Genomic DNA, 144179 nt, shown 5'->3' on the forward strand with positions numbered 1-144179 from the left:
AAATATGCTCCTAACGAAAATTAATTATCACTTCTAATAGAGATTACTCCATATCAATATCATGATGAACAAATAAAATAAATAATTTAATTTATTTTTTTAGGAAATGTAGTGGGCAATTTAACGTTGAAGTCGATAGATGTTAACAAGAGTGACATATATTATATTAAGTATCATTTGTTATAATGATAAAGATAAATATATATATATATATATATATATATAAAATTAATGTTGTACATATATTACATCTCATCTCATGTAATAAATGTGTATCTGACACTGTTGGCATGAGTGATATTTATAAGAGTATGAGATTATTTGAGTTCTATATGATATAAGGCCCATGACACATTTAAAAGAAAATATTAATTTATTTTGAAGTAAGACATTATCACTTTATTCTGGATCGAAGATCACTCATGCATTTTTAAGTATATTTATTATACCAAATTGTTTTTATATTGATAACATTGATTTCACTCAACATTTGATGAGTGAATTAATCTTTATTTTGGACCCTGAGGTCTTGTTAGACGTATTGAGCTTTGAGTTCAGCATGGAGCAATTGACTTTTCAAATGCGATGATTGATCATTTACTTTAAATTCTGGTTTAATTAATTTTGATAGAAATAATTTAAAAATGATTTGTGTTTGCATATGAAATTTTAAAAGTTGAGAAGAATCTATTTTGTTTGAGTGATGAAATAATATAAGCTTTTATTTATTTTTTATTTGTAAGCCTCGAACCATTTATTTTACAAGAACAAAATCAAATAAATTCTTATCGCTTGGAACGTCTAAGTGTTGAATAATTCAGCAAAAAAAGTCTAAGTGTTTAATAATTAAAAAACAAATATTATTTTTATATATTTTTCTTTCATAAGCAACATCTCATTAATTATTGATGAGTTTACATTTGTTTTACAAGGATTAAGATAATGCATGGTTTTGGCTAATAAGGGCAAAGATTCAAGTCTAACCAACCACAAGCTACTAAGAAACAAAGATAAGCAATCATTTTGCTTTTGGGTTGCATAATCGTTTGCTTATAAAAGTGTATAACTTTCCGATCCCATTGTTTATTAAAAAGGTAAAAACAAAAACTGTATTTATACAATAACTTTGTAGAATATTTGTATAACAAAGAAATAAATAAAATAAATAATGTAATGAATTTTTTTAAAAAAAAGTACTATATAAATAATATAATTATTAAAAAAGTGTACAACAACTCATTTGCTTGTTCATTCAATGATTAATTTTGCAATCAAGGTGTGCAAATATTTTTATTAGTTAGTTTAACAAATGGTTTTATCAAATCAAATACTTTTATTCAATAACATAATTAACATCTTTCAACATTTAGTTAAGACTTGTTTTAGACCAAACTTATTTTGTTGAGTTTTTTTCAGTTCAATCTAAAACTTAGATGTATAATTTTACAATGGACACTTTTTTGGCTCCCTGGATTGATTGCTTAACCCTTTACATAAAGATGATTGGCTTAACAAATTAAATAGCCTCTCGAGTCAGAAAGTTGGGCAACGGAAGTTGCTACTAGCCAGGTGTAGGAGGAAACTTTGTTGTATTATTAAAATTGTCGAGTGTAATTAATAGATGTTGCTTTTTTATTTTGTTCTCCCTGTGTTAAGGTTTCACAGTTATAGTAATTTGAACTTTCAAGAGAAAGAGGACCGTTGGAGCAATTATCACCAAGTCCACCTCATTGTTATGTAAAAAGGTCATAGTAGTTGGTGGTAGGTTCGGTCGCTACCATCCCAAACATGTACTGTGGACTGTGGTCATTCAGATTTTAACTACCCGCCAATTTCTTTGACAAAAAGCATTATCACAAGCACCAAATTTCTCGCAATTCATCAACTTGGGAGTTAATTAACGTTTTAAAAAAATTAAACTATGTAAATTACTAAGACCCTTCATCATTAACGTAATCCTAATGACTTATGACTTAATATATGCATACTTTCTTATAATAGAAAAAAAATAAATCTATTTTTCACATCTTTTGATCAAGTTTAATATAATTGTATTCAATATTTTTTCATTTTAAAACTAAGTATACGTCCTTCTTTCATTAAATAATTAAAGTGTTGAATGTAAAATTAATAAATAAAAAATAAGAGATTATATACAAATTTATTCAAGAATAATAGTTTTTGATTTTGAGATAAAAGTCATGAGTTTCATTCAACTCATTGAATAAAAGATTAATTTTATTCATAATATGTGACTATTATTAATTTAAGAAAATTTTACATATAAAAAAAATTAAAAACTATTTTTTTTTTCTAATAGATCATTTCCACTTCCCACACATATGATTATATATGCTTTTGGTTTTCTATATTTTAACAATTTTTAGGGAAACTTCTCGTCATGACTCAAGAGTCCACGTTTACACACACACCACAACGATAGGAACCTTCCCCGTTAGATCAGTGCAGCAGGTGTGATTTGTGTACTAAAATGAGTAAGGCCCAATTATTATATACTCAATTTGTCAAAATATTTAATTTTGTTTACCATAAGCTAAGCTAAAATATTCTCCCGGTCTATATTGTCTCCAGCTATTTAATTATATCACAACAAATTGTCCTGATTTTTCTCTTCGTATTAATTATCAAAAACAGGCCTTCATTATGGTGCAGACTAAGATAAAAATCTGGTACAGACTATATATCTTTTATAGTTATTTATTTGTTTTTTTATCATAAAATAAATTTATTTAATAAAGTGTCTCTAGCATGACTCATATAATATTTGTATTTGAACTATATGAGGGATTGACCTGAGATGACTTACTATTTTTATTGTGAGCAAAGCAAAAAAAACCCAGCAGTTTATTATAATTATTTATTATCACACGTACATTATCAGGAAATTTTACGATTCATCTAATGATATATTAATTAAGCATTATAATTTATAAGTCATGACATAACTAAAAACAATATAAAAGTTCACACAATAAATTATTATTATTGAAGTTGATTTTTTTTACATAGATGAAAACGATTTATTCTTATTCAGTATAATGGTAATTATATATACTGTGAATGAAAATCACTCCTAACTAATAAAAAAATAAAAGACATGCATTTATAGAGTGTATGATATATGATATTCATTGGTCATCTCTCTTTGGTGTTCTGCTTTATTATATTTGGTGGAAGCGCAATAGAATTGGGAGGGCCAAGAGGTTATTGATAAAGCTCTCAGATAATGCTAGTATAGTTATTCATAAACCTATTGGGGAAGGTGTGTTGCTGAATCACAATGGCTATCCTTTATCTGTGGATTTCGTGTTAATCTAGGTGGTTGTTAAGTCTTTGTTGCGGAGTTGAAGGCAATTTGGTTTGGTCTAGGGGATTTTAATAGATTTGTCTGGACAATGATTCATTGTTGGCTGTTAAGCTTTTGTCTAAAGGATGTTGTATGTTACATTCATGTTATGTACTCATTAGATAAATTCATTCAATTCATAGCAACGGAAAAAAAAAACATTATTTATAACAATATTTTTCAATAAGCCAACCAAGTAGCTCATGATATGGCAAAACACATTATGAAAAAAGATTTTATTTTCTGGGTCTTTGATTTTATTCATCCAAAAAAAAAATTCACCTCGTCAAAAAAACTCAAATGAGTAATATATAAATGTTTGGAGATTAAAAAATAAAGATAAAAATATTACTTTGTCGCCTAACTGTATTTTTTGTTTCAATTTTATTTTCTAACTTTTTTAAAAAGGTTGCTCTTTTATTTCTCTCTTTTTTGTGTTTTTATTTGATCTTTTGTCAAGTTATTAGCTTTTTGTGTATGGTGGCAAAAAATGTCACAATTTTTTTAAGAAGTGTCACAATTTGCAAAAAAAAAAATAGATATAGGATAATATGAAATGGAAAAATGATATAGAATAAATTTTAGAAAATAAAAATGATATCGAAAAATGGATAACTATTACAAGTATTTATTAAAATTTGTGATGTAAGTGTATCGTACAAATGACCGTTAACATAATGGACCTCTTTGTTTAACTAAAAAGAGAAATGTAAAAAAAGAGTTTAAAAAATGTTTTTTAAGAAGCAGACCATAAGATTTTTTTTCTTTTTTCTATAAAAGAAAAAAAATAATTAAAAAAAACAATTTAGACAAACATATCAAAAAATTCAAAAATTACTTGTTTTATAAAAAATGCTTTAAGTAAACCTAAACACATGAACCCAATATCTCATAATTTAAGGGTTAACTTTGTTAAATTACTATTCTGTGAGAAAAAATAAATATAATAATTAATAATCATTCAAGACTCTCTCAAATTTAATGGGCAAGGATAACTTATTTTGAAAGCAAGTATTGTCAAATTCGATTAACTTAATAATTTTCTATAGACAATGAATTATATTAATTTAAATGTTTAATAGAAAATTTTTTAGTGAGTAAATTAAGTCACTTCTAATTATTTTATAAATTTTCATAAATTATCATAAATACTTTACGTAAGTACTTATTTGTAGTAGTACATCATAAGATTAATTTAAATACTATATGTTTTAAATTAAGAAAACCTACCCTTAATAACCCATTCTTATGAAATTAACTCAACAAACTTGTACTTATTGCAAATAAAAGGTTGAAGTCAACCATCGCTAGTCAATAGACTTGTTCTAACGTGTGATGCGCTGGTGAGTGGTGAGGACTTGATATGATTTATATTTTCTTCGTATGACTTAATTGATATGATATTGGTATCGGGTGAGACAAAGGTGAATTTTGTCCTTTTTAAAACAAAATTAGATCGAGGTTTCAAATATAAGTTAATTTTAAGAAAATAAAACTTCGTTTAGTAGAATTTGTATTTTCGTGACAGCAATAACCTTTTTTTTTTTTTTTTGCTTAACTTCTTAATAGAATAATTTCAAAAAGAAAATTTAAAAGAATCAATTTTAAAAATTAATATATATATATATATATATATATATATAACATAGTATTAAAAATTAATTTAATTATATGATAAAATATTTTTCAATTATAAATAAATAGTAGTAATATATTTTTCAAAACTTATAAGTTTTTCTTTCAAAATTAATTTTACTTATTTTGAAAGTTATTTTTATAAATTATTTTATCATCTTGTTGTTTTAGGATTTAGCTCATCAAACTACATAATCATTGCATAATAATCTCATTTTTATAATCTAAAACGTGCTTTCAGTATCCATCCAACTGATCACAGATGATCAAATTTCATAGAATAAAGGCTAGATCAAAATTTAGTATTTTAAACAAATTAAAATGACTTAGAGCATTTCTTACTCTGAATATTATCAGCGGTTCATAACTTCTTTTTACGACTTCTAGTCTTCTATTACTTCACATCAGCTTTTAAAAATTTAAGTAATTTATTTTTTTTAATTTAATGGTGCGATTCTTTGAAAGCATAAAATATGTTCAACAAGTTATCTCACGTATTACATTTCTTTACATCCTGAATATTTTTTTATTGGATAAAAATTGGCACTTATAAAATAACGATTCTTGCAAATGATTCTATGTCGTCCTTTTCCAATAGTAAATCTAATTAAAAACAATTAGTTACTTTAACAATCCATCTTCTTTTAATCAGTAAAAGAAACATCTTCTCTTAAAAAAAAAAACAACCCACCTAAAAATAAGAAAGATGCTCTTACAATTTTTTTTTTAATTTTACATTTCATTACTTTAAAAATAGGGTACGTTTGGTTTAGCTAGAAAAGAAAATAAAAGAAATGAAAAAGATAGAAAAAAAAAGAAAATGGATGATTTTGTTGGCTATTTGATAAGGGAGAAAATAAAAGAGAAAAAAAGATACTTTTTTTTGTTTGATTGGATAGCAAGTGAAAAAAAAAACATCTGTATGAAATAACATAGATACCCTTAGTTAAGAAACTACAAATATGATTTTTAAACTAACTATTAAAAAATAATAATAATATAATATTTTTATGATTAAATGATAGTGTAATTTTTTTTATATTATTATCTTACAATATAAAATAATACAAAAAATAATAGTAAATGAACAACATCATAAATGATAAACAAGTAACATAATGAAAAGTATCTTGACCTTAAAGTCAAACCCCAAAGACCATCTACATGATAGGAATAACACCTTGGTCATGGATGGATCTTAAGAGTAAATTAAAGGGGTAGAATTTTTTTTACACATGTATTTAATATCTAATTTCTAATAAGTTTAACTAAAATATTTATTTTTAATTTATGCATAAAACTAAAGATATGATTTACTAAAAAAAATACACAAACATAAACTCAAAAACCTTTTTTCTTATATAATTTTTCTTTATTAGTATTTTTTATTTTTTTTTCATATATATATATAAGGTCTTTGGGAGGGATAAGGTACATCTCTGCCCTTGGTGTTTTTACATATGTTAATTGAAAATTATAATTTCTTTGTTAGAAGATATAATAATATATTCTGATTTTATATAGCTGTTATATAAAATCAGATTTATCTTTAATTATATTTTTAGTTATTAGGCTTATCTTCAATTTTATAATTATTATATATATTAAATTTATCTTTAACTTATATATTTTTAACTTGTAATCTTGTAAATGATGTTTAATGAATTATTGAAGGAAACAATTTCTTTTATTCTTGAATATCAGGCTACAAAATGATGGAAATCTGGCACCTGCGTGGTCGATTACAATTGCCCCATCAACCACGTACAACATAACAAACTGTTAAGTAATATAACGGGTTTTTCCGCCAAACAAAGGCTATATGGGTTATGTTCTTTAGGTAAGACAGAACCTTGTCATTCACTTCCTTGATCTCTCAATAATTTGAGTACTTTTAGGTGACCACCGTCTTTCTTCCTCATTGTCATCTGCCTAATAACACCGCTACCTCGTCAGATCGGAACTCATCTTGTAGTTTTAACATGAACAATATTCAATGATGCAAATACATAAAACTACCCTAGGATGAAAAAGTTTGTTGCAAGAATACTTATTCATAAGACCCAATATATTTTTTCTTTCCTTTGTGGCACTTTGCCTTTTGTGTGTGTTCCAGATGATGAATAGAATTATCCGCATGTTTGGGAAAATATTACTTTACCACGTCTAACCTTAAAATCACATCAAATATGTGAAAATGACAGCAGAAGAAAGAATTATACACATTAAAGAAATACAAATCCAAAAGATGTGACGCTGAAATCAACATACACTAAATTTGTTTTTTTTTTCTTCTCCCTCTAATTTTCTTTGATACCAAACATATCAAATATTTGATTTAAAGTGACGATCACAATATAAAATCATACAGCACCAAAAAAGAAATGGAACCTAAATACGTAATCATGCATGCAACAGCAAACATGGAACCTAATGTAAGAAATCCTACCAGAACAAGCATGCATATCACATAGCCAAGGAGAAACGTAATCAAAATGCAATAACAAATAAATTTGCTGAATCGAAAATTTACAATCTACATCCTTTTTTTTTTTTTATCTTTTCTTTTCATTACCCTTTTTGTCAGTTAGACTTGTGACTTAGTGCCCATTTCCACGACTTATTTGCATAATTTTGCTAGCTCAAGATAAATAAATACATTGCTCAAATCTTACATGAAAGGGAAAGAAGGAAAAAAAGAAAAACTAAAATAAAACAGTACAAACTACAAAGAAATCTCAGATACAATAAAATTCTTAAATCAAGAATCTGAATCTGAATCTGAATAATAAGAAGAGAGAAAACTTTCAGAAAAAAAATAAAAACAGTACAAACTACAAAACAACGTTAGTTAAGCTCGATATTCACCCCGAAAATAAAACTTTCAGGAAGAATCTTCCTTTATGGGATAAACCGAATTAAAAAAGAAAAGGAGCATGGATTGGTTTATTAATGAATAATGAATTAATTAAGCAGATGAAGAGGAAGATGATTCTGCGTAATCCAAAAAGTGATATATATTATGAGCCGTAGTTCCAAAGAAAGCCTTTGAAGTCCGACAAACAGAGTCGGTGAACGACGCGCACAGCTAAACCACACCACACCACACACACCAACAACATTTCTCTCTCTCTCTTTCTCTCGCTGTCGCTTCCGCCACCGTCTCCGCCGCGAATGCCACCGTCTCCGGCCACTGCTCTCCAGGTCCGTTCTCTCTCACTTTTTTTTTTCTCTCTGCGCTTCTTCAGCCACTTTCTTCCCCTTTTTGCTTCTCCTCGATCTCGCCGCTCTCGGTTCCTCTGCGTTTCTCTTTCTAGATTTGATTTTCTCGCAGCTTTTCAATTTCCCCGACTGAGATTCCGCTTTCATCATTTCCATCTTTTTTCCGCTGTTGGGATTCGGGAAGAACAACCCCCTCTTAATATAGCCCTTTCAGTTTCATCACTGTGCTCTTTGTGTTGTGTTTGTTTCTATTCTAGCGATTCTTTTTCTTTTATTTTATTCTGTTGATGACGCAAGAGGTGATTTGATTTTTCATGTCAATTCGCTGTCGTATTTGAACACTATGGCTTATTGTGCTTCTCTTCTTACTCTCTCCTTCGCGCATGTTTCTGTTTACTGATTGAAAAAACACTTCAAGTTCACACTGTATCAGTTCTAGTAGCGCTTGTTCTAGTTGTTTTCTAGGTATCCCTAAATTTGATTGCATTAGTGTTTGGATCTTGTGGTTTTCTGTTGATGAGCTCTTATTCCACTTTTAATGCATTTGGCGTATGCTTTTTTTTTTTTTTTTTGTGTGTGTGTGTGTGTTGTATTTCGTTGTTGTTCAGCTTACAGATCTAGGTGATTGATCTAGGTGTTGTGTAGGGATTGTTTTTAATCTAGGTGATTTGTGTGTGCAGCTGTTGAAATGAATGGAGTGCAGAACAGAAGGGTTCACAATGTTGAGAAACCTTTTCCAGGATGCCTGGGAAGAGTGGTGAATCTCTTTGATTTGACCGGGGGTGTAAATGGAAACAAGCTACTCACAGACAGGCCTCATCGCGATGGTGATCTCCCTCTTTCTCTGTGTTTACTCTTTTTGGTTTTTCATGTTGTCCTTGGGAGTTTTCTTTTTTAATCCCCCAAAGTTGTTGCTTTGCTTGGTAGAGGATTTTCTGGATGATCTGCTTGCTTTGGCCATATTGACTCTTTGGTAGTTGGTATTGTAACTGATGGTTTTCTTAAATTTGGTTTTTGGCATTTTCTTGTTAGTTTTGGGGTTTATTAGCGTGAAGGATTGAGGTGATGACTAAGAGGGAACGTAGAAAAAGAGTAATTTGTGGTTTGACTGTAGTTCCCTTTTTGCTGCATATAGTTTTTATTTGGAACATATTTCCTTTGGGTTTTCGTTGACCGAGTTTTGGATAGACGCATCTCTCTTGGTGATCTGTCTGATTTTATATATTCTTGGGCAATATGAAACCAGGCCGGAGGTTTCTCTTAATTGTCAATTGCTTTTTATACTTCCAAGTTGCATGTAATAATTGTACTTATGATTTATGCTCTTGAAATTTCGTTATGCCATTTTATTATCCAATCTCACTCTTCACTGAATTGTACCTGGATTGCAGCATCTTCACTCTCCAGAAGTCAATCAGATGTTGCAAGGATCATGAGTCCTACCTTGGGTGATCAGATAGAGGATAAGCTGGTAATTTGGAGAGGGATTATTTTTTATTGTCATTCAAGCTAATTGGCATGTGGAATGTTCTTTTCATTTTCAATTTGTTATATGATTTGTTGTACTTGTTTTTGTTTATTTACTTATATTCCATTTTCATGGACTTTGCAGATTGTTTCTGACTCAATGAGAGCTACAAATAAGAAAATAAATGGAACACCCATCAAGATGCTCATAGACCAAGAAATGTCCAAAGAAGTTGTTTCCAAGCACAATCCACCACCAAATGTAGTTGCAAAATTAATGGGGCTTGAAGCCCTCCCACAGGGTGAGCTATCTGTGGAGAGAAGCCATAGAGGAGATTATTCTCAACATATGTGTGGTCATTCAGGGACACCATTCAACCACTGGAACCTGGAAGATAGGTTTATGGACAAGGAAATGCTTCATGAAGTTCATCCAAACACAGAACAGATTGCTTATAAAGATATTTATGAAATATGGCTGCAATCACAGAGAACAAGCAATGTAAGAGACAAGACACCGGAGAGAGAAAAGTGGACTGAAGATGTTAATGGGAAGAAAATGGCTCTTATTCGCCAGAAATTTATGGAAGCTAAACGTCTGTCTACAGATGAGAGACTACGCCAGTCCAAGGAGTTTGAAGATGCCTTGGAAGTTTTAAGTTCCAATAATGATCTGTTAGTCAGGTTATTGGATTCTCAAAATCTTTATGAACTTCAGTCTACTCCAGTAGCAGAGACAAAGCGTATTACTGTTCTTAAACCTTCGAAGATGGTTGACAATGAAAATTCTGGTGGAAAGGGGAAGAAAAACGACAAGCAGATTAAGAAACCAGCAAATGTTGGTGCTGGATGGGAGAAATACAGTCCTGCATACTCCCCAGCCAGTCAGAAAATTGACGAGTTTGCAGTTCAACCTACTCGAATAGTGGTATTGAAGCCTAGCCCTGGGAAGGCACATGAGATTAAGGCTGTGTCTTCTCCTACTATGTCATCACCTCGAAATCTGCAGAGTGGAAATTTCTACCAAGAACCTGAGGATGATGATGATGTACTGGAATCAAGAAAAGTGCCAAGTCAAATTACACAACAAATGCATGAAAATCTGAGGAGCCATCAAAGAGATGAAATATTGTATTCTTCAGTATTCTCCAATGGCTATACTGGTGATGAGAGTTCATTCAACAAATCAGATCATGAGTACACTGCTGGGAATTTCAGTGATTTGGAAGTTATGTCCCCATCTCCAAGACATTCTTGGGATTACATCAATCGCAGTGGCAGTCCTTTTTCTTCATCATCCTTCAGCCGTGCATCCTGTTCTCCTGAGTCGTCAGTTTGCAGAGAGGCCAAGAAACGACTTTCTGAAAGATGGGCCATGATGTCAAATAAGGGTTCTCAAGAACAAAGGCATATGCGTAGAAGCTCTACCTTGGGTGAGATGCTTGCTCTTTCGGATATAAAGAAATCTGTAATATCTGAGCTTGAGGGTATTCATAAAGAACAGGAACCAAGTGAATCTGTTTCTTGTAGTCGAAATTTTAAAGCGGAAACATGTATGGATGGTTCTCCTAGAAACCTTTCTAGGTCAAAATCTGTTCCAACATCTTCTACTGTCTATGAAAATGGGCTCAACGTTGAAGTTTGTGATAATGATGCTGGCAAAGCACATGGGTCTGGGGAGCTGACAAAGTCAAAGAGTATGAAATCATCATTTAAAGGGAAAGTTACAAGTTTCTTCTTCTCAAGGAATAAGAAACCATCCAGAGAAAAATCTTGTCTATCTCAATCTGTTGATGAATCCCAATCCACTGCCATTGAAACATCAGATTCTCCAGTGAATTCATCTAGAGTCCTTAGGGATGATGTGTCTCAAAGCTTCGACAGTGGATCCATCGGAGAGTGTTCTCTTCCAGCTCCATATGAATCATCAGGCAAAATTTTATCAGATTCTATCTCTAATGGACAAGGTGCTGTACCACTGGAGGTAATAGCTTCTATTATTCTGCATATTTTGATCCACTTTTTTACAGTGCATTATGCAAATTTTCTTTCAATTTATTGGCTTAAGGTCACTCATTAATGCCCTCTAAATTTCCCGCCACCGCTCAGTCCCTTGTGTCTCTCTCCCCTTGCAAAGAAAGGGAAAGAATGGAAACAACAACAAATAAAGAAGGGAAAAACAGTATTGAAAACTTCTGTTTTTTTTCATTTTTTATCTGTACCAATATCTTGCCATGTAACTTAGTCTGTGCCTTCTCTACCTAATAAAATTAGTCCCTTAAAACTTATGTTACTATAGATATGCTTGCATGAGTTGGAGGCTGCATGGTGTACTGTTATGGAAATTGGATGATGTGGTGGCAGGTTCTATTTAAGCAAAATCTATTTACTCGACCAATTGTTTAGGATTTTCTGCTACTGCTGGAATGGTGAAACAAATGAAAACTTTACCTGGTTTATGAACGTCTGGGTCCTAATTGCTACTTGATAAATAATAGAACTAGCTTTTCTCAGTCAGCATTAGTAGTAGAGCACAGTACAACCTCTTTGGTTTCTTGTTGTTGCAGATTATGGAATGTTCTAGGATCATACATGTAAAATCTTGTTACCGAAAATTGGAATTAAATAGACTGGATGATTCTGAGACAGTTTTGTTTGTTTTTTACAGGCTGGATTGACTCTGTCAAAGTCCATGGTGCCTGGGATTTCAAGCGAAAACCAGGATCAGCCCAGTCCAATTTCAGTTTTAGAGCCTCCATTTGAAGATGATAATGCTGTTGTCGAGTCCTTGGGCTGTGTGAGGGGTGGTCAGCTGGGTAATGCTTACTCCTTTCTCTCACTTTATTATTATTGCTTCTGTTTCAGGAAGTTCCTTTTTGATATTCCTTGCTTCTTTACTGTTTTATTACCTGACTGTGAATTTTTCTGTAGGATCACGGGTGTCTCTGAAGTCTAATTTAATTGACAAATCACCACCAATAGAATCAATAGCCCGGACCCTCTCATGGGATGATTCTTGTGCAGAGGTGGCAAGTCCATACCCATTAAGGCCCTCATCGGCATCCTTAGACACTAAGCAAGACTGGCTTGTCTTTGTCAAGAAACTTCTATCAGCTGCTGGAATTGATGATCAAGTGCAGCCCGGCTCGTTTTACTCGAGATGGCATTCCCTTGAAAGCCCATTGGATCCATCATTGAGGGACAAATACGCCAATCTCAATGACAAGGAGCCTCAGCAGCAACTCCACGAGGCCAAGCGAAGGCAGAGGAGGTCCAATCAGAAGCTTGTATTCGATTGTGTGAATGTCTCACTAATAGAAATTACTGGTTATGGATCAGAGAAGAATTACTTGATGGGTAGTATGTTGTGCAGTGGGAGCCACAGCAGGGTCCAAGTCCCAGAAGCTGCATCTCCCCCATTGGTGGACCTCATTGTGGCACAGATGAAGGAGTTAATATCTAGTGCTATGAGTTCTGTTTGGGTGGTGGATTGTGGGGACAGTAACAGCCTGGTGGTAGAGAGTGTTGTCAGAAAAGAGGTTGTGGGCAAAGGGTGGGTTGAGCTTATGGGATTGGAGATGGATATTTTGGTGAAGGAAGTAGAGGGGAAGCTGCTAGAAGAACTTGTGGAGGATGCGGTGGTTGATTTGACAGGCAGGGCCTGAATGGTTGAAAACCCTGACATGGCTTTCCGCTTTGGCTTTGCTCTTTTTTATAATATATATTGTAACTCTACTATTGTTGTATTCGATTATCAACACAAGGCCCTACTTACCTAATTTATTAAATGCTACTGAGAAATTGTTTCAACTTGCAGCTATTTCATATTAGTGAAACTGTAATATATTAATCACCCCATTCAGCTGCTCAAACAAAGAATAGAAGGAATTACACAGGTTATAACAGACCGTGCAATTAATCATGAATGCAAATTGGCTCGTGTTTAAACTTTAAACAATTGTTTATTGTTCAACCATTGAACACTAGACGTCTTTCCCCCTTTTCCTCCCCCACAATAAGAAAATAGATTTTGTTCTATGACTAGCTGAAATTTGGAAAGGTTAGAAGAAGTTTGTTAGTGTGGCGACTTGAAGATTCTATGGTCTCAAACTTTAACCCAGAAAAGGAAATCCAGATTTTGCAAATCCGGAAAAGGCTGAAAGAGAAAAGAACAGCAAAAGTAGATTGATACACATACACTGTAACAATCTACTTTGCATTAAGTGCGCAATCTAATTCAGCCCTATCAGTAGAGTAAATTAGTAATACATACACACTCGGGTTTTGAGTACTCAATCATCAACGTCTCAACTCTCAACGCCGAGTGTATTTGTATTATGTAGTCACGTAATAATGTCACAGTCTGTCTCAAAGGGTACATACACACAAGCGTAGACATAGCTGTGGGCCTATGGTGCTGCACCATCTGTACAACCTGTATGGAACAGGACCCACCATAACCCTAAACAGTTCAATCTTCTCTTTCCTGTCTCCTCCATCTCCCATGCAATGATCTGCTGGCTCCCATTAAATCATGATTCATGATTAATGATGGATTGGATTCACAACCATGACAACATAACGCATGGCCAGACTAATAATGATGGTTTGTTTTTCCCTAACGTAACGATATTTTGTTCGTTCCTAAAACCATAGAACAAAGCTAAATTGAAAGCATGTTCAACTTGCTTGGTCTAATTGAATTGATACACACCTTTTTGGGATGACTGATACACTACACCATTACTAAGTTACAAAAACATATATTATATAGCAGCTACGTTGTCCAATCAGCTTGCCATTTTTGGCCCAATAGTTGTCTCCGATCTTATCATTAGGGGAAAACCTAAATCACTCTGTTGTGTTTTATATTTTGTGTTCTAAACTATAATAGAAGACATCTTGCATGTGCAAATTATGAGGGATTTTTTGTGTGTAAGCTTTCGGTTTTATATTTTTAAAATACATCAAACGTATGTGCAATACAGTGAAATAAAATACAAGGAAATTGTTGCTTGTTTTATTCATAGTATTATATAACTTTTCTATCTACTTGACTTCCATTCTTTTTTATTTTTTCTTCTAGCTATATCTTAATATAAGATTCTCCTACATCCCTACAACTCATCGAGTGTACTAAGAAAAAGTATGTGGTCCAATAAACGAGTCACAAGTTGAAACAAGTATCTCGTCTTTTTTCTTCTTTTTTTCCTCCCATTATCTCTTGTCAAGTCCCTTGTAGAATTTGTCATATTTGGACAAAAGGGGTCACTCATTCGCAAAACATTACAGTTTCATTGAACATGATAAAATGAGTACAAATTGAGGTCAACAATTGAATTTGAAATCAATACAATCATGGCATATTCGTGCCAAATTAATTTTGCTTGGCAAGTTGGCAAATTGTAAAACATTCCTTGAAAAATAATGATAACTAATCCAAGTCTCACGAATAATCAGGAGGTGGTCAACTTGTATTATTTTTCACTCGTGGAATGCAATGAAAGAGAAATAGATCAAAAAGATTCTAGGGTGCATATGCTACGAGTCAGGTAATACATAATAGACATAGCAGCTAAGTCCGAGACCTGAATCACAATAGGACAATTATTTTCAAAAATGCAAAAGGGTAGCTAGGGGCAATATTTGCCAACACTGAAGAAAAAGTGAGAATATTCCCTCATGGCAGCCAGTGGCAGGTGTTACTGTGCAAATTCTAACTAGACTAAAAGCCAAAATAAAGGCATCTTCAACTTAAAAAATTGAAGCATAGCCCAGAAATCCCGTGACAGCTCTATCTCTATTAGTCTGTGTGTGTTCCACACAAGATAAGCTTTTATTATATATATGATCATAGCATGTAGAATAATCAACTTCAGCCCATCCTTGAGATCCCAAAATTGCACAGAGTAAGCATGATTCTTGAAAGGGACTAAGGTTTCTTTCTCGCTATTGTCATTTCTCTATCAAATTAAAAAGAGAAAGAGATATGCCTCAGAGTGATACGGATTACAAAATGCTTTTGCTTTTTGTTCATATTAAGGACTTAAAATGGTTTTTGTGTCTTACGTCTATTTGAGCAAATGGCTTGTCTTGGTGGAATCTAACACAGCAGAAGATGTTAAGCACCCAGTTGTGTCCCCAACCATTTTCAGTTCGGAACCAATTAGATTATATGGGAGTTACTTCAAACTTCAAAGACTCCAAAAATTAACTCCAATAAAGCTTTTCCAAAATTTATGCGGTAGTATAATACCAAATGACTAATATGACGAATTTCTCAGAAATTTAATGATAAAAAACGGGAAAATTATATAGTTCGTAACTCATGCTTGCTACCTGTGCTTATTACCATTGTAATAACATTGGTCAAACCATTCATGATTCAGGCATGCTACAACAAACATGAGACAATGATAACCTACGAATTTAATTGATATCAAATTAAGAAAAAATGATAAATAACAAATTGTAATAATTTGTACTCCAAAACCTTCGAATTTAGAAGATTTTACAATCAATTAGCTCTTTCTCTATTATAATTTCTGTTATTATTATTTTTTCATTTTCAATTAAATTTTTGCACTTGATTTTAATTATTATGAAATATTTTCATTGAAGATATGATTTTCAATATTATTAATAATAAATTCTAAAAAATACTTTAATATAGAAGAAATTATTACTGATAATTACTATTGATAGTGATTAAAGCCAATTAAGGATGAATTTTGAGCACGTAAATTTATCAAAAAATTTATATGGATAAAAAAAATGTCTCATCTAATCCATCTTTTCTTCTTGAAATTTATTTGAGTTAAATTATAAATATTTTATTATAAATATGAAGTATTTTTTGTTTTTATTAAATTTAATTTCATTTTTATTTTTATGGTTATTATTATTATTTAATTAATATATACATTTACACAGTTTTAAAATATTTTTATTTTTATTAATTGTTATTTTTTTATTTTGACTTGGATATTATTTTATTACTTTTACTAACTTATTTTTTTTATTAATCTCTACATAAAATCTAGATTCAAATATTGATGCCAAATATCTTCAATTTTGCAAATAATAAAAAACTACTAAGACAGGTCAAATTGCACATGTACCAGAAAAAATTTTAAAAAAATTGCACGTGCAAACAAAATGTTGGAAATATTGGACTAGCTCAAACCGGATCGAGAACAAGGGAAAGAGAATTCTGCACCTCCCTTATTGCATCCTGCACCTCCAAGTTTTTTAAAAACCCCAACCTACTCCTTTTATCTTCTTTCAATCCTCTACTTCCCTTCTTCCTCTTCTTTCTCCTGTAGTCAATGCAAGTCCAGATCCTCTTCTTTCCTATTCTTCTCTTCTTCTCAAGCTCAACTCAACTCAACTTTTCTTCCTAGAATTGGAGTTCCTATTTTGAGTTTTGGATCTGTTTCTAGAACATGCGTTTCGTAAGGATATAAATATTCTTAAGGAATAACCTTTCTGGAAGGAAAAATCTTATAGAACACCTTTTTCATAAGCAAAAATAGCGCTTCTAGAACAACCATTCCAAAAGATACAAAATGCACTTTAGAAAGACTATTATGGATTGCAATTTTTGCTTATGGAATGGTTCTTCCATAAGTTAAGATAGTGTTTTCTGAAATGCCTTTTTTGAAAGATATAAAATACACTTCCAAAAAGGCTACTTCGAATTGCAGTTATTACTTTCAGAATGGGCTTTCTGTAAGCACAATAATGATTTCTAGAAACTCCCTTTCTAAAATATACTTCCAAAAAGGCTGCTATGGATTTAAAAAAGTTGCTTCCAAAATGGTCTTTTTGTAAGAAAAGTCGCTTATGGAAAGACTATTTTGGAAGCATTTTTTTGCTTTTAGAAAGGTCATTCTGGAAGCATTTTTGCTTATGAAAAAACCATTTCACAAGTTTTTTTATAGTTAATAAAATTTGACAAACGGAGAAGGAGGAGAAAAAAAAAGAGAAGAGAAAGGTGAAGGAGCTTCTTACCTTCACGGACGGAGAAAGAAGGATGAGGGGGCGAGGGGAAGGAGGAGTCGTCGCGAAAGGGAAGGGTGTCGTCACTATGGGTGTGCCGTCGAGGGAGATGTAGTCGTGGGTTGAGAGAAGGAAGATGTTAGGATTGGGAGATGGGAAATGAAAATTCCATTAAGGGTATTATTGTGTTTTTACTGAATAGTGAGAGGTGCAGGATACATAAGGAGATGCAAGATTCAAGTCCCCAGAACACATCAAAACAAGGAAGTTGGGCTCGGCCCACGTACACCTTCAATAGACGCAACAAATAAGGCCCAAATTGGTCACAATCCTGTTTTTCCTCTTCACACCATTTTTTTTGTTAGCTTAATTGTATTTTTAGTCTTTTGAATTTAGGATAAGTTTATATTTGGTTCTCTAAATTTAAAATTAATCTTTAGTCTCTGTTATTTATAAAAAGTCTATTTTAAACCCTTTGTCCAAACGCCGTCTAAATGAAAAACATATGTTTGATAATAAGAATGTAAAATAAAAGTAGGTTTCCATGTGAACTACTTATAATCCATTAGCCCAAAATCTCTAAAAGCGATTGGATAGAGGGACTAAAACAAACTTCTTCTTCTTCTTTTTAAGAAAAAAATTTGGGGATTAAAATAATTAATTTTAAATTTGAAAGACTAAAAATAAATTTACCCCAAAATTTAGGAATAAAAATAATTTAATCCTAATTTTTTCTTTAACTCTGTTCCATATAAAATTTATTGTTCAGCATAAAATAATATTTATAGTATTATTTTAAAAATTTAATTAATTGTACCTATAAACATTATACTAAAAAATTATTTTCAAATTTAATAATAAGGCATAAATAAAAAAATTTAGTTCTACTCATTATTAATTTTTCCTATAATAATACTTTTTTCTTTTATAATAATTTTTTTTTAATTTCTTTACTTATACACCTAATGTGTAGAATAGAGAAATTGTACGTAGTTGGTTTTTTGAAGAAAGAGAAATTGTAGTTGAAGTAAAGATATATTGAGAAATTTACAATTCATACTATTCTGAATTTTTAAAAGGACAGGTAAATAGTATTTTTTAAAATATGATAAAGAAAAATAAATGAAAGGAATAATTTTATAAAATTCAAATACTTTTTAATTATCATATCAAATAAATATGATAATACAATGAAGGTAATGTACCCAAGGACTCACATTAAAACTCCGTCAAAATTATGTTTTACCCTAATTTAGAGTAATTAATCGTAGGTTTTAACTAGTTATAAGCTTCATTTTATGGAGATAAACAGCTATTATTAGAAGTCTTAATGCAATATCCACATACTTGGTTAATGAATATTGAATGATACCATTAAATGGCATTACAAGGGGTAGATGTGCGTGAAAAGTGATGTATATGGACCCTCTTATAAAACGACCAAATTAAGAGCATATATTATATGCTTGCTCGAAATTAAAGTTCAGAAATTTTCAGTGTAATCAAGTGCACTTCTATTAGTGGTAGTAACTTGCGTTTCTCCTATGATGTGGCTTTTAATCGAACATTTTTTCAAGGTCTACATTTACCTTGGCCATTTATGCAATTCACATGGGAACTTAATTAACTTCATATGTACGTTCCTTTTAAAAAAAAAAAACTTCATATGTACGTATCAACCTAATAAATTGAACTGTGTGTTTGGAGAACATACCCTTAAAAAGCAAGGCGCCTGGTGACAAAAATTTCAAGTCAATGCAGCGTGATTATTACGCTTTGATTATGAATTATTAGAAAAAGGGACTGCAATGCACACCCCAAGCATTCAAAATTATGGGTGTACGTTCATCATTTGTCTTTTCTTTTAATTTGGATCCAAGTTTTAAAAGTTATATTCGATATGTTTAAGGATGAGTTTGTGTTATATTTCTAGTTGTCTCAATTTAATTCAGTATTTCATATTTTTTTTTACTTATATTTTTCTTTTTTCTGATCATATATTAATATAGATATAGCATTTTGCATAACATAATTGTTTATCGTAGATATCTTTCTTTTCTTCCTTCCTGCATAATTGCTTTGAGTAATTGTACGTGAGTGTGTGATCACCATTAGAATGAATGACCATGAAAATAGAGCTGGTCATTCTACATGCTAACAACAGTTTGTCTCTTGAGCTATTAATTGCAGAGATATATATAGTTTATGGTTGGCAAAATATACAGAATGTATGTACTAGAATAATAAGCAGATTCCCTTTTTGTCCATCACCATTATGTTTAAATCTGGGCAAGGCACACGAACCATCTTAAATGACACCAACGTTTTCACTTCTACCCCTATGTAACACGCCTTGGATTCTGCCCTTCTTTAAAAATATTGCTAGTACCATGTCATTTTTAGAACAATCAGATGAACATGAATGGAGGTACATTAACTTCCCAACGCATTGAACAAGTTAATTGGTGAGGCATATTAATTCTTACAAGACAAAATTAATGTTCACCACTAAAGTAGTAATTATAGTAAATTAATAACATATCAACAGTACAGTTATTATATCAGAAATTCTGGACAAAAAGAGAACAGATATTGCATAGGTATTCATTAATAATTAAGAGTTGTTGAAAATGTTGTATTTACATAGGAAAAAAGATTAAGTAAGAGGAATAAACAGTTATATAAAACCAATGATGCAAACCTAGGATTTCACTACTATAGTTCCAACATTTGGAAGAAGGGAATAATAGTGCTAACATAACTAAGCTCATGTCAATTAGTACTATGAGAATCATGCTGGTGCTGGCCACAGTTGTTGTGGCAATAATTGTGGTTGTTCCAAAGAGAGTAAAAGCAGTTCGAGCGTTCTTTGTGTTTGGGGACTCACCGGTTGACAGTGGCAACAACAATTACTTGCCAACCATCAGTACAAATTAATTTTATCACAATTTAATCTTCATCATCATTCCTATATAATTTTTTTTAACAAATAATAGTGTTAATCCATGAATTGTCTTTTTTTTTTCTTAATCACTAAGTCAACCTCATAATTGTATAGTTAAAATTAATTGTTTTCTTTTTTCACCTTCTCATCTATAGTATTAAAACATACGTGGTGGCATATGAGGATAATGTTGATTTATATGGGGTGTGTGAATTTTGAATGTGATTTTAGGCAAGCGAATTGGGTCTGAACCCACTTTGCCTTACATGAGCCCAGAATTAAATGGACAAAAGCTTTTGGTTGGGGCCAACTTTGCTTCTGCTGGGATAGGAATCCTCAATGACACCGGCATCCAATTTGTAAAGTTCAACTGCCTATAATACTAATTTCTTTGTTATATTATACTATCATATTATGATGCACTGATTTATTATTTTTGTTACCTTAATTAGTCCTTATCCACAAAACTAAAAATTTGCCACTCTTTGGAAGGGTGAAATTAAGGTTGTAGATGATTATTATATTACATTGAACAGGTTGGCATTATCAGAATGTTCCAGCAGTTTGAATTGTTTGAGCAGTACCAGCAACGGTTAAGTGCAGTTATAGGGGCTAAACGAACGAAGAAGGTTGTGAATGAAGCTCTGGTGCTAATGACATTGGGTGGCAACACCGTCTTTGTATCCTTTTATTTCTATGACGGTGTCTTCAAAAGCACCGTCTTCGATAAGTTGAACCAAACGTATAAAGCCGAGGTTATATTCAAACGTCGTCGTTTACGAAATGTACCGTTTAAAAATCGTATATAATTATGTAAATGCCACCGCGTTGACTACTACGTCGGCTACTGAATGACCGACGTAGAATGTGCGTCGTAAAATAGGATATTTTTAGTAGTGTGGTAACGACTTTGTTATTACTCCGAGGTCTCGCCAATTCACAGTCCCTGACTTCTCTCGCTACCTTATCTCCCAGTACCGAAGAATTCTAATGGTAAGTGATTCATCTCTCCTGCTTATTTATTTACTTTGCCCTCTAATTCTTCAATAACATGATTTATAATGTGTTAACGATAGTTTCAATTTGTATAAAAATTAAATAATATCAACGCATGCATTAATTATTAGTACCAATATGTGTGATAAGGTTGACAAATAACCTTGTCCTTTAAGCAAGGGACGACTAGGATTAGATTCCTATGGAAAAACATCTATTGAAAAGCCAGTCCTTTAAATAAATCTCCGTATCGACCAAGAAATATCCCGGGTTAAAAAAAAAACTACTAGCATGCATGAGCATGATTTTGTTAATATAGAAATTAAAGGATCTTTTTACTATCATGATATTTTGAAAAACAATCAGATTTGAATGAAGTTATTAAAATACCAAGCCTTCTAATTCTCATAATATGTTGTGTAGCTCTCAATATCTTGGTGAGAGTTGATTGAATTGGCACTAAATGTTAATTAATGCAGAGGTTGTATGAGTTGGGGGCACGGAGGGTGCTGGTGACAGGAACTGGTCCATTAGGTTGTGTTCCTTCTCAGCTTGCTATGAGGAGCTCAAACGGGGAGTGTCTGGCCGAGTTACAACAAGCCACACAAATTTTCAACCCTTTGCTCGATAACATGACCAAAGATCTCAACTCCCAACTTGGTGCTCATACTTTTGTTTCTGTCAATGCCTTCCTTATGAACATCGACTTCATCACCAACCCCCAAAAATATGGTGGTGGATCAGCACTTCAACATCATCTAATTAATTTTTTTTTATTCTTAAGAATCGAAGATAGTGTTAGAAGATTTACAATAACTTACACATTTTGTTTAATCAACTAAATTAAACCCCCTTAATCATCATCAACTAATGAAAATGAACATCATCTAATTAATTTGCTACTATATATCACTTAATTTCTGAATACCCTTTTTTTCTTTTATGAGTAATGTTTATGTTTATGTGTGCTTATTTATCTTTAACACAATTGTTGATAACTTGATAGGATGGGCCTATCATTCATTAGGGTTATTAAATAATTATGATATTATCCTTTTAATATTAGCTTTACTTTTATATTTTCTAAAATCCTAGATGATGATAAGTATATGATTGTCATTCATTAGAGTTATTATATATTGTAATATTTGCACTCTATTGAAGAATTAAGAAAGAAATCTGAAATTTATCTTGTTTACTTCTTTATAGTTTTTCTCTAGTCTTTTATGGTATTTTATTAGGAGTATTCTTTTATTGTGTTTTATTAGGAGTAGAAGTAGAATAGCTTTTTAGCACTTTAACAGAACTAATGCAGGTTTTGTTACATCTAAGATGGCAAGTTGTGGACAAGGCCCATACAATGGGCTGGGCCCATGTAACCCCTTGTCTGACCTGTGCCAAAACCGGTATGCTTATGCATTTTGGGATGCTTTTCATCCAAGCCAACGTGCACTTGAGTTCATTGTTGATGAGATCTTCAAGGGAACCAGCAACCTTATGAGCCCTATAAACCTCAGCACCATCATGGTCCTGGACTCAAACATTTAATGTAATAACACTTTAATTTACAGCGTGGTTATTTGGTATGACTCCCAAATACAGATGGGGGGATATAATTGCCCATATACTGTATGTGTGAATGTGATATGTTCAACAGTCAGTAATTCAGTATGTGTGTGTAAACAAAAATGTAGTATATACATTACTTATTATAATTATAGTTAGTTACATTGCTATGCTTTGAATTTCACCTCCAATGCATTAATATACACTAAGAAAATGGAAAACTTATGAGAATTTTATTTAACATCATTCTATACATTTCATCAACTAGCATCTCTGCCTTGCTTTCAAAATCTCTAATGTTTGTTCCTTCATTTCGTTTCTCTTGGGTTGCCGCTACTTTCATGCAGTTTGGTCTGTGGTTATTGTGTCATGGGGGTTACTTTTTGTAAAACTTTTTTGTTTCTTCCTTTATTTAATATATATATAATTTTTTTACATATGTTTGGTGGGAGAATTGGAAAACTGTTAGACGATTACGTTGCATGTGACGGGTTGTTACAGTCATGCGAGTTCCTAATGAAAAGAGAAGTCAGCGACCTGGCCAATGAAGGTCAACTTTGAAGAATCGTTTCTAATTCAAGTTGGTTGTGGAGGCCATTCCAAGCCTTCAAATTAATGGCCACAAGGTATAAAGTAAGGTCAGCATTTCATCTTTATAAGGCCGATTTACATGTCCGTGAAAGATGGAAGATATACAGTGAATTCTAGAACAATGAAAGTATGAAACTATACATCCATGAATAAGAATATTGTTAAAAGGAATACGATAAATTTGAACGGGTGTGATTAGGAAAAAAAAGTGTTAAAAGTAGCCCTTTCAAACCATATATCATATTCCTAAAGAGCCTCCTTCTCACATTCTTTCATTTTTTATAGAAAAATATTAATTGTTAATTTATTAACTTGTGATTTTTCTTTTCTTTTTTAATCATGTAATTAACATTATATCTCCTCTCACGTTCTTATATATATATTTTTTTCATACATCTTCTCTTTGTGATATAATTATGTTTAAGATAGGATCTAATAATAAATATGGATACCCAACTCCTGTTGGTTGATTTTGTAACTTTAAAAATATAATATTAATACTATAACAGTAAATATAAAAGAACAAAGAAAAAATAATAGTTTAGCGTTGACCGTAGTAGACTCGAATTGTTGTTGTTGTTGTTGTTGTGGTGAGTGTTTGGGCACGATGGCGGAGGCTCCTCCGTCTCTATTATCTGTGTGCATCGACGCTCTCACACAACAACTTCTCCGTCCATGCGATGATGATCTTCTTCCTTGTATCTACGATCTTCCTTCTCACTTACTCGACACCTTAATCACGCGTTTGCCCCCTTTCGCACTCCGCACATTCCACCACCACCTGTACCTTCCCTCACTCTATTATTATTCCACCATTTCAAATTTCAAACAAACACTCTCTATTTTCACTTCTAACTAACCGTTTTCTACTTTTTGTTGGAACAGGCCATTCGACGAGGAAGGGTTTTCTCACGACGACTCAACCAAAAAGCGAAAACGCGCAAGGTTGGTTGGTTGCACTTGCACACAATCGAATGCATTTTATCTGTTGCTTATGGAAAATCTTGTTTTTTTTTTTTGTTTTGTTTATTGTTTCAGGGATTGGAATTTAAATTCAGCTTGGCAGAGGTTGTTTCAGCTACGCTGGCCTGATCGCGTTAAGCAGATTCATAGAACGGATTGGGAGCAACTCTATTGGGAAACTCATTTGCAAGAGTATATATATGAACTATAAATTAAGTGTTGTGTTATGTTATGTTTGTCACTCAATGTTGGTTTTGTTCTAAATTTACTTGAAATGACAGTTGTTTAGATGAAGCAGTGGAGGTAGCACTAATTCCATCTTTTACTGGATATATTGGTGACATACAGATTTCAGGTACTATGATTATTTGCTTTTTCTTTTATTTTTTTATTGAAAATTTATGTCTGAAGTTGCCTTCTACTTCTAGCTTCGGCAGAAGTCTGTTCACTTTTGAAAGTTGTTGTAGAATGATTTAATTTTGCTTCCCCAATGACCCTGTTGCCGATGTTCTTTTTTTCCATGAAGAGATGTGATTGTCACATGTGAGAATGAAATGTTAGTATTGCTTTTCATTTTAAGTGTATAGATAATCTGTGAGGTTTGACATATTTAAGGCAATTCAGGATGCCATTGGCTGATGACAAAGAATTGTCAAGTAATATGGATGATTGGAAGTTTCATGAATCTCTTGATCATCCTTTTTGCGTACAGCTGTAAACCTTTGGTGCTTTAAATATTTTGTATGACATGCTCGTTTGGTTCCCCATCCGGGATCCACGTTTAATGCGAAATCACAAAAGCTACTATTAGTTGCTTTGGGGGTTCCATATCCAGCAGCGCCTAGCTGTTTTCAAACACACTAGACACCTACTGCAGTAGAGCTTTTGAGTGAAAAACCAAGTTGCAAAGTATTTGCTTTTTCATCAATCTCATTATAATGTCTGTATATTTAAGGTGTCCTCAACTTTGTGTGTAAACAATCTTATTATTGGGCTGCACAACCCACTTTTCTCTCCCTTTCTATTACTTTAGTCTGTTATGGACAACTTACTGAGTTTTCTTTACTTTAACCTTCTCCTTTTCAGATAGCATACTGAAATATATTGGCTTTGTGGGGAATACAAACCATTCTACTTGTGACCATTCAAAATTGTCTTACCATTGCCTACAATTTGGCAGCCATGTGAGGTGTGATGTAAAATTTAGTGTCATATTTTATATGGAAATGATTAGTTAGGGTTGCCTTTAAATAATAAATATTAAATGAGAGAGTCATGGATTTCATTTTTATGTTCTTGGATATAATAAAATACTTACTTTTCTAACAGCTAAACTTAAGTGTTGAATAGTTAGTTTCATCTTGCTTTCTTCATCAGTTTCAGATTCAGCTCACTAGTTAAGCTGTGTTTTCCATCAGTGTTGTCACCAGGTGATAAGAAGGTTGTGGTGGCTAAACCCCCAAACTGCATCATTTTGATGTGGTGAGGCAGTACAGTATATCATTGTAGTAATGTATATATTAAAGAAAAAACTAAAATACTCATAATGACAATTGACAACCCAATTACGATTTAAGTGCAAATTAAGTCATGACAATACTTTAAAAGCATAATATAATCCAATTTGACTAGAAATATAACTATGTTCACATCCAAATCCAACCAAATGAAAGTCGAGAGGCCAATCAAGTTGCAGTGGCAAATATTGGAGAATAAATGGAGATGTCATAGACCAACTCTTCTAAAACATTATTTGTTAGGTGAAGGCTCATGAATGGTTTTAATCTTACACCCACTCACTCAGGAGCCCTTTAGGCTACAAAAGTCCACCCTACCTTTGGCAGTGATGATCAAACTCTTTAGGCTTTAATACTATGTCTCAGATCAACTCTCCTAAAAGCACAATATATTCAATGAGGGGTCATGAATGATTTTATATCTAACTGGATGTAAAGGGGGAAAATCAGTAGTTTTAGTCGAAAACAGATGTGGCTATGAATAAAGATCATGGAAATAACATGATAAAGGGAGCTTTGACTTCTGGATTGTGAGTCACACACAACAGATAAATTCAGATCCTGTTTTTAGGGTTTTTAGACCAGAATACCCCTTTATATTAGATATCATTGGCTACTGAGTGTTTTAAGCCATAGTGAATTAGCAAGTTATCTGAAATTGCAGGATCTGGTCCCATAGGTGCATCATCAAACTTGCTTCCCTCAGGCTATCTGAGGCAGTGTGGCTGTTTTCTGCCCTGCCTAGATGACCAGATGAACCACTTTTGACAACACTGTTTTCATTAGTTTAAAGTTTAATGTTGTCTTTTTTCTATAGTAACAATGTATGATGACTATAATCATGCTAGTATATATGTTATATATTTCTGCATTTTATTTTGTCCAATTATTTTGTTCCTTATAACACTTTGTTTTGATGCAGTTGCCTGGGGCTGCAAAATGTTCTATGTACTGCAGAAACTAGTGTAAGTTGTGTTTTATAGAATATCACGAACAACTCCTTGAATATTTGCATCATTCATTTGGTTTTATCTTTTTTGGAGCTATGGCCATTATATTTTCATCTGGTCAAATGCATATGTAGCTTTTACAAGCTTACAACAAGTGTTAACAGTTACACACGCTTATTATATTTAACTTCTATGCATTGTCAGTGTTAGAAGTTTTACATCATCAATTAATCAACAATCACCGTTTGTATGACTTTTAAGGTAGTTATTATAAAAGGTAGCAAACTTACCATACATGACAGCTTATGATTGGATGACACTGCAAAAAAAAACCTTTACACGATTAGTGCATACACTATTTACTCTTTTTATATTATAAGATTCATAACTTAATGTAGTTTATTTCATTGGGCACTCTTATAATTGACAAATTTTCAATTGAAGTTCTGTCAGTAACACAGTCTGATGTCTTATACTCTGACTTGCAGGTTTTGTTGAGGGAATGCAAGCTACAGAGTCTGGTACTTAGATGTATCAGATCCAAGGAACAAGTAAGCTTCCTTCCTCCTATTGATCTGTATAATCCGTATTAAAGAATTTGTGATTTTGTACTTGTCTATACATATTATATCTTTCCTAATCTTTACTTAATTGTATTTTTTTCAAGTTTTGCTCATTCTGTGATTGTGCTAAAATGAGCTCAAACAATATGTACTTATGGCTTATGTAGCATGATACTAGTATCTTGGGCATAAGCTTTTTGGGCCATGTGTATATGGTTCGGTAACTTAGGTTAGTCATGTTCAAGTTACTTGAATTACTTGGGTTATCGCATATATTATATAATGATTGAAGTTAAGGTGAGATACCATGACCCTTTTATGCATAGTTTCCATAGAAGGTGACTAACAAGTAACAAATAGAAAAAAATATATTTAGCTCTAATATATGTTTCTTTCTCAATGGATCCTGATATGATTTATAAATCAAAGTATTCAGCACCTTTTGAGCTAAGAGGAGAATGTTTAAGTTTCATACTTGGTGAAGCACCTTCTAGATCTGTGTGTTAAAATATATTTTATATATCAATGGCTTGTCCAAGAATAAAATGCATCTTTATGACCTTGTTTATGGTTTCACAGATTGATGGATTATGCAAACTTCTTGCTCAACATTGTAGAACGTTAACGTCTCTGGAATTTGTTCACTGTGCACTCTCAACAGATTTTATTAATGCAATATTTGGCTCTTTAGTCATAGAGAGAGTACAAAAACATGGGATCCAACATTTGTCAATCATTGCCACAAGTTTTCTGGAACCATGTACAGTTTCTTTACCTAGTGGACTCGTGTCATTTTTGTCTTCGGGAAGGTACATGGGCGTAAATTCACCTTTTTATTTTTTATTTTTTGTTTTATTGTTGGCAACTTTGTTCACACTTTGTAGCTTTAATGGTGTTTGACATGTTCTCTGAGTAATCATAACTACTTCAAAGACTTAATTTGATTTTAATATAACTAAAACTAAACAACTGCTGGTGCATCTTCTAATTTGATTTTAATATAACTAAAACCAACCAAATGCTGAGTGCAATTCACTAGAGCAATTTTACAAATCCTCTAAGTTTCGTAATTTCTTCAGGAGTTCCATTTTAATCATTTACAATCGTTTGCATAATGATTTGTTATGCTGTTAGCCGTATTTCACTTGCACTTATATAACTAGATAATAGCTTTTCTGTCTGTTGAGTATTTGCCTTCTTTCATGCTAATGCTGCTACTAGGTCCTTGTGCTCATTAAAATTATCTGAGAACCACCATGGATGGACTTTTGCCAAAGATCTTTTTGTGACTCTTCTCAATCTTTCATCTGGCATATCTGTCCTTGACCTTTCTCGGAATAGAGTAAGTTTTTCATCAGCGTATGCATTCTGCATTTTGTGGTTGTTATTGTAAGCTGACAAAAGTTCTATGTACATGCTTCAAGATATCAGGATGGCTTTTTTACTACAGGAGATCCTTGAGTGGTTCACATCTGTCGTTTGGAAATGGAAAGTCCTTGAAACTGTTGCGTGTACTCAATCTGAGGTAGCACCGTACTAAATATACATATATTTTTATCAGTATTGTGAGAACTCTTTAATAGCCAACTTTTATTGGCTGTGATTAATAATAGAATGTGTACCGAAAATGAATGAGGTGGTTTCTCTATAATTAAGTTATCTTTTTTCTTTAGGATATATAAGGTGGGTTGGATGGTGAAGGAAGAAGGGGAGAGGAGAAAGGTCACGGGTTCGCTAACAAAAACTAACATTTGCCGATAAAAAAAATTATTTTTCTTTTGATACATCTTGGTGCAGTGTGTTAGTGTGAGCTAATGTAAAACAGTGTTGATAAGCTTGTTGCATTTATATTTTCATTGCCATCAAGGTTTGGTGAAGAAAAGATTTTTAATCTGTTTATATTCTTATAGGGAAAACAATTTAGGAAAAGATGATGTACAACATCTTAGATATGCTCTTGAACATGTGCCTAACTTGGAGGAGCTGGATATAAGTGACAATTCAATTGAAGATGAAGGAATCAGGTTAATTGTATTTCCTTTTCTAGGTATAGTTTGAAGACATGAAATTTAAGGAGTCTCTAATTGTGTATCATCAATCTTACAGGAATTTAATTCCCTATTTTGTTGGAGCATCTGAAACCTGTCCTCGCATAACTTGTTTGAAATTAGAGAACTGTGATCTGTCCTGTGTTGGAGTGAATCTTCTCCTACATTACCTTTCTACTTTCAAAGGACCATTAAAGTCTCTTTCTATTGCTGAGAATTACCTTGGCAGGTTTGTGTATAGCAATAAAATCTCATTTCAGCACTAAGTTCATCTCTCCATCTGTATTTTGACTGGGTTTTCTTATATAGACAAGTAGTTGAAGCATTGGGAAATTTTTTTCACACCCCAATCGAAGTACTTGACATTGCAGGCATTGGATTGGGTTCTGACGGTTTTCAAGAGCTTCAAAGTCTAATAAAAGAGGAGATTAAGCTGGTGAAAATTAATATAAGGTCAATATTTGTACTTAATGTATTGTTCTGTTTTAATGTAATGTTGCAAGTCACCAAAAAAAAAAAATGTAGTGTTGCATATACAATCGCATGACATGTTTTCCTATTTGTTCAGCAAAAATCGTGGTGGGACTGAAACTGCCAAATTTTTGTCCAAACTCTTGTCACAGGCTCCACAACTAGTTGATGTGAATGCAGCCTGTAATCTTATGCCAATAGAATCACTGGCCATCATCTGCTGTGCATTAAAGTTTGCAAAAGGTGTGTTAGTGTTTGTTCTATTGGTGACCTCTAGACTCTTACATGCTGATAGGTGGTTGTAACTTTGTGATTATTAAGTTTGACTAGTTGCTAAAGCATGCCCACTAAACTCCCATTTTTCAGTTTGGCAGATGCTGGTAATATAATATCTTAGTCAAAAGAAGCAACTAACTTCAGCTAGAAGATTACTACTAGTTCTACCTAGGTGTTTACTAGAAGAGAGAGTACTTGATATGCTTTGAAGTCAATAATTTATGCTTTCTTCTGATTAACTGTTTTAGTTATCTTGCTTTAGGTAATGTTCAGCAAGTGGACTTGACAGGACATATATGGGACTATAAGCCAGAGCATGTTTCCCCTTACGCTGAATTTGTACATAATGGATTACCTATATTGGTTCTTCCATCACCATCAGTCTCTGCTGCTCCTCACGACCATGATCCTTAGAATTAAAATTTTGTGCGATTTCAATTTATGTTGCATGGCATATGCAGTTAATAGTTCTCTTTGTTTCTTCCTTCCTTTATCATTATGTATGTTAGCATAGTTTCATACATAATGCTTGCAAACATTTTATTGGCTGTACAGCAAAGTTAGAGAAGGGAAATTTAACTTGTGTTCATATTGATCAATTTTTCTTGTGTGTTTCAAGCAATGTGTTTTTTTAACCTCTATTTTTGGGGTTGTTTTTCTTCCTAGTTTCCCTTGTGTTTTGTAATTTAATGTAGTTTGTAGTTCATTAGATGCTGTGCAACAGAACATGGACAATCTGGTGTATCAACTATGAAGATGCAACGAAAATACTTGTTTGGGGCTACTTTTGTATGAACAGTTGTCATAGTGGTTCGGAAATCTACTGTTCATTTCTATTGGAATGATTACCCTCATTGCATTACTTTTGTTTCAAAAACATGTAATTGATTTTCAATCTCCCAAAGTTGCAATGGATCCCCTTCTGGATAGCAAATCAGTCCATAAACTGATTTAGAGCAAATTGCAATATGTCAGGTTTCAGGCTTGGATCCATTTGCATTGGAATGCTAGTTTCAATGTGGTATCGCTTTTAATACATGTGAATGTGGCCCTGCTTTGTTTTTTTGTGTTTTTTTTTTTGCGCGGATCGTTGAAGTCTTTTCTCTCCTTCCCAATACTTGTATTTGGAAATACTCATCCTTGCGTGTGATCTCAACGCATATTTGGAAAGTTTTGGAAAATCTAGTGGAAATTTCGCAGGGGTTTTGGCTTGGGATCAATTTACAATGACTGAGCATGCACCAACCAGGCCACCACCACTCATGCAATAATTGAATTGCTTCAACAAATTGATTATGACATTTTGGCTATTTAGGAAACTTAATCAGTGACAAATTGAATTTTTAAAGAACTAATTGTGTGATTAAATTCTTTTAAAAACTGATATGACAAGTGTAACATTTTTAGAAGATTAAATTTAGGGATTTTTCAAAGTTTTTAGTACAGTAATTATGTCGGAATCTAAGTTTTTTTTCCCTCTGGGGGAGAGGGATATCTTAAATGTTAGTGTTAACTTCAACATTCCTGCGGGTCCACCTAAAAGTAATTGGTTTCATAATAGACCTCATCTTCTTATCCTTCATTGTCGGACCTGCATCATCACAGTACCAGAAGAAAGTAACCATCTTAGTCATTGTGATATGAAAATATGAAAAAGACATCCCACCCAAGAGGTGGTGGACAGTGTTGGGTCTTCTTGTTATAGAACGTTAAAGAACAGTACGAGGAAGCAGGTGTAGGTGCAGGTGCACTATGACAAATTTAATTATGTTCTTACTGTTGGCTAGAGTCTCACTTCAGTTACGGTATTTCAATTTAAACATTCTTTTGTTAAATTTAATTAAACTAAGTCAACTACACAAGTACCTAACTTTTATGTGTCGTCCTTTTCTTTTTAATGTTTCATCTGTATTTTATGTACTATAATGTACTAGTATCATTCTTTAGCCACTCAAAACAACTGAATTACATGAAGGCTAAGCTAAGAAGTAGGAATATCAAAGGTCAATAAGGTGACTTTTGACCCTTGTAATACCATCAATGTGTAATTTTGATCTCTTAATTTTTTTCCCATAACAAACAAATCTCTCCATTCATGTGTCATTGTCTAATTACCAATATGGAAGTAACAAATAATAATAATTATATATGTCACATGATAGTGGACTGATTTAACATCTTAATGGATTCACTGGAAATTACAAATATAAAATGAGGTTTTTACATATATTAAGGGTGTGTTTAGATGAATAGTGAAAAATTTGATTTTAAAAAAAAATAGTTAAATTGATTTTGAAGTGATGCAAATTATATTTGGATGTTTTTATTATAGAATTAAGTTAGGAATAAAATTTAATAAAAAAAATTATTCAATGTAAAAGTTATTTAAAGTTATTTTAACTCAGAATCAATTCCGAATTCAAAATTAATTATGAAATCTTTTATAACAATAAAATCAAATATGTAAAATTCAATTTAAAATTAATTTTGAAGTCAGAATTAATTTTCTAACGTAAAACCAAATACATACTATATAGAGTCTTTTAGTAATTGAACAACGGAGTAATATAGAGATGTGATATTACAAATAGGAAAATTAGAGAATTTGATTTCTGTAAAAGATTATTGAGGAATAATATTTGATTAGTCAATGGTATAATGAAGTCATATGATTTTTTCTGTGTTCGTTATATGATTATTTTATAAAGTCCATATTTCATGTATAAAGGTTTTGGATCACAACTTACCAACTGTATAGATTCTTAAAACATAAGGAATTAGTTTAAATATAGTAGACAAATGTCTCATTCCAATTTTACGAGATGCCACACAAAACTTTATAAGCTGGTGTCCCTACAGCTTAAAATACACAAGACTCCCTGGAACTCGCATCAGGCCAACCTGTAAAGATTGAAAACAACTTCTTTTTTTTTAATTGAACTTGATCAATGTTTGCATATAAAACCTAATGACTAACGTGATCATGCAAAAGCGAAAGTGGACAACTCTTTTTTCTGAAAAAGAAAATCATATATTCTTTTAATTATTTTTTTTCCTAATCTTGAACTATGTCCAAAACGGGTTGTTCACAAGGCTTTGTCATGAAGCTATCCCTCTCTTTTTTTTTCTTGGTTGTTTTCATCATCCAATGCCAAAACTAATCCCTTCTCAAAATCCGATCCATTTAACAAACATTATATAATAATGCCATTGAAAGACCCGTGAACAAACAATTTTTAAGTTTTTTTTTTTTTATCTGGTGGAACTTCTTATCTGTTTTAATTGGAGTCTTAAGCATCATTACGTTGAGAAAATGTGAAGATGATGCAATGAATCATGGGACCATCTTAATATCTAGTTTGCACGCTGCCATTAGACGACAAGAGCAAGTGAGACTTTTTATTTTCCATGTTTTCATGTTTGAATAAATTTCTTAAAAATGATCACCTACTAGAAACAGTCGGAGATCATTCACACACTTGTCCCTTATAAAGTTTTCTTCTATTTTCCAATGATATTATGAACCCGTTTCAACTTGTCTTGGAAATAGAAGTTACACCACAATTTAAGAGATGTGAAATCTAACATCTCCAAACAACGTGTGAAAGTAGTATCCTTGTTTAGTGATGCCTTTATTTCAATTCACTCTCCAACAAAAGCTTGCTTTCAAGCCTAGTTTTATAAGATATATTAAATAGTTCATCATTTACGCGATGGAAATCGGTTATTCTAGTGGTGTTGACTAATGAGTTTTTACTTCTAACTACTAGTTCTTACTAATGCGTTGAGAAAAATGCTGTATTTAGGATCCACTTTGTAACAGATAATTTAAAAAGAAAGATCGAGAAGGAATTATTACACTGCATTGTTGTTAAAAATGTCAAATAAAATAAGTAATGTTATCTAAGATGTTGTCCATTGAAGTTAAACTAGTTTAACGTGTAATAAGTTCACTAAACACGTTCCACAAGTTTATCCGATGGTAACGTGAAATGTTTTGATTATCTCAAAATCATATCTCAAATTTATATCAAATTGACAACAGGAATTAATTCAGTAACTATTTATATCAAACTGTTTCTTTTATTTTGCCATTAGTTTAAGTCCAATATGTGTTCCTGGACTAAACCCCAGTGAGATTTGAGTAATGAGGAATTAGGTGAGGCTCTTTAGTCACATGTTGTTGATAAATTGATGTCAACTATTGTCATCACAATTCTTACTTCTCATCAGCTTAATAATTATTTTGGTTCTGTAATAATAATTTTAAAAGTCTCGCGAAAGCAATTTGAAGAGTGAACCTTATTATGTGTCTGTAACACTTTAAGAATTGCTCCTTATTTTGGAAAACACATGCCGGTAATGCAATGCTGACATGCATCTAAAAAAGAAAATGTTATATCAACCCCGACAAAAAAATTGGAGTGACAGATTTGACTAAAGGTACAACTGTGAACAAATATTATTTGGAATCTGTTTTTTTTTTGTTAAAATGAGTGTACATGATTAATTTTATTAGGTGAAATATCATTTGTTGATTAAAAAAACTTGAAAATCATAGGGTTAAATCTGTTGATTCTATAAAATATCATTTTTAGTCATTTAAAATTTATTTCTTTTAGTTTAGTTTTTATAAAATTTCAAATTTTAGTTCGACTATATAGTTAATTAATAAATATTATTAAGTGTTGACGTGATTAATGATGATGCCATAATTATGTCATGCTATCAAATATTGACATTATCACCTTGTATGTCAATAAATGAATATGACATTAAAAAGTATTAAACAAGGAATGATAATGTCATCATAAACTAAAATAAAAAATAGCAAATTTTTAGGGATTGAAGATATTACCTTCCCCATTTTCAAGTCTCACGTACATGTACAATTCAAATTTTCATTTGGTTCATCTAAATGAGAACTTACATTCAAAAATAATTTTATTAGTAGTTTTTCGTTGTTGTGATTTGATTAATTCTTCTTCTTTTTTTCCATTTTCAACTAAATTCTTTTTATATAACATCTTATAGATATATAAATCAAAATTATTTGGCCTCCTTTCATTCATAATCTAATATGTCAATGCTCATCTAAATCATATCCATGTTTGGATCTTCACTAAAGTTATTGTTACATTTACTTGTCTTAATGACTATTATCGTTGTGAAAATCATTTTTTTTCATCAACAAATGATATTATGATTAGATATTTTTAATAGTTTGTATCGTTGTGATAAGATATTTTTTTTTTCTAATAAGTAAATTTGTTAAACCTAAACAAATTGTTTTTTCTCTTTTTTTCTGAATTAAAAAATGATTTTCTCAATAATTCATACATTGACTATATTTTTTTTTTATCAAAATTGTTAAAAATGTCCAAGAAAAAACTAATAGTTAACAAAGAAAACAATAAAAAAGATATATTAAATTTTACTGACAATAACTTTACATATAATAGTTAATTATCAAAACATCATAGTACATAGAGTGTCAAATGATAAATTGATTGTTGGCAAAAATTTCCAGCATCATTCAATATAAGCACTACAAGCATAATCTATCCTAATTTTTAGGACAATTCTATCCCATCTATCATATAAACAATAAATTTGGGCATTACCCATGACTGATAAGTTAGATTACAGGCATGATTCAGGGATGGAGCAAGAAGTCTTTATCTTATGCAGGTAAGTTAGAGTTGATCAGAGCAGTTATTCAAGGAATTGTAAATTTCTAGATGGGGATTTTTCCTTTGCCGCAATCTGTTCTGGACTGGATCAACGCTTCGTGTCGTAATTTTCTATGGGGCAAAGCGGATATTGGCAAAAACAAGTCATTGGTTGCTTGATCAGTAGTTTGTTCTCTGAAAAAATAAGGGGGTTTAGACCTTTTTAATCTCAAGGGCTGGAACCTTGCACTTCTTTCCCGTATCCTGTGGGACTTTCATTGTAATAAAGATTCTCTATGGGTTCGATGAGTTCACCATTACTATTTCAAAGGGAGCGATGTGTGGAATTACAATACTTCTTCGTCAGATTCAGTTTTGATGAAGAAAATCATTCAAATAAGGGACTTTATTATCTCCAAAGAGTTAAGTACGGAAGAGGCCAAAAAGAGGATTCAATCTTGGAGCACCAATAAACAATTGTTTGTTGGCAAAGTCTATGAATACATTAGAGGTGTCAAGCCTACTGTTAGTTGGTGTTCTGTTATATGGAACTCAGCAATCCCCCCTAAGATGTCTTTCATTCTGTGGCTTGCTAAAAGGAACCGGCTGCTTATTCTTGACAAAGTTATTTTTTTGAACAAGGGTTCCCTTTGCCCTTTATGTTCAAATGAGGCTGAGTCAAATGCTCATTTGTTATTTTCTTGTAGGAAATCTCTCCAAGTTTGGGCTCACATTCGTGATTTGGCTCCTTTCCGCAAACGTTTCACTTCTTTACAGCGCATTACTGACTCTTTAATTAGGGGCAGATCCACATCAGGTGTTCAAGGAAAATTACGTTGTCTGGCTACTATAACAATTAGAGTCTACTGCATCTGACTGTCTAGGAACAAGCTGATTTTTAAAGATTATCAATTTTCTGTAATAGAGATTATTAGCAAGATTAAGTTTCTTATATATAGACAAGTGCACCTGTTGCATTTGTTTTAACATCTTGATATAGGTCTTCTTGTATTAGGGAGACTTTTGATTTTCTCTGACTGCGGAGTATATCCCGTTTATTGTTGTATCATTTTGAATTTAATATAATTTACATTTTTCCCAAAAAGTAAATTTGGGCATTACCCTTAATTTAGCCTCCACGCATCATGTACTCCCTTGCACCATCTTGTGATTCCCAAATGAGTTTATGCGGTTTTGAGTAGTGATTGCTTCACGTTTTCAGCCTATCTCATGCTAAGGTTGAAGGAAAAAATGTTTAGAAAAAAATGGGGCAACTACCGTCAAACGAGAAGGAAAGCAAGCTCATGTTGACAAAAACATCAATCTATTTATATGTGAGACATCAATTACACAGTCATGAAAATAGACATATGCATTAAAATATGTCACAGACAACGATAAAAAAATATCTTATACTGCTATTTTAACGGCTCATTTCTTATACTATACCCGCTGTCAAGACATTTCTTATAAATGTTTAAATTAATTACTGCTCGTCTGGTCATTAAAAATACACTATTTTCAAAATTAGTCTTTTTAGTTTACTATCATTATTTTTGTTAATCTTTAAAAATTAAAAGAAACAATGTATTTTTGATCTCTCATAAAAAATAAAATAAAAAGCATTCCATTTTATTAAATGAATAAAACTTTGAACAATAATTAAAATAAAAATAAATATATTTTTAAAAAATGAAAACAAAAGAAGGGCGATAAAAGGACTCTGGAGTCTTGAGACATGACTTTTCTTGTGAAAATACACGTTATTTTGTTCATGTAATCAAACCTTTCTAAAATAAATAAATAAATAATAATCAGACATAGGTCGTTTGAGTGGATTGAGGTTACTAAGAATTAATTTTTTGTTTGGGTAATATTACTATAAATTAATCTATTTTGTCATCTCTATTCTTTATCAATTGTATTCCATTTCATAATTTAAACTATATTCTAAAAAAAGTTTTTAATTATAAAATGTCACTTTTAAATGCTGTATCCTATATTCATTTATTTACATTTTTTTTATACTGTTTTACTTTTTCCCCAGTCACTAACTCCACTACGTAATTTTTTATTATACTTTAAAACTCCTTTTTTTTCCCTGGGTACACGCACATCAATAATGCAGTGTGGTTCTGGTATACCAAAATCTCCTAAATCAATCATGATCATTACAAAAATCATTTTTAATTTTTTTTTTTCTCTATATAAGTAGTTCCTTTTACGGTGCCTTAAGCAAATAGTAGCATTTAAAGGCGCTAGCAGCTCCACAAGTACTTTTACTATTTTACGTTTGCATTATCTCATTGTGTAGTTAAAATAGTAATTGGGAAATTTTTAGAAATGAATACAAACAGTATTTTAATGAATAAAAAACAGAAATTGGGAAAATTTTCATAAAAGTAATAAACCCTTGAAATTAAACAAAACCTAAAGGATAATCTATACCAAAAAAGAGAATACTAACTACCTAAACTTTGTAATACTTTTTTTAATATTAATTAAAATTGATTGAAAATCACTAATTTTAATGAATTACACTTGTTATTTAATGATTTTTTTCTCCTATTTTATAAGTGAGACAAAATCTGTGACTTTCACTAATAGTAAAAAGTGTCTAACATTCTAAGAAAACCTAAAGGATAATTTAACAGACCTAAAGGAAGACCAGATGAAAAAAAGGACTGAACTTAGTCAAATAAGTCAATTAATTAATATTATGGTTTAGAAATTAGGTCATCGAGGATAATTTAAAATATGTTTGAATTATGATTATGATTAATTATTTTCGGATTGATTAATTTTTTAATTAAAGGGAAATCTGGAACAAAAGGATGGTTAAAATTTCAAGCACATAAGCAAGTTTTGATTTTCATTTCATTTCATTTCAAGTTCGTCTTCTTCCCCCGTCAATCTAGCCACTCCCTATCTTTCTCTCTCCTCTTCTGAATTTGACGGTTGCACCGCGTAATCTCATCGGATTCTTCTCTCTATCCTCATCGGTTTCAAACTCGCTCACTCTCTCACTCAGTCTTGTTCAGATCTGATCAAAGGAAGAAGAAATGGAGGAAGCTCTGGAACTGTCACGCGCCAAGGACACGAAGGAGAGGATGGCGGGCGTAGAGCGGCTGCATCAACTTCTAGAAGTTTCCAGAAAGAGCCTCTCCTCTTCCGAAGTCACCTCGCTCGTCGACACATGTATGGATCTCCTCAAGGACAACAACTTCCGCGTCTCCCAGGGCGCTCTCCAGGCCCTCGCCTCCGCCGCCGTCCTCGCCGGTGAACACTTCAAGCTCCACTTCAACGCCCTCCTCCCCGCCGTCGTCGACCGCCTCGGCGACGCCAAGCAGCCCGTCCGCGACGCCGCCCGTCGGCTCCTGCTCACTCTCATGGAGGTACTGTCCCTTATCCGTATTTAATAACTCGATAGTGATAGTAATCGAGTGTGGTTCTTACTAACTGGTAGCGGTAGGGTGCTGTAACTGCTTAGGAATATTTATTAGGATAATAATGACTTCGATGTATCGGAATTGGTCGCTGTTTCGCTGTAACACGGCGACGAAATCGGAATTGGTCGCTGTTTCGCTCTTGCATGACCTGTCTTATGCTTCTGGAGAATGAGAATCGGAATAATATCGCGAGATCTTTAGTCGTAGGATCTCTTGCTGGTGTGATTTCATCGTCGTCTGTGTTTGGTTTCTCATTTAAGATCCATATATAGAGCAAAATCACGTCAAAGACAACGCAACGCAAAAGCAACTATTAGTTGTGTTAGGGATCCACGTCCAGTAGTGTCAAACGTGTGTCCAAACATTAGATGAACCTAAAGCCTTTCAGATGCTGCGTTTTTAAATTGTGGTGTCTTGAACCCAAATGAATTAATCTTTCACCGGTTAATTTTTTTTATTTGACTTTAGATTCTAGAGGAGCATTAAGAAACATGTGACAAAATGTCTGCAAGTAGCTTCTGCAGAAGAAGAAGCTCGGGGAATTTCTTTTTTTGGATTGATTTAGTATCCGTGAAAATAAAATTCATAATTTCTGATTGACTCGTTTGTAAGCAAAACCAGATTTAAGTCTGTTAGCAGTTAATTGTAACTTTATAAGTGAATGCTTTGAAGATAACTGATATAACGCTTTGTTAACTTGATAATTATACTTGAAATGTTTGAATGTGAAAATATGCACACAAAAAGGATCCTCAACCTCAGTTTTGCTTATATAGATAGTACAAAAAATAGTTCATGGTGAAGGCTATAGCCTAGCCTATGTTGACAGATTACAGGACAGCTTCTAAGAGCTTCTACAACAAGCTACAAATATAAAACATTAGCAAAACATTTCAAACAACAACTTTAACACTCCCTCTCAAGCCGGAGCATATAAATTGTGTGCTCCAAGCTTGGAACATATAAAGTGGATCCGAGGACCTCTCAAGGACTTGGTCGGGATATCTGCAAGCTGTTTGTTGGAGTTTATAAATTCAGTACTGATTTCTTTGGACTGTAGCTTTTCCCGAACAAAATGGCAATCAATCTCTATATGTTTAGTTCTCTCATGAAATACAGGATTAGAAGCAATATGAAGAGCTTCCTGATTATCACAATACAACTTCATCTGTTGAACATCACAAAATTTTAATTCTTGAAGAAGTTGTTTAATTCACACCAATTCACAAGTAACAAGAGCCATAGCTCTATATTTTGCTTCTGCACTTGATCAGGCAACAACAATCTGTTTCTTGCTTTTCCAAGAGACAATATTTCCTCTAGGGGATACACAACATCTAATGGTGGATCGCCTGTCTATGGGACAACCTACCCAATTGACATCACAGTACCCACAAATTTGGGCATTTCTATTATCTTTATACAACAATCCCTATCCTGAAGTCTTTTTGATGTATCTAAGAATGCGAACCATAGCATTCCAATGGTCAATGTGAGGATCCTGCATAAATTGACTGACAACTCCGACTACAACTGACAAATCAAGTTGTAATTGTGAGATAAATGAGTTTTCCAACCAGCCTTCTATACCTCTTTGGATCTGGAAAAGGTTCACCTTGATATGACATTAACTTCTGATTTGGATTCATAGGACTATCAATAGGCCTACAATTAGTCATACCTGTTTCTTCCAAAATGTCCAGAGCATATTTTCTTTGTGAAATGACAACACCTTTCTTTGATTGAGCCACTTCAATACCAAGGAAGTACTTTAGGTAGCCAAGGTCTTTGGTCTGAAAATGACTGAATAATTGTTGCTTTAGTTAGGAAATTTTGGCAGCATCATTCCTTATAATAACAATGTCATCAACATAGATAATTAGATAAACACACTTCTTGGGAGAAGTATGACAATAAAAACAAAGTGATCTGCTTCACTTCGCTTCATTCAAAAATTCTGAAAAATATGACTAAATTTCCCAAACCAAGCACGTGGTGATTGTTTGAGCCGATAAAGAGATCGACACAATTTACACACCAAACTAGACACCCCCTAAGCAACAAAACCATGAGGTTGCTTCATATAGATTTCCTCCTCTAAATCACCATGGAGAAAGGCATTTTTTTATGTCTAATTGATAAAGAGGCCAATGACGAATAGCTGCCATAGCTAGGAAGAGCTGAACAATTGTGATCCTGGCCAAAGGAGAGAAGGTGTCACAGTAATGAAGGCCATAAATCTGAGTGTAGCCTTTGGCAACCAACCGAGCCTTAAGTCAATCAACCTCACCATTAGGTCTGACTTTAACAACATAAACCCATCAGCAGCCAACTGTCTTCTTCCCAGGAGGAAGAGAAACTAATTCCCATGTGCCATTGTTCTCAAGAGCCTGCATTTCAACAATCATGGCTTGTTGCCAACCAGGATGATCGAGTGCCTCTTGAACATTTTTAGGAATAGTAATAGAAGACAAGGGAGAGTCTTCTTTTCATTTCATCCATAGAGTCATATATTAGGAACTTCTTTAATTCTTTAACAACAACTTTGGCTATGTGTGAGGTCATATCGTGGTTAGTCTGTTTGAGAGAAAATGCATGGTTTGCTGAATCAAATAAACTCTGGATGTCATTAGCAAAAATATCTTGAGCATTTTTCCAAAATGAACAACAAGTCTTGAAGGATTTGAGTATTTCCAACACATCAGGTTCTACTGATTGCCATAAAACAATGCACAATTGAGAAGTCAAGTGGCTTCCACTGATTTCTGCTCTCTGATGGAATTTCACTAGTTTCTTTCTCCAAATGATCATAGTGCCCTTGACCAAGGAACCATAACTCAACTGAGGCAAACCAAGATAGATAATTTTTCCACTTGAGTTTCTGAGTAGTAATAGTGGGAGTTCTAGAGAGAGGAGAAGGAGTAGAAGTGAGAGTGGAATTTGTAGATGTCATTTTGAGAAATCAAGGACAAGTATCTAGTAACAGACACATAGCACAAAACTTGTGGAAACCAGGGACAGAGGTGTACAGACCCACTATCCAGACAATACCAAAACGACGATTTGATGGCTGAAACAAAGCAAGGAGAGGCCGGCGACCAAAACCCAGGTGTTGTGTTGGAGTTCTGGTGATTGGAGACGGGCACATGGGATGCATGCGCTTGAGAATGACGTGGGAGCGCGTGTTGAGATGCGTTGAAAGAGACGACCCAGATCTGGGTATTGTCTGGGATAGGTGCGACGGCGGTGGCTGGTGGCAGACGACGGCACTGGTGACAATGGCCGGCGATAGACAGAGATGGAAGTGCAGAGCAGGATTGTCCCACTTTGATACCAACCTGAAATGTTTGAGTGTGAAAATATGCACACAAAAAGGATCACTTCGAAACCTCCAGGGTTGGGACGCGTTGAAAGAGATGACCTAGATCTGGGTATCGTCGGGGATAGGTGCGATGGCGGTGGCTGGCGGCAGACGACGGCACTGGTGACAATGGCCGGCAATAGACAGAGATGGAAGTGCAGAGCAGGATCATCCAACTCAGATACCAACCTGAAATGTCTGAGTGTGAAAATATGCACACAAAAAGGATCCTCAGCCTGGCCAGTGGATGGATGTAGATCTATGAACAGTTTAAACAGGAAACTATTTAAGCAGAGTAGTTTGTGTTTGGTTTCTTGCATGGCATGAATGTTGGCATAAGCTTTTGGTTTATCTCTAAACAATTAAGTGGAGTTTCACATGGCTAATCTGTGATCAAATTTATTTATCTATATGACCTTATTATAGCTTGAGTGTTTCTTTTACACTTCCGTTCTATATCTTTACCTAGGCTATGTTTGGACTAATGGAAGGGGCTGGGAAATAACTTGATGGCATGATGCTAGGTTCCACTTATTGGATTGCTTGAGAATGGATTGGAATGGAACCTGATGGAGTGCATTCCTTTCCATCCTATAGCCCTCTTTTCTTACCCACCAATTTCTGGAGTAAGGGACAGAACTAGTCAGCATTCCAGTCCATTCCATTCCACTCGTCATTATCCAAACTTAGTTTAACAGTGAAATGGATAATGCTTCCGCATGTATCTTGGTGTTTATTGTCAAAGAGTAAAAGTGAAGTAAATATGTCCTGATTGTAATTTTGAAAATGATATTTTTTTAGTCCTTGCGTTTTGCATTCATTTTGGATTATTATTATTATCATTATTATATGCAGGTTTCTTCTCCTACAATAATTGTTGAAAGAGCAGGGTCCTTTGCTTGGGCACATAAAAGCTGGAGAGTCAGAGAGGAGTTTACACGAACTGTCGCAGCTGCAATTAATCTATTTGCAGCTACTGAGCTTCCACTTCAACGAGCTATCCTCCCCCCTGTATTGACTTTTACAAATAAGCAGTACATATCTTGTGTACATTTAAATATTCTCGGCATGTGATAATAACTCCTTCCAAAACTTGATTGATTGTCAGGTTTTGCATTTGCTTAATGATCCAAATCCTGCTGTTAGGGAAGCAGCTATTTTGTGCATTGAGGTAAGCATGCTTTATCTTTCAGTCATTTAGTATTTTGTATATATTGGCTAAAGGACTCACTTGCATTATCATGTTACTTGCCAAAAAAGGGGTTCATGCCATAGCAATGGCTAATTTCAATTCTTGAATTTCTGAGCCAAAAGTAAAGAATTGCTAATATTGCATGTTGCTTTTCGCCTTATGTTAATCTTAATGGTGTATTGAGCATTTTTATAATTGATATCATGATGCCGTAAAGAAAAATTGATTTATTATGTGTTCACAGTCATACCTGAGGATGGTGATTACGGATTTAAGATAGGATAATGTTATTGTTAGTACATTTCTTTGACATTGTCATTTTTACAGGAGATGTATACACAAGCTGGACCTCAATTTCGTGACGAACTTCACCGCCACAATCTTCCTTCATCTTTGGTAAATATAAAACACTTTCCTCATTCATTGTTATTCAATATATTACAAATGCACCAACACACTTTTAAGCTCATGAATTTGGACCTTTGCCATTTTACATTTAATTAGCATCTACTGTGACAGTTTCTTATGTCTTGTTCATTGCATCATATGATGGTTTCAGGTGAAAGATATTAATGCCAGGCTCGAGGGAATTCAACCAAAAGTTCGCTCTTCGGATGGTCCAGGTGGATATATTACTGGGGAAATTAAACATGCAAGTGTTAATCCCAAGAAAAGTAGTCCAAAGGCTAAAAGTTCCTCAAGGGAGAACTCTCTTTTTGGAGGTTAGTACATTTGTAATTCTTCAATCATACATGTTTATATTTTAGTTTAGTATCAATTCAATTTTATACATGGCATTATGATTTATATCTTTGTAATTTCCTTCTCATACTGGCTCTATTTACCTTTCAATTTTCTCTGTAATTAAAATTTACTAATTTGAGATGAGCTGCATAGTTGCCACTATACTGGAACATATTGTCAAATGTTTAAATAATGTGGAGTTATGGACCCTATGGAGTTTGGACATGTTTATTTTTGACATCACATTTTTGTTTGAGTTTAGATTAGTTTAAGCTCCTTTCTTTCTTATCATTAAACTAAACTTTGATATCACGATGTTAGAATTTTTAGCTTTTGATTTTAAGTGATGCTATTTCAGTTAGCACTAATTGTGGTGATTTTGTTTTTCTGTGTCATTTTTTATTTAAACTTCCGCATATTGTAGCTAACATGTATCCTTCGGTAATTCCAGAAGTTAAACACACTTGATCTTTGGGGTGCTACCTTTAATTAGATGTTGTCCCTTGGATCTAACTGTTTTTAGTTGTCATTTGGTGGATGTTTTCTTCTGCACTTCTTCAATGATAAAAATTTACATGCGATGCATGTGCAAAATGTGTAAAAATTGAGATAATTTTGATGGTGGAGGCAAAATGATTGAAGATAACATGATGTGATTCAAAGAGATGAGTGGCATCTCAAGTTGTAAAATTGTAAAATTAAAAAAAAAATCCAACATCACATATTGTTAATATACTGCGTATAGTTGGATGAGAATATTAACTATTTAAGTATGCATTTTGTTTATTAAATTATGAGCAGGAGAAGGTGACATCACTGAGAAACCCGTAGACCCTGTCAAGGTATATTCAGATAAGGAGTTAATCAGGGAATTTGAGAAGATTGCATCTACCCTTGTGCCTGAAAAAGACTGGTCAATTCGAACTGCTGCTCTGCAGAGAGTTGAAGGTCTTGTTCTTGGAGGTTGGTGGTTCTGAATTCCTTTGAGAAATGTGTTCAGATAAATATGTGCTTAGAGTGCAATGATAAGAGCTTATTCCTATTTTGAGTCTAAAAGGGAAAGAACGTTTGCAGTTGTGGAATATCTTTACTTGAAGGATGTTTGTGGTGATCTTTTATGAATATGGTGTTGGATTTTATTTGTTGACGTTGATTCAACACAAGCCATAGTTAACTGAGCCATGGCATTAAAAGATTATCACAATTAGACAATAAAAAGGAAAATTAAATGCTGGTAGGACCATTAACTACAGCCGTTTCAGCAATAGAGGCGCAGTTTTTAGGATCCTAGTTCTACTAAATTGTGGGCAGGGGGTGACTTAAACATTATTGCACTTTTTAAACTAAATTGATCAGGGCCAACATTTTTATAAGTCTATTATTATTTGGAGAGTAAATTACTCCAAAACCTTTCTTGTAATTTGCACTTAAACTTAAAAACCTACACAAAAGCCCTCTATATTTTATAAAATTATAAACATGTTACAGTTAAACACAATTTTATTTTTGCATGAAATTGATAAATATACTGTTATTACTATTTTGACTCATTTTCATTTCTTAAAAAAGTTACGCAAACCCTATTCTATTTTATAAATACATTATGATTAAATCCCCTGCAATAGTAAAACTTTGAAATTATTAATTACTTAAATGATAAAACTTGAAGATAATATTATTATAGTGGATGAGAATACATAATGAAGAAATTATAATTTCAAATATTAAAAATAACAATACCTATTGTAAAAATGTTGCTGTAATATATGTAAGAAAAAACTAAATCTCGTGAATTATTAATAAGATAGAATAAGACTATTTTAAAATCAATTTTATAAATAATTAAATAATAAAAAATAGAACCATGCTTTATTTTTTAATATTTCATTTGATTAAATTTTTTATCATAACAATTTAAAACAATTCTTGTTATTTGAAAATACAGAATTATAATTTATTCTCTTATATTATTTAATATTATCTTCAAAATTATATTGTTTAGGTATTTAATAATTCCAAATGTAATATATTTATAAAATTGAAGAGAATTTTTGCAATGTGCAAAACTTTTTAATGAGGATATTTTTGTCAATTTTATATTATACAGAAATAAAAGTGCTTTAGTTTTAAGTGTAGTATATTTATTAAGAAGAGTTTATAGATTAAGGGATTTTATAAATAAGAAGAGTTTTGTGTCAGTTTTAGAAATAAAAGGGATTTTATACAAAAAAGTGCAATATAGAATGGAGATTGGAGTAATTTACACTTATTTGAATCATGTGCGTTGTTTTTCTCCTTGTAATATGTATTTTTGTGCCTATTGTTTAAGCAAAAAATGGTTTTATGTATGATTAATTGTAATTTCCACTGAGCCAATAAATTAAATGTAATACATTTTCTTTTCCTGTGGCATGATTATTGAATATCTTCTTATTACTTTCTTCAACAGGTGCTGTGGATTATCCATGTTTTCGTGGGCTCCTGAAGCAACTTGTTGGACCTTTAAGCACACAATTGTCAGACCGAAGATCTACCATTGTGAAGCAGGTGCTCTAATATTATTATTGTTCTATATTCCCTTTTATTAATTTGTAAAACGTGTCTAGGTGAAAGTTATAATTTCCTGTTCCTTCTTTGCTGTTTTGGGAACTTAGGAGAATGGTGATTTTTTTCTCTTGAAGCAATCCTTCTTTGCCTTTGCGTATGTTAGAATGAAACATTCATTTGTTTTGATGAATTCCTTCTCTTAGTATGCTTGTTAGTTTTCTCTCATTATAATTACTGAAGGACCTGTCCATAGGTTAGGTTCTTATACCCAACTGTTTCTGGCTTGTTGTTTGCTTTCTTCTAGGCTTGCCATCTATTGTGCTTTTTGTCAAAGGAACTCTTGGGTGATTTTGAGGCATGTGCTGAAATGTTTATACCAGTAAGTTCGCCTAGTTATCTCGGATTTATCACAATTTTGATGCTTTTGAAATTATTAATTTTTGATCTGATAATCAGGTCCTTTTCAAGCTGGTTGTGATTACTGTGCTTGTAATTGCAGAGTCTGCAGATAACTGCATTAAAACGGTACTGTAATATGTTCATTTAATTACCTTCATTTTCGTATCCCTCTTGCTATGTGTCATTTTCACCTTTGCCTCTACTTTGCAGATGCTGCGCAACTGCAAAGTTGCTCGTGTGCTTCCCCGTATAGCCGATTGTGCAAAAAATGATCGCAATGCAGTACTTCGTGCAAGGTATATATTATCAACTATTGAAAAGACACAAGCTAGAGTTTTGGTTTTTGATTAATACCATTGGACATTTGTACTGTAGGTGTTGTGAATATGCTTATTTGGTCCTAGAACATTGGCCTGATGCACCTGAAATACATCGATCAGCTGATTTATATGAGGATCTGATAAAGTGTTGTGTTTCAGACGCAATGAGTGAGGTAGCTTTATAGTTTTAGGTTATTTGACATTTGGTAAATATATAGTGCATTAAATTTGTAAACTCTGACTAGCTTTTCCATTGGGTTTTCTCTTCTTCCTGAACTATCAAGAAATTGCATCACCTTGATAGGCGTGTTGGTGTGTGGGAAGTAAAATTGATTGTCCTTGTTTGCGTATATTTTAGTGAAATTTCAGTTATCATAAAATGTATAATATGATAAATCAGTAATGATAATTAAATTGTGAAATTCCATAATTTTTTTATTTATTGGTTGGCTTTATGTCTCAACGTGTCATTGTGTGGTAAGGAATGATTACGGATATGAAACTTAGCATAATAGAATTTATGTTGAATGATGCTTCTATTATGGTTAGCCAAAGAACAAGGCCTCTGCCCAATGCTTTCTCTCTGTGTGCACTCGCACGTGTGCATCATGCCAAAATAATTTAAATTTCCTTTTAGAATATGATTGTGGGGAGAAAATAAGTATCCAAGAGGCAGTTGTGTTGTGAAAAACTCACTGCTTTCCTTGTATCCCTTCAGGAACCAAATCAGTGACACAAATCATCCCTTTTTTTTGCATATATCTATTGTTTTTGCCATTTGTCACCCACTTGCTTAATTTAATTTATATTCCTGAAGTTTTGGTTTTTAACTGTGCCAAATGGTGTTGTGAGATTCATGTAGCCAATCTTACCTAGTGGGATAAGGCTTTGTTGCTATTGTTTGTTTCATTGTATAATAATATTTGGTAAGATGTTTCAAAAATGGTTTTGCAGTATGCGGTAGAGTTACTCTGTTATTAGTTATGATCATTACTTACTCTTTTGAGCAAATTTGTTTATTTATCATTTTTCATTGATTTAGGACAGAAAGTCTTTAGCATATTCATTGATTATTCAAAGTATATGGAAGTGAAAATAATTACTGTGTGAAAATTAATAGGTACGGTCTACTGCAAGGATGTGCTACAGAATGTTTGCAAAAACTTGGCCAGAGCGTTCTCGTCGCCTATTTTCATCCTTTGACCCTGCGATTCAACGGGTATACACTTATGATTTTGTGGATGTCATTCTTCCTTTTATTTTTGTTGCTCAGGTCATCTTTTAAAGTGAATGTAAATCGCAGTTAATAAATGAAGAGGATGGAGGAATACATCGACGACATGCTTCACCTTCCATTCGAGATAGAGGTGCACCGACGTCATTATCTAGCCAGGCCTCTGCTCCCTCTAATCTACCTGGTTATGGAACTTCTGCTATTGTTGCTATGGATAAAAGTTCAAGTATATCATCAGGGACATCTATCTCATCTGGCATACTTCTTTCACAAGCTAAGTCACTTGGTAAGGGTACAGAACGTAGTTTGGAAAGCATGTTACATGCAAGCAAACAGAAGGTTTCTGCTATTGAAAGCATGCTTAGAGGCTTGGATTTGTCTGATAAGCATAATTCATCTTCTCTCCGGTCAACAAGTTTGGATCTAGGTACAACATAAGTTTTCCTGTTATATATTTTTATTTTTACCTCAATTTTCAGGACTTGATGCCATTCAATGGTTGATCTGTTAGTGTTTTTTCAAACTATTTGAGCGGCTAAATTTTTCTCTTATTGCCCCTAGTGCAGGAGTTGACCCTCCATCATCTCGTGATCCACCTTTCCCTGCAGCTGTCCCCGCATCTAATCATCTGACAAGCTCTTTAACAACAGAATCAACTACTTCCGGCATCAATAAAGGTAGTAACCGAAATGGTGGTCTCGGTTTGTCTGACATAATCACTCAGATTCAAGCTTCGAAAGATTCTGCCAAGTTATCCTATCGTAGTAATGTTGGTATTGAGCCTTTATCATCATATTCGAGTAAAAGGGCATCTGAAAGACAAGAAAGAAGTTCTCTCGATGATAACCATGATATGAGGGAGACTAGGCGATATATGAACCCCAACACTGATAGACAGTATTTGGATGCCCCTTATAGAGATGGAAACTTTAGGGAATCTCATAATAGTTATGTGCCTAATTTCCAGAGACCACTATTGAGAAAGAATGTGGCTGGACGCATGTCTGCTGGCAGGAGGAGTTTTGATGATAATCAGCTATCTCTTGGAGAGATGTCGAATTTTGCAGATGGACCAGCATCTCTTCATGAAGCTTTGAGTGAAGGACTTAGTTCAGGTTCCGATTGGTCTGCTAGGGTTGCTGCCTTTAATTATCTTCATTCTTTGTTGCAGCAAGGTCCGAAGGGAACTCTAGAAGTTGTTCAGAATTTTGAGAAGGTAATGAAGTTGTTTTTCCAGCACTTGGATGATCCCCATCATAAAGTTGCACAGGCTGCTCTTTCAACACTTGCAGATATTGTTCCAGCATGCCGAAAGCCTTTTGAGGGTTATATGGAAAGAATATTACCCCATGTGTTTTCTCGGTTAATTGACCCTAAAGAACTTGTCAGGCAGCCGTGTTCAACAACTCTGGAAGTGGTCAGCAAAACTTACAGTATAGATTCTCTCTTACCTGCATTATTACGCTCACTAGATGAACAAAGGTCTCCAAAGGCTAAATTGGCTGTTATTGAATTTGCTATCAATTCCTTTAACAAACATGCTATGAACCCAGAAGGTGCTGCTAATATTGGCATCCTAAAATTATGGCTTGCTAAGTTAACCCCTTTGGTTCATGACAAAAATACAAAGCTTAAAGAAGCAGCTATTACATGCATTATATCAGTGTACTCTCACTTTGATTCAACTGCTGTTCTTAATTTCATTCTGAGTTTGTCAGTTGAAGAACAAAATTCCTTGAGACGAGCATTGAAACAATACACCCCTCGCATTGAAGTAGACCTAATAAACTATCTGCAGAACAAGAAAGAGAAACAACGTTCTAAGTCTTCCTATGATCCATCTGATGTTGTGGGAACATCCTCTGAAGATGGATATGTTGGTTACTCTAGGAAAGCTCATTACCTTGGTAGGTATTCTGCTGGTTCACTTGATAGTGATGGTGGCAGGAAATGGAGTTCCCAAGATTCAACACTGATAAAAGCCAGTCTTGGTCAAGCATCTTCTGGTGAAACTCGGGAACATCTGTATCATAATTTTGAGACTGATCCTAATAGTGGCAGCCTTGGTTCAAAAACTAAGGATCTTGCTTATGCCGTCAATCCAATGGGTCAAAACTTTGGCTCTCAAACTAGCCAACATGGACACATGGACAGTAGCGTGAGCTTAGAGGGTCTTTCAACTCCTCGTCTAGATGTAAACGGTTTGATGTCATCAGAGCATTTAAATGGTGCTGAAGGCTATGTAAATGACAAAGAGCATCCTTCTGAATTGGAACTTAATCATCACTCAGCTGAAGATGTAAAAATTAACACCATGACACACACAGGACCCAGCATTCCTCAAATTCTTCATATGGTGAGTTATGCAACTAGTATAGGATAAGTTGGTTTTTTAATTTTATTATTCGGAAAACCAAAAGATCCTGTAGAAAGAGAAATATTGTGAGAAAAAATAGGATGGTGATAAACCATTCTCCAAGGATGGAAAATTGCAGCAGAAAATAATAGTAATAATCAACTCACAAAATATCAGTCAAGTCTCTTTGCAAGAAAGATAAAGAAACCCATTTAAGCATTGACAAAAACACGAGGTCAAGAATAAAAGCCAGTCAAGGAGAAATGATGACTATCATCACTGTTTAAAACTATAACAAAAAGTTCACTTTTTCCATACATTTTTTATATCCTCACCCTTCCCAAAACCTCGATAAGGAGTTGTAAGAAAGTTGTCAAAGGTGGCAGGACAAACCCAGAACTCTTTAAAATCAGAGAAGAGATTGTTGCAAAACTCCCCCCACCCCGTCTTTGACATCTTTGTGATATATCACTTCACACCTGAAAAATGTTGTTTTGTAGATATGCAGTGGGGGTGATGGAAGCCCTATTTCAAGTAAACGGACTGCTCTTCAACAATTGGTTGAAGCTTCTATAACAAATGATCATTCTGTTTGGACCAAGGTATGCTTGATTTTATTTACACTTTCTTTTTCTTTCCAAGTTGTATGGTTGTTGGTCATACTTATTATGATTCAGGAACTGATTAAAAAGTGAGAGAAACCAGGGAAACAGATAAAATGTTGAAAGAAAATACTTATGAATCTGAATATGATTTGTTTTAACCCTAATGTGCAATCAATTGTTAATTTGATAATGTACTTGCAGTACTTCAATCAGATTTTGACAGTTGTGCTTGAGGTGCTGGATGATTCAGATTCCTCAGTCAAAGAGCTTGCTCTTTCACTGATAGTTGAAATGCTTAAAAACCAGGTTCCTACTCCTTTTGTCCCATTTTAGTTTTGGGGATTATGCTCTTGATCATGTCAGTGCTTACAATTGTGCATATTTTCTTTTTGTATGCATAAGGCATTATTGGAAATTAAATTTATATCATAAAGATTTTTCTGATTTTAAAATTTAACTTCTACTTTTATTGTTCACAGAAAGGTGCCATGGAGAACTCTGTTGAGATTGTAATTGAGAAGCTGCTTCATGTTACAAAAGATATCATTCCTAAGGTAGCAAAAGTCCCATTCTACTTTGTCTTTTATACATTTGCTTTCTTTTCCTAATCTCAGCTTCTTCCATCCCCTTTTTAGGTCTCGAATGAAGCAGAGCACTGCCTGACCATTGTTCTATCTCAGTATGATCCATTCAGATGTTTAAGTGTATGTATTTCTTGATTCCTTTACTTTGTGGCCCCTTTACTCTCTGTAAAATTTTTGAGGAAAGGAATGGGGTTTTACTTTTTTGACAATCTAATCCTCAGAATTTAAATCATTTCAGGTCATTGTCCCTCTGCTGGTTACCGAGGATGAGAAAACACTCGTTATTTGCATAAATTGCTTAACAAAGGTAAACTGTCTTTAGAATGATCTATTGCTCTATTTTGGAAAGAAGTGCCCAATGAATCAATAATATTTCAAAACGCAGCAAGTATTTTTATGTCCATATCCTATATGCTTCTGATACTTATAAAACATAGGTAAATGCTAACCAATGGACATAGGTCACTTGTTAAGGATACAAAAAGATATTTATTGTAAAATAAATTATTTATTATATTAAAAATAAAAATACCAAATCATTTAAGCATTTGTTTTTTTTAAGTAATTAGAAGAATTTAATAGGAGGTATTAAATGCTTCTCAACTAGTGTTTTTAGGCAGTTGTTAACGAGACACAAAAACATATTCTGAGTGTATCCTGCATTGTCTTGGTTAGTGGTTACTCCTGCCAATATGCCATTTCACTGTATGAAGTGTATTAATATCACTAGTATTGTAGCACATGGGAAAAAGTTTTTTCTTTTTCTTACGACTGTCTTTACATATTCTAGTTGTATCATATCCCATGTTTTTAAGAATTTACTGTATCCTTATTCTGTCATATATAGTACCTGCACCACATCATACAATTGCTTAACAATTTATCATGTTTAACAATTAACATCATACTATTCTTTTCTTCAGCTTGTGGGGCGGCTTTCTCAGGAAGAACTAATGGCTCAGTTACCCTCGTTTCTGCCTGCCCTTTTCGAAGCTTTTGGTAACCAGAGTGCAGATGTTCGGAAGGTACTTAAGATCTTTTTTATCTGGAGTAATTTATGTTCCATAGTGTCGTACATCTTAAGAAATGTCTGATGGTAAAAAACACTGTAAAGTGGCATATGTAGTTATAACCTCTGAAGCACGGACATCGTGCAAAATATTGGACACCCCGACATGGATATATATATATATATATATATATAATTCAAATATAACATTTTCCTATTATAATGAGTAAAAAAAAATACACTTGGAAACAGACATCATTCACAATTTGGGCTCAATGTTCCCTTAAGTTGAAAGGGATCTAATCCATCCATCTAAAAAGCAAAAAGAGAAAGTGATGACTTATATGGCATTTTGCTGTCAATCTATCACACATACGGCACAAGTTCTACAATTATCTTGACACTATATGGCACACATACAGCAAATATCAAATAGAGATACTGTTGTCTCATTATTAATATGACACGCACACGCACATAACAAGAAGTAAATTAATATCATAGACCACTGGTTTCCATATGTGAAATAAAATCAGAGTTAGCCACTTCTATAGAAAAAAAAGACAATGGTGTCACTAGATTGAAACTTCTTTTCTTGGGATTATTGAGCTGAACTTGCTATGGCTCATTATAAACAATTAGTTCTTACTATATTCCCTGTATAATTTGCCATACCAAATGTATGAACAGAAAGGGATGATCATTTCATTCATACTAGCAGTGATTATTCCATAATCCATTCCCTCATTAGAACACAATCAATGCAGCAAACCATTTATAAAATAATACCAGGAAGTTTGTCCTTTGTATGTGTCGAACTCTTGATTTCAGCCTCGATGGTTTGATATATATACTAAGCCACCTAAACTTGCGTTGCTCCTACTTCACCGTGGGCAAATCTGACAGTAGTCTGCTCTTAATAAGGTTTAAATATAGTTTATGTGATTAACTAATATTAGACACTATAAAAGGATGATAAGTCTGTCTGGCTTAGAGGATCATAAATGTAACTGGTTCTATCTATAAACATTTTCTTTGAATGAGAGGATTAGGGTATTATTTATCACTAATAATTATATTTTTGTCTGTCCTTTGTTCCCTTTATATATTCTGTTTAATTATTCTTATTTTATGTAAATGCGGATTGTTACAGACCGTTGTTTTCTGTCTCGTGGATATTTATATCATGCTTGGGAGAGCATTCTTGCCATATTTGCAAGGGCTTAACAGCACACAGTTGAAGTTGGTCACCATTTATGCAAATCGAATCTCACAAGCCAGGACAGGCAAAGCGATTGATGCCGTTCAAGACTAGCAGGTTTATTGGGAAGAAAAAAGTTGTGGCTTTTTGGGTGTTGTCTATTCATTGTTGTGTATTTGTATATCTGCGTGCATGAATTTAGATGTGGGTTCCATTGTCTTTCCTTCTCCTTGGGTCTCTTTAAATATATAATTTTTTTGGTCTTTCCTTTTTCCCTGGCAATGTTGGAATTTGGAGAGTTCTGATGGTGAAATACGAGTAAATTCTAATCTACATATAGTAAACATTATTGATTGTCGTAAATGGTTTTCAAGAAAGTCATTGATTCAGTTACATGAATATTTTGGATATAGGCTAAGTTTTCGCAAACTTATTTTCACGCTGCAGTTCTTGTTCAACAAAGATGTATTTTCGTTCCCTTCATTTTTTGTTGGGGGGTGTTCATATTAAGACCAAAGTCTTTTGCCCTACGAAACCCTAGCCATAGTGTGTGATACGTGAAGTCATATAAACGATTTCACTACAACTCTTAGCACGGTTATTCGTGCAATAGATTTCGAAATTGAAGTGTGGTTCATAGGTTTCCTTCATCGTGTTTTGAAATTTTCATTTATTTAGGACATTTAGAAATATAAAAGTCATGTATTATAAAATTTTCATTTATTTAGGCTAAGTATTGATATTATGTTTTGAAATTATTATCTAAAAGTTAACTTGTGTTTGGGTGGAGGTTAATAAATTTAATTCTGGATGATGTTAATTTTATAAAATTAATATGTTTTTTAAAATTTTATTCAAACAATTTTTAAGTGTAAGATTGTTTGAATTGAAAGTGGTTTTTCTTAATTCAAAATAACAATACCAAACACTCATTTGGTGTCCCTCGTAACCAAACATAGCCGAAGTTAAGGGTAGAGTTGCAGCTTTTAATATGTGGATAAGTATGCCCATTATAAAATTAGCTTAGGAAACTATTTCCTCGTCCCAACATAAGCTGCACAATAATAAAGCTTTGGATAGTCATTACATGAGCTGCGCCTCCGAGTATTGCCATTTAAAAAAAAAGGTAAAATAATTTACCAGCCAGTATCTGAATTGTTTAGAAATTTTTTGAATAAGCTTTTATACTCTAGAAACTTGTAATTGAGTCATTGAACTTATACATCACTTTTCATTGAATCTCTTGGTTATGATTCCATCAAAGGTGATGATAATTTTTAATATCTGTTTGAATCTTAAAAGTACAGAAACTTATTTGAAAATTCTAAAAAATTCATAAACCAGGTCACTAAGTTTAATAACTGACTAGATCCTTAAACTATTTTAGATTTTTAAAATAGTTTTGTATTTTTAATATTCGTAATAAGTTTCAAGAATAATCTGTAATTTTCATTTTTTTTAAAAAAAATAATCTGTAACTTTAACGAAACATTATTCCTGAAACATTATTTGATTGTTTCAGGGTTCCAATATCTTTCCCAAACAAGTAAGTTTTAGTGATAATTTCAACTTTTAGTTTTTTTATCCTGTCGTTATAATTATCAAGTATATTATTAATATGAACTAATGTTCAAACTTTGTTGTGTTAATGCGTATATTTCACTTATTTGTTTTCTTTTGGATTTTATTGTTATTATTTTTTCTTTTGGATTCGGTTTCCTTATCCGATTTTATATTAACATGTATATATGAATTGATTAACGGACTATTCATCAATATATTTTCTAAAAAACTTGTTATTCTATTGAACAATCGATACACACATTGTTAATCAATAATTGACTCATAATCCTTAACTAGAATATGGGAGGTATAACATTTCAGGTGTAAAAAATAACAACAACGGAAAAAAAATAAAATATGGAAACAACTAATTTTGAAGAGATATATACTACGTACAGAACATGAATTGAGAATCTAATTCTATTTATAAGCAGGACAAACTATGTAGTAGCATTCTGTGATTCTAATAGCAGTGTTGTAGACACCACGTAATGTGTTATTCTCGTCCTTGTAAACAAAAAGTTGTGTGGACATACGTGCTTACTTCTGTTTTATATTCTTTTCCTTGCACTGTAAGGTATACATATATACATGTACGTAGTCGCGCAATGGCTCAATTAGAAGGAAGTTATAACTTATGAGTTTGGCATACTTGCTCGTTTTTCATGCCAAGAAACGAAAGGCAAATAACGAAAGGACCCCAAAAATATACTTCAAAATTTGATTGTCTTCTTGTCTAGTTTAAAATAGAAAAAAGGTAGCCTACGAATTTATTCAAGATAGGAATCATCCCCATTTTTGGAAAAATATCACTCTCCCTCAGATTTTTAGATTGTGAACGAAATCCAGAGACACTTCCCACAAATTCAATGTTGATGCTAACTCACATCCAATTTGGTACTTCTTTTTTTTTTTTTTTTTTGAACAGCTCCAATTTGGTACTTTGATAATTCTTTTCGATCCATTAATTTCCTTTCAATCTTATATCACACCTTACTGAATTATCCACATCACATGGGAAGGATATATACGTATCATTTCAATATTTTTATTTATTTATTTATCTATATATATAGCACCCCAACTAGCTAGCTATACATCATCCATTTTCATTCTTCACCTCCTACTCATAATAGTGAATTTAGTCTCAGAATTTTGAGAAAGAGTTCTCATTCAGGTTAGTGATATTGCTACGTTATCCTTAAATCTACACAGATATTTAACAATTAATATATATTTATACATAATATATTTGATGAAACAAATTAACTCACTGTCTTTTTTTTTTTTTCAACTAGTGGTGTTAGGGGACGTAAAAAAGTTACGGAATGGCACATCAAAACTTGGGCACCAAATTAACAGCACTTGTAGTAGATGACAATAAAATCAACCGAAAGATTCATCAAAAGCTGTTGGAGAGTGTTGGAATGAAAAATCAAGGAGTGGAAAATGGCCAAGAAGCAGTGGACATTCATTGCCATGGACAAAGATTTGACCTGATTCTCATGGACATGGATATGCCCATCATGAATGGCATTGAGGTGCTTATTAATTAATTACATTACATCCAAGTTTACCATTATAATTTATTGTGGCCAGGGCTAAAGTTGAAATGCAAGTATTTAATGCTCTTGTTTTTATTTTTATTTATTCATTTTTATATAGGCAACAAAGGAACTTCGCTCAATGGGCATTGGTAGCATGATTGTTGGTGTATCATCACGCTGTACGGAAGCAGAAATACGAAAATTTATGGAAGCGGGACTGAATGACTACCATGAGAAACCCTTGAACAATTCTAAGCTTAGTTCACTTCTTGATAAGATCAACCCCAGTTTTACTCGTAATTAGTGGAAATTTCAACCGGGTAATGTATGAAAAAGCAAAGAAGAAAAAAACTTAACCTTACCCGTTCCTTGTTTCCAAATTCCATGGCTAGTTTTTCCTCTCTTTTTTTTTTTCTTTTGGTGATTCTGTAGTTCTTTTTTTACTATGGTGAAGTCTGTGACTACGCACGTGACTATCAATGTTACACAAAAATAAAGAAAAGACTTGAGGAATAACTCTTGTTCAATTCATCAATATGGCGGAGTTGGAAGGAGATTAGGTGTCCATTGTAAAAATAAAATAAAATTCCTATGGCACCAAGTTATGTATTCTCACTTTTTTTTTATCTTAATTTATTGTTTATTATTGCTACTTTTTTTTTTTGGTTACCGTGCATGTATGAACTTTGGCGGTCAAGTCTTTGCTACATGCTGCTGTTATAGAAGATGCATGTTGTTACACACTTGCGCTCACATATTAAAATGATTTATAGGATAGGAAATTAACCAAGCTTACCTCATGTTTCAGGATGCTAAAATCAAAGAGAACTAAAGACTAATAATATAATTAGGCTACATATAAGCTTTTATAGATAGAACACAACATATATATATATATATATATATATATATATATATATATATATATATATATATATATATATATATATATATATAAAATTAAAAAAGGTTAAATGCTTTTTTGGTTTAATTATTTAGCAGGTCTCTATTACTAGATTTTTAATTAGATTTCTGATTTCTTTTCCTTTTATTTCGGTCTTTAAACTTTTATTTATTTTTAATTGGGTCATCTAGTCTATTTGTTATAAAAAATTAACCACAGAAATATAATTAGAGGTGCAATCAATTGACTGGTGCTTCTAGAGTATTTTGTAAGCACAATAAAGTCAATTGTAAAATTTTTTATGGAATTTTATAAGCACAATAAAGTCAATTGTAAGAAATTTTATGGAGTTTCAATCTTTATAGGTTAATTCAATTCAAATATTTTTTTTCCATAAAACTCTCACAATTGTTTGGCTTGGCAAAATCTTAAAATTTTATAAAAAAAAGTCTCACAATTGATCTTGTTGTGCTTACAACACACACCAAACTATCCTTCATGGAGTTCTAGAGTTTCAACATTTGCAAGTTAGTTCTACTTAAATATTCTTTTACAAATCTTTTACAATTGTTTGGCTTTATAGAATGCTAAAACAGAAGATTCTCAATTAATTCATTTGTGCTTACAACATACTTCAAAAATATCAATCCACTATGCGCACCTTTTATTAATTGTTTGTCGTTAATTTTGTTCATATATAACATCAGATATATTGAATGGCTCAATTAAAAGTTTAGCTAGGGACCTAATTAAAAATTTTGGTAGAAATATGAGGACTTGCAGATCAATTTAACCTACTTTTTTTCTTGAAAATATAAAGCTTTTTTAATTCATACAAAATATTTTATTTATCTGTCATCTTTAAAAATTATGATTCGTTAACTATTACTAATTTTCTATGCTTTTTTCTTTAACTATCCAACATTGATCTTTACTCTCTCTCTCTCTCTTTCTCTCATATTTTTGCCTTGAAGAATAACCTTTCAATCTTCATCACTACGCTCCACAAAACAAGCAAATTAATGTGCTTCAAGTTTTATTAAGTGTTTGAGTTAGTTCTTTAAAAGGGAGAAATTTGGCCAACAAACACACTTTCTAAAATGCTCTTAAAAAATTAAATAGCTTATTTTTATTAAAAAAAGGTAATTTTTTTTAAAGAAATCAAGGTCAATAAAATTTTAGAAGAAAAAAATCAACTTATCTTGTCTTTCTCCCCGCTCTTTCTCTCATTTCTGACTCTCTCTTGAATCATTTTTTAGCTAATGAAATAAAATTTACTATATAGTTTGAATTTTATTTTTAATTAAAACTCTTATTTTTAAACTTTAACTTTTAAAATACAAAATTTAAGACTAAATATAACTTCGGCCACAAAAATGAGCCCTAAATTGGTCAAGGGCACAATATATATATATATATATATATATAAGAATGTGGAGTAAAAGGCACACCAATTTGAAAAAGAAAGTTGGTACACTGCCTAAAGAAATTTAAGAGTTGAGTAATTTTAATATATTTTATAACATATATATTCCTTCTAATGTACTTTTATTATTATTCAAAAATTATTAAAACTAAAAAATTAAGACCAAAAAAAAATTAAGACCAAGACATATTGAATGAGAAATAAGATTAATTTATAAAATTTATGAGTTTTATTAAATGTTACTAACTAATAATAATAAAAAGATATTAAAAAGATATCTTAGAGAATCTATTGTTGTCATTTCTAAAGTATATTTTTTTTGGACTAACAATTGAATGAGTTTGAACATAATAATTAAAAAAAGGAGATCCTTAAATTATAGAATTTCTTTGAAAAGGAGATAAAAAGCGCTGCCAACATTAGCAACAAACTAAAGCATAAATCCAACATTTATTATGAGATATAAGTCAATCACTTAAATAAAGTGTGTGAAATTTTATAAATCCTTTAATATCTATCTTTAATTTCTAAGAATAAAAAAAAACTAAAACCAACATCTGACCTTCATTAAATCTGTCAACCTAACATAATCTACCTTCTCATGTGTAAATATAATATCACATTATGCAGAAGTCAAGGGGACCAAAAAAAGCATATGCGAAAGAATATTTCTAGAGCTTATTATCTCTTTTTTCCTCACATAAAACTTCTACGTTGAAGGTAGTCGGCATACACACTAGTCCAAACATTATATGCAACCATGCATGTAACTATCAAATGTAGGAAATTTTCTACATGCATGCAGAGAATATAACACACATAAAAGGCCTTGCCGGGAAGAAACTAGAAAGCACCTTCCTCTTACATAAATTAATTCTGTCTAGTTGAAATTCCGTCCACCAAGAAAATGCTGTATGTATAATATTTTTGGAAGGGCTACAAAGACTTCTAAAGAAGCTTTAAAACTATCGAATTTGATGCCTACGTGCTTCAACATTAATCCTTTTGAGAGAAATATTTTTCTAGAAAAGCAGCATATCCTGATCTTAATAAACAAGGAATATACTCTTAAACTGTGAACAAACCATAACTATGTGTCATCCTCCATGTTGTGACGGGTAATCGAGTTTAGCATACTTACCAAATACCAATTGAGTTCTCATTTTTGTGATCTTCCTACTGACCAAATATCTCTTCATGCCACTTTAGTGGCCATATCTGCCCAAGATCCCAATTCTGAAACCTTATTCTTGTCCTCCGAAAATTTGAACAGCCTAGGAAAGGAATCTTTCAAAGGGGGGCTTTTGAACCAAACATATCTTCGAAAAGAGAGGATATATTGTTGCCATTTCTTTCCCTTTTTTTTCGGGCAAGCTAACAACAAATCATCTTCTGATTTTATTTTCCCATTTTTGCAAACTAACATCCTTCCTCCAAAATCCCAAATTGATTTTTGCATAGGAGAGCTATAAGAACCACCTCCTTGGCAATTTAAACAATTTGTCTTCTTAAACATTAATCGAAGTAATTTGTCTTCTTAAACATTAGTGTATACCCATGATAATTTCGGCCTCAAAGCTTCCAATACAGGCTGCCATATAGCTTCTTTCATGGATTAGGGCCTATAAAGAGTCCCAAGTAATTTGAAATTAAGGGAGGCTACCTATTTTGTAGTTTGGGAAAGATGAAACTGATTTTAATTAATAATAAATTATCCTCAACACTAATTCCAATTACGTTGCTTTTGTGAAAGTTTATTTTTAGCTCAATCATTAATGCAAAACACCTCAAAATCTTCTTTGTGGTCCAGAGGGAAATTCCCCAACTCGCCTCTCCTATAAACAAACTAGCTATCACATGCACGCTGAAGATGAGAGATTTTTGTCCCATCTTTTCCTAACTTAACACCTTTTTAGCTTTCCAATATTTATTGCTCCACGAATTAACCAACCAGGCCCACTCAACCCCTCAAAAGCTAGAAGCAATTCATTCTTATCAACCTAAATCTTTTCGGTTTGATTTTCATTCACCAAAAGAACAGATAGATTGTCTAAAAAATCACAAAATCTAATCCAGGATTTCCATCATCCTAAAGTGCCCGTCATGCAATCAAGATACTCTTGCCCCATCATTACAACTTCATAAGATTATATAAATATTCATTCACTTTTATGTAATTAAACAAAATTTTCTATTAAAAAAATTTAAGAGTATTTTTAGTATAATGTTTTTTTAAAAGCTAACCTAAAATAATATATATTATTAATATTTATCGATTATATATATATATATATATATATATATATATATATATAATAAGTATTAGATATCAAATATAAAACTTTATTCACACATAGTGAGTGTAAAGTGTAAAACGAGTAAAATATTGTTTTTAAAATAAAAAGAAAGGATGATACATCAATTTAAATATCTCTTAAAGAAGAAGAGTGTATTTTACTCTTAAAAAATTATATAAATAAGAAAAATAAATTAAGTTAAATATTTTTTCATGTCATCTAATACACTAACATAGCATAACAAAATAAATTAATTAAATGGCATTTTGTGCTTCTCTTTTAATTGATTTATTTACACAACTTACAAGTACGTACGTATGTAAAACTATAATCAAAAGCGTACACAAATATTATAATAAAAAGAATATAAATATTTATAAATATGTGTATTCATTTATTTAGTATTTTAAAAAAATTTTACTTTTTTAAAATTATTTTAACTATTCTTTTAAAATAAAAAAATGTCTTAAAATTTAAACAAATGAAATATTTGCTTACTAAATTAAAATAATTGGGGCGATACGTGTGGTAAAAATTAAAATAACTAGCTTGTAAGTAATTTACATCAATTGCCTCGTATTTATTTAATTTTTAAAAACTTGCTGTTTTCTTTTTAAAAATGCTTGTAATAAAAGTGCTTCAAATGGTATTGCAGATAAATAAATAAATAACTTTGTATACTATTATTGTGGATGGTTTCTTTTAGTCCCAACCGCTAATATCTTTCATTGTGACACCATACTCTTCCTTTTAAATTTTTTGGGTTCATTGTAGGTGCAAAGAGCTAACCTAGCTAAGAAGTTAAGGTCGTCACTTGTGCGCCATTAATAATAGAATCTATGAAGATTCAACTAATGACAATATAGAAAGGAATGAAATTGTTTTTAAGTAGTGTTGCATGTTCATAAATTTCGTTCTATCTAATCTATTATTTACAATAATTAATATCATAAAAGTCATACGTATCATAATTTTTTATAGGTTGACCGTGTAAAAAAATTTAGATTGATATTGCATAAAAATTAAACTCTATTTATACAAATAATTTAAAATAATTCGTTAACATAATTATTATTTAACCAACAAAAAATGGTTCTAGTGATAGTAAGTATAAGTTCAAGGACAATTTAGTAACTAGACTAAAGTGATAAGTAAATACTTGTGATGAATTTAATATTTCAAGAAATTAAAAAATAGTTTTAGGATAAAAGGATGTAAAAAAGTCTGAAAAAATAATCATTTATTTTCATTTTGTAAATTTCATAATATAGCTATATATTCAGCACTTATACAAAAATATGTCGTCAAAATCATTCACATAATTTGATAATAGTATAACCTTTCATTTTCTTCTTTCGTCCAAAAGAGGGACATTCGATCGAAAGCTAAATGAGGACCATTCTAGGAAGAAAACAACAAACCAAATATCGGCAACCGAAAAGGTCTAGGTTTCCGTCTTTCCGAGGAGGTTTAGCAATCTTGGGCATGCAGCATAACTCTTATAATACACAAATGTTTTTTGCACCAGATTTTTATGTGCATAAACTTTACTTGGAGGGACGTCGGAGAAGAAAGTAAAGGATCGAATAAAATAAAAATAAAAATGCATCGAATGGATTTGATAATAAGATACTTTATTTGTGCGAATTCATAACTGTTCCCGTAGCCATATGTTAAATCTTACATATTTATAAATATTTTATTTTCTTAATCTATTGAGACATCTTTTATATGATTCTTCGAACACTTAAACTGGCAATAACCTAAATACAAACATAAAAAGACAAAGAAAAAATAAAATACTATAGAAAAAGTGTTACAAAAATATATTAAAAAAAATACAATTCCTCATTCTAGAACGGATTAAACGGAGAGTGACGATAAATTCATGTGATGCCACTTTTTAATTAAAGTAGGATATTTGCTTTTTTATTTAAGGCCCACGCTATCATAGTCGCAACCTCTTACTATTTATATTTTGGTGACATCAGAGATAAGGTAATCAAAGGGACAACATATTGTGCAGAATATACAAAGTTGTTTTTACTTATTTTGTTTTGAAAAAAAAAATCACTTCTCCAAATATTAGAAACTTATATAAGAATAAATGGATACTTTCTAATTTGATCAAGATACGTAAAAATTTATATAGAAGCCTAAAAGGTCAAAGTTTGATACCTAAGAAATAAATAATGTTTTTTTTATAGAAAATAATCTTTAAATCAAGCACGGGCATATGTTAATTAGTTTAATTTATAAACAAACATATTTGGATTTTGTATTTCTCAAGTTTTAAATACAAAATAATCCATATATGGCACAAGCTTCACTTGCCATTAATGTAATTATAATAAGAAAGAGAAGAAAACCAAATTAAAGTTGGATTAAAGAATCTAGCTAACTTGTAAGAGATGTACAGCGTATAAAATGCAAAGAAGATCAACAAAAATAGATAACGCCACAAAACAAAGTAAGAATCTTAGCATACCATAACATTTTAGGCACTAACATTAACTTACAGCTAAATGTACGTGTCAGTCTGTGTTGCTTCATCACCACATGAGTTGCAAATAATAAGATTAACAGCTAGTGCGATAAAATTAATTGAAGGTGACACAAGTTATAACAATAAGCACAATTATTAAACGACAATGAGCCAGTGCAATATTTTTTTAGCTGTCACCAAAATCGGTTTTCACTTTATACAAACATGTCCAAAATCACATAACATCTTTCCATCTTGGTAAACAAAATTAAATATAAATTAACTGAATTTTGAATAGAAAAATGGAACGAAGGAGTGGCTTTGTTTTCTTTTTTGCATTATTTGTACGGTATATAGATAGACTTGATTCGATGGCCTAGGAAGAAAAGTAAAGTTTATAAAGGTTTAGGCTTAGTTGTGATTTGTACTAATGAAAAGGAGAGGAATTGAAAGGAATGACGACCCCCCCTCTCCTTGTCAACAAAAAGAAATAATTTCAAATATTTTGTCTGCTTGTCTTAGTCAAAATAGGAAAGATGCTCCGGGAGTTTAATAAAGGTGGGAATCAAGCCATTTTAGGAATAAGAATACAGTACTAGAGATATTGAGATTTTGAACAAAATCCTATAAGATACTTTTCCGAATCCAATACTGATGTTTACATGTTCTTTCTTTATTTACCTTATGCTTTAATCAGCAGCACATAGGTCTATGACCTTTCGAACCACGTGGAGGGAGTATATATAGCTCAACTTGCTTGTCACTTATCCATCTTTAATTTCACTCCTAGTGGCTGTTGGATAAAGAGTTATCCATTCAGGTTAGTGTGAAATTAAACATTAGTTGTTATAAGTGGATCTACAAGATTTTATAGACCATACATGCATGCTTTACTGATTGACACCTGAATTATTTTTTTATATGAACTTATATTTTCAAATGATAAAATTGTAAATTTGATTCTCTTATTTATCTTTAATTTTGATTTTGATTCCCTTTTAAAATTATTCACGCATTTAGTCCTCCTTTTATATTCAATCATTCAATTTTGGTCTCCCAACCTAGATTTAGACATTGACTGTTACAAACTTATGTTGATCGACAAGTGTCAACTACTGATTCTCCATTAATGGGTCGACATTCTTGTCCATTCAATCTCTCTTCTCATCTTATATCAATCTCTAACTCACCCTTCCGTTGAATCAAGTAATCTTTCCTTATATTCTTCTAGCTTTGACCCACGATCCTATGATCCAGTATGTTCTAAACCTCTATGTCAAACTCTTTTTTGTGATGGGAGGGACACGCTTGTCTTTTTTAGTTTTTATAAAATATCATCATCTATATGCAATGATGCAACATAAAGGATGGAGGGCATTAGGGTGGGGTGTAGTTAGGCATGATTTTTTTGAGCCTATTAGCTATGACATTTTTTTTCACCTTGTATGCCACGTTACATAGACTAGATTAGGGTTAGCGAGGTTCCGATCTAGGAAAATTATATACAGATCTAGGGAAATAGGTTATGAGTTACCTCTAGAGACGAAGAGGGGCTGGGAGTGGTGGAAATGGATGTCGCGGACAGGGCTGTCGTGCTTGTCGAACTTGTCAATGAGGGTTCCCATGTGTTGGATGACACCGCTATGGAGACTCGCTAGGATCCATGGCCCTTCGAATGGAAACTCAAACCCTTCACTCTATTACTCTTCATATCAAATTTTGTCAACATCTTCTTCTAATGTGGTTAGGGTTAGGTTTAAAATGAGATTAGAAAAGAAGGACAAAAGGAAGAAAGATCCATGGCCATTGTGATGACGAAATTTTTTCACCTTGTATGCCTATTAGTTAGGCATGATTTTTCTAAGCCTATTAGCTATGACTTTTTTTTTTGTCCATTAACGGACGAATCAGCCATTGACACGTGTCAGCCAACATAAATTTGTAACAGTCAACGTCTAAATTTAGACTGGGAGACCAAAATTATAATTGAATATAAAAAGAGGACTAAATACGTGAATAATTTTAAATGAAGATCAAAATCAAAATTAAAAATAACTAGAAGGATCAAATTTATAATTTTACCTTTTCAAATTGAGTAATGATACATAGATATTTGTTATAATATAAGATTTTATTTACACTTTTTTTTTCACGTCATATTATCTATTATTTTTATATTTATTTTTCTCTCTTTTGGTGCATATGAGCACTAGTCACCAGGTGTGCATATAGATTACTTTTGTTCAAATTTTATAGCATCACATCAACGATTATGAATCTGATACCAGTCGTTCAAGTAATGATAATTATACATTTTATTATCTTACAACTTACCTTTCATTTCATTTTTCTTCTTATTTCGCTGCCTTTTTTTTATCATATTACATCTTATATTTATTATTTTTTTCTACGCTTTCCTTTTTATCTCTATACACTTCAATCCACCAAAATAGGGTGGAGGTAACATTTCCCTTTAGTACGTATATATATATATATATATATATATATATATATATATATATATATATATATATATATATTGTTGACTAAGTAGCCTTAACTGAGAAGGAAATGGTTCATCGAAAGATGCTGAACAGTGTTGGATTGAAAATTCAAGTCGCGGAAAACGGAAAAGAAGCTGTAGAAATTCATCGCTCCGGACAAAGTTTTGACCTAATTCTCATGGATAGGGATATGCCTGTTATGAATGGCATTGAGGTAACTTTTTTTTTCTTTCTTTCTTGATAGTTTATATACAATTCTATAATGAATCGTGGGTCAAGTATATATGCATGATTCTTATTGTTTCATAGGGAACTAGAAATAATCATGACAGTTATATATTATAATATGACAATTGAATAAGAACCTTGTTGATAGAATTGATTTTATATGTTTGTATTAGGCCACAAAGACACTTCGATCAATGGGGATTAATAGCACGATTACTGGTGTATCAACACGCTCAGTGACAGCGCATATACGATAATTTATGGAAGCAGGACTAGATGACTACCTAGAGAAGCCCCTGACCCTTGTTAAGCTTACTTCGATCATTCACAAGATGAACAAATTAATTAAGTCAGATTTGAGCATGTAATATATATATCTTTTAAGGTAGATCAACAATAATCTATATATCTGTAAAATTAAAAAAAAATCTATTCTTTTATTCTGTGACGGTTTTTATCTAGCTAGCTAGTTTCATTTCCTTTCATTGTTTAGTATTAATTGTTGCCTACGAGCATGCATTTTGTAATCAAGATAACGCTCTCACAAATAAAATTAATCACACCAAAATAATAAACATAAAAATTTATTATAATTTGACACCTTTTATATACGTCCACGAAACTGTTTAAAAAATATTTTATTATCACAAAAATGATTACAAGATTATAACTCACTCCAAATAGTATATCAATTTACAAATTTGAGTGTCTCACTTAATGATGACAAGAAATGATAACAGTCTCATACAAGACATTTTTCTCTCAACAAATTGACTTTAATTTACAATCTCTCTTCTCACATACTCTCTCTTCATGTATTACTTTTCTCCACTAATTCTCTACTCTATTTACAATGAACATTGTCATCAACTATAGTAAATAAATTTTCTTAGGAGTTGAAACAAAAAACAATTTACAATACATTCATTCAACTAAGATTTATTTAATAAATTCCAATCTTTTACTTTACATTTAAATCACCTAAACATTAATAATAAAAAATTCAATTATCAATATATATGCACTTTTTTGTCTTGAAACTCTAGAGACAAGAATTTATCTACATATATTTCTTCAAAATATTTAATGAATAATATACAATAAATTTATTTGAATTTTATTCAGGTCGATTATATATCAGATTCAGTGGACATTTTTTTTTTTTGCTGGTAATATTTTTACTAAGAATTAATGTATAAATTCCATATTATTTTATACTACTAAAAAATGGGGGGTATCCTGTTAGATATATCTCAATTATATTATCACGTTTTTTTGCGATTACTAATTTCATTTTATGAATAAAAAGTGAATGTGATATAACCGTACCATATCATGATCAGAGGCAACGGACCACTCAATCCAAGTATTTCAACCATATCAATATCATTACTCCAAAGTTATTAATAAATGAGCTATTATTTTATGTACGTTAAATGGGTTGGTTTTTCATTTTATTTTATTTTTTAATGGGCTGAGCAGCCTTTAAAGCTAATAAAATTTTAAATTGAAAATGATTTCTTTTATAAATTTATAAGTATATACTAAAGAATCAACTAAAATCTAATCAAACCAATTTAAGAAAACGATTAACCAATTTGAGTTTTGTCAGTTTTAAAATCTAATCAAACCAATTGATTATAAGTATATACTAAAGTGTGTATTGATTTTTCTTTACAAAATTGATGTAATTTAATTTGTTAAACCATTAGATATGACGTACTAAATTGGACAAAATTAAAATCTTTTTCATTTAATATTATATATTTACTTAATTAAATTATAATTATATAAAATACGAATGCAATGAATGCTCATTTCAGTCATAATCATTACACATGATGTCGATTATTCTGTTGAGTCTTAATTGACATTCTTGGTCTAGAAACCCCATTAAAAGAAGCATACGGCCCAGGAGAAATGGGGTAAATGTCCGAAAGCAAAAGTAACATAATAGGATCAATTGGGCTCACTATAAGATAAGAATATAATGATGGCATTGGTTCCCTCAACTCCATTTTTGCTACTTGCACCTCCTAAAATTTTAATATCTCCCCCACTACCCTTAACTTGCTCTTTCACCTTACCTTAAGGAAGCGTTTGGTAGCTCGAAAGTTTTTACTTTCCCATAAATCTTATATTGGAACGCTATGATTCCCATGGTTTGTATATAAATTATTAAAAAAAATATTCTTAGGAAACTATGATTTTCGAGAATCAATTTTAGCATACTTTCCCGCAAAAGCATTCCCAAGGGGATTCAAGCTTCTCGAGTGGAGGAAATGTTTTAATTATGAAAAATGACTACATTTTTTCCTTACACTTTCGTGCAATAGATTAATATGGATGTTTAACTTGTGTAAAGAAATTCTTTCCTAAGTGGAGGGAAATTTTTATCACTTTTGAATTAAACTTGAAATTATTATATCACCACTTTGATTTAATATTTTTTTTTACTTCATTCTTTCCTTACGCTATCGTGCAACAGATCAATGAGAAAAAGGATTATACACTCACAATGTAAACACAGTCATCCAATCACAATCTCATCATGTATGGTAAGTGATGCAATCCTATCCCTCAAGGGCATTGGATAGAAGACTCCAAGAAGATTGGACTAGAGCTGCTGAAGAAGGCCCTAAGATTCTCATAAGCCTTAGGGTAAATTTTTGGCCCATAGACTAAGTATGAGCACACTTATCTTTATACATATTAGATTAGGGTTTCATTATTTCTGGACTTTGTATTTAGGGCTTCATAGTGTAGGCAGGATACCATAGTAGTATAAGATTTTTTAGTCCTTGTATTTTAAGACACTTAGACTAATTTTTGTATTGGAGATACTTTTGTAATTTCACGTGCTTTAAGTGCACTATTTGAGGCACTTAGACTAATTTTTGTATTGGAGATACTTTTGTAATTTCACGTGCTTTAAGTGCACTATTTGATGTGTATGTTAGGGAAAAAATTTAATTGAATTGAAAGTTTATTGACTTTTAAAATAATTATCTTATAATAATTCAAATGAAATTTTTTGATTGAATAACAGTATAAATATTGTTAATGCATAGACATTAAACTATAGATTGATATGAATGTTTAATTTGTGTCATGCTTGCTGGTTGATGCATTGCATTCGACATAATGTAGAATGTAATTTGGGAGCTCTAAGGTAGACAAATCAAAATATAGTTTTACTTAATTTAATAGCATTTAAATTAGACATAATCAAGAAAATGAGTGCCTAGTAGATGAAAGTGACAAAAGTAATGCAGCCATGGATGCGTTTGTATGTTTGTTGATATAAAAAATTGATTTAGAATGAAATTAACTATAATTAAAACATAATTTAGTTTAGAAGATTTTGTAAGATGAGTAGTAAAATTATAAAAAAAACATCAAATTTAAAAGTTATTTCAATTTAACATTAAATCTAGATTTAAAAATAAATTATCCAATATGGAATCATATTTTCTCTATTCATATGTATAAGACTCAATTGCCTAATTCATGATTAAGGAAAAATATTAATTTAGTTGATAATAATAAATTTGTCTTAAATTTATAATTTTTTTCGAAACTATCCTTATAATTAATATTTATATTTCTTCTAAAATATATTTTTTCTCTTCTTTACATCAAAGATATTTATGATATAAAATTATAGATTGAGTCTTAAGAAAAAAAAAACACTTTAAACAACTTATAGATAAGAACGGAGGAAATATATAAAGATTTACACAAAGTTATATTAATTGATATTTTAACATGAAGTTGAATGATTCAATGTATATCTAAATGTAAATCAATCATGTGTTTTCCCATCAATCAAACATATATTATAACAACTGTAATGGATTCTGAACAAGGTTAGAGCTAAAACTTCAATAATCTTAGTATAAAGGTTGGAGCTCTAATATTGTTTTTGTGTCTCGTGGAGTCGTATTGCCCTTAAAAATGAAAAGATAGACTCGTCTTATTTCTTATTGTGGTCTTCTTCAAACATGTTACATAATAATGTCTTGATAATGAATATCACGTGTGGTTGGAGAAGAGTTGGGTTGCATGGTTCAGTGACGTGACTGTACTGTAAACTATGAACTACACAATATTACATGTGAGATAAATAGGCTAAAGTGATGAATGTAGGTGGGTAGGTTGATGGTTCATATGCATGGGCGTGGGCTTGGGTATGGATGGAGTTATTCCAATGGGAAGTAGAGTGGTTGGGGTTTGATTCAAGATAAGCCTCATAGATGGATATAGACAAAGGATTCTATAAAGAATTTATACAGTTAACTCAGCATATAAGTGTATCATGGAAAATAAAGAAAGTAATGATAGCGATGGAAACATGTGCTTGAAGAAACTTGGTGGTTCCTTTGAAATGAATTCCTACACAACATAATTTATGGTGTAAGGTAAGGGAGGATATTCACGGGTAGATAAGGTGGTTGGGATGTTATACAGTATTACATAATGCGGAGGTTGGTCATTGTGGAAGACCCATAATGATAGGGTGTTTTGAATATAAAAATATGCAAATCAAGTAAGTATATTATAAATACAATAAAACTCAAGTCTTGACCTAACTTAGAGCAAGAAAGAAGGGATTTGTATACTCGCTGGGATCATGGATATCAAATCCTTTTTTCCTGTTTAGGTTCAACATGATAATTAGTAGGGGGTCTGGAGGGGAAGCAAGAACGTTGGGCACACCTGGGGAATGGTCTAATTATGTACAAGGGGTTGGGGTTTTTAAGTCTGTTAAAGTAATAAAAAAAATAGTGTGGGAGCTAGGATTAGTATATATATGAATGTTGTTCAAACAACCAAGTTTTGCGTGAAGCCGTAGTTGGTGTAGTTTTAAATTTGTGATCCCCAGACAACAAATTGGATGCAGCATGAATGTAGATGTGTTGGATATCGGAGTAGATAGTGTGCACATAAGTTTGGGGATGACTGCAAGTACTGAATCCTTTGGTGAATACATGTATTTATTGTAGGCTTAAATCCGCTTTTAATTTCTCTAGTTTTGGGAATTTGTAATTTTGATCCTTATAAGAATTTAGTTGCACATTTAATCCTCAACGTTTCCAAAAACAAAACAATTTTAGTTTATTGTTACTCTATCATAAAAAAAATTAAATAATAAATATTGATGTCATCATGAACATGTGTTACGTACTAATCTATTTAGATAGGAAATTAATAGTATCAAAATATAATATAAATTTTCTTTAATACATTTCAAAAAATATTTTTCTAAATAACTTTTTCAAATAATTATTTCTCATTTTTAAAATGTATTAAGAAAATTTTATTTTCTATTTTTAATATTATTAATTAAAGTCCTATACAAATGAGATAGTCACACATGTTATCAATCATTTCATGATCATCTTAGTATTTTTTGTCTAATTTTGAATGATAATAATGTTCTACTAAAATTGTTCAATTTTAAAAACATTAAGAACTAAACATGCAATTAAATTTTTATAGAATCAAAATTGTAAGTTGGTGATACTATAGGACTAAAGGTGAATTTAAGTCTATAATTATTTTAGCATGTGGGTAGTTGCCCTGAAATGTCAACTTGCAACCTTGTTGTATTAGTATAGATAAATGGTTTCTAAATGGACAAACCTTCTATTCTTTTCTTTTGAATAATTGTTTTTGGTAGACTAAAAAAAACTCTAAACTCTAACCTTTTTTGTTCAGAAAAAAAAAACATTTAGCAAGGAATTCTCCCCGTTCCTTTTTAATTGTCAAATTTTTGAAAAAAATTTGTTCCTATTTATCTTACATTCGTAAAATTCAAGATTACATTAATTTTTTTTATCAACTATACCTTATATGTTTTCTTATTTTTAATTAATTTACACATGCATTTATTTATTTTGAAGTGAAAAGAAAAATAAGTGAAATAAGAAACTCGACAATTATTTTATTAGAATAAAAAAAATTATAGTATTTCTTGATTTTTACAAAATAACCTTAAACCAAAAATAAAAAAAAATGGAGGTAGTAATGGTTAATAACTTCGAAAAGTGTGGTTGACTTGTTAAACAAATACCACTAAATTAATAGCAAACCACTCTTTCGTTAAATTAATTCTCATAATTTAGAAGCATCTTCGGTTAGAGTTTCTAAATTAAATTAAAATCCTGGTTCCCGCTAATCTTTATAGTCATAGCTAGAGTATAAGCTAGGGATGGAATTACAGAAGCAAGGCATGTGAATAGGAATAAAGTTGACCCATCGCATGGGTTGCACAAAGAACCTACGCATCTCCTTTTATGATATGGGATAGTTTTCCCTGTTTCTAGGTGGGGTTATGGTTTCTTTAATTTAGAAGATATTCGTTAGAAATTTCTTTTTTTTTTTTACTTTCACTTTTAATTACACAAATGTCCCCGTGTTTATAATTTTTTTAATAAATTTGCATAAAATATAGTGAAAAAATATAAATACAAAATAAAAATAAGAAAAAGTTATTTTAGTTGTTTCTTATAAAATTTTAAATAAAAATTGGAAAATAAAATGAAAAAAAGAGACATTTTTATATGGGTTCATGTAGTATACCAACTTGATTTTTATCGAAACACATCAGTTTAAATTTCAGTGTTGTTTGGATGAACCTAACCCAGTCAAACTCAATCGCCTCTAGTTTGGGTAATAGGTTTTTTCTTTTAATTATTATTTACATAATTTATTTATTTTTTGTTGTTATTATTATTATTCATTGTTTTCTATAAATTTAAAACAAAATTTAACTTCTTTTGATTCCATAGAGCTATAGACCTAAATTGACCTGTCATTGATCGAGTTGATTCTATTTGGATTTGACAAAAAAATTGTACAAACATGGCCCAACTTAAACCAAGCATTTTAATTATTTTGGGCAATGTAATTGATTTACCGAGAATAAAAATATGCTTATAAAATATACATAAATGAGAGTTTCAATTGTGTTTAATTATAGATGTCGAGTATTTTTTTTCTTTTTAATTAACTATCACATGAAAATTTTTTAAAATCATTGTATACATGAAGATGAATCAAATAGACTATAATATTTTTATTTTATTTTATAGGAAAACCACGTGCCAAAGTCAAAGATACGTTATATAATATATCACGATAGTATAAATGTTAACCTAAAAGTATTAGTTTAGTCTAACGGAAGGAATTAGTACTTACAATTATGTGGAAAACCAAGGTTTAAATCCATCTTGGGAGAAATGTTCACATTTTATACTTAATTGTATTTTGAATAAGATTGTATTTATAGCAGAAGATCTGTGGAAAATGTATTCTTTTAAAAAATTGTGTATGATCAGTGCATAAAATAGGAGAAATATATATTCTTTAAAAAAATATAATGATAAAGTATAAGAAATAAAATAATTAAAGGAAGTAAGTGTAATTTTTTTAAAAAAAATATGTAAATATAGTTATGGTTAATCTCAATAAAGGCCCATGGTATTATCTACATCGCTATTTGTATTGATATTGATATAAAAATAAGAAAATAAAATATAAAAAATACATTAATCACAACATGTATCCAAAAGATATATGAGGAGCATCAATATTATTAACTAATACAGTCAGATCCAATATATGGCAACCAATTTGAAGTGTCAATGTTTTATTGTTCTCAGAATAACTCTACTTCACCGTAGACTTCTAGTTCTTAACACATTTTGTAGAACAACTCCTGACATTTAAAAAAAAAAAATGGGAAATTTTCTTCTGCCATTTATTAGGAGCATGTGCATATGTACATGACAAAAGTAGAAATTCTTGAAGCCTTTTTGTTTTTTTTTTTTCTTTTCTCTTCTTCCCTTATGGAATCTTCAGCTACACATGCAGTGCATTTTGCATTGATGACGACAACTAAGGGTGTTGTGATAGAATTTAGAACTTTCCAATGACAAAATAAAAGGAAACACCGCAACGGGATCGGCTGGCATGGGAGAATTGGATTAGTAAAAATCTTCACCAGCACGTTGGTATTTTAATTTTGACCAGACAGGTTAGAATGTTTTTTTTTTCTTTTTTCCTTCCAAACATCATAGCTATTGTTTTAACATCATACAAACGTCAATATAAACATGTTGGGAGATCAAAGGCAATTGGCAAACCAAAGATTCTTTTTCCATCATTTTTTTCTTTTTCTCATTGTAAATTATAAGCCATCTTTTGTACCCACGAGAACCTTAATCGGTATGGTCGTTCTGTCGGCCGTGTTAGAATTCATAGTATAGAGGAGAAAAAAGAGAGGAAAAAGGAATGGAAGAAGCTTTGATTAGCATAGAATGAATTAGCTTACAGGAGTTTGTTGTTACAATAAGTTATATAGTTAGTTACAATAATAAGTAACTTACAATTAACTAAGTTAATTCTAGTTACATTATGATCAAGCCTATATTTATGCCCCATCCCCTGTTGCCTGCCCCCATTCAACCAAATAATTTCTAGACTATTGTAATTTACATTTTCACTATTACATCCTGCACCTTCATATATAATCCAGGTCTACTACGGGTACAGGCCTTATATTCCAAAGATTTTGTTACAGCGCTGATTTTTATTTTTTTTTAGCCAAAAAATGTAATTTTAAGTCTACATCTTTGAAGTCTATAATAGGTAATCTCTTTGCTAAATCTTGTTTTTAATACTTTTTTTCTTTTTGTCAAACTTTTCAGTTTTTATTCGGATTTTCTTAGTGTGTTCATAGATAATAGTCTTGTTGGGGTTTTCCTTAGATAACTTTTGAGAAAATCTACTTCCAAGCCTCAAGCTAATTAAAGAACCAGATGCTAATGTTAATCAAGGTCGACCATCTTTATCCCTACAAAATGTAAATTGAACTACTCCTCATCCTTTATCAGAGTAGTCCCCACAGTCTCTTGTGGATAATTATATGTTGTTTTGGTGTAACCATAGGTTAATTTCACTCCTAAGTCCTAACCGAGATATGATATGCTATTTGTTCGCATAAGTTAATTAATTATCTTGCTACTGACGTTGACTTTGATAAACACTTAAGATTTTGGGCCTCCCCAAAATATTTGAGGCTCAAAGAAGTATCAGATTGAGCCCTGACCCATTCCGTAACAAGTACTATTCAAAGTTGGAACATAAAATTGAGAGTTGGTTATTCTATATATATAGCTCAAATATTGACAACTTTTTTTAATTATATCTATATGAATAATCGATGAGTATCGATCACTTCAGCTACGTCTTTAAAAGTGCATATTTTAATCACATAATATATTATTTCATCTTCCAAATTATAAGTGGGGGAGTACCTTGCAGAGGGAGCATCTATTCGAAAAAGGTAACAAGTGGGATAATAATGAATAGAATTGAAAATTGGAATAGAACAAGCAGAAATGGGTGTCGAGGCTACAGGGAACCCCAAAATGTTGGTTAATTGGGCAACATGGCATGCTTACACCCTTGCCACGTCCCACTTCTCACAATAACATATTAATGACACCTGTGCCTCTCTTATTCACCACTTAACAGCACTAATGATGATGCAAAGCTAACATCAAATAGTAAAGTTTTCCAAAAATTATACATGTTATGAATTTGTTTCTCAATTATTGCCTGCAATTTTAAAACTAAAGTTTAGATCATGATAGATATGATTGGACAATTTGGATATTTGATAGTATGATATTGTACCTATTTTTAAAATTTGTATTTTATTTATTTTAGTAATATGTGGGGTGAGTATTTTACAAGAAAAAAAAATCACCATGATATTAGTGTGGTATCCTACAACTTCACCATATATATAAAACAAAATTTACTCATATATATAAAACAAAATTTACTTATATAATCTTTACATCTCTAAAGAAATTAATCTTCAATTATGATCAGTTGGAAAATATTTTTATTGTAAAAAAATAACTTGCATTTTATTTTAAAAAGGTCCTGATATAATTAGTGATGTGTCAAGATATTTTTCTTTGAATAATACCAAAGGAGGGAGGGAAAGAGACAGAGAGAGATGTATATTGAGAGATGAGAGTGTGAATAGAAAATATCAACCGTGTAATTAAAATAATCATAAACATCTATATTTAATTATCCATATTGTGGGTTGAAAGATGATATTTTAGGTAAGATGATTAATTAAATTTTAGTAAAATCGATCGATAGTTTACGTAAAGATGATATTTTACGTAAATACTAAGTAGTATTCTTAAAATATTGATTAGAGAATTAAAAGAATTTTTTTATTAAAATATACAAAATTATGTTATTTATGATTTTTTATAGGCTCTTTTATCATTACTACAATAAATATCTTTTTCTTTTAGTTCTTAACTAATGTTTAAAGACAATAGTTAATAAGATCCTAAAAAATAAAAATATTAATGTTGGAAATAATTAAAAGAGTTTTAGTGTGTTAATTTCAATTTCATCCAACTCAATTCACGTTTATCTCGACTTAATTACTTCTCTGTGTTCATTGAAAACTGCAATTCTTTCATTCAATGTCGTTGTAAGTGATTTCCAAACACGCCCGTATTAGTTTCCTTGGGAATGCTCTCTCTTAGGGAGTATTATGTTTTTGTTAATTTCGATGTAATGAAAAAATGAAAGGAAAAAATATTAATTTTTTTTATTTAAACCAAAAGAAAACAGAAAATTGATAATAAAAAAATTACTTAGTTGTAAATACAGATAAAAAAAGTAAAAAAAAATAATAATCACGTTAAATAATTTTTATATCTTTTTAAAATAGTAATTAATAGATTAAAAAATAAATAAATCAACAGGTGTTTATTTATTTTTTAAAACTTTTTCCTTAAGTACATGGTCTTAAATTAGATTTTAAGATTCATGTACATAATATAAAAAACATTTCTCCATTTTAGTTGTACATACGGTGAGAAATTGAAAACATGGGTTTCACTAGAATGCATTTCCACGTTGGGGTGAGAAAATTTGTGAATAAATTATTCTCTCTCTTCGGCTACAAGCTGCTGCCCTTGCACCCATTGATTAAAAAATCTTCTTTCTCACTAATTCTCTCTCATGCAATGCTCCTAACAATAAAATATAATAAAATTATGTATCAAATTACTTTAATTTAAATATTTTTTATTTTTCACATATTTCTCTTTTACCAAATAATTTTCATTTCTTTCATTTGTTACCTATTTCTCTTCTTATCTACTTACTTCTCCTCCCTCTTTCAAACACATCTTGCACCTAAAAGTATTTTTAAAATTGTTAATGAAGCATTTTTTTTGTTTTTGTTTTTGAAGTAATCAAGCATGCCCGTTTTTATTTTTACCGAAATCAAGCATGCCCTAACTCAGCACGATAACTCATTTTATATCAACTTCAATTATATGGACTGATTTGTAGTGACAATTTGACAATCTGACCTGTTCATAGTAATAGTACTAATTAAGCACTAAGAAGAAGATACTTTTTCCTAGTTCTGCACAATCAACCACAAGACCTGTCCTCCGATTCTATGATTTTTCGTTGAAAAAATAATGACCGAGTTGGCTTGACATATTCTTCATTTAATGGTTGAGATGAAAGTCCCTTTTGAAGTAAAAGGTTCATCAAACTTTTACACTACTATGATTGGAGTGGAAGAGAAAAGAGGAGAGGACATCCTTATACCTTAGACATCACATCCACTAAATAGAAATCAATTCATTTACTTTTTAAATACAATTAAGTTTATAAAAAGTTTTGTTCACCGATTATGTATATATCTTGCCAATTTTTTATTTAATGAGAGATTAATCTTTAATTATTAACTATTAAATTAAGAAATTCTCAATATTAGAGTATGTAGTATGCATTATTGTTGGAGTTGCGTCAACACAAAATCTAATACACCTTTAATTTAAAAATAAAGAATATGTTTTTGCAAATCGAGGTTGGAGTTATCGAAACGATAATCCGAAAACACAAAACATAATAAAGTGAACATATTATAAAATAATAGTACATAGTATCATTTTAATTGATTTTGTTTATAATATATTTTAATAAGGAATATTTATTATTAAATTTTAGTAAAATAACATTACAATGTGTTTTACTTTCAAATATAAATAAATATGCATTTAATTATGCACTGTGCAAATAAATTATTTTCAAGAGTTTTTCAAAATACAATAAAGATATTAAATAATGATTATCTTTTTGAAACAATGACTTTGAAAGGTCACATTGTAGGCACCTATTGGATTTGACAGTAGAGTCATCCTAATCTTTTTATAAGTATTCGTGCACCGTTTATATTATGTGGTGAGGAATTATGGATAAAAAGAGAGAGAGAATTTAATTCTATACAGTATAATATGAATACACAGTTTTTTATATTAATAATTAATTAAAAATACGTTTAATATAATTTCAAAATTAAATTTTATAAAAAAATTTATCAAATGTAATAGTTTGTAATTGAATAATAGTATAATTTTTTTAATTATTATATTATAATTAAATTAAAATGTATAAAATAATTAATTATAAATAAATGAATAAAAGGTGTATATTATTATTATTATTAAAAGAATGTATTTATACATAAAAGGAAATCATAAAATTTAGATAGATTCATCAAGAGACAATGATTAGATAAAATCTTTAAAAAAAATAGTGCCTTTACTATTTGAATTCCTAACTTCATAAATAGAAATTTTCAGGAATTATATTTATTTTCATTGCAATTAAATATCGTTAAGTAAAAAATAAATATTTAAATTTATTTTAAATTTTTTTATAAAAATATAATTCAATCCTTAAAATTATTAAATGATGTGGATGAAATAATAGTATTTTTATTATTTTTTAAAAACTAAATTGATTGGTACTCATGATTTTTTTTTGCTGGCGATACTCATGATAATAGAAATTAATTTAAAATAATTTTCTAAGTATTTAATTTAAAAACTAAATACTATGGATATAAAAATGAAAAATTAATTAAAATATACTTCACAAATTTTATTTTACACTTTTATCTGACCATAAATGATTATATATTATAGGTTTTTTTTTTTTACTTTTACAGTTATTATTTCATTTTTTATCTACCATAAATGGTTATATATTATAGGATTGGTAGGATGGGAAGACATTTTTAATATTATTAATTATTATAGAATAAATCACGGATACTCTTTTTAAGCTTTTAGAGATTGCACATAACTTCCTTTTTTTGTTAACGTTTAGATCATATTCTTTTTTTTTTAGGCGAGTTTACATCACATTCTTATTCTTATGTAGGAGAATATAATAAAATATTTTTCAAAAATTAATAAAATTTACTATAAAGGTAAAATCAAAAGTGTCGAAAGAATTTTGACGAAACTTAAAAAAAGGTTTATATAGTTTGCTTACCGGCCAAAACACATTACGGCTGATTATAGAGATTCATTAATTCAAAGAATTACTTGATAAACCTAAATTGCAAACAATATTATCACTCAATTAGCCATAAACACCAAAAGATCACCAAATGATCTTTCTAAAGAAAATTATAGCTATTACTCTAAAAATTATATTTAGAATAAATTTTAATTAGTTGGAAAAAAAAAATTCACACTATGAAAGCTAAAGTAACAAGGACTAATGAAAATGATAAACACTGTAATACAAAACAAAAATCTGTACTGTAATAACGCGGGATTGGTTATTTATTCTTCTCCTTCGTACCCATAACCCCAAACTCCTATCTTGATTGATTAGTACTGTCATTTTATTGGTCATCAATTCATCATTCAATCCATTCAGTACAAATTCGTACCAAAACTTTATACGTACCCTCCGAAGTTATAAAGAAAAATCCAGACATGCACCGTAAGACTGCACGAGGAAGAAACGATTGAATAACTACTGGAAGTTTTTAAAAAATGAAATAAAATAATGCTTTGCTTTGATGTATTTTGAAACCGTTTGTTAAGTATTCAATACATTTTTTGTTAAATATTTTTAATTATTTGAAAAATGAAAAATATTTTTTAATAATTTTCATGTATTGAATGTTTTTTATTTTACTTCTTAATAAGTATTATATTATCAAATTGTTTCCAAACATTCTAATAATGGATTATATAATGTGATAAAAGAATAGAAACAATTTGAGAATGTGCAGTAAGTAAATGTTTCTTCTAAAAAAAATTAAGTATTTAATATATTAAAGTATCCATATATTAATGTTCTTAAACAAGTATATATATAATTGGTAACATCGATTTATTGAAAAATGATCTTCCACAAAATATTGAGAAATAGTTTTTTAATAGACTTTTTTGACTAAGTGTTAAAATATAGTTTTTTTATTGTATGGTGATAGAAAAAATGAAGATTTAGAAAGCATCAAGACATGAAAAACATCAACACACTATAAGATACTGACAGTGGAGATTGAAGATACAAGTTATCAAGGGTGAAAATCGAAGACTAAAGTCATCAACGATAAAAATTGAAAACAAAGTCATCAATGGTACAAATTGAAGACCAAAGTTATCGATGATGAAGATTTAGTGAAAGTTTTGAGTGATTAAGAGTGGTTATAATTTGTATTCTACAAATATAGAACTTGTATGAAGGGTTGGAACATGTAAGTTGTAACACCCTTGATCCTTAAGTTCACACAAGTCCACCTAATATTAATCAATTGATGGGTTACAACAATATTTTCAACCAACATTTCAATTTTCAATCTTATTTTTTGTAAAGCCTTTCACTTTTTTCAATCTTTATTTCTTTTCAAAAATTTTACCATTTCAATCCATAGTTCTTATTATTATTGAAATTTTTACTATAATTATTATCAAAATAATATTAAAATTATCATTACGTCAATATTATCAAAACTCGTCACTTTTTATTTATAATTTGTTTCAATGATTGATTTTTTATATTAATAAAAATTTAACACATAAATCGAAGGACCTACTAGAAAGATAAAAGATAAAAGATCTCTAAATAAAAAATTGTCTCATTTCTTAAATATATTATGAAATTATGTTTGTTAACAAAAACAAACACAAATTTCACGATTAACAATCATGTTTTTATTTTAATTTTTAATTAATTAATATAATATATAATTGATATAAAAAATAGAAAAAGGTGTACTACGTGACATTGGAAAGATCACCCTGTACATACTCGAGAGTCAAGACTTAACTACTTCATGATGATGTAGCAAAAACAATCCTATTTTAATAGAATTTTTGGTATAGAATTTGTGATAATTTTTATCATTATGTTTAAGTTAGGTAAGATTATCATGAATTATATTTTTTTTTAATATTTAATATAATTATATATTTAGGCATTGAAGTCAAAACCTCCGCCGCTTTAAATTAAAATAACCCCATACCTGTTAATTCTAACGTTCGATAGTTTGCAAGTTGGATTTGGGCTATGTGTACTTTCAAGCATAGTTATCAATTACGTAAACCAGATTATTACCAATCATGCTTAATGACGAACACTAATTATTATGAAACAAACGAGCCACTACAACAATATGGCCAAGTCTTTTTTCTCTCCGTGTCCCTTGCAATTAATATAAAATTTGTGATTCAGTGGAATTCACACACACAGAGAGACAAAACAGAATATATGCAAGCGAATCAAAGCCCTCCAACTCCATATTCAGAGAGCCTGAACCTTTGAGTTAGAAGAAGTACACGTGCCAATAGCTCTTGTAATTAGAATTAGGATACTAAAATTGATCAAAATTCAGAAGCAACAACCGAATGAGTTAAAGTAATTATATTACAAGATCTTGATGTCATTTAGAAAAGAATAGCAGTGATTATGGAGATATATATACTTTATGTTAAAAAGGAGGAGAAGTGAACATGGTGCAAACCGTCAAAAATCCCTTTCGTCCTTTAGCTTGGCATTATTCGGAGGGAGACATCTTATCTCTGTGAATCGTGGCTGCTCTCTCTTGTTACAAAAGCTACCACACGTTCTCCTTCGATCTGCAACACAAAAAATAACTAAAATATCACAACCGCCATGCTCAACTAGCTCCAACTGTATGTAAGTAATTACTTGTCCTCTTTTACCCTTCTTCACCGACTTCCCTTCTTTATATTCCCCCCTCTCTGCTCATACTTACGACTTTTCAGTCAATATGGCCAATAATCACAATCACTGTGTTCCAGATTTCGATATTCAAATGGACCACGACCACGAATACCCTATTCTCACGCCTTCAGCCTTACCTCGCCAAAAGAAACCCTCCATGTAGCTTAACTTCTCTCTTTCTTTTTCTCTTTATTATTTTTATTATTTTTTATTGACGGTGAGTGATGAAAATTGAAACAGTGCAGACGACGATATCATGGAGCTGCTATGGCACAACGGCCAGGTCGTGGTGCAGAGTCAGAACCAACGTTCTCTGAGAAAACTTCCGCCGGTGACCAACTCCCACGACGCCTCTCCCGCCGGTCCTTCAATGGCGAGAGAGATTCGACCGCTGGTGGAGAATTTCAATCAGCATCTCTTCATGCACGAAGGCGAAATGGCTTCGTGGCTTCACTATCCTATCGACGACGACGAGCCTGCGTTGGATCAAAGCTTCGGCGCCGATTTTCTCTATTCTCCGCCGACGACGGCTAACAACAGCAGCTTCATGCAAACCCTCGGCCACACGTCTCAGCTCACGGAGCTCCGGCCGATGTCGGCGAATCCACGGCCTCCGATTCCGCCCCCGAGAAGGCCGGAACAGAGGACGCCGAACTTCGCGTACTTCTCGAGGCACAACACGAGAGCCGCGGAGCCGAGCGTGAAGGCCGCCGCGAGGGAATCCACGGTGGTGGATTCGTGCGATACGGAGGCGGCGGCTTCGAGAGTTTCGGAGACAGTAAGGAGCGCGGCGGAAGGAGGTGCCGGCGTTGCGGCGCCTTCGACGAGTGCCGGCGGTGGAAGGAGCACGATGATGTACGATTTGACGATGACGTCATCGCCTGGCGGTTCGAGTAGCTGCGACGAGCCGGTTCAGGTAGCGGCGGCGGAGGAGGATCGGAAGCGGAAGGGACGGGAGGCGGAGGAATGGGAGTGTCAGAGCGAGGTGAGTGACTTGACTCAGCGTTGTTTCTTTGTCTCTCACATACACATATCACATTACAGTTACAAATTCCCTGTACCCTGGTATACGCTAACGTGCGCTGGGTGAGTGACGTGGGTTTACGTGAGCACTCCCCGCGCTGCTGCATTTATTTCGGTGCTGTGGCCTTGTGCTCTTTTGGTACGGTCATCACTTTCACCGTCGTGGCTGCGCACGTGCGTGACACGTAATTGGATGGTGATGAATTCCCAATTTTGTTCATGGAAGTGTTGGAGGATATTTTAAAAATATAATTTTATTTAAATAAATTCACAATGTAGCATAATAATTATAATTATTTTAAAATTTTTATTTAGAGTAATCTCTTATATATAAAAAATGTTCTAGAAAGTGTTTGAGACGGCTGAAATTTGTTTCATTGGGGTTTACCAATAGAGCATAAAATCGCAATAATGTGAACTATTCTTATTAATAGCCCTTGGGATTGGATGGGATTGGCTTACTGTATGTTTGGATTATAATTTGCAAATTATGATTTGATTCAAGGGAAAAACAATATTTTCCACTTTCACTCAAGTCAAGGTTTAAAGAAGAAAAATGTTCATATTGCATATGGAACATACTATGTGTGCTCTAAAGTGGGTTTTGAAGTCTGGTAACATGTGATCCAGACATGCTATGCTACTAACAGGTAAGGAGGCGTGTTGCTTGTCTTGAAATTGACAAATGATAGGTGTGGCACAATTGCCTGAGCCACATCAGTTGATAAATGATAACATATGCCGTTCTTTAAAATGCAATCTTTGTTTGGCCTAGTTTAAGAATTTGAGTAGAAATGGTTATATAAAAAAATTATACTTGTGGAATGAAAATTGTTGGTTTTCTTTCCTGCTCAAATTTAACGAATTTGAAGCATCAAATTTAAAAATAATACAAAAATGAGCATTTACTTTTAACTTAATATTGGCCCACTTTATGGATTTACCTCTTGGGTATATGACTAGGGTGAAATTTGAGTTGATGTCAAAGGTTTATTTATAGTGAACGAGAAAAGTCTGGTAGGCTTGAATCAGATTAGAATTGGTCTTGGAAGAGAGCTATGGTGAATTTTGAATTTGTAGATTGGAGAAGGGTATTGACCAGAGGAATTGACTTTGATGAAGTTTACTTGGCTGTTTGATGGCAAGACCATTACGAAAGCTGCATAAGTTTGGTTCTAAAGTAATTAAGCAGCCACGATGCTGAATGTGAGACATTTATATCTGGTCTAAGGTTCTCTGCATGCATAATATGTTACATGGAAAGGTTATGCAAAATAATAATCAGATATTTACAGAAGTTATTGCTAAACATGGTTTGTGCCATAGAAGTTAGTAGTTCAACTAGGCAGAAATGACCAAACCTATGGGTGGATGATTTTGTGATCAGAAAATGTTTGATTAGAGCAATGCAAATATAACAATTGCAGCTATTACTATTAGCTAAGCTTATTTACTTATCAGGTTATCAACTTGAAATTTCCTGTCCTGATGGTGTGAGATGATTACTCGTTTATTACCCATGACTCACATGTTTAAAACCTTTATGGAAAATTATGAAATTGTTAACCTTTCCCGGCCCTTTTAAATTTTAATGTGTTCTTAAACAAGAATCATATCATGATATCTTTCATGAGAATTGATGGGGCTAATATTTAGTATTTTCCCAAAAAAGATATTCCATGTCAACAAATTAGGTAGCCAAACTTTGAATGCATAGCATAAAGGTTGGCTAGTTGCACTTAGTTGCATAGTTTGAGCGGGCAGTGATTTAGGTAGCAGTTATGCTTCCCACTGTAGCTGAAAGACAGTAGGATTAGAGGTTATAAATTTATAATTGCTGTGTATTGTGAATAATGCAGGTAAATTCTTGCTAATTGCTAGATTCCAAACTAAAAATTGAAATCAATTTGGACATTATAGTCTTGGCCAAACATGGGAACAATAATGTCAGTAAGTACATACCTCGAGACATAAATAGATTAACAGACAATAAGTGTTTTACTTTTTATTTTTTTATTTTATTATTTGAGAAGAAGATATGAGAATGTTTAAATTCTCTAGTAGCTTTGGATCTCTTCTAGGTAGCACATACTAATAATGTAACTAATGGTTATTTGTGTGGTTGGGAGAAAAAATGGGAACTTTTACATTAACAGATTTCCCTTGTTTCTGATCAAAGTTGACATATCATGCATGAGGCAGGTCAATAGCTCAATAGCATTTTTTGTTCATTCATTAATATTCTGTAATTTATTTAAGTTTTCACTATTTACTTCTTGTATATTCTTATTTATTTTTTTGTTGCTGGAAAAAAGGATGTTGATTTTGAATCAGAAGCAAAGAAGCAAGTTTGTGGATCAACATCTACAAAGAGATCCCGTGCTGCCGAGGTCCATAATCTCTCTGAGAGGGTCAGTACTTTCATTTCTCTTTTGAGTTCACATCTTTTATATCCTTTTTTTCTCAGAACATAAAAGTTTTCACTTGGCATTTTTACAGAGGCGTCGCGATCGGATTAATGAAAAGATGAAAGCTCTGCAAGAACTTATACCTCGTTGCAATAAGGTAAGCTGATTTTTTTAATTTCTAACTTCTTAAGAATGTATAGGGCATGATTTTAGATTTTATTTCCTTCATATTTTTGGTTCCTATTTTGAACTCATAGTCGGACAAAGCTTCAATGCTGGATGAAGCAATTTCGTACTTGAAGTCATTGCAGTTACAAGTGCAGGTAGATTCTCCTTTTTTTCTTTATTTTTTTTTAACAGATTCTTTATTTTTTGTACATGGAAATTGTTTTATAAACTCATTTCCACAGAAGATGTATTGTACCTTGTGTTATTTAGATGAAGGGTTTTAATATTATTTATTGAAGTGTACACAAGTATTAGAATGTTCATATACCATCGAGTGTATCAAATTATTCACATTCCATGGTCATATGCTTTCATTTCTTACACACACAGTCTGCAACTTATGCAGATGATGTCCATGGGATGTGGAATGGTACCTATGATGTTTCCTGGAATCCAGCAGTACATGCCAGCAATGGGAATGGGGGTTGGAATGGGTATGGGTATGGAAATGGGAATGAACAGACCTGTAATGCCGTTTCCCAATATGTTACCTGGTTCGGCTTTGCCAGCGGCAACTGCAGCTGCTGCTCATTTGGGACCAAGGTTTTCCATGCCTCCTTTCCACATGCCCCATGTTCCTGCTCCTGATTCATCTAGAATGCAAGCAGCAAATCAGTCAGATAATAATATGGTCACGTCAGCTGGTCCACCTGATCCAAATCAGTCACGTATCCCAAACTTCACTGATCCTTATCAACAATATCTTGGTCCCCACCAGATGCAGTTCCAATTAATTCAGGTATTTTGTCCTCTAATGCTATTTCTGGTTTGGATTTTTTTGAACGATGTGTGAAGTAATTTGTTGCACGTGAAGTCCATTAGATTTCCTGCCTCCACGACATAAATTATTTTACTTTGGCGCATCTTATAGTGCCCTTTTGGAGATCACTGGGAATGTTCTGGTCACAAGGTCAAGGACCATAAAAAACAGACCAAAAGTTTTCGTTTATGTTGTGTAAAAATTTGTGTTCATGATACCTCAGATATTGAATTCTGAATTTACTTTTAACTCACTCTTAATTGCGAGGAAAAATCTCTCAAAGAACTGTAAAGAAAACCCAAGTTTTGCATAGTTGCTTATCTTTTTTATTGTTTAATTGAGCACAAAGATATGAACGTTTATGAGGTCCATTTCCGTGTGTAGAATCAGGCAATGAACCAACCAAATGTTAGCAAGCCAAGTAACAATGGGGGCCCTGCGAATCCAGAAAACCATTAGTCGGGTGAATTACTTTATCTTAGTATTCTATTAATAACTTAGTTATTTTTGGTGGAAATAAAAGTGAGAAATCCTACTAACACTTTCTAGCACACTCTTTCAAACACATTTTCTATTATGGCTGAAATTGATTAGAAATCACTAATTTTTGTATGTTTGACTCATTTAATGACTCTTTCCTAATTTTGTAGTTTTGAATAAATTTTATCCAACAGTGAGTGTGTGTTAGAAAAAGTTTGTTGCTAGCATTTCTCATAAAAGTATACTAGTTTTTATGCAATCTGGGTCTCAATGATTTTAATTTGTGCTTACTGTGTTCTTGTGTCCTAAGCTTTTGGAGCATGCTAATTTCCTGCTGCTTGCTACGCATAAAAATTATACTGATTCTTTCTGAATATATAAAGCAAATATGGCTACTTCTAAGTATTTCAATTATTTTTATGACATTCAGGAGAATAAATGATTCTTTGATAGTTACAATGAAGGGATGGCTATTCAAATGGTGCGGCAAATAAATTGTATAGCTTTAACCAGTAGCACTCACAATGGTAGTGTGCATTGTAAGTCCTGAATACATGACATTGAGCAAAACAAGATAACCATCATTAACAATGGATCGTGTGCTTTGCAGGTTAGATTTTCCGGCTCCTATACTACAGCTGCAAAGTTTTGTAGTGTTAAGAGAACGAACTTTTTAGCTGTTCTCAGTAGCAAGCTAATCGATACACGGCTATCATGTTAATTATTGCAACGAAGTTTTCTCCCTCTTTTATCATCCTTTTTTCCCGTTTTAAAATTTCTCTTTTCGAGATTCTTTGATGTGGGAAGAGGAACTCGATAGATGGCACAATAGATGAACGTGCATTCTACACCAAACGTGGAGGCCACTTACGTTTAGTCCAATTCCTGCTTCAGATTCTTGTTATGTTCTTCATTTACCATCAATTTTCTCCTATTAGGCGTTACAGCAGCCTGTGAACCTCATCGCTGTTATTTATGGAGTGAAATTGAAGCAGTTCTTGATCTACATGCCCAGATGGCTCTGTTACAATGCACGATGTGCTTAGTCAATTAAAGAAAGGAAATTGAATTATTAAAAATTTAAAATTTATAGTACTACACATAGCAGAATTTGTACAATAGACTGTGGGATTAAGAGATTACCATAAAAGTTATAGCTATTTGTATGGCGGGTGCGCCTCAGGGACCTTGCAATCTCTTAATTTAAAGTTAAAATAATGATGTATTGGTATAAGAAAATTAAATTAGTTCTAATATAGACTTCTGGGTAATTGCAGCTTGCATCATAAAGGTTTTTTTAACTCACCTCAATTGCAATTGCAACCATATCAACTATATTTAATTTTCTGCAATGTCAAAATTTACAAAAAACTGTAAATTAGACGTACTACAACTGCAATTTAAAATCATGAATACAACCGTTGCCAACATATTTGTCCAGCATTAGCAGCACGAGCGTTTGGTTGCAAACAGAATTAAGAAAGGGAGATAAAAGACTTACGATAGAAGACCGAGTATCTGATGTGAACAGTATCATATCCAAATCTTGGGCTTCAAATTACAGAATAATAATTGAGTGAGTCATTCTAGAAAAATCAAAAATGAAAATTGGATAAAAGAAGTACGAACTAAAGACTTCCTATGCAAAGCATGTTTTTCGGAACATTGATAATATATTTGGTGAAAATCAGCATGGAGTCCAGCTCATGCTCAGCAATTGAATTATGTCTCATGACTCTATAACACAAATTTCAAACGGCCCGTGATAATACTCTTTATTGTTTATTAGTTTTGTTTTTGTTGAGATGCCATTTTTAAATTGGGAGAAAAAAGAGAACACAAAAAGGCAACAAGTAATTAGGATCCGCCAATTATATTGCTAGACTATAATTTATAGATCAACAGTAAACAGATTGTTTGCTAGACTATAGTCATATTGCACGATAAAATAAAATAATCAGCTAGCCGGCTGGCACTCATCAACATAGTTTTGGGCTTAATTATTTAATCATCCAAGCATTGTACATGACCATCATACAATGATACAATGCTTCACTATGGTTTTTTTTTCTCCTTGTCTTTTCTTCCATAAGGTCATTTATTATTACATCGATTAATATTTGTTGGATATATTAACCCGAGAGATCCCAAGAACATCAATATTACTTGGTTTGACTTCCATCATTCCTGCAATAATGGAGATTTTGGAAGATTCAAAACTACGGGAAGATGCAATGAGAGAACTCTATGAAGTATCATTAAATGGATGCGTGAGTACCTTAAACACACTGATCCAAAAAGACCCTCTTATTCTGAGCAGAATTTCACTCTACCCCTACACTGAAACCCCATTACACATAGCCTCTTTGCTTGGACATTTGGACTTCTGTGAGGTTCTTCTTCAGAATAGTCCCAGTTTAGCGACTGAATTGAACTCAGAAGGACGTTGCCCTCTTCATTTAGCTTCAGCTAATGGGCACACAGTGGTTGTGAAAGCGCTTTTGAGGACAAACCCTGAAATGTGTTTGGTTGGTGACAAAGATGAGATGCTTCCTCTCCACTTTGCTGCAATGAGAGGGCGCGTTGGAGCCATCGAGGAGTTGATCAAAGCCAAGCCAGACTCCATTCGAGAGATGACAAAGACTGATGATGGTTCAGTTCTGCACTTGTGCGTTCGCTATAACCATCTTGAAGCCTTGAAATTGTTAGTGGAATCATTGAGAAGTGAACATCAATTCCTATATTCACTCAAAGACAAAGAGGATAATACTTTGCTACGTTTAGCAGTGAAACGCAGACAAATCAAGGTACTTTTTATTCACAACCTCCTTGATAACACTTTCTATTTCACGCAGACAATATTCTTATGTCAAGTACTTTAATTAAAGGTTTTATTTGCATTTTTTTTACATGGTAATGATGATCTTTTTTATTGGTACATGATGAAAATAGACATCCAGTGTCACACTCTAGTTGAAGTGCTTGAAATAGAAATATTACATGATCACTGTATTTGAGTTATAAGGACACACATAGAAACAATTCATCATAACTTCATTGACTAAGTAAAAAGGAGCACAAAAACACTCGCCAAAAATTATTTAGATACTATATATTTACCAAATTTCTAAAAGAATATAACGGCATGTCGATATGGACGTACATATAATACAAGTAAGAGATAATTTGACACAAGATATATAATATTTCTGCATACTTTGCTATAACTTTGCAGATCGTTAAATACTTGCTATCACTATCCGAAATGAGTACAGAAATAAATACTTTGAACAAGGAGGGTTTAATATCTATGGACACATTGGGGCAGTGTCCAAGAGAATTCATCAGCCAACACATTTTAACTGAAGGAGTTGAAAAGTCTGAAAATGAAGTTATAACACAAGAAGCAGTTTCCTCAACAACCCTAGTCAGCAATCATCAAACGACTCTGTCAACATCTAGACAAGAACCAACTTCCTCACAAAGCAGCATAACTATTGTAATTGTACAACCGGATCTTTCACTAGCATCATCACCCTCACAAACCAACAATGATCCTCCTCCACAAACATCATCATCATCCTCATCAGAGTCATCACCAACCAACAATGATCCTGAACCAGCACAAGTTTCTCTTCAACCAACACAACCATATAGACAACAACAATCCTCACAAACACAAAGCGTAACTATTGAACTTGTACAACTAGATCCTCCTCCACAACCCTCACCTCAACAAATTCCATCACCATCACAAACCAATATTAATCCTGAACAAGGACAACCCTCAACTCAACAAACACCAACAAACAATAGTAATAGTATTCCACCAGCAACACCGAGCAATGGTCACGTCCAACCACTAACATCAGAAAACATCATCACAAGTGAAAACCAAGGACATGCTAATAGATGGAACAGGTTCGAGAGGTTCTGCAGAACGTATCTGCTAGACGACGGTAACTGGATGATGGACATAAAGACAAGGGAGCAACTAATGGTAGCAGCCACTGTGATGGCAACCATGACATTTCAGTCGGCGTTAAGCCCACCGGGCGGTGTATGGCAAGGTGATACAACACAAGATGGGTTTGCTTGCCCTGACTATGGTTTCTGTCAAGCAGGGACCGCGGTTGTGGGCTATGCTTGGTCACCTGATTTTCTCAAATTCATTTTTCTCAACTCTTCTTCTTTCTTCGCGTCTCTTTGCGTGATGCTGGTGCTCATGAGCGGGTTCCCGCTGGAGAACAAGGTCGTGATGAGGATCTTGACATTTTTGATGATCGTTGCGGCTTCGTGCATGCTCCTCACGTACATGTGGGCGTTGGGGTTGGTTAGTCCGAATCATATTTATTATAAAACTAAGAAACTGGGGTATCTTTTGGTTGGTATGTGGGCTTTCTTGCTTGCGCTTGTTATTTTGCTTCATGCAAGCCGATTAGTGTTCTGGTTTAGGTCACCACGCAAACCCTCCTCCACAAATATTGCTCCGCCGAGCCTCCCTTAATAATGCTTGCAACATAAATTTTTTTGGTATCTTAGTATTATTGATCTTTTATTTTTTGGTCTAAATTACATGTATGTGCTCTTAGTTAGAAATAATCTTGTTTGAATCTTGTTTGAGGTAAGTAAGATTATTATGGACAATAAAACTCTTTCTTTACATTTTTATTCCAGTTAGATATTTAAAACTCAAATAATCTTATGTCAATTGATTCACGCCAAAATTAATGCTTCAGTTAGTATGTTCTTTCAATTTGTGGTTGTTACTTTGATTTCATGCTGTTATTAAGTGTGATGCACCTCCTTGTTTTGGGCCATTTTTTAGTGGGGTTTGCTACAAGTCTAAGCTTTTTGCTTGAACTTTATTTACTTTTGATTCCGTCAACAAATCAATCAAAACGATTTGTGTTGAGAGCGATAAATCTTGGCAGCTAAATGTAACAGCAAAGAAAAGGAAAGGGACAGTACAACGCTGCATGCATGTATATAGTATAGAACATGCACAATATTGAATTTTTTATGACGTCCAACATGATTAATAAGCAGGTATCCTGAATGTTACCAAAAGTCAGGGTGTTGATCACGGATTTGGCTTCCTTAATTGTCCCTTCCTATCTGTCCCTTCAAAATCATAAAGTTTTTATGATTTTTAAAATTAAATATTACCATTAAATATTAACACAGCTGTTATTCATTGTTATTTTGATGGAACAGCACAAAAATAATATGGAAAGGAACAACAACAAAGTCAAATTCGTTGATCACAAGTACTTATTGTTTACATTGAAACTTATTTTTAAGTCTTTGGAGAGAAGTTCAGCTAATAGCGTAATACTTTATATTTATAGATACTTTGTAGATCATTAAATACTTGCTTTCACTTTCCCAAATGAGTAATAAAATAAATAAGGCAGGTTTGACAGCTATGGACATGTGAAATAAATAAGGCAGGTATAACAAATAGATTATGTGTGCCTTTAACTTCCTGACTGTTAGTATAGAGCAATAAAAGAAAAGAAAGAAATAAAGGAAAGAAAGAAAAAAAGACACACAGTTTAACGTGGTTCAGCACACAATGTATGTGCCTACGTCCACGGCTACACTAGGAGAACTTTTTATTACTTGCACATAAAAGCTTACAAGGTGTCTCTATATATAACACTAGTGAGACACAAGTTTTTACAGACCAAGCGATGTGGGACAAAGGAACTAAGACCACAAACTCTAACAATTCTCCCACTTGGGGTCTAAGTTCCAAACTCTAGCAGCTCCTTGTAAGCAACGAGTTCATCGACTCTTTACCTAGTGTAGCGCCTTCATCTTCAATTATCCTTGAAGGCCAACTGAGGCAATGCAAAGCCTCAGTTTGTCAGTTGTAACAGCTTTAGTCAACATATCTGCTGGATTCTCTGATCCTAAGATCTTCAATAAAGATAAGTTTCCATCATTTATCAACTCCCTGATAAAATGGTATCTTAATTGAATATGCTTGCATCTAGAATGGAAGACTGGATTCTTAGCAAGACTTATAGCACTTTGACTGTCACTAAACATTGGAGCATCATCTTGTTCTTTCCCCAATTCATTGAGAAAATTCTTTAGCCAAATCATCTCCTTAGCTGCTTCTGAGATAGCTATGTACTCGGCTTCCGTGGTTGAGAGAGCAACTCTATCTTGAAGTTTAGACTTCCAACTCACAGCAGTACCTCCCAAGGTAAAAATGTAGCCTGTGGTGCTCTTCTTGGTATCAAAATCTCCTCCCAAGTCTGCATCTGAAAATCCCTGTAAAGTGAGATTGCCTTTTCTGAAGCACAAACACATCTTTGAAGTACCCTTCAGATATCTGAGTATCCACTTTACACCTTCCCAATGCTCCTTTGCTGGATTTGATAGGAACCAACTGACAACTCCCACTGCATGTGCTATGTCAGGTCTGGTACACACCATAGCATACATCAAACTCTCAACTGCTGATGCATATGGTACTCTTGACATGTAACATTTTTCTTCATCTGTTTGCAAAGACTGTTTCTTTGAAAACTTCAAATGAGATCCCAAAGGGGTATTCCTGGTCTTAGAATCTCCAAGGTAAAACCTGTCAAGCAACTTGTGTATATATTTCTCTTGAGACAGCTTCTAAATTCCTTTTGATCTGTTTCTAAGAATTCTCATACCAAGGATTTGTTTAGCTGGACCAAGATCCTTCATTTCAAAGTTTTCTGCCAACTGCTGCTTCAACCTGTTAATTTCTGCCATACTAGATCCTGCAATCAACATGTCATCAACATACACAACAAGGATAACATAACTATTAGTATATTTTTTAACATAGCAGCAATGGTCCATGTCACATCTTTTGAATCCTGAGTTGCTCATAAACTCATTAAACTTCTTGTACCACTGCCTCGGTGCTTGTTTCAAGCCATACAAACTTTTGTGAAGCTTGCATACAAGATTCTCCTTGCCTGGCACTTCAAAACCTTCTGGTTGGGTCATATAGATGTCTTCCTCTAAATCCCCATGCAAGAATGCAGTTTTAACATCTAACTGCTCCAAGTGAAGATTCTCTACAGCTACTATGCTCAGAATAACTCTGATGGTAGTCATCTTTACAACTGGAGAGAAGATCTCTGTGAAATCAATTCCTTGTTTCTGCTGAAACCCTTTCACCACAAGTCTCGCCTTGTATCTTCTTCTACCGTCAGATTCTTCCTTTAGCCTATAGACCCACCTATTCTGTAATGCCTTCTTTCCTTCTGGCAATTTAGTTAAAGACCACGTCTTATTCTTCTGAAGGGATGTCATCTCATCTTTCATCGCTAGCTCCCACTCAATAGTGTCATTCCCCTGTGTAGCCTCATTGAAACATTCTGGCTCACCAGCATCAGTTAACAACAAATAATGCAATGAATGGGAATACCTATCTGGTGGTACTGAAATTCTGCTAGATTTTCTTAGAGGAGTTGATGGTTCTGGTTCTGACTCAACCTCTACGCTTGTACTCTGGTTTCTGTTGGCTACATCACTTTCTGAGATTTCTTCAAGTTTTGCTTTCTCAGAAATTTCTGACAGTTTACCTGCACATGTAGATTCTGCAGAAAATTTGTCCTTATAAAATAAGTTCTCATTAAAAGTAACATTTCTGCTTCTGATAACTTTCTTGGTTTGGTCATCCCAAAACCTGTAGCCATACATGTCAGATCCATAACCAATAAAATAACACTTCCTTGCCTTCGGATCCAATTTATCTCTACTATTAGAGTCTGTCAGTATATATGAAACACAACCAAAAATTCTCAAATGTGAAAGTTTTACCTCCTTTCCAGACCATACTTCTTCAGGCAACTGATAATTCAAAGGAACTGATGGTCCTCTATTGATGAGATATGCTGTTGTGTTTATTGCTTCTGCCCAGAATGCTTTAGGCAAGCCAGATTGGATCTGCATACACCTTGCTCTCTCATTCAAGGTTCTATTCATCCTTTCTGCAACACCGTTTTGCTCAGGTGTTCCTGGTATTGTCTTGATCATTCTGATCCCATGTTCTGAACAAAAGTCTTTAAACTCCTGACTATCATACTCCCCACCATTGTCAGATTTCAGACTTTTAACCTTTAGACCTGTCTGATTTTCAACTTCTGTTTTCCACCTTTTAAACACAGAAAACACATCAGATTTATTTTTAAGAAAATAAACCCATACCTTTCTGGTAGAGTCGTCGATAAAGGTGACATAATAGCGTGAGTTTCCAACAGATTTCACTGGGGCTGGCCCCCAAACATCTGTGTGCACCAATTCTAGCTTTTCAGCTTTCAGAGTCTTCCCTGCCCTTGAGAAATTGACCTTTTTCTGCTTTCCAAGGATACAATGTTCACAAGCACCAACATCAACATGCTTGAGGTTTGATAGCTTACCCTTTGCCGCCATAAGCTTCATTCCTTTTTCACTCATATGTCCAAGTCTTTGATGCCACATGGTTGAATTATTGACAGCCTCAGTAACTGTTACCATATCCTCATCTGCAATCATGTAAAGAGATCCTCGCTTCTTTCCACGAGCCACAATGAGATTGCCTTTTGTTACCTTCCAAGCTCCATCTCCAAAAGTGGTGTGATGTCCCTCATCATCCAACTGCCCTATAGATATTAAATTTCTCTTTAAGGCAGGAATATGTCTGACATTGTGCAATGTCCATAGGGATCCACTGGAGGTCTTGATGTTGATATCACCTCTTTCGACAATGTCAAGAGATTTTCCATCTGCAAGGTAAACTTTTCCAAATCTTCCAGAAACATAGTTAGACAATAAATCTTTAGAGGGAGTAGTGTGGAACGACGCACCTGAGTCCATGATCCATGAATCAACAGGACTATCCAAACTGCAAATTAATGCATCATCAAGTTCATCAGTTGCTGCATTTGCGGATTCATCATCATCACGCTTCTTGTTTTTGTGCGACTTGTTCTTCTTTGGTGCCTTGCACTGATTGCTAAAGTGACCTCTCTTGTCACAATTCCAACAAGTAACGTCACTTTGAAATTTTCTCTGACCTTTCCCTCTTGACTTTGATCTGCCTCGACCATTCTGACCCTTCTGGGTAGTCCTTCCCCTGCCTTCAGTATTCAATGCTGAATTGGAAACATGACTGGAAGATTCTCCTGAATCTCTCTTGCGAACATCTTCGCTCAAGATCAAGTCACGGATGTCACTAAGCTTTAATGTGTTCTCCCTTGTAGAACTACTAACTGCAGTAACAGTTGCAGCCCAACTATCCGGTAGTGATGACAATAGAATCAATGCCTTCACCTCATCCTCAAATTTAATCTGCACAAATTCCAATTGGGCAAGAATAGTATTAAACTCATTAATATGATCAGTTACAGAGATACCTTCTCCCATCTTGAGGTTGAACAACCGGCGCATCAAGTATACTTTGTTGGCTGCTGACGGCTTCTCGTACATATCTGATAATGCCTTCATTAAGCCTGCAGTAGTCTTCTCGTTCACGATGTTGAACGCGACGTTCTTGGCTAATGTCAATCTGATCACGCCAAGAGCTTGTCGATCTAGCAAGTTCCATTCTTCTTGCTTCATGTCTTCTGGCTTAACCCCTGATAAGGGCTGATACAGCTTTTTCTGATATAGATAATCTTCTATCTGCATCTTCCAAAAGCTGAAATCTCTGCCATCGAACTTCTCGATCTTCACCTTCCCCTCTTCTAATGTCATTGCTCCCACTGCCTCCTCTAAACTGAGAAGACTCCCACTAATTCCTTTAAACTAAGGAAATCCCGTGGAGTAACCAAAAGCTCTTGATACCAGTTGTTAGTATAGAGCAATAAAAGAAGAGAAAGAAATAAAGGGAAGAAAGAAAAAAAGACACACAGTTTAACGTGGTTCAGCACACAATGTATGTGCCTACGTCCACGGCTACACTAGAAGAACTTTTTATTACTTGCACATAAAAGCTTACAAGGTGTCTCTATATATAACACTAGTGAGACACAAGTTTTTACAGACCAAGCGATGTGGGACAAAGGAACTAAGACCACAAACTCTAACACTGACTTGAGTAAGATACTGCATCTTGTGCATGCAGTTTCTCAATCCAACGGTTCATATTTGTTTAGCTATGTTTAGAACAAAAAAAATGGCACATAGAATTAAACAAATTGCATGGTTGAATTCTATCTTGAAACCGAAAAACTGTGGACGAATACGATCTTGCTGATCGGAGTATGTCTTGGCATGGTGTTTGCAATTCCATGGCTTTTATGTATCGTATTAATTAACGAGATACGATAGGCATTGGTATTTGGTGGCTATAGCCACCGTGATTTCTAGTTTAATTTGCCGAACTTTATATTTATAATCTGCTACATGCCAACCGGGTGAGGATAAGAGAGTACGAATCGTTTATCTAAATTGCATCAGCAGTAGACGAAGCTGCTTGTGAAGTTTCTCAATCGCAAAAATAATACTAAACATACACTTTATTCATCAATTAACGGTCGATCAATATTAAACAGATCATCCAAGCATATAAATCATCAACATAATTTTTGGCATAATTATTTAATTGTTCAAGCGTCATAGATATATATGTCCATCAAACAATGTTCAAAGAAACATAGTTGTCTTGTTTTTTTTTTTTTCTTCCATAGGCTCATCGATTAAATCGATCAATATTTGTTGAAGATATACAACTATATATAGTATTAACATGTGAGAGACCAAGACCATCAATATTACTGGGTTTGACTTCCAACATTCCTGCAATGATGGAGATTTTGGAAGATCCAAAACTACGGGATGATGCAATGAGAGAACTCTATGAAGCATCATTAAATGGATGTGTGAGTACCTTAAAAACACTGATCCAAAAAGGCCCTCTTATTCTGAGCAGAATTTCACTCTACCCCTACACTGAAACCCCATTACATATAGCCTCTTTGCTTGGACATTTGGACTTCTGTGAGGTTCTTCTTCAGAATAGTCCCAGTTTAGCGACTGAATTGAACTCAGAAGGACGTTGCCCTCTTCATTTAGCTTCAGCTAATGGGCACACAGAGGTTGTGAAAGCGCTTTTGAGGACAAACCCTGAAATGTGTTTGGTTGGTGACAAAGATGAAATGCTTCCTCTCCACTTTGCTGCAATGAGAGGGCGCGTTGGAGCAATCAAGGAGCTGATCAAAGCCAAGCCAGACTCCATTCGAGAGATGACAAAGACTAATGATGGTTCAATTCTGCACTTGTTCGTTCGCTATAACCACCTTGAGGCCTTGAAATTGTTAGTGGAATCACTGGGAAGCGAACATCAATTCCTATATTCACTCAAATACAAAGAGGATAACACTGTACTACATTTAGCAGTGAAACGCAGACAAATCAGGTACCTTTAATTCACAACCTCCTTTTTTTTATGTTAATTCACAGCCTCCTTGATACACAAAAAAAGGTGATTGTTTAATTCATAAAAATATTGTAATACAATATTCTTATGTCAAGTACTTTAAATAAAGGTTTTATTTTGGTTTAAATATGTCTTTTTATGTTTGTTTGTTAGTGTTTTTGTATTTTTGGTCTTTTAAAGGTTTTTTTTTAATTTTATTTCATGTTGATAATTTTTTAATTTTGGTTTCTATAAGTTTTTTTTTCATTTTTAGTCTTAATTAGTTTGTGTTTTTTAATTTTAATCCCTTTTAAGATTTTATTTTTTATTTATAATTCTCATAAGTTTGCGCTTATAATAACCAAAATTAAAATACCGTAAATTTATAAAAACTAAAAATTAATAAAATATTTTACAGAAACTAAAATAAAAAAACTCAAACTTACAAATAACTAAAAATAAACAAAAAAATTTAAGAAATCAAAATTAAAAAAAGATATATAAACTTACGATATTAAAAATATATTTAAGCATTTTATTTATATTATTTTTACATGGTATTATCTATTTTTGTGATGCAATATTTTTAGGAATATCAGTGCCACACTCTTTTTGATTGGTACAAGTGAAAATAGACGCCCCGTGTCACACTGTTGAAGTGTTTGAAATAAAAATATCACATTATTGGATGAAGTTATAAGGTAGGTTAAATGGTAAAAGAAAAAAAAAACAAATTACAGATTTATTTTTTTTCTAGTAATAAAAATTAACATTTATCTTTAAAAAAAAATACTCTATTTGAGTAATATTTGAGTGATAAGGACACACTTCTTGCAAGACACAAATCATCAAAATTTCATTCACCAATTAAAAAGGAGCACCAAAACACTCCGAAACTAGGTCACCAAAAAATATTCTGTTCTAAAATAATACAATGACGTGTCGATATGGATGTATATATAAGTAAGAGATAATTTCACACCATATATAATATTTCAGTATACTCTGCTATAACTTTGCAGATCATTAAATACTTGCTTTCACTATCCGAAATTAGTGCAGAAATAAATAGTATGAATAAGGAGGGTTTAACATCTATGGACATCATCAGCCAACACATTTTAACTGCAAATGAAGTTATAGCACAAGAAGCAGTTTCCTCAACAACCCTAGTCAGAAATCATCAACCGACTCTGTCAACATCTAGACAAGAACCAACCCTCGCAAAGCATAACTATAGTAATTGTACAACCGGACCCTCCAGGAACATCATCACCCTCACAAACAAACAATGATTCTCCATCCTCATCAGAGTCATTACTAACAAACAATGATCATGAACTAGCACAAGTCTCACTTCAACAAACATCAACAGGCAATAGTAATCCTCCATCATCACCAGCATCACAAAGCAATGGTCATGTCCAAGCAGTGACATCAACCGTAGTCAGCAATCAGGAAACGACTCTGACAACATATCCACAACAACAACCAACATCCTCACAAACACAAAGCGTAACTATTGAACTTGCACAACAAGATCCTCCTCCACAAGCCTCAGCACAACTCTCACAGCTTCAACAAACAGCATCACAAAGCAATGCTCCTGTCGTCCAACCAGCAAACATCACAACAAGTGATCAACGACAACAAGGACAAGATGATACGTGGAGCAGGTTAGAGAGGTTCTTCAGAACATACCTGCTAGAACAAGGTAATTGGATAGACAATGGGTCAAGGAAGCATTTGTTGGTGGTAGCCACTGTGATTGCAACCATGGCTTTTACGTCGGTGATAACCCACCGGGTGGTGTATGGCAAGGTGATACAACACAAGATGGGTTTGCTTGCCATGACTATGGTTTCTGTGAAGCAGGCACCGCGGTTATGGGCTATGTTTGGCCACTAGCGTTTGTAAAATTCCTTTCCTCCAACTCTTTGTCTTTCTTTTTGTCTCTTTGTGTGATGTTGGTTCTAGTCATAGGGTTTCCGGTAGAGAATAACAAGGTCGTAATGTGGATGTTGGCTGTTTTGATTATCGGTGCAGCTACGTGCATGATGTTCACATACGTGTGGGCATTGGGATTGATTAGCCCGAATCATATTTTTGATAGATCTAGTCAACTGGGCTCTCTTATGAATACTGCTTGGATGATCTTGCTCACCATTTTCAGTTTGATTCAAACAAGCCGAATAGGATTTTGGTTTAGGTCACGCTTTTTATAAGAGTTGGCTCTTACCAAGGCTTTTACGACCAAGTGGTCAAGAATTCAATCCTTGTCACCACCTTTCTTCATCATTAAAGTAAATTTTAGGATACAGTAAATTGGGTTTGTGCATTTTCTACACTTCAAACTTGAGATTCTTTTGCTTACAAGGTGGCCAAGCTCTGTAATCATCGTGAAATCAAGCTGACTTACCCCTTGCATGTACTTAGTATTGATCCATAATAATAATAATAATTAATATTGTTTATAAAAAATATATAATTAAAAATTATTTATATTTTTAGTTAGTAGTAATTACATTTTATATATAACATTTTAACATATTCTTTAAAGTTATTTATTTCATAATTGTTAAAAGTCATTGAAAGGATATAGAATTGTTTTATTTGCAATGTTTTAATCATTCAATGAGCATGAAAAAACAATATCTTGTTATAATTACTTTTGTAGATAAGTTTTTGTTTCTTATAACATCAACTCTTATGACTCATTTAATAACACTTTTTATACATTACTTATTTTATTAATTACTAAAATCAATTCTATATGTAACATATAGATGCCTTTTGTTAATATAAAATAATTGTTTTACATTTTTCAAACACATCTTACAGTTACTTTTATATCTCCGTTCTAGTATTGGAAGGCTTATCCGATTTGAACCTATGGTTTTTTTTCTTGTTGATGAATCTTATAATCTGCTACTAGTTTATGCCAATCGGGTTAAGAGACTGCAAATGTTGATCTAAATTGCATCAGCATTAAACGAAGCTGCTTGTGCAGTAGAATTCGTGCCGTTTCTCAATCCCCAAATTTATGCACTTCATAATAAATCCATCATGAGGATTGGCCTTCTGTATAGGCTAGGAAGGCAAGTCAAAAACAATCTCAAAGACAATTTGGTCTTATGATTAATCACATTTGTCCATCACATGGAATCCCCAAAAAACTAAACAAGGTATATCTCCAAGGAAATTAACACGCTGTAGTCATGATCCTGTTAAAATAACTCGACTGGATTGGGCAATTTCTACGTAAGCTTGCATCATCATCATCGTCGTCATAATAATAATAGGCAGAGAAAGCTTGCACAGTATCAACAAGAATGAAGAAATGGTAGGAAATTTTTTCCCAATTTTTTAAAATCAAAGAAAGCTCTATAGTAACCATAGTTGAGATTAAATCCCCGTGATAATTTAGACCCATAACCGACCGTAACAAAATACAAACATCCTTTCACAGAACAGAAACAGACCGTAACAAAGAAAGAAGACCGGGATAATTGATGAAGATGCTTCACATATACAGTCCTTCGGGCACTCCTTCTTTCTTCTTAAACATAACTTTATCCTTTGCCTTCTTAAAGTCGGCATGCGTCACCTGAAGAGCAAGATAAAAAAAAAAAGCATTTGGTCACGAGGGTACACACCACTCAAAAAAGGTGCAAAACAAAATAAAATACAGAGAAAATTGAATATAAACAAGCAGAACTGTAAAATAGGAATCACTTCAAAATAGAGTGCAATTAGGTTCAAACAAATGTGAAGTTACCAATGAAATGCAAAGTAAGATCACACATATGAGCAAGTAGGCTCGGGGCCTCAAAAACCAAAGTTATGAAACCCGGTCCAATCATCGACCCGCTTGAAGTAGTGGATCAGTAGTCCAACCGGTGGGTCAATAATTCATCTGGTATATATTAAAAAATTTAAAATTATATATGTATCTATTATATATAAGTATATAACTAACATTATTTGATTAAGAAAAATTCATTCATACTCCAAAATCCAAAATAACAATTAAAGTATTAAAGTTAATAACACAAGTCCACAAATAATAATTCAATAACACAATTACACAAGTACCAGGCTATTTTTTTTTACGCGAAATGGGTTTTAAAATCAGGCTTGGGTCGCCGTGTTTACCCCAAAAAGGCCGGATCTAACCGGGCCAAATGCATGCCGGTCCAATAAATCAAACTGGCCCGGTTATGCCACCGGGTCCCGGTTGGACTGGTCCAACCAACCGGGTTAACTATGTAAAAAACAACTAGACCAACCAACCGGGTTAACTATGTAAAAAACAACTAGACCAACCAACCGGGTTTTTAACTATGTAAAAAACAACTAGACCAACCAACCGGGTTTTTAACTATGTAAAAAACAACTAGACCAACCAACCGGGTTTTTTAACTATGTAAAAAACAACTAGAGAATCATTCTCCGCATGATTCTAAATGCTGACTTGGCCTGATTAAATTGCATCTTGCATTTATTGGCCTGTTTCTTCTGCTTCAGTATTAAAAGCAAATTGACAGATTCAAATTCAGTGAAACCCTGTTCTTGCAAGGAAAAAAACAGTGGAAAATCTAATATCTAGGAGACGTTTGTTTCACGGTATAATTTTGCATTTCCAGGAATCACATTCTAAGGAATATAATGCATGGGAATGCTATTCCCATGAATATGTTTGATTAGAAACAAACGCTTTCCTAGTCTACGTTCAGGGGAAGCAAATTACCGATGGTCTCCCTCCAACACCTTGTTTAACAAACACATTCTCTCTAAATTACAAGAAATAGATTTAGGCAGAAATGTTTTCCAATTCCATTTCCTCAATATTTCCAATATCTCAAGTCCCTCCAATTTTTCCTGCCACTTTCTTCAATGGTATAGACTGAGAAAGTATAGTATGTCTAAACTTACAATATCTAACCAACCTATGACATTTTGTTATCTTAATATATAATTTGAGCCATAAAATGAGCTTGTCCGTGTTACTAACTTTGTAATTCCTTACAGCAACTAAGTTCCATAATTTATTTCCACAGGATCAACATTGTTTAGGCTATAACTGTACAAACATATAGAAGATACTTCTAACCTTCATTCGGCGTTCTCGTAAAGCAAGTAAGCCAGCTTCAGTACATATTGCTTTTATATCAGCTCCAGAGAACTCATCCTTGGTCATAACAAATTCTTCTAAATTGACATCATCAGCTAATGTCATCCTTGATGTGTGTATCTAAATTTCAGAAGTATAAGACCACCTTTTAGTCATATAATTAAGTAGAATAAGCATATTAAGATATAACAGTGAAGCAGTGAAACTGAAAACTTGCTTTCACAAAATGTGCCTACCTGGAAAATGCGTCTTCTTGTTTTAATATCAGGGAGAGGAAATTCAATCTTCCTGTCAATTCGACCAGGTCGCAGCAAGGCTGGATCAAGGCTTTCAATTCTGTTGGTTGCAAGAATAACTTTTACGTCTCCTCTTGAATCAAAACCATCTAACTGGTTCAGCAACTCCAACATAGTCCTCTGAATTTCACGTTCTCCACCAGAGTGGGCATCATACCTGCAATGCATAAAAGAGACATATACTAAGAATTGATCCATGATATCACTCTATAACCAGTCCCGCATCCCCTGCCCCCTCCCGGAAAAAAAAATCAGAAAAAAGAAGATAGAAAATGTCTTGACACAGTGACTCCTAAAGCTGATGTTCAATAACTTACCTCTTAGTACCAACAGCGTCTATCTCATCAATGAAGACAATAGATGGGGAAAGATCATCAGCAACTCGGAAAAGTTCCCTTACAAGCTTTGGACCATCTCCCAAGTATTTTTGTATTAATTCACTACCAACAACACGCAAAAAGGTTGCTGATGTTGAGTTTGCCACAGCCTGAAAGTAAAAGGGTTTGTATTAGACTAAATTGATTGTGCTGTGTGTAGTACACGATACACAATAATAAAAACAAAGTTGACACAGTGAGATGTGGATCAAAAAATGTGTATCATAACTGCATACTGATCAATTTAAATCAATTTTGAACCAGACACATCCATTAAAAAGAATACTTAGTAATCCACAAACCATATAAACCAGATAATCATTTAAATCTCTTTTCGTGTGACTAGACATGAAAAAGAAATTCAAACTTCGTATTAAACATAGAAAATGAGAAATAGAAAATATGTTGATAATATATTTCAACACCATATAAGAAACCCCAAAAAATGCACACCTTTGCAAGCAATGTCTTCCCAGTTCCTGGTTCCCCATATAAAATAACTCCCTTAGGAGGCTTGATACCAATGTCTTCATACAGTTCAGGATGTGTCAGGGGAAGCTCAACTGCTTCTTTAATTTCCTGTATCTGAGCATCTAAACCACCAATATCAGCATATGATTCCAAAGGGGCCTTTTCGACCTTCATAACAGAGACCATTGGATCAACTTCATCTTGAAGAAGCCCAACAACAGAGAGAACCTAGTAAAGAACAAGACATAATGAGAAGCATTACATTTCCTGCATCTAATCATATCAACTGAACACAAGAAGTGACAACTGATTCAAATACAAAAACAATTATGCCAACCTCCACATCCATTTGTTCCCAAAAAACATATGGTTCAACAAAATATTTTATTCACAGTTTTTCTCACCCTCTTTGCAGGTTCTGGTGTTCATAAATCAGTTACAAGGTCGTAATGTGGTACTGGTACTGGTATCTCACTCACATCTCTCATAAAGTTTATCACTTCTTCATCAAGCTGGGAACACTTACTCATTTATGTTTTTTGTGGATTATGAGACAATTTTCCATGACAACCAATCCCAGAACACATCACAGAACAACAACACATAATATTTGCTCCAACATGCTAGGACAACAGAAAAACCGTAAACAATCTTAAAATATACATTCAACAGTTTTCATGACCCCCTCCCCCCTGGGCACCCATTTAAACAAGCACCATTATCTATGAAACTTTTACTTCTTACTTCTTCCTAATACAATATATCAAAAGGTTATTAAATGTGTTCATGTTTTCAACATACAGTCAATTTAAAAATTATGACCGACCTAGTGTATGCCTTGATTAATTTATTAAATTTTCAAAAACAGCTTATAAATTACAATCAAAACCCTATTGAGAGGAAAAAAGTGACATTTTCCTAAAAAATAATCAAACTCAAACATGCACCTAAACAAGCCTTGTATCCAGAGGTGCAATATAACGGTCCTCTCCCAATTAAAATTGCAATACTTGAAAGGAGACGGAGTCTCGTGAATTTGAAGTTCCCAAAACATGGGTGTATGGCATAGGAAGGGAGATTCTTTGAAAGAAGACCATTTTGCAGAGGAGTGCACTTCAAATATCTCAGCCTTTATTCAACACATAATTCCTCTCCATACCACACAAACTGAAACACCATTCCAAATTTTCCACCTACTTTCATTTGACTTCACTAATCATAATACTTCCAGCAATTCAATCTAAAATCACAACAAGACACAATCTAACCACTAAACCCTAACCCAAAATCCATCACAAACTTAGTGCATTCAATCAAAACGCAAAAACAATTCAACCAATCAGCAAAACAAAACCCTAACCCTACCTTGTTATGCATCAAAATAGCGCATCCAGGTTCGAGCTGATCCTTATCAACGAAAGACAAAATACCAACATAGTACTCGGGCCCCACCGAGGACGAAACGATGGCATGATTCTCGTCGATGAGTTCCTCGAGGTTACCAACGCTCATAGGGGAACCTCTGAGATCATCGACCTTGGATCTATCTTCCTCGGCCTTCTCCTCCTGTGGTTTCAGCCTCTCCTGGTTCGCCACAAACTCCTCCTCCATCAAGAGGTAGTCCTTTATGCGCTCCAGCTTCAGCAGCCGCAGCTTGCACTTCGACAGCGGCGTCACCGTCGGCAGCCGCGCCGCCGCCTCCGGTCCCTTCTGCTTCCGCTGCTTACGCCCCACGCGGGCCGGCGGGGCCGCCGGCTCGAACTTTTTCTCCTTCTTGTCGCCGCCGTCCGGCTTCCGGTCCCCCGGAAGACCCTGCCGGTTCAGACCGCCCGGTGTTCCCTGACCCATGCTTTTGGTTTTTTTTTTTTTTAACGTGGATGCTTTTGGTTTTCAAATACGCGAAAGTGAGAGAATACAAAATTAGAATGATTTACATTACTTGCTACTTGCCTTTGTGCACAAGTTAAAGCCACCAATTGGGCCCAAAAGGCCCCATTCGTTCAACAAACGGATACTCCCGTGGGTAGCCCGACGAGAACCAGAAACTGCTTTCCTTTGGGCCTGGTGGCCCTCTATTTTCATTACCTCTATACGGATGGCCAGAAAAAAAAAATCTAGAAATTTTTGTGAAGCCAAAAAAATATTGTCTCTGAAACTGTTGGATGACATAAAAAAAACTCAACTCTCCATTGAAATAAATTATCATTTACGTATACATGTGTGCTAGTAACTAAATTTATTACAATATGATACGATTAAGTTTACAAAATTTGTACTATGACGTTATTTAACAGGACCGTGTAGAAATTTTGGGGCTTAAAGCGATTTTTTAAAATTTTTAAAAAGACTTGTCATTAAATCTTTTAGAAAATGAAATTTGAAAATTTTCTTGTCTAATTGGACTGAGCTCTTTTTTTATCATTAAATCTCTAAATTTTTCATTAATATTTTCATTGTCTACTCTTGGAAGTTGGATCATGAATATTTTTAGGAACTTCATTTGATGGATCAACATATTTAACATTTGCAATACTTCTTACCGCCCCTACTACATCTAGTTTGTGGCAGTGCTGTGAAAACTCATCTCCTCATCAATCCGGTTGAGACATTGAATATATTATATGTTATTTAATAATTAGTTATTAATAATTTTGAAATAATTCTTACCGTTTTGTTTTATAAAAAACTTCATGGGAATATATATAGAGAGAGAGAGAGAGAGATTTCAAATCACAAAAAAGTTCTACTGGAATACTATGAATATCAAAGCATTCAACGTTTGAATTATCAAGTTTTTGTCATGGGTTCTAAATTTTAAATGATACCATGAAAAGAATTTCAATTAGTTATGTCAGTTTAGGAAAGAAAAAAAAAAACTCTACCGGATCAAAACATGCCAAATTGTTAAGAATCATCGATTTTTATCTGAGCCCGACGGATTAAACTAAGTTTATCCGAGTTGATTGCATAATCATAATTAATGGAAACTGAGAAGTAAAAAATAAGTAAATTTTAATGTGCATAATTTAATTTTTTTGTAAAAAGAAAAGAAACAGAAAAAACTAACTACTACCTGGGAAACGCAACTCCTGCTGCATCAGCAAGAAGCCGCAAGTTGAGATCAGTTTCTGGTTTATGTTACCCACCCAATAATGTGCATAACTGTATAATAGAATACAGTTTGCAAATTTTATTTAAAAAAACTAGAGTTTTTAATTTGAGTTTAAATCTTCAATATGGACTTATGTTAAACATAAGGTAAGAGAATTTTATTGTTTATAAGTAATAATGGTAGTGTTTTACTCGAGTGAGATTACATCCTTAAGATACATGTGAAAGGGGCTGGACCATGCCCATGAACTGCACCCAAAACAGTGTACTTCTTACCCTAAGAGAACAATGAAAATAAAGTATGTAATTTTTTTTAAAATGGTGGTTGTAAAAAAAGTTGGCAAATTTTTTTATCAAACTTATTAAAATAAAATTTAAGAAATTAAAAACGGCATTTTAAGCTCAAATAAACTTTATATAAACTCTTTTGAACATCATAGTCAAGTTCATGAATAACCTCTTTTTTTTAGAAAAAAAAAAGTGATAACTTATTAAATAATATTTATAAAAAAAGTGATAAAATTATTTAAAAAAAGTGGAAAAAGCTTTATATTACGTTGGTTACTAAAAAGTATTACAATAAAAACAAATAATATATTAGTATTATATTATTAATTTATATTTATTTTAACAATCTAATTTGACTAATGCTGATTAATCCAAGTGACAGGTTGAGATGAGTTAACGCAGGAGAATCGAGTCAATTTGTACAACCGGTTTTTTATTTTTGAAATCTATTCATTTCATTCCCTTTTTTTAAATTTCCTTGTTATTTTCTTATTCTTTAAGTTTGTTAACTGTTATCGAGTAAAAAAATGTTAACTATTATGAATTAGGATGACTATTGAACTTTTTATATTTATGCTTTTTTTCCATTTTTTATTTTTTAAATTAGATAAGTTTTTTTGTATACGTACCAAGGTATATATATTTTATAATAAATAATCTTGTTTCAATCATATTAGACTACGAGTTGTTTAGTTTTTTAATTTGTTCACAAAAATAGTAAACCAAGTTAGATTAATTTACTTAATTAGCAACTAGCGATGAGTCAACTCAAGTAAATGGAGTTGACTCACTTTAAAACATTTACCTATAGCTTAAAATAAGTAAAATTAGCTGATTTTGTTGCATGCCTCTAATTGTGTACAGTACTGTGAACTGCAAACACACTACTGCTTATATTATACGTAATAAAATTTTCCTTCCATTAAAATATCCTTGAATCGTTTTTTAACCATGAAAATTATATTATACAGAATACTCAGACTTTTTTTTTATGATCATGTTTTTTCAATCACATATTTTTCGTTTCTCAAGATTTAAATTTAAGATTTTAATTAAAAAAAATAAATTAAATATCACTTAAATCAATGATTTGTTATGTTTTTTATCTTTTTTTATCACATTAATTATATTAAAAAAAATCTCTTCTATGAGAATGTACATGCATCATATATATCATGACTCATGAGTATGTACATGCATGATGCATCATTTTTGTTTTCCAATTGCGGGGAAACAACTAGTAATACAAACATGCTGTTGTTAAATATTGTATATAGAGGATAGAACAGAAGGTAGGTGATGGTTATTTACTACCGTTGACGACCCAGCAAGTTCTTATTCAATTGGATCATTCAATTGACGTGCTACTTGTTACTAGCTGCAAGCTGGGCCACAGTACTGGAACTAGTAAATGTAACACGGAGCTAGAGCCATCTGCACACTTTTAACTGGTCCTGACAAACTTCTTCTACTCCATTCAAAGCTTCACCAAACTCTGACATAACTAGTTAATACTTAATACATGTAAGCATTCAGCAGCAGGCACCACACCTGCAGGAGTAAGAAACTAGTTTATATATGATCTATAAACTTCTTGATAAATTTTTATAAGAAAATAAATTAAACTTTTTTCATAACTTAGAGGAATAAGAGTGTGTTTGGATAACAAAATTTAAAATTTTGACAAATTTTAAATTTTTAGAATTTTAAATATTTCAATTGAAATTCTTTTATATTTAAAGTTGTGTTTGGATAAAAAAAATTAAAATTGTCAAGGTGAAAGAAAATGAATGTAAAGAGAAGAGAATATATGGTTGGTGTGCTTTCAAAGAAAATAATATTGATGCGACATGAAGAGTCGTAGAGAACCAGGATACGACAATGTACACCAACACACCCGACCACAGCATTCAGTCAAAGACATAAGACATGGCCTACTACGCCCTTTGCGCCGACGAGCACCTCCACCGTGTGATAGGCAGCGGCAGTTCCTCCCCTGATTGGCGGGTGCAGTTCCACGTGTCGTCATAACCCCACACGCGATCGACACTCCGCGAGCTTGGACGGTGCTGCTCGAAGAAAATGATCGTCGACGTGAGGAAAGAGTCACGAGTTTGAGAACATGATTTTGAGAACTTTCAGGTGAAAGACAAGATGGAGGTGATAAAGGAAACACACCAACATCTTGAAAGGTTCTTCTATCAAGAAGAGAATTTCAATTTCTCACCTTTTAGAATGAAATTAAAATTTCACATTTTTAATTGTTTAAAATTCTAAAAATTTAAATTCTTCATAAAAAAATACTCAAACACTGAATTTTACATTAAAAAAATTTAAATTTTCTAATAAATTATTTTTCTCACTCGAAATGGTGGGAGCAGGTTTGAAAAAGGATCTTAGAGTGTCTAGGGTTGTGTCAGGAGGGTCTCTTAACGCCTTCCTTTTTCTTCTCATTGGAGTTATTTCACAAAGCACACTTGGAGAGCGCAATACAACGGGTAGTTGGATGCTGCGTTCGGGAAGGATGAATCGCAAAGGAATCTATTGATTCTCTCCCAATTGGTTGGACTGTAGGTGCGATGATTTACTTCACGGGCGAGGTCAAGTCCAAAATGGCATAGAAAACTGATTTGACTCCTTAATGCATGTTCCACTCTACTAGAAGGGATATAGCTCAAGTTGATAAAGCTTTACTCTTGCAATTAAATGTTAAAATTCTCTATCCAAATACATTTTTAGTTAATTACTTTGTTTACTTTCTTGATGCCTTGAGAACTGAGACCACACCTACTGAAAGAGATATTATTGATTATATTTCGCGATGGATCGAATTATGTTGTGGACCACCTTATATATATATATATATAGCTAGAAACTACGTGGAGGAAGAAAGCTGAGAGCAGAATATTAATTCCACCCTTTAAATTGCAATACTGATAATAATTAATCCAGTATTTTGAACCCATGCCTTAATTTGCTATATGGCTCGATTAATTAATAACGTAACGTGTCTGTCTATATATTTTAGGGAACTTCCAAATGTTTTACTCTAATGTATATTTTCTTTCGGTCCAAACTATAGCTGGCTGGCCATGTGTGAGTACGTATAAATTCATAAATAATAATAAATTTTTAATGAACTTCCAATTAATTCTTACAGAAAAACGTTGCACTATTAGATTCCATAGTCAACACCATTTTCTATTCTCTTTTAAAAATTGAAGTGCGTACACCAAAACAAACAAGATTTTTTTTTTTTCTGATTTGCTTCTATGAAGTACATCCATACAATAAAATTAAACATGTGGCTATAAAGCTAATGTATGGCCCTATTATTAACTTTCAGGCCTTTGTGCAGGAAAGGAAAGGAAAAATATTTCATAGGTATACAGAAAATGACAACCAAGATGTTCAGACATGTACAGTTGCAGTATTTTTACCTCTTTTATCTTTTTAAATTAAGAATAAAACTTAATTGTAGTTCTGTTTAAATATTTTTTGACATTGTTCTTCAATTAAAATTAAAATAAAGTTTTACTTATTATATATACATATAATCAAGTTTTACATTAACAATTCAGACAGAACCTTCAATTCTAATCAGAAAATTAGACCAACAGAAAAAAAAATACTTAAAAAATTAAGTCTAAATTATGTCCCTATGTTACGTGATCCCTTCTTCACTTTCCACTACATGTCTACATCTTTCATTTTTTCTCTCATGTTGTGTTTTATTTTCCCTTTGTATTATTATTTTCCTTTCCTTTCGCCTCTTAAATAAAAAAATGGGTCGATACTCATCATTTCCTATGAAAAAGGCTAGTGATCAGTGTATGTCTGATTTATAATCACTTGCATAGGTTGATTAATTATTTTAGCAATATACACCTGTTTCAATTTTATAAAGACTTCCAAAAATTAGTAAAAAAAATAAATTAATTGTTGTTATAATAATAGATCCTTGTATTTTATTTATAGTTAATAAAGTACACATATATACATTTATATTAGCAAGTGCATGTATTAAAATAATTATAAAACATAAAATATTAAATATTAAAAAAATTGATACTATAAGATTAAGATTTCTCCTCTCACTTATATATCAGATTACTACTCGTATGGTTGAAAGAAAGCTAAACATATTCATTTAAGCTTATTCTAGAAGATTTTGAAACTAAATCTATTTAATAACTTTATATAACCTTATTAGCTTAATTTAATAATTAAATCATATGATAATATATTATACGCATAATTAATAGTTTAAATATGCATAATTAATAGTTAAATTTATTTGTATATTATTAAAAATGTACTACATATTAATAAAATTGATTGATAAGGTAGTAATTAGATTTAAAAGTGTATGAAGTTAAGAGGAACCAGGTCTCCCCTGTTATAGAATATATGGGGGTGTAATTGTTAATTATAAAAATTAGGATAATTGTGTTTGCTGTGTGGTGTACTGAATGTTGTTATAAATTTCACCCACTTGTTCTGTCAAAAAAAATCCACCCACTTGGATTGTTACACGTTCGGTCATGTGATTTATATGTACTATAATATAATTTTGTGATAATTAACTAAATGCATCATAAATTAATGTTAGTAAACTTTAATAGTTGTTTCATTTTTTAATTATTTGTTGTTCTAGTATATTTTTATACAATATTTTAATATTAAAAATAAATTAAAAAAACTATAGTCCTAACTTGAATTATTGAGAGCATATATCTAATCATTTTTTCGATGAGATGTATCATATATGGCAAAGGAAGTGTCAAGACATCACAACAAATGATGTGAAAGAAACATTTTTTTAATTTATATACTTACATTACCTTCTTTTTTGTCATTTTCTTTCTTTTCTTTTTATCACGTCACTTGTTATATATATATAACTTTTCTTCATCATTTCTAGCTATGTTCTTTTAATTTCTAAGAGGCGTTGGAAATTTTTAGTTTTCCAAAAAAATCTAAAGTTGGAAATGTGTATCTTCAATTTTTCTTATAAGTGTTTATTTTTTTTAAAAAAAAAAAAAACTAAAACATTTGAAAGTTGAAACTAACGTCCAACAGCATGGAGATATAGAGAGAGAACGCGCAAAAAGCAAGTAGCTAGCTAGTAAATTGAACTCATATATTGATTACATTACTTCCATGCTAAATATAAATATTCCATAAAGGAACCACACGTATATGTATGAGTACTATGGTTGGCACTTGACACAACAAAACCTAAGCAAAGATCGACGGAAATGACATAATACATTACAAAGATATACTACTATTTTTTTTGCTTAATTTCAATAGGCGATAATAAATTAAACTCTAAAATGGTTGTAAGATAAACGACACGAACATAAACCACAATTATTTCCTGACCGAAGGTCGTTGACTAGGGTAATCCAAAGAAACGAGAAGAAATTCCATATGCATGCATGTTCATATCAAGGGGTAGGATGAGGTATGCTACCACCACCAACACCACCGCCACCAATGGGACCTCCGAATCCTCCCAACCCACCTATCCCGGTGGTGCCGCCGAGGCCGCCACCAAGTCCACCACCGCCAATACCACCACCTATTCCGACACCTCCAAAAGGTAGTCCATTGCTTCCAATTCCAGAATAGCCACCAACTCCACCATAGCTGATGAAGTTCTTCTGGTCATTGAGACCAGCATCCTTGGGATTGGGAACATCTCTGGCACTTGTAGCCACAGCCAGAGCAAGAACCAACACCAACATACACCACTTAGCCATGTCTCTCTTTGTCTCCCACACACTTGGACTCTCCTTAATTTAGTTAGTTACTCTGTTTAGTGACTGTGTCGTGTGGAGAGAGTGCTTTTTATAGGGGGGAAACATAAAGTAACCGGTGAAGGGCAGTTGGCAATGGTAAATGAAACTTTAATGTCATTGCAGACTGCAGAGCCAGGAGTTGGGTCGATCTTGATCGATATATCTTCTTCACTTGATTTTTTAACTGCACTATTCTCAACTGTTGATATACATTTTTGCTTTAACAAGATATTTATTGAAAAATAAAATAAATAAGAATTTGTGGTGCGTGGAAGATTGAACTGCACCCATGAAGTTATTTTCCAACTGTAAATGATCCATATGTATTAGGAAAAAAGCTAGTGCATGTGTATATGCCTGACTTTATAATCACTTGACTGGTTGATTAATTATTTTAATTAACAACATATAACTTTCAATTTTATAAATACTTTTTCAATAAATTAGGTAAAAATTATTATTTGTTGAATTACGTAACCTCTATATTATTACTATTATTATTTAAAATTTTGATTTTAATTTATAAGAAAAAAAAATCTTATTTTCTTTTTCTATTCAGGCGGTTTATGAAAAAAAAATATTCAAACGGAACCACCTTAATCATTTAACCTTATTCTAAAACTAAATATTAAATATTAAATCTATTTAATAACATTTTGTAGTTAGAATATGAAAATTTAATCATTGTATCAATTCATGTGAGATAGTGTATGATAATCATACATATGCCAAATTTTAATTAACTTAAATATTCATAATTCATAGTTGACATTAATTTATTTATATATGTTGAAATTTTATGAAATTAATGGGGGGAAAGGCAAGTCTCCAATTTATATAATAGATTGGGTAAAATAGTTACAAAGAATAGGATAAATATTTGTGTTTATTGTGCCTATTGTATTGAATGATGTTGTAAATTTCACCCCAATCGGTTGTTACACGGTTCAGTTGTTTAATAGACTACGTACTATATATGATGTTGTGATAATTAACTAACGCGATGTACTATAGATATTAGTAAATTTTAATATATTCTTAAAAAAAATTGAACTATTAGTTATTCTAGGGTATCTTTACATGATATTATGACATTAATAATTTAAAAGTTATAGTTCTAACATGAATTCTTGAAAAAGTAAAATATCTTATATTACAATGACTTTTTTCATCGGCATATATATAGTGTAAGGAAATAATATGAAAGAAAATGTAAAGACATCAAAACAAATGTTTTTTTAAAAATAATTAACTTCGATTTTTTTTTACATCTTAATTTTACTTACATTAAATATTTTTGTCTTTTTATTCCTTTTAATTTGTTACATCACTTGCTATACGTACGTGCGTATATCATTTTTTTTCTCGTATTATATATTTCTCTCTTTTCTCTGAGGTATATATACACTGGAGGCTATCTACGTACCCAACACCCTTTACTGACCTCTAGCACTACCTCCTAGCTTATGCGAAGGCTCTGCTTACGAAAGGTGTATATATGTCATGTGATTTTTTTTTAGAATTAATTAAAAACTTTACAAATTAAAAGTGACGGCACGGATAGAGACAATCCTTTTAATTGGTTAGTTTTTTATATTTAACCATTTATATATAAAATATTTAACAATATTTGAATTTAATATATATATATATATATATATATATATAAATCAAATTACACCAATATAATTTAAGCAACTATTATATTATTCAATAATTTTTAATTAAATAATATTTTTTTAAAAACTTTATTATTGGATTAAAAGTTTTTTTACATAAATTATATATACAAATTTTAAATTAATATAAAATTATTTTTTATTTTATTTATTTGGATTAAAATTAATATAATATAACTTTTTAAAAATATATTAAAATATAAATTATTTAACTACTTACCGATTAATTTTTATTTTTAATAAAATTTTGACACAAACATCTTAATAATAATAAATATAATATAACGATTAAATTGATAAAAATCATAATTTATATCAAATTATTAAATAGATGTAACAGTTATTTAAAATTATAATTTGATTTCTACTCACTCCTCCTCGCGTGTGTATATATATAAACCATCTTCTGAATTCCGTCAAATGTGAGCTATACTTGTTGCTCCTTCAAAAAATAACACGTATAGTTTCGTATGATATTCATTACCAGCTCGTGTTGTGTTTTATGGTTAAAAATTGACGTGATAGATTAAATGAAGTAAATCTTGATCACTAATATATAATTTTATGGTTTATATTAATGACTCTTTCATTCATGAATAAAAACTATTTTTTTACTATATATATTTATCAACATTTTAAAAGAACTTTTAAAATAAATATTTATTTTTCGTAAAATATTGATTACCACAACGATATAATTAATAATTAATATTAAACATTTGAAAGAATGAAAGTTATAATAAAAAACGTGGAGGCATAGAGAGAGCGGGCAAAAAAGCAAGTAGCAAATAAATGGAACTCATATATTGAGTACATTACTTCCATGCTAAATATGAAATATTCCATATGTAAAAGAACCACGTATATGAGTGACTATGGCTGACACAAAACCTAAGCAAATGAAAGACACAGAATGACACATTACAACTATTTTTTACTTTCCACAGGCGAGAGAAACACTAGAACAAAGCTTGAACGATTAACGACACGTACAAGCACAAACCACAATTATTTCCCGAACGAAAAATAAAGACTAGTGTAATCCAAAGAAACGTGACGGAGCATATATGCATGCATGCATGCATGTTCATCATTTCAAGGGAAAGGAAGAACACCGCTGCCACCACCAACGCCAGTTCCAACGCCACCACCAATACCGCCACCGACACCGCTACCGGTACCGCCAAACCCTCCGATTCCACCGGTAGGACCGCCGAGGCCACCACCAAGTCCACCACCAAGTCCACCACCAAGTCCACCACCTCCGCCAAAACCACCACCTATTCCGGCACCAGCTCCTCCAAAAGGCAGTCCATTGTTCCCAATCCCGGAATAACCACCAACTCCACCATAGCTGATGAAGTTCTTCTGGTCCTTAAGACCAGCATCCTTGGGGTTGGGAACGTTTCTGGCACTTGTGGCCACAGCCAGAGCAAGAACCAACACCAAAACACACATCTTAGCCATGTCTCTCCCACACACTAGGAATGTACAACGAGTTATTGCACTCTCCTTTTGGTTACTCTACTATGAGTGTTGTGCTGAAGTGTTAAGAGGAGCATGTTTTTTATAGGGGGGGGAAATAAGCTAACCGGTGAGGGGACAGTTGAGGATGGTAAATGAAACATTAATGTGACTGCAGAGAGCCTTGCTGTCATGTCCCAAATACAATTTAAGACCAACTTCGTACACTGCAGGCGCATACGTTTATTATCGGTGTGTACGTATAAATTTTTCTGGTAAAATTGAAGACGGTATCCTATATCTATTCCTATGAGTAAGCAAAAGAAAGAGACAGATTAGTCATGAATGGGATCCACCAGTGAGCTGTGTCATGTGTCATTGGGTACCTGCAGTAGTAGTAGTGGACCGAGTCCAAAGGAAGCAGGACCATACATGCATGCTACATTATGTAAGTTATTTACATTTATTTTTTTTCTCTTGTCAGGAGCAGCAGAGAACCGCATTTACCCAAATATCTTTGGCCAAAAACTTTGGAAATTCAGCTGCATCAAGTAACTTATGGAAATTCAGATTGACATACAGTGACGCGTCAAAAAGTTCTCTACAAAAAATAATAAAGTATTTTTTTTAAAATTCAGTGTATTTTTTAGATGCATGTAAACAAAATATCTATATATATAAAAGTGAAACATATATAAATATAATTATATATATAATAGCATGTCCGGTGTTAATTTGTTCAACGAATACAACTGTTATTTTTCTAATCAAACATAATTATATATCATGCTTTTGAATGCCTAATTGCACGACCTAAACGACCTAATACCAAATTTCCATGAAAGAATTTGTTCTTCCCTCTAGTCTTGGTTCTTGTAATAGGTTGCAAAGTCATTACCTCATTTCAAACGTAAGTAAGATTTTAGAAATTAAGAGAAACTTAAATTTTAATGCTTTGGAGTAAAATATGATATTTTGATTAGTAAATTTTGAATAAATAGAAAGGATTTGTTAAAATAGTTTAATTGCTTGGATTCATGGACATTTTGACAAGAAAGTAATTGTTTTGAAAATTTTAAGAACGAAATCCATAGAAATAATTTAATGGGTAAAAATATTCAGAAACTAAGTTCCAATGAACATTAATTATAATAGAAAGGACCAAAACTATGATTAACATAATTAATTAATAAAGTGGCACATGGCGACACACACTAAACTTATAATAATATTTAAATAGTAACGTGTGAAGTTAATTTATACTCAAAATTAAATTCTTACTTCCATTTTATTTGGGCATGCACCCGATTGTTAGCACTAAAGGAACAGAGAGGGGTTCTTAAAATCAGACGCATAAATCCAAGCAGAAAATAAGGGAGAATTCGTAATTAGGTGTGGTTAGACACTATTAAAACATGTAATTAGGGAGTAAGGACGTTGTATGAGTTATAATTAAGTGCTTAATTAGTATATATATGCATCAGTAAAAAAAATAGTATATGCAGTGTAAACTTTTTTTTTTTCTGGACGAATAAAAACATGTAAATTAGTACTGCTGGTGGCCGATGGGTCATTCCGAATTGAAAAGCTCAGAGAAATTAACCCACCAATATTGAATATGGTAACCCATCAGTCATCAGTACCATTAAGGATCCAATTCCAGTTATTTGTTAGTATTAAGATGTTTGATTTGTAGAAATTCGTCATAGAATAAAACCTAAAATTAAGTCGAACTCTAGTCAATCAGCTGGCAATTGGCCCAAGGCCAAGAGTCTTTTGTCAGTATTAGTAAATTTAATAAGTTCATGTGCAATTACCAATTGTAAAAATTAATATAAACGCGACACATTTTATAGGGTGCACCCCTGAGCCATATGGTCTACGGTGCATCACAATTCCTGGCCTTCGGACTAATCAATTCTTCTCATATTGTTATGGCGCCGCGGCGAATATCTGGCTTTGGATTTGTGGCTGTTGTGAATTGTGGGATGGGTTTGTTTTGTCGTGCATTTTGTTGGGTCTGATTTCTTATTTGTAGTGGTTTGGCTGGTTTGCTATGGAGGTTTTCAGTTTGGGTGGAGATTACCGTTAGAAAGAGAAAAAATGGAGAAAGGAAAAGAAGAAGAACAGAGGAGAGACGGTTGAAAACTTCAACCAAACAGGGAGAAAAATGGGAGAGAGAAAGAAGAACAAAAAATCTGGTAGGAAGGATATATAGCAGCATTGTGCTCTACAGATTTGTGAAAATTGGTGCATGGTGTTGGTGGACCACCTATGATGATCCACCTTAGAATCTGCCTATAAATGCGCGTTAAAAGTTTATTAAATTGATTAGAATAAGAAAATCTAGTAAATAAATGAAAAAGTATAGCAATTTTGCCAAATTAATTAACCTTGTTTTTATAATGTTTTTTTTTAATTTTTGTAAAATCATTTCTCTTACTCCAATGGTTCATTTTCTTTATTAATTAAAATCGATGTAGCACAAAAGCAACATTCTAAAAAACAATGCTTATTTTAGAATTTATGTTTCTTCTAAAACAATATTTATTATGGAACAAAGAAAGTATAGACGGTTAATTTGTTTGACCTAATATGTAGGACAAATAACCTACTCACAATTTATTAAAAAACATTCATTCATCCATTAATAAACATTTATTAAGTATAACTCCTTAATAGTATTAATGAGATAACTTCCAATGGTTTATTAAACCATGATCACTATTAATTGACATGGTGTCTCATCATTTATCGAGCTTGACTATTAAAGATTCAATAAAATGCATGTAATTGAGCTTAGCTATAAAAAGTATAAAATATAGCTGAGAGAAGAGATGTCATTATAGGTAGTTGGTCACTATTAATATATACTTTGTACCAACAATATAATGATAAAAAAAATTACCGATGCCACCTAATGGAGGGAAAATTGTTAAAAATAATAGTCTTTTGCATGTCTCCAAAAAATCCCTATTAGCAAAAACAATTAGTTAGTACGTATTTGCTTAAGTTTTTTTATAAGAAAAAACAATTAATTTATGAAGAACAAATAAAAAAATTAATATAGGGTTAAAATTTTAGCCCAACAACTATAGCCATTCACTCGGGTTGGGTTGATTGTAAACAAATATTACGAAAATTAAAAAAAAAATTACAGGATTCAAATAAGGAAGTGCAGGAAGCAAATGTCCAAAAATTGATACATTATGAAAGATCTATTATCCTAATTCTAATAGAAAATAATTTGTTTCTTTTTTATTTTGTTAAAGAAAAATTCATACGGAAGCCTAAAAGCCAGCCCAAAGGCAGCAGAAATGCTAGGGTTATACTAGGTGCACCCAATATTATTGTTGGTGCACTTAGCATTTTAAGTGAATGGACAAAAATATCCTTCACTCAAGCTGATTTGTATGAGTTATATGGATCAACTATAGATCATGTTGATCCGTGTGGTTTGTATGGACGAACTTGATCCGTATGACTCATATGGATCAAGTTTGTCCGTAGAAATCATACAGATCAACTTGATCCATATGTTTAAATTATACTTATGGATCAAGTTCATTCGTACAAATCATACAAATCAACCACGAACTTGCGTACCTTCAATGGAGGGTAATTTTGGAATTAACAAAAAATGTTGGATGCAGAGCTGGTGCAGCTAGCATCACCCAAATGCTAGGCTCAAATTTTAGCCCAACAAAGCCAGACAAATAGATTGGGCTCATTGGTAACAAAACTTTTAGGGTGTTCCTGGGTGCACCCAGCATTTTCTTATTTTTTCAATTTTTCCCTTCACTCTTACGAAAGAATACAGAAGAACTTTTTTCGTAAGAGTTTTTTTTTTTTACGGAAGAACCTCTTCTGTAGAAATCTTACGGAAAAGGTTCTTTCCTAAACTCTTACGGAAGATGTTCTTCTGTTAGAGTTCTTCCGTAAGAGTGTAAGAGTTTTTTTTAAAAAAAAAATTTAAATATTATTGACGAATTAATTTAAAATTATACTTATGGATCAAGTTCATTCATACAAACCATACGGATCAACCACGAACTTGCGTATCTTTGACGTAGGGTAATCTTGAAATTAACAAAAAATGTTGGGTGCACAAGCAATAAAGCTGGTGCAAACACCTAGATTGGGCTCATTGGTAACAAAACTTGTAGGGTGTTGCTAGGTGCATCCAGAATTTTCTCATTTTTTCAATTTTGCCCTTCACTCTTACGGAAGAACTTCTTCCGTAAGAGTTCCTCACTCTTACCAAAATATATATTAAATTTTTTAATAGTAAATATTTTTTATTTTTAAAAAAATATCAGATTAAATAATTCGTATGATTTATATCAAAATTAATTGTCACAAAATTTATTATTTAAATTTACATGCGCATTAAATATACATTAGAAATTTTAGTATTATGTATAGCAACATTATTTATTTTATAACATAATTGGCTCATTAACTCTTACGAAAGAAGTTTTTTCGTAAGAATAAAGGGCAAAATTAGAAAAATGAGAAAATGCTGGATGCACCAACAATAATGCTGGGTGCACCTAGCAACACCCAAACTTGTAAGAAAGACCGGACAAAAAAAAAATTGCAAACCAAGACCATTAGGGCAAAATATAAGGCTAGTAAAAAAACACCTTGACCTTTCAGTGTGACGAAAGGACAAAAGAAGAGAGTTTGGCTTCAACTCAACTCAACCTTCCAGATAATATGAAGACTGAAGATATCAATAGATTGGTGGACAACAAGAAAAAAAAACAGATCACAATAGTTCACTAACAATTAGAGGCTGATCTGGCAGAAGATTATTGGAACACTGAGAAATCATATTGAAAATAAAAACTCTGATAATTTGTATAAAAATATTCTAGGGAATTTTCGGGTTTTGAAAATTTGGGCTTGGAGAAAGCGGTAGTATTATCAACATTGATGTTTTATTTTCTTTAGCATAAGAGTCCAATAGATAAGTTCTTACATTGGAAGTAGGAAGGTCTGTCATTCCAATTTGTAAGTTAGTTTTCAAACTCATCTTAGTTTATGTTTCAAAATCGACCAATCATAAGCAAGAGAGTATTTTGATTTTTCTTTTTGAATAAAATAAAAGTAAAGACTAATGACTATCTAGTCCAAAAAAAAAAAAAACAATGTAATGACTCTCATAAATAAATATAGACGAATACAAAGTTAAAGTGGGGTGGGCTCCCCAACGTTTCGTGTGGTTTTGAGGACTATGCTAGGATAGAGAAAAAAAATGATCCACATAAACACAAGTCACACAATATGTCAAACAAAGACTAACTTCGTAAATCAATCATAAATAAAAGTTCGTTATCTCAACAAATAACCGACAGCCTCGTATGCAGGTGTCTTCAATAATTTAGGAAAAGGACTAAGTGGAGCAAGTTAACAATTAACCTGTGTTAAAAATTTTAGCTGCAATTTAAGAATTTAATTTCATTAAGTTAGCTGTTAGAATGCTCCTGTTTTCGGGGCCTAGCCCCTTTATGTCACAATAAAATGTTCCTGTTTTAAAATGAAAGATGTAATTTAAGGCTTTAAGTGTAAAATTAAAATTACTGATTCAAAGTTTATTAAAGTAAATGTGTATTTGATTTATTTTATTTTATAGGAATATATTTTTTTAAAACTTCTAGATAGAGATTTAAGAAAGGTGCTTTTCTAAAAGAAAAGAAAAAGTTGTATCAATCTAAATTTCAACAACTTCATAATTAAATATACACATATGAATATTAAAACTGATAATATTTGAACCAAAAAAGCTCTTATATTATAAATTTAAATCCTGTAGGTAAAAATATTTTTACTGCACTCTTTATTTTTGTAACAGATGGCCATTTTTTATATATTAAAAATTACTTTTAGTTATTGTACTAATTTTTTATCTTGAGTATTTGTTGTTTTTATAATTATACCCTTTGGATTTGCTTGGCTCATGAAATTAGAATTGGAAATTAAATTATGATTCTAATTGCTAGAATAAAGTTGGTTTTGAATCATCATTAATTCTTGTATATGTTTGAGTTGTATAAAGAATTTGAATATAAAATCATATTTCTAAATTAAACTTTATAGTTATTAATTTTTGTGATTGTGTGATGCACAAGACATTAATCAATTTATAAGGGTAAATTGAGTTTCAAGAATAGCGTATCAAAAAAGGTAGTTTTAGATTATCTACAATCACCTATTTATATCTGAAATTTCTATAGTTAATTAGATGAGAATGACAACCCTCACTCTCAGAGATTCCTAATGCACGACAAAGACTTCTTCTTTATCCTAATACATATAGGACCTTTGTAAATTACCAGGATCATCTCGCAACACAAAAAAAATAAAAGGGACACTTGTAGTTAGTGTAGTCAAATATGTGATTGTAATGGGTAAAATATCCTTTATATTGTGGTCACAACTTAAAACTATGTAAAGAGGTTTGTGTAGAGTTAAAACTTGTTCATAAAACTCATAAGGCTAGTTAAAATATGTTAAAGAGTTAAATTATAGATAAGGATGACAATAATAAGATGAAGAGTGGTAATAATGGTGAGGAAACAATAACAATGATAATCAATAGTGAGACTATAATGGTGATTGAGAAAGTGGGAGAAATAATAACATTAATTGAAAATGATATCAAAGAGAATAACAATAATTGAAAAAACAATTAATTGATGAGATAATAAGGGTGAGAGTTTTTTTTACCAAAATAAGGATAGGAGTCTAGCACTTAGAAATTGAAATTTAAAGAATAAAGATTAAGAATTGGAATATATTAGTTTAGTAATATCACAATTTCATGAAATTGGATTTCATAATTATGATTTTAATTTTGAAATAACTTCTTAACATTATAATTATATAGTAGACTTTTAATTTTAAATCCCAAACGTGAAAAACACATTTCAGTTAATTCTATTCAACTTTTAAAACTTTCTCTCTCTCTAAATCTAAGTTGCATATTCTTTATTAATGTGTTTGAATGAATTAGGCATGTTTCGTTTAAATTAAAAAATTAAAAGATCATTTATTTATTTCTTAAGAAAAGTAAAAAGAAATGGAACTTATATTAATCAAAATTCCAAAGTAAACATTGAAAAGAAAAGAAAAAACATTGGAATAGTGAGATGAGAAATGAAAAATGAATGGTTTCGGGTCAAACCTTTACCGACCCAGATGAATATGTTGGAGCCGCGTAAGCTGTCGCTATAGTGAGACGGTTCCTCACGGTTCTGCTTCTCCTCTCTTACTCTATCCTCTTCCGTCTTCTGTTTCTTTTGGCATCAACAACAACAATTTGGGGTTTTTATTTATTTCGTTTCGGTCAAAAAAGGAGAAAGGAGAATATATATTATGGGAAAAAACTCTCCCTTCGCCTCTCCAGCTTCTTCTTCTTCTCCGTTTTCTGATGCTTTTTCTCAAAGGTACTAATTGAAGATCCCCTTTCCTTTTCGTTTTCGGTCTCCCCTTTTCTGACCCTCAATTTATTTTTTGGAGCATCGTGCTGTGATAATATATATACTCTCTTCTTTTCTTTTCTTTTCTTTTTTTTTTCCTTTTCAAGATTTATGGAGATCCCTGGGTTAGGGTTAGATATAATATTTCTGTAGCATTTTTCAATTGGTTCAACTCTCTCTCTTTTTATTCTCTCCCAAAAGAAGAACATCTTTTTCTAGAGTAGTTGGTGTTTATTATTTTTGCTTTGGTGGTGTGTGAGGATTGTGTGGTGTGATCTGATTTTATAAACCTAGGGTTTTTGATAGTGGGGAAATTGATGTTGATGAAGGTGTGTATGAGGATGTTGTTTTGCTGAATTGTTTGTGGGATGGCAACAGCAATACAAGTAGTGATGAAGGAGATGAGCTAAAATAATGGGCGATACTTCTCTTCTCACTTGTTGTTTGTCAATGGAGAATCACCACCCATCCACGCTACTGTCCATGGATTCTAGTGCATCTTCACATGAGGAACTGGATTTAGAGATGAACACACAGATCATACCCCCCGATATCAATTTGCCCCTTTCGGCCGAGCGCAGCCCTCCTCCACAGCCATGGAATTCTGATCCCTGTGATATTCTGGATGTTGGTCTTGGCACTCAAGGCTATGAGACTGAGACTTTTCTCAACCTTCCCAAAGCTGGAAGGAAGTGCACCAAGCGCATTGATAGCATTTGGGGTGCTTGGTTCTTCTTCCGGTTTTACTTCAAGCCCGTGTTGCATGAGAAATCTAAGACCAAGGTCATCAGGGACAGCAGCGGGGTGTCGGGGTTTGACAAGACCGATCTCAACCTTGATGTTTTCATGGTTCAGCATGACATGGAGAACATGTACATGTGGGTTTTCAAGGGGAGGCCGGACAATGCATTGGGTAAGATGCAGCTGAGGAGTTACATGAACGGGCACTCTCGCCAAGGGGAGCGCCCGTTTCCGTTCAGTGCTGAGAAGGGTTTTGTTCGATCCCACAGGATGCAGCGGAAGCATTATAGAGGCCTATCAAATCCCCAATGCGTGCATGGCATTGAGGTTGTTCCATCGCCCAATCTAATGGGTCTCGATAAGGATGAGCAGAAGAGGTGGATGGAACTCACCGGCCGAGACTTGAATTTCACAATCCCTCCTGAAGCAAGTGATTTCAGTTCGTGGAGAAACCTTCCTAACACAGACTTTGGGCTTGAAAGGCCGCCTGTTCCGATCAAGAGTGCTCCTAATTCTCATCCTAAGAAATTGCTTAATGGAACTGTGCTGAATCTGTCTAACCATAGCAATGGTGATGCCATTGATCTATCTCCTGTAAATGGCAAGAAGAGGAAAGAGTTATTTCTTAATGATGAAGACTATTACTTGTCTGTTAATCCTCCATCTGATCGGATTCCAGATATAGAGATGCAACCAACCGAGCATCCCTGGTTGAATGACTTTAGTGGGGTGATGAAGAATGTTTGTGGCCCTGTTACTGCTGGAAAAACTATTTATGAGGATGAAGAAGGTTACATGATTGTTATAAGTCTTCCGTGTGTGGATCTTTCAAGTGTGAAAGTTTCTTGGAGGAATACTCTTATTCATGGTATCATTAAGGTTTCTTGTGTGAGCACATCTGGGAAGCCATATATCAAGAGACATGACAGGACATTCAAACTTACAGATCCGTCATCCGAACACTGCCCACCTGGTGAGTTTGTTCGTGAAATCCCTCTTTCAACTCGAATTCCTGAAGATGCCAATATAGAAGCATACTATGATGGGCCAGGATCAGTGCTTGAGATCATGGTGCCAAAACTTCGTGTGGGATCAGAAGAGCATGAAGTTCGTGTTTGCCTTCGCCCTCATCTTGGAGGGAATGATCTTATGTTGACTTGAGTTTTAGGCTCTTATTAAAATTGTTGGGGTTGCAAGCATGGTCCGAAAATCATTGTTTTACTAACTTTGTGCCTGTGTTATCTACAATACAAAAGTGCATCTCACATTTGTCTCCATTTTTTCTTATTAATTGCGATGGTTTTTTTGGGGTCCATAAATCTATTAGCGTTTGATTGTAATCATTCTTTATCTTTTAACATCCATCCCTAATCATTTATATGAAATTATTAAATCTGACCTTATGTATACTGGTTTGTTTTGGATTTACTTGTCTGATCTCTTAGAGGTATTTTGGGATTAGCATTTGTGTTTCTTGCCTATAAACTGAGGGAGGTGTACTTTTGAGGATAAAATGTAGTTATATCTGCCGATTAGAAAATCAACAGTTAAATTTTTGCAACTTCCTTATTTGTTAAATATGTGCATATAATCCAAACTGTAAATTTTTTAATCAGTAGTTGATATTGCATTTTTTTTCCTTTAAAATGTACCCCCTTAGCCAATTCTGAGTTTCTTGGTGCATAATAGCATCTTTATTTTGGTTTCAAAGTTTTATTACCCTGAGGAAATAAGTATACCCTTCCCATATAGGATGTAAAGAGTCTGGTAATTGTGCTTGTCTTCTGCCACCAGTTATGAGACTATTAGTTTCACACTCACTGGATAAAAAATAGAAAATGAAATATTCCTTTTCAACTCACCATGTCATTACCATCGCAATTAACTCGTTTAAATTTTCAATTTACTTTCAAATTGCCCTTTGACTAAAGCAATAAAAAAGGTAAGGAAATGAAGCCAATAGTTGGGGGTTTGATAAACCTAAAATTTAGTATAGTTCAAGATTTTTTGGGGCGGCGTTTGGGCTTTATGACTTGTAGCAAATGTTGAAAGTTGTGTAGTATTTAGTTGTATTAAATGTTTCATTTTAGTCAATAAATTGCTAAAATTAAAAAGGTTTTGTTAATAAAATAAACCACTGAAATCATTAGTTATTTACATCTTAATCTTGATTTTATTATTGGCTGACATGTGGGGGTCTATTAAACTGCTTCACAGCTGCACAATTATTAACAGACCTTATCCAAATTCGTGGAGTTTCGTTTTAGGCCTTAATATATATATATATATATATATATATATATATATATATATATATATATATATCCTGCATTAAGTTACGTGCTTTAGACATCATGTGTCGTAAAAGAATAGGAAAGTATAATGATGATGTGTGTAAACTGTAAAGTTTGTTAGTTACGTGATAAAAAATGAAAAATATTACATGAAAAAAAGAGTTTGTCAATGTTAGACTTTCTAGTACAGCATTTTTTTTTATACTGGGTCATTTTGGAATTTTAGCCCATCATTTGTCGAAGAAGAAAAATCAACACCCATTGGAGGCTATTACTTCCTTTACTCTCTTTTTGTATTTCAGAATGATCAATTCAGAATATAAAATTATATTTCGAAATATACTTTCTTTTTTGACTTCTAGAGACTAGAATGACCACTCCAGAGAATAAAAAAACATTTTAGAAAAAATGCAGGAAGCAGTTTGGGAAGTGTAGGAAGCAACAGTCCCCATTGGAATACCTTAACGTACAGAATAATAGTAGAAGCTATACAAAAAAAGCCTCTCATAGTCCATTCCTGAGTTATCTCGAATTCTAGATAGTTAACGTGTAATGGATAAACATATATCATTTCCTTTTATTTTTTCTTGAGGTAGTCTAAGACTAAGACCTGGTCCTCATGTAGGGAAGACTGAAGAGAGACTGAGCGTAAAACAATTTCGGTAAGATTCGAGAACTTATCAGAGGACATGGTGCCTTTTTATCATTTTGTTTTTTAAACTTATAGTTAAGAGAGACACAGGTTGGGTTGGGTCAAGTTTAGTTAGCTTCAAACCAAACTTAATAGTTTAATCAAATTCAATTTTGGGCTTAATGTAACTTTTACTAATGTCTATGTCAAAATGTGAAAACCAGAACCATTCAAGATGTAGACATTATATATGAATTTAAACATTATGCATAGTTGAATTATAAAAATTAAATAAAATGTTTTCCAATATATATATAGATTAAAAAAATCACCATTAGAATAACACATTCTTCATAAGATTTTAATTTAAGCCAATTTGTACTTGAATCTTTTATAAAACAAAACAATTATAATTGACAAAATTAGTAAAATATTACATTGCGTCCGACTAAAGTTAAACATGATATAAATCCAACTGAAATCACGACTTAACCTATTCAGCATAAATTCGGAGAGTGAAATAAGCCTATATACTCTTAACCTATTCAGTACAAATTCACAGAATGGAATAAACCTATTCTCTTAACCTATTCAGCACAAATTCAGAGTGGAATAAGCCTAAACTACCTCGTATATTCAAAGAGTGAAATAACCCATACTATCTCGTATCTTTTATGTTTTAGTTTTTATTTTTATTTTTTTAAAATCAATTAGTGTTTTAGAATTTTAAATTCTCAAATATATCCTTATTTAATATTCATTACTAGTAATTATAGCTATCAAAGATAAAAAAATATATGGTTGATATTTAATCCAAATATAACAACTTTTAGTTTCATTATGTTTCTTAATTAATGTGCAATAACCTAAACATAGATAAACAAAAAGATAGTACTTTAGTCACAAGAGACTAGGCTAGTTCATCAATGGCAGATACTTATACAATGAGCAAGACCTTTAATGGTGGTTTCTGGCTTGTTACGCCAAAGGTCTTCGAGCTTAAGTTAGTATGAGTGATTTAGAAGTAATAGTTTTTTAGGCTGAGCTTGGGGTTTCTGCTATAATGAGAATAATAATATTCCAATTCGGGTGAATGATTTTTTTGTCTTGGGCTTCTACTTTCAAGCAGATTTTCTTGAAAAAAAACGTACAAATTTAGAAACTATTTTACCACAGGTCTGAACTTGTTCTCGAAAAAAAATCATTATTTGAACCAAAAATATTCTTATTTAAAAGTCACATGTTTAGAAGGAGAAAATGTTATACGCTTACAAGGCGTGTGTTCTCTATTAATGTGATTATTTTAGGTTCTAATAATTAAAAAATTATAATATCTAGTAACCGGAGAGCTTTGAAAATAAATTACACAACTGAAAGATATGTATAAAAATATTGTTACAAAAATAATTTTTCAAGCATTAAAAACTTAAATTATCGTGTATACTTAAAGAGATTAACTTGCCAATAAAACATACACATATGATGACTAAAGACAAGATATGTCATTTAACAAGACAGAATAATTCCTACAGGTAAAGTGCATAACAATTGAGTATACCATCTAATAATGAAAATAACGCAAATAACATAATGCTTAAAGCAACGTTCATATCAGAAGGGAAAAATAGTTTGAATCCCATCCAACAAAAATCATGCGATTAAAATCCAATTAAAAAAGCATAAAGTAAAATAAGTTTTTAAAACAGGTATCTGAAGGAAAGCAACTACATTTAGTCCACTTCCTCAATCTTGGGGCCAGCACCACTTCCACCAGAAGGAGGAGCAGCATACTCATCCTCTGCTGCACCAGCACCACCCACGTCTGGACCAGCACCACCTTGGTACATCTTGGCAATGATTGGATTGCAGATGCTTTCCAATTCCTTCATTTTGTCCTCAAACTCATCTGCTTCTGCAAGCTGGTTGCTGTCTAACCACTGGATTGCCTGCTCAATTGCATCCTCAATCTTCTTCTTGTCAGCCGGGTCAAGTTTCTCACCAATCTTGTCATCCTTCACGGTGTTCCTCATGTTGTATGCATAGTTTTCCAAAGCGTTTTTGGCCTCAACCTTCTTCTTGTGCTCTTCATCCTCAGACTTGTACTTCTCAGCCTCTTGAACCATCTTCTCAATATCTTCCTTTGACAATCTACCCTTGTCATTGGTGATAGTGATCTTATTTTTCTGGCCAGTGGTTTTATCTTCGGCAGAGACATTCAAGATACCATTGGCATCAATGTCAAAGCACACTGTAATCTGAGGAACACCCCTGGGTGCAGGAGGAATGCCAGATAGCTCAAATTTGCCCAACAAATTGTTATCTCTGGTCCTTGCTCTTTCACCCTCAAAGACCTGGATAAGCACACCAGGCTGGTTGTCAGAGTATGTTGAGAAAACTTGTTCCTTCTTTGTTGGAATTGTAGTGTTCCTAGGGATCAGGACAGTCATCACACCACCGGCAGTCTCCAAACCAAGAGACAGAGGGGTGACATCCAGGAGGAGAAGATCCTGAACCTTCTCATTGCCCTCACCACTTAAGATTGCAGCCTGAACAGCAGCACCATATGCAACAGCCTCATCGGGATTAATGCTCTTGCAAAGCTCTTTTCCATTAAAGAAGTCCTGCAGCAGTTGTTGAACCTTGGGAATTCTGGTAGAACCACCAACAAGGACAACATCATCAACACTTCTTTTGTCCATCTTAGCATCCCTCAAACATTTCTCCACCGGCTCCATACATTTCCTGAAGAGATCCATGTTGAGCTCCTCAAATCTGGCACGAGTAACAGTGGAGTAGAAATCAATTCCCTCGTATAGAGAATCAATTTCAATGGTGGTCTGAGCAGTCGATGAAAGTGTTCTCTTGGCCCTCTCACAAGCAGTCCTCAACCTTCTAAGTGCTCTGGGGTTTCCACTAATGTCCTTCTTGTTCTTTCTCTTGAACTCTTGAACAAAGTGGTTCACCATCCTGTTATCAAAATCTTCACCTCCAAGATGGGTGTCACCAGCAGTGGCTTTCACCTCAAAGATACCCTCCTCAATGGTGAGTAAAGACACATCAAATGTCCCACCACCAAGGTCAAAAATCAACACATTCTTCTCACCAACACTCGTGGCCTTCTTATCAAGACCATATGCAATGGCAGCTGCAGTAGGCTCATTGATAATTCGCATCACATTTAGACCAGCAATGACACCAGCGTCTTTGGTAGCTTGACGCTGAGAATCATTGAAGTAAGCAGGGACGGTGACAACAGCATTCTTCACTGTGGAGCCTAGGTAAGCCTCAGCAATCTCACGCATCTTGATGAGCACCATGGAAGAGATTTCTTCTGCGGCAAATTGCTTCTCTTCACCCTTGTAGTTAACCACGATCATTGGCTTGTCAGCAGCACCAGGAATGACCTTGAAAGGCCACAATTTGATATCACTCTGAACAGAGGAATCACTGAATCTACGACCAATCAACCTCTTGGCATCTGCAACACAAACAAAGCATCTTTACAAAAAAGCCATTTTGCATCTCACAATAATGGATAAACAAAATTTAGATCTATACTAAATTCTTGCAATATAAAACATAAATCAAACATTCATAAAAATATTTAGATTAGATCTATACTAAAAGCGTCTTATAATTGATCAAATTTTTATAACACATTAGATCTGAAAACTAGAGGTCTTGTATACATATTACTAGGGTTAAACTATTCATTTGATCCTTATAGTTTTCTCTGTTTAGGTTTTACTTCCATTCCGAGAAAAGTACGTGTGTACTAAAAACTAAAAAGAATATATGGTTTTAGTACCTCAAAAGTTTAGGGATTGTCTTTTTTTAGTTTCCAAAATGAAAATATACATTTGTTAGTTCTCAAAATCGTAAAATACTTCGTTAACGGTTTGGTTGTACAGTCTACGGCGATAATTGAGCACATGAGGAACTAAAATTTGTATTTCGCAAAATTGAGAATAAAAATGCAAATTTTAAATTTAAGGACCAAACAATTATAAAGAGAAAGTGAATAGTTTAGCCTAAAACCTAAAATAAGTATAAAAAAAATACATAAACAGAACAATCGAATGGAAAAGATAAAATAATTTTGTTAAGAGAGGTTACCGAAGACGGTGTTGATGGGGTTCATGGCGACTTGATTCTTGGCCGCATCACCGATGAGACGCTCGGTGTCAGTGAATCCGACGTAAGACGGCGTGGTTCTGTTCCCCTGGTCGTTGGCGATGATTTCAACGCGGTCATGTTGCCACACACCGACGCAAGAGTAGGTGGTTCCGAGATCGATTCCGATAGCAGGACCCTCTCCTTTTCCGGCCATGGTTTCGGCGTGCGGCGTAGAGAAAGAAGAGATCTAAGAAAGAGGAAGAAGAAGATGATAACCACAGCGATAAGGCACCACTGTGATTCAAGTGAGAGATATGAGGGGCAATAGTTAGGTTATATAGTAGTGTAGTTAGGGTTTGGAGTCCTTCCAGAATGTTCTTTAAAGTCGTTGCCGACTTAGCTTTGCCAGTTGGGTACGCATAATTTCCACGTTCGCGGATCTGAATTTTCTAAATCGTGGGCCTGACTCTTTCTTGATCCAGCCCAATAAGTCACCTAACTTTTTTTCAAATTTCTTTTTTTATGCAATTATTTTGACAAAAATATGTATCTAAATAACATAAGATAAGATTTATTGAGACGTAAAAAAAAAGATAATATTTATTGAAACATATATTAATACTCATAACAAAAAAAAAGAAACATATGTTGATAAATAAGATAAGATTTACTAAAATATATGTTAAAAAAATATTTATTAAACCGAGATAAGATTTTAAAAATATATTTATGTTTGTATCTTAAGAAAAATTATTCATATACGCAATAAAATTATAAAAACGTATATTTGTCAACAGTATTTATATATATATATATATATATATATATATATATATATGAGAACAACAAAGCGGTATTCATTATTGTCTATTTGATGTTAAAAAATGCATGTGAATCAATCTTCTATTATTATTTAAGGTGAAGAAGTTTTGTACATAAATTTTTGTGCTTTGATATTATTATTAAAGCAGTTTGTATTGATTATTGTTTAATTGATACTACTATTAAAAACGCATGTCAACAACGAATATATTATCTGTAATCTATGTAGTAATCAAGCATTCACTGATTGCATCATTAATGCCATAATTAAGTTTTGTTTAAAAACTTTATTAATGTCATAATTAAGAATTATTTTAAGTTAAACCATTTTATAATTGTCCCAATAGTAAATACGCAAATGTATAAAGTTCATAACTTGATCATTCTTAATACATTCTTAAGACAAATTAGTAACCATTAATCACTTATACATTCAAATGTTTATTTAAAGTTATATTACACTTTTAATTCTTAATATTTTATGGTTTGTATAAGGGTAAAAGAAATTTGTACAAATATAATTGGGGAACAAAAAATGTACACATCCATAAACTTCAATTCTTAGACTTTGATTTGTAGATCCTAGGTTACTAAATTTTCAGTCTTGCTGCAAAAATTTGACAGCAATGAAAATTCTTTCGAGAATTACTAATATCACCAAACATCATAATTTAAAACAAAGAGCTTGACTTTTTTTATGTCTTACAGAGGAGAAGAAATTTTCAAGATGAACATTGTAGATTTGAATTTTGAGAAGAGTGTTTAACCACAATATACTATAAAACATAATTCAACTTCTATGTAGAAAATCTAAGAATCATCAAGTACATATTTTTCATACCTAACTACTATTATAGGATCAATGCGCCTATTTTTTATTGGTTAAAATAATTATTGATAAATTGAAGTTTTAATTATCATTTTGATCTTCAAATTATTTTAAATGATTCGATTTGATCTTCAAAATTTTAAAAGTTTCAATTTGATTATCAATTTTTTAAAACGTTTAATTTGATTCCTAAATTTTTAAAAATTAATTAATTTAATTTTCAAATTACTTTAATAATTTGTTCACCTTGATGCTCAAGTTTTTAAAAATTTGAAAACTAAATTAATTCATTTTTTAAGATCTTGAAAACTAAATTAAACGTTTTAAAAATGTTAGAATCAAATTGATTTTTTTTAAAATTATTTTTTAATTTATCATTTTTATCTTTATTTCTAAATTGAATTTAAATGTTTTAAAAAAATTATCAATAAAATATCTTGTTTCACAATATAAGATCCTGTTTGCATTATCATTTGAACTGCAAAAACACGAACCTCAATACACCTCCACTATAAAACATAATGAAGGGTTTGATTTTGCAAATGAAGGTTAGAATTGTCAAAATGACAATCCAAGCATGCACTAAATTATTTATCATAACTATAAATTATAATTTACAATGTTTAAAAGATTTCTTCATTATAAATTTTAGTTATATAAAAAAAATATTTAACATGTGCATTTTACAAGCTAAAGTACTACTTCTAAGTTCCATCTTATTTATCAAGTTGTAGAAAAATTTGTATCTTACAAGTTACACTATGAGTTTTCTCTTTCAATTTGTCCTATAAAATTTATTGTTTAAATTTATTTCATAAGTTTTTCTTTAAATTTTATCTTTTATGTTTTAACATATACGACATCAAATTTTTTTCTTTTTTCCATTTTGATAAAATGCATCTCCACTGCAAATACATTTCTCTTTTTCAATTTTGTCGTCATATGGTCTCGTCATCTCGTGTAGTCCTTGGAGTAATGATTTTGCCTCGGTGATGAAAGGAAAAAATATATTCCCTCTTAATAAACGACACTGTAATCATACAATCGGTTACTTGTAGAATATAAGTATTTTTTCATATCCAACTCATAACAATAAATATCTTTAATGGAACTACCTTACATAACTTGAACTCGATAAGGATTTTTTTTATCATGTGAATCGAAGACACAATTAGGGATTTTATAATGATTTGCGTATTTTATTTAATTAACTGAACTATACTTTTATATGGATTTAAGTAAAAATCATATGTCAAGATTTTTAATTTGACTCTCTCAAGGATTTTTAAGGCAACTTGGTTAAACTTAGGATTTTGCTAGGCATGGGTCAAAGAATTAAAATAAGACAATTTATTGTGAAGATCACAAGAAATCATAAAAAAAATGATAAATAATACAATTTTATGCATCTTAATAAAAATATTTTCCTTTTAATTTCTTAATCAATGAAATATCAAGAACGCCCGTTAATATTTGTCTTAAGTTTATTATGATAATGATGATTCTTATTGTGGTATCTATTAATACCTGTCCTCTTCAAACATATCTAGGAGATGTGTTTACATGAGTTGTTTACTCTTAATTTTCTTTTTTATTAGAACAAATGACATGAAGTTATTTATATAAATATCATTGCTAAATATCATTTATATAATAAATAATATATTTTTTAAGCATTGTAGAATTGCAAAATCAAATTAAACATTCACTTGGCAATTTTAACATTAAAGTGAATTTTCGGATAAAATATTTAAATCAATGTAAAATTGTAATGCAAAAAAAAAAAAAAAACTCATCTAAGCAACTATACATGCATTTTAGATGGTCTTATTATTTCTTCTATCATACCTAACTCAACATTTCATTATAAATATAATTTATTCTTAGGTTTTTAAAGGATTTTTTATTATTAAATATTATGAATATTGTTGATATTTATTGCTTAACAGAAGCAACAACTAGAACAATTCGAGATCCTAAAGTAGCTAAATGAGATAGAAAATTAAAGCCATTTTTAACAAGCGCATCTGCGCAATAACCTTAGGTTACTTGGTCGGCCATTTTATATTTACCACAAGTTGAAAATTAAAGCAAAGTTTATTGCATATTATTTTGAATATTTTGGATTGTTGCTGATGGATCAATCGTCCACACTAATTTCTGAATCAAAAAAAAAAAAGAAAATCGCTCACAGTAATTTGAACCAACGCTCTCTATTTGTTTGAGAAGCATAACCACATCAGTTGCAACGAATCCCTGACAGTTTTTTTATTCGTTTGGCATAAGTACCATTATTACTTCGCACTAACTTTATTCCACCGAAAGAACTAACTAATATAGCCGTGTATGTAAAATAAGTTAGAATCGAATTATTCATACCATATTTATATAATATTATTGTTTTATTCCTCGATTATTTCATTACACAATAATACTATTTCTGGTATAAAAAAAAGTACTATTTCTTCGTTTTATAAACTTCTGCCTAACTCTGACCCTATTAATTAATGTTTGGTAGGGTAAAAGTAAAAGAAAACTTCGAATTTTAAATTAAAACGCAAAAAGAAAAAATTATGGAAATTAATTTTTCTCACACTTTCTTTTAATTCTTTTTCAACTGAACATGAGGTATTATTAGCATTGGTTCCTTTTCTCATGTAAGGATACTTTTTCCGAGCTATATATATATATATATATATATATATATATATATATATATATATATATATATATATATATATGAACACTTCTATGCTAGCAAATATCTAGTAAAAAAAGAAACAAAAAGAAATACAAAAGTGATGGGTAACCTATATCAATAGTAAGGGATACTCCTCAGCTTATGTACATATTTTTAGACTATTTTATCTTTCAATTGATTCTGAAAATCACCTTGTCAAAACAATTACTTATATTCTTTAATTATTTTAATCAAAAAACTCAACTAAATCTGGCTCTAAAAAAATAAGAAATACAAATTGACAAGCAACAGAGTGCTAGTTTCCCTACTAGTATAATATAAAGAGAAGAGAAAAAATAGAAGAAAAAAAATGACAAGTGTTAACAAGATGTTTGTAGTGTTGGATAGATTAAATTAAAAAAAATTGTTAAAAAATTCGTTTGATTCTTAAGTTATAAAAAATATTATTATTAGTCTATATATTTTAAAACGGATTCTTCGGTCACAATATATAATATTTTTAATCTTTTTTTAGTTCATGCACATATTATTTTAAAATGATATAAGCAAAAATAAAAAGAATTAAAAAGACATGTATATGACTAAAAAAGAGGATGTTTATAAATATAAAAATGAAAAGAGATTTTTTTGTAAATATAAAAATCGATTAAAAAATATTACTATTTATTTATATAATTGTTTTTTAACTGAAATATATAACGGGTTATTTTGGTTTTAAATTTATTAAAATAGTATATTTTGTAGAAATTTATTTGCATAATTTGATCTTTGGATTCATGGAAACAAGGTTTTCTCACGTAGATGTAACTCGTATAGAAGAAAGAGAAACACTACCATAAAAATTATTAAGAATTAAAATAGAAATTAAATAAAGAATAAAATAATCAAGAATGATTACCCCTGCAAATTGGGGTGTGTATCAATCAAGTAGGAAAATAAAATCCACTAAAAACTTGTTAACTCGATAATATGGGTATAAATTTGTCTTAAAGTAATAAAATACTTGGGATGTCGACCTAAACCTTTTACTTACACACTACACGTACATATCCATCAAATAAAGAAAAGTTAATAAATAGATAAAAGAATATAATAATTTTATTATTGTTAATTTATTTGTATTTTTTATAATTTATCATTAAATTAGCAAAAATATAAATATAAATAATAAAATATTACTTAATTTGAAATTGATTTTTTGTTCTTAAACTTAATTGTGATGGGAAGAAGAAAATGCTATTTGATAGATTTGAAAAATAAAATATAGTAGCATTTTTTGGGTGAAAAAACCAAGTCATGGCAAGTGACGAAAGCATGGGATCGTCCTCTCCTCTTGGCCTTATTGCGCAAGAGTGCAACTGTTGCGTCTATTCTTCTGCCATTTAAAAGGAAAAGAGATGCACTCTTCAAATTACCCACAATCGATAACTTTTTTTCTTCTATCCATCAAATTACCTCCTCTTCAGTATTCCCCACCCATGTCAAAAACATCCTCAATTACAACCGCACGATCAGAGATGTGGCGTGGTCGTTTAGGCTCTGCCCTACGAACCACCTTAGCATGCACCGTCGCAGGTTGCACCTCCCTTTACGGCCCCGCCCCTCTCCGCCGCTACCTCGAGTTCCCCTCCTTCATGTACGTCACAACCGTCCTCGTAGTGTCGGACGCGACACTCGGGGACACTGTACGAGGTTTCTGGCACGTCGTTTGTTCGAATATTCAGGTCATGATGCTTTCTTTGCTTAGTTTGCAGCTCATAGGGCCTCACAGGTTTAACAGCTGCGTTGCTGCGCTGACCATGGCGGCTTCGGCGTTCGTCGTTGGGTTGCCGGAGTCGACGCACTTGGTCACTAAGCAACTTGCATTTGGACAGCTTGTGAATGTTTTTGTTAGCACGGTGGTGGATGGTGGACGGACCGGGGTGGCCGTTCACCCAGTTCATGTGGTGTGCTCTACAGCCTTTGGAGGTGTCGCTGCTGTCCTCGCCATGTTGCTTCCATTTCCTCGCCTAGCCCACTATGAGGTAATACTTTACTTTTTATCTTCAAATCATCCTATACAACTTGAAAATTGTTATAACCCCTCAAAGTTACATAATATTTCATTTTTTGGAATTATAAGATTCACTTGATTTAATAATAAGTGACATTGCTTGATAAAAAAAAAATATAAACTCAAATTCTAGAATACACCCCAAATGCTAATTGAAAGCTAGAGAAAGGAAAACAATATATATATAATCATAGGTGATATTTTTTTGGTAACGGAGAGAAAACAAGGCAAGAAAAACAAAATTACAATCTCATGAAAGATATATTAATGTGACTAGAAGAAATATAGAAAGAAATATTGAAAGGTGATGATCAGCTATTCAAAAGAAAGAGATGTTTAAATATCAAATTTTTTAAACATATTTTTTTTCTAATTTAATGACTATATAGTAATAGCATAAAATAATTTTATATTGTTATTTAATTATAAATTATTCTTTACTTATTTTTTTTAAAGAAATTACGATAAAAGTTAATAAAATTATCACATATAAATTAATAAATTATTAGTTGAAGTGAAATTAGGTTCAATCTTTTTAAGTATTCATGGTATTGAGTTTGAATCTTATAGATGTAAAAAAATGATTCAAATCCAGTTAGAATGATCATATAGATTTTTTATTAAAAATTCAACATCAATAAAATTGATAAATATTTCATAGTAATATTTGGTGACAATAAAAACTTGTCATATATAATAATTTATGATTGAATGATAATATATATTTCATCTTTTTCTTTTTTTAATTAAAATTTATTAAAAACTACAAAAATTACGTAACCCACACATTTCTTTTAATAATTCTCTTTTATAATTTTATAATTTCAATAATTTTTAAGCAATAATAAAATATTTTATTAAATGTGTTGCAGAGCATGAATATTCCATGGTATATATTTGGATAAAATCTAAACAATGATTTTGGTGTACTTATTTTTTTATAATAAGTGAATCTCTTCTTTCATCTGTATCTTAAGTTTTATAAAGAAAGATGAAATTCACAGACTATATAAAAAATATGAAAACTAAAATAATTTAAAGTATAGAAATTAATTAAGACTAATCTTAACAAAATAGTAATAAACTTAAAACATATTTTACTCAATATATTTGTTAGAAAAGCAGAAGCAGTTTAACTGTAACCAACAACTGACCATCCCACTAACTAATTAGCTTACAAATTTGTTATTGTTTTTTTATAGATTGTTTTTTTGGACTCGTTTTTAATTTTTTTAGATTGGTTTATAAATTACTATGTGCTAATCAATCAATTTTTGTTTTACTTTTTAACTTTCCTAAAAGAAATAGATTATGTATAAACGTGCCAGGTCGCAGTCGTACTCATTAACTTTTGGTGTTAATTATTTTTTTTATTTTATGATAGATATTTTTTGACACTTTCGATTTTTTTTCAAAGTGTCTTGTCGTACTCGTTAAAAAAATGTTAATGTTACAGCCAATCTGTATTTTTTTTCAGGCTTTATTCCAGTTTATAAATATCTTTACAAACTCTGTCTTATAGTGTTTGTTTTGGGTACATGTACGTAATGGAGAGACATTTGGTTCTTTCTGTCCATCGTTTAGTTTCATCACGAGAAACACATGAACGGTTGAAAATCTAAGATCCTCTCGCGAAACTCAAGAAGAATAAAATTGGAAGAATAAAAAATCTTGTAAATATTTTTTCCTATTATGTAAAAGGAGTTAATGTAAAAATAGTTCTTTTAACAAAAGTTAAAAGCCAATTTAATTCTTGAAAAAAAATGAGCGCAAACACCTTAATTTTTAAAAATATAAAAAATGATTTAGTTCCATAAAATTACTAATATATTTTCAAAGACTATTAATGTGCATCGGCAAAAGGGATTAATATAAAATATATTTATGATTTTAAGAACCAATGTGTCTTATGCTAAATTTATCAAAAAATTGTTTAAGCTTTTACTCTTTTAATAATTATATTAACATATGTTTATAATATTAAAAAAGGAAAAAGCTTTGGATACGCCATTGCTCACGCTACTTTTTAATTTTGAGATGAGTGTACGGATGAAAGAGATTGAAAAGAAGAAACAAAAGGTAACAGATAATATCATTAAAAAAGTAAATAAATAAAAAGATAGAGTAATATAGATAAATTGTAAGGGGAAAATGAGAGAAAATCAGAATTAGTTCTTAAAGCAATTTGCACATATGATACTTGTGCTCGTGACTCGTGAGATGGAGAGAGAAAAGGGAATTTTCCATTTTTGCCGAGTATGGCCTGTCCAGCGTTTGACTGGCTCACGTTCAACCGCATTATATAAACCTGAAGGAATAACAATAAAAGTCAATGATTCTTTTAGATATTCTCGCTTTTGCCCTTCTTTTCTCAACGAGTTTATTTATATATCAATACATTAGAAATAACTTCCAAGTATGTTACTTAAAATAAACTAATATTTTGTTTTACGTAATGTATAATAAATATTGATTAAAACATAATTAAAATTAGTAATAAATATTTTTAGGTATATAAATTACAATACAATTAAATTTTATAATAAATAAAATGTATAAATTATATTTAAAATTATAGTATAATGTTATTATTGTTATTGACATTTTTTAAAAACACGATTAAAATATAATTCAAAGAAAAAAAATAAAATAAAGTATATTGAAAGGGATAGATAGTTAAGAAAAATTAGTTTGCTGCTACACATGTAAGGAAGAAAGCTTTCAATGATTGAATGAGAAATTTTATCATTAATTACGCTCACTACATAGTCGGGTTAACTCACTTTCAGACAAGGAAGTTCTATCGACTATACGCTAAGAATACTTGTGAGAGGTTCGATTGCAACATAGAGGCCATCTCTGCCTCGGACAACTCAACTGCAGTTGGTTTCATCGCTCAAGCCAAGTCCCTCTCCACAACAGGAGCCAAGCTTCTCCAGATTATTAGAAGTAAACAGGTAAGCTAAGTCTAAATCATGGCATTTCACACTGAACCTGCGGCAGCAGTATCATTAATTTCCTACGAATTGCAAATGAGCTAAATGTTTGGTCTGGGTTTTTTCATCAAACAGGATGGCATGCATTGGGAATGGCCACAAACAAGAATTTTCAACTCCCATTGGATTGACCCAGAAGATGAACTGCAACACTTGGAGTTAACAATGAGAGCTACGGATATTGCCCTATCAACTTGTACTTCTTTTCCTGTTGGGGTCATTGATGAGGAGCTCAGAGGTGTCTTGCTCAATTGCAGAGGACACTTCA

The 144179-nt window shown here is 32.2% G+C and overlaps 12 protein-coding genes, 1 long non-coding RNA gene and 2 pseudogenes across 28 annotated transcripts; 10 read left to right on the top strand and 5 right to left on the bottom strand.

Annotated features, from left to right (window-relative positions):
* The first annotated feature begins 7978 nt into the window (after nucleotides 1-7978).
* Nucleotides 7979-13547, top strand: LOC114406985. Of its 2 annotated transcripts, none has more exons than XM_028369884.1 (6): nucleotides 7979-8206; nucleotides 8905-9051; nucleotides 9616-9695; nucleotides 9837-11675; nucleotides 12360-12507; nucleotides 12623-13547. In XM_028369884.1, exons 2-6 carry the CDS (start codon nucleotides 8913-8915, stop codon nucleotides 13354-13356), a joined length of 2940 nt encoding a protein of 979 aa, XP_028225685.1. In that variant the 5' UTR covers nucleotides 7979-8206; nucleotides 8905-8912; the 3' UTR covers nucleotides 13357-13547. The 2 variants fall into 2 exon arrangements, with proteins under 2 accessions (XP_028225685.1, XP_028225686.1); XM_028369885.1 differs by lacking the exon at nucleotides 7979-8206 and adding an exon at nucleotides 8592-8689.
* Nucleotides 13548-20476: 6929 nt separating this feature from the next.
* Nucleotides 20477-23180, top strand: LOC114405273 (GDSL esterase/lipase At4g28780-like). Its single transcript, XM_028367879.1, has 6 exons — nucleotides 20477-20618; nucleotides 20850-20995; nucleotides 21173-21310; nucleotides 21534-21629; nucleotides 22112-22364; nucleotides 22948-23180. The coding sequence occupies exons 1-6, from the start codon at nucleotides 20477-20479 to the stop codon at nucleotides 23178-23180; spliced, it is 1008 nt and encodes a 335-aa protein (XP_028223680.1).
* Nucleotides 23181-24321: 1141 nt separating this feature from the next.
* On the top strand, nucleotides 24322-31431 carry LOC114406986. Of its 6 annotated transcripts, none has more exons than XR_003665574.1 (15): nucleotides 24322-24572; nucleotides 24675-24734; nucleotides 24828-24944; nucleotides 25034-25107; nucleotides 25839-25941; nucleotides 27192-27234; nucleotides 27708-27770; nucleotides 28362-28591; nucleotides 29004-29124; nucleotides 29207-29307; nucleotides 29693-29806; nucleotides 29889-30059; nucleotides 30140-30283; nucleotides 30454-30544; nucleotides 30840-30982. XR_003665574.1 is itself a non-coding variant. In XM_028369886.1 (15 exons), the coding sequence occupies exons 1-15, from the start codon at nucleotides 24397-24399 to the stop codon at nucleotides 30989-30991; spliced, it is 1815 nt and encodes a 604-aa protein (XP_028225687.1). In that variant the 5' UTR covers nucleotides 24322-24396; the 3' UTR covers nucleotides 30992-31431. The 6 variants fall into 6 exon arrangements, 2 of the variants coding, with proteins under 2 accessions (XP_028225687.1, XP_028225688.1); XR_003665575.1 differs by having other exon boundaries at nucleotides 30826-30950; XM_028369886.1 differs by having other exon boundaries at nucleotides 30399-30544; nucleotides 30840-31431.
* A 7662-nt stretch (nucleotides 31432-39093) lies between these two features.
* Nucleotides 39094-55649, top strand: LOC114406987 (CLIP-associated protein-like). The gene is made up of 21 exons (XM_028369889.1): nucleotides 39094-39644; nucleotides 43915-44070; nucleotides 44168-44230; nucleotides 44579-44647; nucleotides 44811-44973; nucleotides 45797-45958; nucleotides 47445-47542; nucleotides 47847-47921; nucleotides 47999-48067; nucleotides 48152-48237; nucleotides 48317-48434; nucleotides 49382-49480; nucleotides 49565-49922; nucleotides 50062-51851; nucleotides 52352-52453; nucleotides 52658-52762; nucleotides 52936-53010; nucleotides 53092-53160; nucleotides 53279-53347; nucleotides 53964-54065; nucleotides 55203-55649. The coding sequence occupies exons 1-21, from the start codon at nucleotides 39312-39314 to the stop codon at nucleotides 55362-55364; spliced, it is 4323 nt and encodes a 1440-aa protein (XP_028225690.1). The 5' UTR covers nucleotides 39094-39311; the 3' UTR covers nucleotides 55365-55649.
* A 2240-nt stretch (nucleotides 55650-57889) lies between these two features.
* On the top strand, nucleotides 57890-58977 carry LOC114405535 (two-component response regulator 24-like). Its single transcript, XM_028368017.1, has 3 exons — nucleotides 57890-57990; nucleotides 58112-58354; nucleotides 58479-58977. Exons 2-3 carry the CDS (start codon nucleotides 58142-58144, stop codon nucleotides 58662-58664), a joined length of 399 nt encoding a protein of 132 aa, XP_028223818.1. The 5' UTR covers nucleotides 57890-57990; nucleotides 58112-58141; the 3' UTR covers nucleotides 58665-58977.
* A 25173-nt stretch (nucleotides 58978-84150) lies between these two features.
* On the top strand, nucleotides 84151-90404 carry LOC114406988 (transcription factor PIF1-like). Of its 9 annotated transcripts, XR_003665580.1 has the most exons (10): nucleotides 84151-84275; nucleotides 84401-84482; nucleotides 84564-85308; nucleotides 87662-87757; nucleotides 87846-87911; nucleotides 88012-88077; nucleotides 88329-88721; nucleotides 89127-89205; nucleotides 89653-89749; nucleotides 89833-90404. XR_003665580.1 is itself a non-coding variant. In XM_028369890.1 (8 exons), exons 1-7 carry the CDS (start codon nucleotides 84370-84372, stop codon nucleotides 89199-89201), a joined length of 1554 nt encoding a protein of 517 aa, XP_028225691.1. In that variant the 5' UTR covers nucleotides 84297-84369; the 3' UTR covers nucleotides 89202-89205; nucleotides 89653-90404. The 9 variants fall into 9 exon arrangements, 3 of the variants coding, with proteins under 3 accessions (XP_028225693.1, XP_028225691.1, XP_028225692.1); XR_003665578.1 differs by lacking the exon at nucleotides 84151-84275 and having other exon boundaries at nucleotides 84297-84482; XR_003665579.1 differs by lacking the exon at nucleotides 84151-84275 and having other exon boundaries at nucleotides 84297-84482; nucleotides 89653-89719.
* On the bottom strand, nucleotides 89903-90875 carry LOC114406989. Its single transcript, XR_003665584.1, has 2 exons — nucleotides 90724-90875; nucleotides 89903-90568 (listed from the first exon to the last, which is right to left on the bottom strand). It is a non-coding gene; the product is annotated as an uncharacterized LOC114406989 (long non-coding RNA).
* A 435-nt stretch (nucleotides 90876-91310) lies between these two features.
* Nucleotides 91311-93855, top strand: LOC114406990. Its single transcript, XM_028369894.1, has 2 exons — nucleotides 91311-92029; nucleotides 92458-93855. The coding sequence occupies exons 1-2, from the start codon at nucleotides 91418-91420 to the stop codon at nucleotides 93727-93729; spliced, it is 1884 nt and encodes a 627-aa protein (XP_028225695.1). The 5' UTR covers nucleotides 91311-91417; the 3' UTR covers nucleotides 93730-93855.
* Nucleotides 93856-99854: 5999 nt separating this feature from the next.
* Nucleotides 99855-102842, top strand: LOC114405275 (annotated as a pseudogene).
* A 1100-nt stretch (nucleotides 102843-103942) lies between these two features.
* LOC114406991 (26S proteasome regulatory subunit 4 homolog A-like) lies at nucleotides 103943-108822 on the bottom strand. Its single transcript, XM_028369895.1, has 6 exons — nucleotides 108261-108822; nucleotides 106878-107123; nucleotides 106365-106534; nucleotides 105988-106204; nucleotides 105731-105871; nucleotides 103943-104224 (listed from the first exon to the last, which is right to left on the bottom strand). The coding sequence occupies exons 1-6, from the start codon at nucleotides 108741-108743 to the stop codon at nucleotides 104141-104143; spliced, it is 1341 nt and encodes a 446-aa protein (XP_028225696.1). The 5' UTR covers nucleotides 108744-108822; the 3' UTR covers nucleotides 103943-104140.
* A 6594-nt stretch (nucleotides 108823-115416) lies between these two features.
* On the bottom strand, nucleotides 115417-116132 carry LOC114406992 (acanthoscurrin-1-like). The gene has a single exon (XM_028369896.1). The coding sequence runs from the start codon at nucleotides 116060-116062 to the stop codon at nucleotides 115748-115750; it is 315 nt and encodes a 104-aa protein (XP_028225697.1). The 5' UTR covers nucleotides 116063-116132; the 3' UTR covers nucleotides 115417-115747.
* Nucleotides 116133-118562: 2430 nt separating this feature from the next.
* Nucleotides 118563-119318, bottom strand: LOC114406993 (glycine-rich protein 5-like). The gene has a single exon (XM_028369897.1). It carries the CDS (start codon nucleotides 119245-119247, stop codon nucleotides 118876-118878), a length of 372 nt encoding a protein of 123 aa, XP_028225698.1. The 5' UTR covers nucleotides 119248-119318; the 3' UTR covers nucleotides 118563-118875.
* A 7127-nt stretch (nucleotides 119319-126445) lies between these two features.
* LOC114406994 lies at nucleotides 126446-128876 on the top strand. 2 transcript variants are annotated; one of them, XM_028369899.1, is made up of 2 exons: nucleotides 126446-126695; nucleotides 127107-128876. In XM_028369899.1, exon 2 carries the CDS (start codon nucleotides 127143-127145, stop codon nucleotides 128628-128630), a length of 1488 nt encoding a protein of 495 aa, XP_028225700.1. In that variant the 5' UTR covers nucleotides 126446-126695; nucleotides 127107-127142; the 3' UTR covers nucleotides 128631-128876. The 2 variants fall into 2 exon arrangements, with proteins under 2 accessions (XP_028225700.1, XP_028225699.1); XM_028369898.1 differs by having other exon boundaries at nucleotides 126461-126695; nucleotides 127058-128876.
* Nucleotides 128877-131874: 2998 nt separating this feature from the next.
* LOC114406995 (heat shock cognate 70 kDa protein 2-like) lies at nucleotides 131875-134833 on the bottom strand. The gene is made up of 2 exons (XM_028369900.1): nucleotides 134511-134833; nucleotides 131875-133872 (listed from the first exon to the last, which is right to left on the bottom strand). The coding sequence occupies exons 1-2, from the start codon at nucleotides 134722-134724 to the stop codon at nucleotides 132125-132127; spliced, it is 1962 nt and encodes a 653-aa protein (XP_028225701.1). The 5' UTR covers nucleotides 134725-134833; the 3' UTR covers nucleotides 131875-132124.
* A 5461-nt stretch (nucleotides 134834-140294) lies between these two features.
* LOC114405276 overlaps nucleotides 140295-144179 on the top strand; it is a 5411-nt pseudogene continuing 1526 nt past the window's right edge.

Source organism: Glycine soja, chromosome 3 (genome assembly GCF_004193775.1).
Source record: "Glycine soja cultivar W05 chromosome 3, ASM419377v2, whole genome shotgun sequence".
In the NCBI taxonomy this organism is placed as follows: domain Eukaryota; kingdom Viridiplantae; phylum Streptophyta; class Magnoliopsida; order Fabales; family Fabaceae; genus Glycine; species Glycine soja.

Coding starts and splice junctions, on each gene's coding strand:
- LOC114406990 (XM_028369894.1), top strand. CDS start 91,418: ATGGAGATTTTGGAAGATTCAAAACTACGGGAAGATGCAATGAGAGAA. Junction 92,030..92,457: donor TGAAACGCAGACAAATCAAG/GTACTTTTTATT, acceptor ATAACTTTGCAG/ATCGTTAAATACTTGCTATC.
- LOC114406985 (XM_028369884.1), top strand. CDS start 8,913: ATGAATGGAGTGCAGAACAGAAGGGTTCACAATGTTGAGAAACCTTTT. Junction 11,676..12,359: donor AAGGTGCTGTACCACTGGAG/GTAATAGCTTCT, acceptor TGTTTTTTACAG/GCTGGATTGACTCTGTCAAA. Junction 12,508..12,622: donor TGTGAGGGGTGGTCAGCTGG/GTAATGCTTACT, acceptor ATTTTTCTGTAG/GATCACGGGTGTCTCTGAAG.
- LOC114406986 (XM_028369886.1), top strand. CDS start 24,397: ATGGCGGAGGCTCCTCCGTCTCTATTATCTGTGTGCATCGACGCTCTC. Junction 25,942..27,191: donor CAATTTGGCAGCCATGTGAG/GTGTGATGTAAA, acceptor GTTTTGATGCAG/TTGCCTGGGGCTGCAAAATG. Junction 30,060..30,139: donor GCTGAGAATTACCTTGGCAG/GTTTGTGTATAG, acceptor TTTCTTATATAG/ACAAGTAGTTGAAGCATTGG.
- LOC114406988 (XM_028369890.1), top strand. CDS start 84,370: ATGGCCAATAATCACAATCACTGTGTTCCAGATTTCGATATTCAAATG. Junction 85,309..87,661: donor AATGGGAGTGTCAGAGCGAG/GTGAGTGACTTG, acceptor GCTGGAAAAAAG/GATGTTGATTTTGAATCAGA. Junction 87,758..87,845: donor TCCATAATCTCTCTGAGAGG/GTCAGTACTTTC, acceptor GCATTTTTACAG/AGGCGTCGCGATCGGATTAA.
- LOC114406994 (XM_028369899.1), top strand. CDS start 127,143: ATGGGCGATACTTCTCTTCTCACTTGTTGTTTGTCAATGGAGAATCAC.
- LOC114406987 (XM_028369889.1), top strand. CDS start 39,312: ATGGAGGAAGCTCTGGAACTGTCACGCGCCAAGGACACGAAGGAGAGG. Junction 39,645..43,914: donor TCCTGCTCACTCTCATGGAG/GTACTGTCCCTT, acceptor TATTATATGCAG/GTTTCTTCTCCTACAATAAT. Junction 49,923..50,061: donor GTCAACAAGTTTGGATCTAG/GTACAACATAAG, acceptor CCCCTAGTGCAG/GAGTTGACCCTCCATCATCT.
- LOC114406995 (XM_028369900.1), bottom strand. CDS start 134,724: ATGGCCGGAAAAGGAGAGGGTCCTGCTATCGGAATCGATCTCGGAACC. Junction 133,873..134,510: donor CCCCATCAACACCGTCTTCG/GTAACCTCTCTT, acceptor TTTGTGTTGCAG/ATGCCAAGAGGTTGATTGGT.
- LOC114406991 (XM_028369895.1), bottom strand. CDS start 108,743: ATGGGTCAGGGAACACCGGGCGGTCTGAACCGGCAGGGTCTTCCGGGG. Junction 106,205..106,364: donor GACGCTGTTGGTACTAAGAG/GTAAGTTATTGA, acceptor TATGCATTGCAG/GTATGATGCCCACTCTGGTG. Junction 105,872..105,987: donor CAAGAAGACGCATTTTCCAG/GTAGGCACATTT, acceptor TCTGAAATTTAG/ATACACACATCAAGGATGAC.
- LOC114405273 (XM_028367879.1), top strand. CDS start 20,477: ATGAGAATCATGCTGGTGCTGGCCACAGTTGTTGTGGCAATAATTGTG. Junction 20,996..21,172: donor ATGACACCGGCATCCAATTT/GTAAAGTTCAAC, acceptor TACATTGAACAG/GTTGGCATTATCAGAATGTT. Junction 22,365..22,947: donor CACCAACCCCCAAAAATATG/GTGGTGGATCAG, acceptor GAACTAATGCAG/GTTTTGTTACATCTAAGATG.
- LOC114406993 (XM_028369897.1), bottom strand. CDS start 119,247: ATGGCTAAGATGTGTGTTTTGGTGTTGGTTCTTGCTCTGGCTGTGGCC.
- LOC114405535 (XM_028368017.1), top strand. CDS start 58,142: ATGGCACATCAAAACTTGGGCACCAAATTAACAGCACTTGTAGTAGAT. Junction 58,355..58,478: donor CCATCATGAATGGCATTGAG/GTGCTTATTAAT, acceptor ATTTTTATATAG/GCAACAAAGGAACTTCGCTC.
- LOC114406992 (XM_028369896.1), bottom strand. CDS start 116,062: ATGGCTAAGTGGTGTATGTTGGTGTTGGTTCTTGCTCTGGCTGTGGCT.